At 39.8% G+C, this 101,902-nt stretch overlaps 1 protein-coding gene across 4 annotated transcripts; it reads left to right on the forward strand.

The window, feature by feature from the left end:
* Positions 1 to 3,977: 3,977 nt before the first annotated feature.
* PCGF5 (polycomb group ring finger 5) lies at positions 3,978 to 67,315 on the forward strand. 4 transcript variants are annotated; one of them, XM_074590539.1, is made up of 11 exons: positions 3,978 to 4,112; positions 16,541 to 16,655; positions 38,582 to 38,891; positions 49,842 to 49,938; positions 54,122 to 54,177; positions 54,300 to 54,359; positions 58,210 to 58,358; positions 59,703 to 59,801; positions 61,315 to 61,404; positions 63,350 to 63,409; positions 65,696 to 67,315. In XM_074590539.1, the coding sequence occupies exons 3-11, from the start codon at positions 38,780 to 38,782 to the stop codon at positions 65,741 to 65,743; spliced, it is 771 nt and encodes a 256-aa protein (XP_074446640.1). In that variant the 5' UTR covers positions 3,978 to 4,112; positions 16,541 to 16,655; positions 38,582 to 38,779; the 3' UTR covers positions 65,744 to 67,315. The 4 variants fall into 4 exon arrangements, with proteins under 4 accessions (XP_074446640.1, XP_074446641.1, XP_074446639.1 ...); XM_074590540.1 differs by lacking the exon at positions 63,350 to 63,409; XM_074590538.1 differs by lacking the exons at positions 3,978 to 4,112; positions 16,541 to 16,655 and adding an exon at positions 37,969 to 38,127.
* Positions 67,316 to 101,902: the final 34,587 nt, after the last annotated feature.

The raw sequence follows: 101,902 nt of genomic DNA on the forward strand, positions 1-101,902 counted from the left end.
GCTTGGAGAGCCTCTTGCATATGACACAGTAACATATGTAATGAATGAAACCAAAATGCCTGAAATGCAAAATCATAGTGTAAGATAGCATTTAAAATAGCATAATGGTTCTAAATAGGGAGTTAGGAGTGGTGATGCTCTCTTTTCAAATGGAAGTAGTCATGGAGTGCCCTAGTACTCTGCTAAACGAGATAGCTTAGTAGTCAAATTCTGGATGAAACTCATCACTCACTCTGGCAAGAAGTCCTCACTCATAAGAAAGCTGCATAATTAATGCTAGATATTTTAAAGCCATGAATTGCAATTCCTATGTAAGCTTTGGAAATGGAAAAATGTACCCTGGCAATATTCCTGAGGAGGTAGGGAGGGCACCCACTGAGACTTATGTATCTTCAGTCAGAAATTGAGAGCCAGGGCTCTGAAAGATAAATGTAAACAAAAAGGTTATGGCTTGGCCTTCAGTGGAAAGTATGTGGGCTTATTTGACAGGCAGAATCTACTAATAACTTACAACCCTAAATGTAGCAACTGCTTAGTTTTAAAAAACATTTCTCAACCACGTATTTTACAGTTGAGAACCACATTCATGCCAGTTCTCCAAAGATGCACCATCAGAAGAAGAGATGGGAGATATGGCTGTTGCTCTAATAACAAATAAGTGTCAGCTGACAAAAGCCATCATCTTGAGGAAACACCTACATGTTAAAAAGCTTGGGATCAAGAAGAGAGCCCCGGGGAGTAGTTTAAGGCTCCTCACTCTACTAGAAATAAAATCAACAGAGGAAGTGAAACAAATATAATTAGAAAACTGAGTATTGAACCAGACAAAGCCTTTTCTGGTGTATGCAAAGACTACTGTGAAGCTGTAAAAGCTATTTACACTAAAAATTCGGTATCATCTAAGATAGAGAATAAAACTGGAATCCGTAGTTGAGGTTTTCAGAGTCACTTAGTGGATTTAGACCTTTATGTCTTACACTGTAACAAACAGAGCGAGTGGTGCCAACTCTTGTGCTTTGATTATTAGTCTCTTGCTATTGGTGTCTCCTACGAGCCAAGCAAACATGTGAGAAGATAAGCTTTCATGTAAATTTACAATTATATATATGTACTTTTATTTAAACCTGTGGCCCTCTTGGCTGTGAAGAAAAGCTTGAAAGGAGAAGCCTACATCCATCATTTAGATAGACAGAGAACATTTGGTGAGATAACTGTCTTAATGCTGAATTATGTTTGGCATTGTTTTTATTGTATGCCTTCCTTGCTGTCTTAGTAAAGAAATCTAGTCTCCTCTGAGCTCTGTCCTGCCATGTACAGACCATCATCGGTAGCTATATTTTCTACTTAAAACAACATATTGAATATCTTTTTCTTCTGGTATGGTTTCTTCCATGACTCCAGAGTAGGCATTGGTTGTTCCTCGCTGACAGCCCTCTCTCTACGTGTTACAATTTGGTACTATTGTGCCTCCCAGAAACAGGGGAGCTCTCAAAAGTTTTAATGCAGGATTCATTTTCCAGTAAAATCACTGAGTGCTCGAGTACCTTCATGCAAAGGAAGGACTAGGAAGGACGTTGGGGTTTTTCTGCCCTTTTTTCAGACCAAAGACCCCAGTGAAAACTATTGTGTCTCTCTGGAACTGTTCTTTCATGATCCAGAATTTCTTTATTTTCTGCAAATGAAATATAATAGTCATTAAGTTTTACTTACTATTTCCCCCAAAAAAACAAAGAAAAAAACCTGAAAACCGCAAGGATAGGGCCCAGGTAAAACAATTCAGGGATGTCTGAGTTTTCAGTGAGCCTTATGCAATAGCTTAAAGTATAGATAGCCCAGTTTATTTTCAGTGAAGTTTCTTTTAATCTCTAAAAATATGCTGTGCATCCTGTGACCCCCATTGAGTATAAACTCAAAGGAGCTGAACACACTGCGCTGGTATCACGAATCTGGCTGATTATCACAAACCCACTTATAACCAGCAGCTGGCCCGACAGGCAACATGAACACTAGTCTGACCAGCAAAGCCTCAGAATAGCCACTGCTATTCTGTGACGGTGCACATTGATGCCTAAATAAATCTGATGCTGCAACCTGGTCAGATGATGCTAAAGCATCTTCAACTCAGATATCCTGGTAAGTGCTGCCAGGAAGGCTTGAAGTGGCTAAAAGGCAAAAAGACGTAAGTCAGTAGGGACAAGAGAACTCTTCCCTAGATAAAAGTTTTTCTTAATGCAATGCTACTTGGAAAGCATCATGGATAGATTACAGTGAACCTTTCAAAACCACTCTCCTGCTTTCCATCTAAGAATGAAAGTTGAACTCATGAAAGGCGCTAACTCGCAGGTGAAAGCTGAGCTCTAAATTAGTGTCAGCAGTCCTGACTGCCGCCCAGCAGCTCTGCTGGCTCGCAGGGAAACGCTTCTAGCAAGGGGCCTTGCCCCAAACTTCATGCAAGAGGCAACATGAAGCAGATTACAGGGAACGTTGTTTCTGTTACCAGCGTGAGGACGTCGAGTGCTTTACTGTTAAATCTCAGGAAAACTTGATTGAGCAGCTTACTCATGTAAAAATTAGTCAGGGAAATTCCTGTGGTGCATACTGAAAGTGCAAATTGGGGATTCCTATCACAAAGAGCTCTCGTGGCACGTATTTTGATACTACATTTATTGCCATTGTTGACTGGGAAGGGAGTAAAAGGAATAGTTGCTTAATTAGAATTAATGAATACATGAGTAATGTCGTACAACCGTGTTATGTTCTCATTAATTCCTTGGTTAAAATTATTTCTTCCAGTGGAAATTACCAAGGATAAGATATGAGTCACCATCGGCACAGCAGAAATAAACTGAGGAGAAAATACCCATTGCTGCAAGGGCCCTTTGCCTACGCAAACAAGAATAACGTGGTATTTCTGTGCAGCAGTTGCTCGCGGAAGTCAACCTTGCTGCCTGAAGATGCATGCTCTGCACCTCGCATACTGTGCCCACCTACCACCCGAACTTCGAAGTTCTCCTGCTCCGATGCGCTAGGAGCATGAGAGCGTCCTTTTTGTCACCAATGGCAATGCTGTGCTCTTGTCACCGAAGGGGCCGCACCTGCCCGCCGAAGGGGCAGCCGCCCTCCCTGGCCGCTCCCGTTACATGGCGGGGGCCGGTCCCCGGGCAGGAGCCGGAGAGAGCGCATCCATCTCCCCGGCAGGGAAACGCCACCACACAGACGAGGAGGAGAGCAGCCCCGGAAGGCGGCCCTTCCTTCCCAGACGGTACGGCTGATAGAGGCCGCATTAGCGCCGTCCCCCCGCTGAGGACGCCCACAGGCGAAGGGTCCCGCCGGGCCCTCGGCACAAACCGCCGCTTACATAACGCCTCCCGGGAAAGAGCGGAGCCGCGGCCACCTCGGCCGGTCCCCGCCCGGTCCCGTCTTTCCCCCGCCAGAGGGGAGCGGATCACGCTCTATGCGGCCCCTCCGGCCGCCGAGCCGAGCTCCCCGAGTCTCCCGCGCCGCCCCACACCGTTCCGGCCTCCGGCGGGAGCTGAGGGGAGAGAGCGGGTAACCCCCCCCTTCAACGGCCATGCGCGGCCGCATGCGCCCGCCGGGCCCCCGCCACAGCGCCGAGCATGCGCGGAGCGGGCGGCCGGGCAGAGTCGGAGGGAGGGAGGGCGGGCGGCGGCAGCGGGCGCTGGCGGACCCGCGGGGCGGGCGGGCGGTGCGCTCCGCGCCCCGCCGCGGCGCAGCCCCCGCGGGGGCTCCAGCGCCGGCCGAGCGGCGCCGGGGGGCCGTCAGCGCCCGGTCCCGGCTGTGCCCCAGTTTGTGTCCAATCAGAGAGTGAAGTGCGTGCACCGAGCGGGGCGGCAATGCGTAAACAAGCCCCGGGACGCTCCTCCGCCCCCCGCCCGCTCTCCCCGCGCCGCCCCGCAGCCTCCCCCGCCGCCCGCCAACGACAACTCCGGCAAGGCGCGCGCTCCCGCCGCCCAACCGCCTCCCTCCCGCCTCAACCGCCCTCCTCCCCCCCACCCCCCCTCCGCGCCCGCCCAGCCGGCGCCGCCCGCGCCGCCACACGCACCCCACTCCCGCACACGCCCGCGGGTGCCCGCGGCCTCTGGAGGGGGAAGGTAAGGGGCCCGCCGGAGCCGGCCGGCGGCGAGGGCGGGCGGGGACCGCCGGGGTGTGGATGTGTGTGGAGGAGGAGGAGGATGGGGATGGGGGGGATGGATGGATCATGTGTCATAACAAGTTGTTAAACGTGACATTGCTCCTGAACGGCGCTGCGGCGGGGAGCGGGGCCGGCAGGGGCAGGGGCCGCCGAGTAACTTTCTCCTCAGGGAGGGAGGCGGCGGCGGTGCGGGCTGTCGGCGGGGACGGCGGGACGCGCTCGGGGGAGGCTGGTGCCGTTCGCGATGCTTGTGGCTTCCTGAGGGAGCGGGTGTGTGTGTGTGTGGGAACGAGCGCTTCGCCTCCGGCCGCCGCGGGAACCGCTTCCACCCCGGCGAGGATTTTTCTAGCAAGGCGCCGGGGCGGGCAGTTAGCGAGGAGCAGGTTCTGGTCCAAAGCGTCTGTTCCTGCGGGGTAATTATCCCTGGGTAATGCTCCGTGGCAGTTTGGCTCGCTTCCGTCGTGATTAGCTTGGCTTATTATATAAGATGTCACCGGAGGAGGAGAGGCACAAGTCCTCTGTGCGGCGGCGGGGCGGGGGGGGGGGACGGGGGACACACACACCGGGCCGCCCTGCTTTCCCCGCACCGGGTGCCGGGGAGCGGGAGCAGCCCCGGCCCGGCCCGGGTGGGAGCTCCCCTCGCAGCCGCCGGTGAAACACGGTGCCTCCTTTTACACGTGGGTTGGGTGTGTTTCCCAAACCTCGCCTTTGAGCAGAAGTGTAACCTGTTCTGGTTTCTCTCCGCACGTTTGATTTCTTCTTTTCCCCCCTCAAAAAAAAAAAAAAAAAAAAAAACCAAACATTTGAGCACAAAGTTTAAGAACTTGATTTTTTTTTTTTTTTGCTTCCTTTATGTGCATGTTTGGTATGTTAACATGGTCTGGAGACGATTGAATGAATCATCAGTTCCATGGAATAAAAGCAAGTGAATCATCTCTCATACACACACACACACAACTGTGAGGGAGTGTAGTTGTTACTGTAGACAGTGAAAGGTTAGTGTCAGTTTCTGGTACGCAGTGGGATGGAAGAACCATCGACAGCGCTCAGAAGCCCACCAGGTTTCCTGGGGCTGGTTTGTGAACTGTGAAAGTTTTGCAACACTCAACTGCAGTTTTTCTGGCTCAGTGGTTGAATGGAAACTTCTTTCTGCATCAACTGGATACCCTTTATTTAAGCCAAATTCTCAAAAGGGGAATGTTAATGGTAAGATTTAAGTAACTGTGTTATTAAAATTGTGTTATTTTAAAACAAAATTTAACCCCCCTGTAAATGGTATCACATTATGTCCAGACCCTGAAGCCAGAGACTGATCCCAGATGCTTTTAATCTGGGATCTGTTTTGCTTAGTTTTGTTAAGCAAAAATAGTTAGTCTCTGTTAGACTAAAAATGTATAAATACATATTTGGAAGCTAAATTAACCCAGTTTATTTAATAAACATGTTAAGAGTTGTACCTGATAGACTTCTGTTCCCGATCCTCTTGCCTGTTAGTGTTTTAAATGGGATTGAGGCTGGGTCCTATATATAGTTTTTCTTTCAACTCCGTCTTGGTTCCAAAGTGGAATTTCCATCCTCCACGTTTTCTTGACATGTCTGTCTCTCCCTGTACAGAGGCAGAACTATGCATTTTACAAGATTAATTCCTCTTTTTTTTCTCAGCATACCTGCCACTCTTGAGAAATGCAGTCACTGTTTAGAACAGGGTAGTAGTGCTTTACACGGACAAACACATGGGTTTACAGTATAGAAGTACATGAAGATCTTTGTCCGTCTTACAGATAAACTATTCTGTCTCCTTTGGCATCAGGTATCCTTTATCTTGTTGCCCATGTTTTGTACCTCTAGTCATTCTCCAAACAGGAATGGAGGAATAAATCAATGATGGAAGGGGATGGTTTAGGTATTTGTTACTGTTGGGGAGAAAGGGCATGTTACCATTTTTGCTTGTGTAGAACTGAGTGCACTGGCACTTCAAAAACAATTTTATAGTGTTAATTACAGGATTGGAGCCGCTAAGTGTGGGAAGTTAAGACTGTAGGTGACTGAACACGATGTTTGTAATAGAGAATCTCTTCAGTTAGGTATATTAGGTGGTCAAGTTAGCAAATAGGAAACATACTATTTTATTTGTGCATTTAAATCAACAGTTAAATAGCATTCATCCTTCTTTATTTAATTTCCTTACAAAGACGACAGAAACATACAGTGCGTATGGCATTCTATGCACCCAAACCTCAGTTGAAAGCAGTAAAGGAAATAATACTGAAAGTGGACTCACTACTCTGCTCCAGCTGTTTTCCCCTGCTCTATATGCACGCTAGGCTTCAAAGCAGAAGTGAAAAATTCTAGGTTTCACTTTTAAGCCTGCAGAATGTGCAAGATAAAATGCATTGGTTTAAGGTTGCTTCTGGGCAGCTCCATTTTTAGGATTGATAAGCAGATTACTGTAGGATGCACAGCAGAACTTTGAGAACAGCGGAGGGCAATGCAGATAAAGGTGGAGTGACTGAACTTTGTATCTTGTTTTTTGTTATGTTGGGATACATAGGCTTTGTTCTTAGCATGATACATTTATGAATATATATCAAATCTTACACTACCTTTTATCAAAAAGAAAAAAGAGATTGAAGTTATAATGTTTATTTGAAATGAATAGTACTTTGCTCAGAAAATAGTTCAAGTTATCACCTGCTTTGCAGATTATGTGCTCTGAAAGACTGGTGCCAACAACACCTTCATGTGTCCTTCCAGCTATCTCAACTGGAAATGAATGGTTAACATCCCAATGGGGGTGGGAGAAATAATTCTTTCCTTTTCACAGTTTTTTCTTTAAAGACCCTTTCTAGACAGATGCAGCAGTCCCAAGCAAACTTTTGAACTATTCCTGTAGAAGGACATACTGCTGGTGTTGAAAAAGAGAATCCTTTCTTCAGCTATTGAAAACTTTGCACCAAGAGCACATTGGCCTGGGGGTCATTTGCTCCCCAAATCCCCAGTTAAAAAGACTTGATGCAGTTGTCTGGGAAGAAGTTTTAATTTGTATTACTAGTCTCAATATTTAAAATGCTAAGAAAATAATTAGAAAAAGTTGATACTATATCACGGTGTATCATTGTGTATATTAGAGTTGTAGCTAATCTGTTCTTGAGCGTTGGCAGATAGTGCCTTAGATCTCTAATACAATGAAGCTTGTTCGCCTGATTATTTTGTTTTTCTCTTTACATTTTTCCAGTAAACGTAGTGCCATGAAAAGTACCAGCTTGACAGACTTTGAGACTGAAGCCCATAATGAGCAGAGCAGGTGTAGCACTGGCAGCAAGCTCCACCACACTATGACGAGACTCTGTATATCTAGCTGCATGCGTGCATGTGGGAAATACCAGTGTTACTGTCTCTATCTTAATTATTGCTTATAAAATAAAAATTGTCCACTGCCAAGCGTAGGACACTTCTGGAATGAAAGATACATAGTGTTACTTAAGTACTGTGGTCTCAGCAGCTGTCACTGTTAGTTCTTACATGTGAAACAAATAGTTCTGTCTGGTTACCTAAAGCTGAAACCATTTGTCCCATTATTAATAGTTGAATTCATGCATGTCTCAGCAGTTTTCCTAACATCTGGCCAAACTGTTTGTTTGCTACTGTGCATTGGTCATTTCTTTCCTGTTATGGAAGAATTTTCTTCCTTTGTTTATTGTTCTTTTATATGTGTTTCGAGGTTTGGCTGAAATTAAAAAAAAAATAGACTGCTAATTTGCTGTAATAATCCTGTTTTCATAAAAGAGCTAATTAGGAAAAGACGAGAAGACTTACTTTCTCAGAAGAGGTTAAAGATGAGAGTAAAAGTTATTGGGAGGATCTTCACTTCCTTAAGATACTTTTGTATTACTGACTGAGGCATTGCAAAGAGGGAGGCACCAGGCTTCAAGTTGTTGCAGTCTGTTACGGTTCAAGAAGTGCTTTCCCACATTGAATCTTTGCTGGCAGTTGAGTTTGCATGAGTTATTTTAAAGAGTGCAGCACATGGGCATTGAGCAATGACTGCTGAAGAACCAGGTATCCACACTGCAAGTGGGGTGCCTTTGGTGAAACCCTGTGCACAGCTTCAGTATTGGTTCTTCCACAAGGAGGAAAACTGCTTTGCAGTCATACCAGTTCTACCCAAAGCAAATTCTTATCAAAAATAACCCTTCCGACAAACTAAATCCCTCATGGAGATGTACCAAGAAATGGTGTAGGGACCTAAATGGTGAAGCTGTGTTTTTTTTCCCTGATTCATTGGTATGATTCATTCTATGCATATTATTGATGGCAGCATTACAAAATTATTTTCTGACAAAGATACATTGTTTGGGGCAACTTTCTGGCAGTTATCTGCTTCCTCAGAAAAATCTATGGCTCTGTGCTTATGGATAGCAGACAGCTGAATCAGTGAGTACGATCTGACACCAGCAGGGAGGCTCATAGTTTGTAATTGCCATAGAATTGCTTGCATCCAGTTTATTATTCCCATCTTCCAAACTCCACCCTGCGCACTTGTTTAGTTCACCTGTTACAGCTTAGCTTCTGTTTTATGAGCTCTTGGGGAATGCTTTGTCATTCATTCTGTATTTGTAAAATTCGCAGCACTTCAGTAGCCTGGATGATTTGGCTTCCGGTCTCTATGGAAATAAGTAACAAATAATAGCTTTCATTTTAGATGTTTTTGCCTGAATCTTTACCATCTTTCTATCCCAGTGCAAAGAAAAACCAAAACAACTCTTCTGCAGTTTTAATAGAACAGTTGTCCAAAGACCAACACTGTAAGTAAAATATGACTCCAAATAGACAACAGTATGAATGAGAGAGAATAACAAATCTAAATTCACATTTTTGTGACTCATGTGAAGCTCCAGTGAGGGAGATCGTGAATGTCTCCAAAAGGAAAATGAAGCCCTGAGAAAAATAAGACTTCAGTTTTGTTTTAATGTAGTTCAGTAGGAAAGATCTCCCAGGAATTCTCGAATGTGATGAACTTATGTAAGGGACAGATTGGTTGGAATTTTCATAGTATCTTCTGGTCCTTCTTAAAAAAAAAAATTATTTGTGATTTTCTTGTGTGGCCAAAACACCCTGTGGCACCCCGAGTAGAGGTTGGTTCAGTTTTGGACTTGGAATAACACAGTTCTTTCTGTACCTGAGCTGTCCTGGTTCTCTTCACAGAGATGTGGAGTTAGAGACTGATTATAGACAGCTGAAATTGCTACAATTGACTTCTTCCATGAGGAACCAAATGCTGTGGTTATAACGTGATGACAGTGAGGCAGTTTATCTTCACTATGTAATTACAAGGGTGATTTCACATTGGCACTGTCTCAGACCATAGGAAATACATGGATTTTCAATGTAGTCTTACCTGGTACATTTATATTTCTCTTTGCAGTGGTCTTTAAAAGTATTGATGTTCACGGATTACTTTTTTTCAGGACTAATATAATTGTTCTGTAGCAGTTTCAGTCAATACTAATGAATTCTATTTTACCAAATAAAACAAGAAAATACCCAGCTTAGTTTGCAACAACTGTGAACTAGTAGTTGTATGATCATATAGATGATTTTATGACTTTTTATGAGACAGTAATATATATTTCTACATATATATTATGCAGAAATAAGTGGCTGCGGCTGACAAACTAATTTGCAGAAGCAGAATATCCAAAATTTCTCTTTAGAACTATAAAATGGAACATTTTAATATGCATTAACATTTACATTTCTTAAGAGAGTTTCTGCCATCGTATAAGAAATCAAAGTATTTTGTATGTATTCATACAGATAGTGTGGATGTAGGAGAATGCATTTGGATTAATTCTTATGTTTTCACCTGCCCATAGACGTTTCATTTTTGCTTTCAGTAATTTTAACAGGGGGATAATTTGTGTAAATAAGAGCTTTAAAAAAAAAAAACAAACAAACCATCAACCTAATATAAATCAAGATTATAGACTGTAATGTGTATTCTGCCCCAGTTGCTTTGTAACTTTCATTGAGTGTCCTAACCCATGAAAAAGTTCCTGTTATGGAACAATCTCAATTTCCAGTCTTGGCATTCTCCTAATCACTGCGTATTTCATAGTATATGAATCTGTGATGCAGAAAGGAAGTACCTGCTGATTGAAATTACTTGTATGGTCATAATTCCTATTTTAGCTTTGTCGGTACAGTGATAGCGCTTACTGGCCTTGATCAATAGCAGGGCTTGATTCATAAAAGCAGCTTTCCAAGTCTTGACACTGAGTCTCCTTAGCAGTTGCTGACGTAATAATACAATGTAATACTGATGACATGACCTATAACAAGATATTAATTTCCTGAATCTGAAGCTCTACATAGAAGAAAGAAAAGGGACTGGAGTTCCTTGCAATAGCAGAAGACTTCGCATTGTGCTTCCTAGTTCTGATTCTTCTTTTTAATGATGCTGGCAAAATATTATCACCTTATTAATTTCATTTGTATTGGAAAGTCTGTGTATTACATTATTCCATTATGTGTTAAAAGTCCCCAAAAGAGAAATTATCATTTTTCTTTGGGATGTAAAATGTGCTGGGATTATCTATTTATGTAACTTTCTTAGAGAGAATTTTCCAGATCATTTTTTGCATTGTGTTACATCTATTAAAATCTTTGTGTACTAACAAAGCACATTAAAGTAACAAAATCCAAAATTTAAATATTCTGAAGGTAGATTTCAGTGCTAGTTACTACTGATCAGGTCTGACAGACACGGAAGTTCTCTCTGCCACAAAAGAAGTAGTTGATCTTGACATGAAAGTATTGAGTCATTCTTAGAGAAGCATCACCACTAATTAAAGCAAGTGCAATTATATTTATCTCCTCCCTCAAGAAGAAGAATGAATATGTAAGAAACCAGTCTCTTGATTAATTTCATAATGAAAACACAGTTCTTTTTTCAGATGGAAGATCAGCTCTTAAATAGCCAATGTGTGGATTGAATGAAGGTAAAGATGTTTCTTTCTTTCATGGTTTTATAAAATTGTTATTTACTTTTTTGAAGAATCATCAGCACTAGCTGCAGAGACAAAAGATCCTTTATATGATATAAATGGTATTTTGACTAAGTACTCTTGGTTGATTCTGGCTGTAGAATTTCCCTGCATACAAAGTGATTTTGAAGAGCTGCTTAATCAAACCAATATTTTTCAGCTCTCCATCCTAACTCTTTTGATATGTCATAGATAAAGTAAATTTTCATGCTTTCATTGCAAATACATATTTACTAAAATTTGCAAGTGTTTTGTGTGGACAGCGATCACAGAATGCAAATGGATTTATTTGAAATTGTGTACTCAGTGACGGTGCCACGCATAAGCAAGTGTTCAAAATCTACTATTGATGTGTAACTTTTGTGTATTTGTTGCTGAAAATTTGGAATGTAAATTTACATGGGATTAGTCTACAATTCAAAATTTCCATTAATTGCAGAGGAGCTTTTACAGTGAATTCAGTGTAAAGCTGGATGAAACCAGTGACAAACTTGTTACAAAGGAAATCTATAACATCTGGCTTCTCAAGGTATAAAAGCTCTTATTAGATCAAATAATACAATAGGAAGAACCACACAAACTGTTGGGCATACAAGCCCTTCTTCAGCTCTCAAAAAATACCATCAAACCTTGAACTAGGGGTGCAGTTTCAGAAGACATCTACAGTCACTGCTATTTAACAAGGGAAGTGCTGCTACTGTCCCTTATGCTGCCTGAGCCCTGGCAGTCATTGAACTCCAAAATAAGTTGAGTTTAACTTACACAGCAAGAAACTAATAAAAACAAGTTTTCTGCTGGGTATTGTGTTAAATGGACTTACAGATGGATCAACAAGCTTTGGAGTGGTCCTTCCCTTTTTTGGTACAACTGGTCCATTAGGTCAGCTCTGCTGTTCAGTTAACTGTAAATTTAGGACAAGTTGGGAATAGTTGCTTTGAGTTTATTGTAATTACGGCAATCAGATAGCTAATTTGAGGGAAAAGTGGGGTTATCACCTATAAAACAAAGAAGATATTAGTATAGGGAGAAATTGTGCGGTAGTGCTCCATCATGGGCAGAAAGAAAATAGGCCATTACCACCAGAACACTGAAGGCTTTAGTTGGAGTGTCATCATGCGGTAGAGGCAGTATCTCCAGTAAGTCTATAATTTTTGATATCTAGAAGTTCTATGAATTCTCATTTCCAGGTTTGACTTGGTGATTAGGACTGCGAAGTGAGAGGTGGAGTTTTCTGATGAAAGTCGTTCTCATGGAATTAATTCTGGCACCAGTCTGGCACCTATAAGTCTTGCTAATATGTGTGCAATTACACTGACAGAAGAACAGGAATAGAACAGTGTACATAAAGAGAGAAGTTATTTAGTATTTATTTAAGGTAATCTCTGGTCTTCCTTCGTTGGATACTTACTAGGCTGCTGCACTGGAAGGGGGTTTGGTTCACATGGACATGAGTTGCTGGAGCAAGTTCGATGTTCTCTGGTTCTGGACTACTAGGTGCAGACTCTGCATCTGACTTCTTTCTTGGTAGTGGAGAACCTTCCCTGCTTCCCCCATCTAGCTGTCCTATACCTAGATTTCTCAAGCACCTCTGATATATAAAGAATATTTGCAAAGATCTGCACATTGTTGGGCCTTTAGATTTACAGTTTCCATCTTTTTTTGTGGGGTAGTATGTGATAACATTAACAGGTAATGTGCTGACTGAAAAGAAATTTCCTATATTTCCTGCCAACAATGATACCTGCTTACCATGTCATTTTTACTGTATTTGTATATGTTATTTTTACTTCAAAGAAAGTGTCTTTGGTCTCATGAATCCAAGGTAGAATCCATAAAAATGCAAATAATTTAGAACTTTAGCCTTAGTTGATGAAAAAGGCTCTAACTTAAACTTCAATTGGTCCATTTGACTTTATGCAAATATTGAATATGCCTGTAGAAAGAGGAAAGCCTAACCACGAGTACTGCTTTTGCTTATCATAGTTAAATTACTATAGACCTTGCATTGAATTGCTTATAAAATTGTCAGTTATTAAATAATTCCAAGGACAAGATTAGAGAAAAGCTTGTCATTTTGCCCAGTTAAACAAACTTTTGTAACTTTTTCATTAAGCCAGGACTTCAAATTTGGCTTAATTATTGCCCCTGTATTATATATGTATTTTTTCCTGTTCTTGTGAAAATAGAAGTGTTTGATCTAAGTAGAAGAGGCTGGTGAGAGTTTGGCAGCGCCATTTTCCAAAGACAGCATCTGCAGCCAAGCAGCTGAGTAGAACTTTCCGTCGTTGTTCCTCCTTGAATCCCAGCGTGCGCTCCAATACAAGTATTACAAAGGAGGAGATTAGCTCTGCTTTGACTGTTAGAGGCCCAGACATCATGAAGGAGAAAGAAGTGACTGCTTTGCAGAGTTAGAATTGCAAGTTGCTTCTGTTTGCAAGGTAAAGGAAGTTAGAAAACCATTAGGAGGGTCTAGGCACAGGGAAATGTGGAGACATACGTTGAGTGATCTGGAAGGGTCCCCTGCTCGGGGGAGGGTAGGGGTCCCAAACCAATAGAGAGCAGAATTCCTAAGCCTCATTTTTCCTCTGCTATCAGCAAATAGCAGAGAGAACAGTAGGCAAAGAACATCTTTTCCCTTCAGTGGTTGCTGGTTTAGTATTGATTCTGTTTATTTATACACGTGAGGTCTGTTTGGTGGGTGCAGAAGTCAAGCTGCTGACAACTTGCACTGCATGGAGTCATACTGACACTGCAGTAGAATTCCTGTATTTTGGGTATGGTTAAGTATAAAAATTAGACTGTTATAATATAGCTATTTTAAGGCTAAAGGCCTAAAATGTTAGGACATTTCTTATTTTAGGCTGTTGGTGTGACCATAATTTATCCATTGTAGTGCTCTACAGTTCTTAAAAGGCTTTCTCCCCAGCACCCCCTTATTCACTGAACAGTTGTAAAGTATTTGGGGATTTATCTGCAGGAGTTGTCTGCAGTAGAGTGTAGAATGGGCGCAGAGGAATTCAGGAAGAGAAAGAATGATCTCTGCTTAGGGAAGTTGAATGCCACCTTGGAGGACTAGTTTCTGCCCAATGACTATTTCATACTGGGCAGGTAATATGTCATGGGTGCACAGATGAGCGTTCATTTTTTAACATTTGTGAGACACATGTAGCCAAATTTGCCAGTGTTCTGACATCACCAGTACCGCTACAATCAAGGAAGACTAAGCTGTTAACTGCTAAGAGTCCCAAATGTACTGAAAAATTGAACCTTAAAACTTACATCAGGTGTATGGAACTAAAGACTAGTTGGGACAGTTTGGACCTAGACTTCTACGTCTTCTATTTCTGTAGCTGTAAGTTGTGGCAAGCAGTGTTGTCTTGTTGAATAGGTTGTGGAGAAGAGTCCTTTTTTACTATTTGGGGAGCATCAAAATATTACAGGAATGAGTGTTCAACTCTTGTGGAGTCTGTAATTTTTACTGAAGTTATACTAATCTTGGAAGGCCCCATCTAGATATGGAGTTCTGTTTAGCTTGGTTTCATGAAGATGTATAAGAGATCGGTTTTGCCTAAAGGTTGTGTATTTAGACAATGGAATGTAATAGACAAATTGGGTTCAGGGAGAGGCACTAGTCATACAGGTATGTTTTTCCATAATGTACTTGGGTGTGCTGCTTGGAGGTATACAGGTGCTATTTTATTCCTCAAACTAAGTATGCATTGGGGCACATCTATGTGATTTTGAGCAGATGTATGCTTCTGCTGCCTGAGCTTGAAGAAACTGAGAAGGTATCTGCTTATGGTTGGTGTAATATCAAGACAGAGTATATTAGCTGTGGCTCAGTGCCATGGTAACACCAGAATATGGTTTCTAGTCAGTTTACAGCATAGATTTATCTCATTGCTAGTAGACCCAGCTTGCAACTTTTCTTGTCATTAAAACAAACAAGACTCATTAAAAATACTTTATTAAAACAAGACCTGTGTTATTTAGGAAGCTGTGACAGTGATCTTATGGATGAGTTCTGCATATGGTGTTTTTGGGAAGAGACAGGCAGAGTTTATAAAAGAACTAGTGTAACTGTAGAATAATAGATAGAAGCCCATAATACTTAAAGCTGGACAATGCAGAACCTTCTCTTCTTTTATACCTCAGCGAGTGGGATGTTATTGATCCTGCTTATTGGAGAGTGTGAGATTTACCTTCTTCACAGCAATAAACTTACCCATTCCTTGAAAGTGGTGATTGACAGTTAAATGTTGAATCCTGTGCTTTCCTACCAATAAGAAAAGTGTAAACATCGCTGAGCATCCTGTGTTGATAGATGTCTCAGGAACTTGTGCTGCAGGAGCTTTTTGCAGGTCAGAGTGGATCAGACAGCTTAGTGTGGTATTGCTCTAAAAGTCAGTGGTAAAAGGTTGGCATTAATGATTGTGACTATTCAGTCAGATATCTGACAGGAGTGCTACATGCAGTGTTAACATCGCATCCCACATGTTAATTTAGCTGCTAAACTATGCTAACTTTTCTTCTTAATTGCTCATTTCTATGTATCTTGTGGGCTGCACAGGTTTTTAGTGGCTAAAAAACCTTATACTGCATCACTGCTAATTTTATCATGTTATCATGAGCAGCTCTCACTTAGAAATCACCAGGTCCGCATGCATCAGTCCCTGGACCTATACCAAACACAGGGAAGCAGTGATTCCATATGAGCTATATAGCTAAACAGGGCAGGGAAATCCAGCTGCTGGCTGTGCAGTTGCTGCTCTTGTCTCGCCATGTACCAAAATTAATCAGTGTACTATACCCGGAAGCAGAGCAGAGAGCTGCAGAACTTTTTTGAGTGCTACTAATATAGAAGGAAAACTTTATGATAGAATAGTTGCTTTAGCAGCTTGTACTTTTTTTTTTTTTCTTCTGGACCATGCAGGGATGCAGGAGGAGGTGTTTAGGCTGTATTCCTTCTCTAGAGGAAGGGCAGTAGATCAGATCTTTGTGGGATACCAGTTTGAAGTACCTTTGTAGTTAGAAGAAGTTCACTGCAGGAGTGAACTGCGTTGCAGTTACCTGCACAAGAGACTACTGGGTTTAATGACTAAGAGTCTTTTTCAACGTTGTTTCCTGTGAGCAAGTAAGTGCTAAATATTTTCAGTTTGGGGGGCTGGTGGTGTTGTCTGTGTAAACATAAGTTTGCAGTCTTTTGTTTTTTAGGTCTTATCCTCATGCTTTTCTCTGCAACACTTCTGTTTCTGAGTTAGCAAGGTTTTGCATTCAGGGTTTAGTTTTTCATTGTCCTTTTTTTTTTTTCTTTCCATGTTCCTGTTTATCTCACAAACAGAAGGAACTGATCAAAACTGCGGGTAGAAGATAAATTTCAGAGTAAGAAGAAACTTGCTTACACTGAAAAGAAATCACAGAAGGACTGTGGAGAAGAATCTAGAGTACAAGTTCTGGTATGAAATTCTAAATATTTTCCTTGGAATTTAGGTCACTGTCTGCTCTGGAACACAAACCTTACTTAGTATATAGTATAGCATGTAAAATAGTTCCACTAGGTCTATGCTGGCCAGGCAAAGATTACTTCTTACCAGAAAAACTATGTTTAAGTGGGTTTAGAATAGCGTAGTTCCTGCCTTGTGGAACATGGTATCCACTAAGATATTTTTCATGCTTTATCTAAATGTTGAAGTGTCTTATATGTAAGAAAACTTGTTTGTATGAAAACTAGCCACAAAGTCAGGACAACTTTCTAGTACTAGATTTTTTTGCTACTGTTAAAAATGTTTTGAGCATGATTATTTTCCTCCTCAAGATACCAGAAGGAAAACCGTATGTAAATATTCTTGAGATGCATTCTTCCATTTCCACGGTGTGAAGTTCAAAAGGCAATTCATTTTCTTCATAATGAAGATGCTTAAATCTTCTACACATTTAAATAATACTGTATCACTATTCACCTAGAGAATACCTTGGTCTGTTTCTTACTCCATATTTCCACTGAAGGCACTGGCAAGCATTCCTGCTAGTTTAAGGGACCACAATTTGAATCCTTTATACTTACTGTGGAAATTCTGAATTTAGACCTGTGAATTTGCAAGAAGCAAGAAAAAAAAGGTCTTTCCCTTGAAATCAGATTATATTTAAAACCCAAGAAAGCTTTTTTAAATTTAGAAAACCTTAATTGCTCTTTTTTCACTTCTGTAGCATTAAATTTGCATTTTAATTTTTTTTTTTTTTACTAGTAATTATTTCCAGAATTTGGCTATGTAAAAGCTCGTCAGGCTAAAACCAGGTATACTTGCATTACAAGTTGACTGGCTGGAATCAGTCACCTAATCCTAGAGAAATGGTTTGATTATTTTTGGTCTTATGTAGATGGACTTACCGTTCAAAAATTTTCTCTTTGTAAGTGCAAGACAGAAGACTGTAACGTCACCATGTACCTTTTCTAGGCCCATATCCTAAGTGCTGTTATATAAAAATATCCATTTAGTGCCCACTGAACTGAAATTCAAGTTATGATCTCACTGTTGCTAAGTACCAGCTTCAGTTGGTATAAAATGCTGCAGCTAGAAGTTTGTTAGTTTTATGTTCAGGGCGACCAGAAGAAAGGGCAGGGAGCAAAAGACAGGACAAACTCGTTACAAAAGTAGTTTAACTAGATAACACAGAACCTTGAATAAGAACTCGTGCATCATCAGAAATGAAATGGAGATATAATCTGGCAATATTCTTAAGGTACTATAATCATGATTTCCCTACAATAGACATTTGATTCAAGTGTTAGACTAGAGTGCAGCTTAACTGTGAATCAAAAAAGCATCACAAAGGAGACGGAAGGCAAAGAATGCATATAGGGGGTCTCAGCGTTCATATCTTACGAGCTCTTTTCTCGCTTGAAACTGCAGAAATAAAGTATGCAGTGTTTAGGTGTTCATGAGCGAAACAGCAGAAAAAACCCTATGGGAGTAATTCTAAAATTGATATATTCCATATAAATGTAATTAAGCTCCCTGATATTAGATGAGTTCAAATAGAAATCTCATACACTTACATGGGCATGTTCCAGATCTCTCAAAGACCTGAGATAATAAAATAGAGAATAGGATAAATAGCAAAAGAGAAATCACTATGTAGAAACTATTTGTAGGTTCTCTTTACAGAGTGCCTTATTCTTCCCTCACAAAGCATAGACTTCTAAAAGAGTTTTGAAGGGTCATGGTATAATCAGCTGCCAGCATCAAGGGGAGACAAAAGGATGAAGGTAGTCTTGGATGAATGGGCAAGGGGAATATCAAGCAGTTGTCGAGTTACATTGCTTCTGTGGTTGTTAATGCTGTGATCACTACTCAAATACTGAACTTGGTTCTGGCAATTGCACTTCAAGGAGGATACTGAAAAATTGAAAAGGGTATGTAGAAGTCCTAAAATAATGATACAGGACTAGGGACACATGCTTTATTGTGAAAGACTGAAGGTACAGCTCCATAGAAGTAAAGCTAAGATGGTACTTCCAGCCAGTAATTGAGCCATCCCTTAATATTGTCTTTGGTAAACTAAATGAAACATTTGAGATAAAGTAATCGATATTCAAACCCAGATTGTTCAGTCCTGCAGATTAAAAGAAAATCAAATACCTGCAGTTTAGCGAACAGGGTAGTAAAAAAACCAGACCAATTCAGACTACAATTAAGGATTATTTATTATTACTATTATTATTATTATTTTACTAATTGGAACTACTAATGGTTGTGGTAGATTTCTCTGCTGGTAATCTTGAAAATTAAGAAGGATGACTAGTCAAAGTAATCTTGTGAACTTTAAGAAGTGGGAATTAATATGAGTAAGTCCTATGGTTTGTGGGTTTTTTTAATGCAGCTCAGACTAGATGGTCACAGTGGTCTTTTTTGACTTAATATGTATCACCGTAAAGGTTGTGCAGTCAGTCTTTACTGTAACATTTGCATGTTTTATTATACACAGACCTGGCAGAAAATGTTCTGCATGCGATTACTTTAAATTCTCCAGAATTCAGATTGCTAATTCAGTAAAAGCAAAATAGAGGGACATGTATATTGAGAAAGAGGTAGGATGCTATTAGACAGATGAGACATTTTCAAGAACAGCATATCTAGTGTGGTTTGTCAGCACTTTATAAAGGTATGACAGGGTCCCTTGTAAAATACCTGGCTCTTTCAATTTTAAACGACCTACCCTTTGTGGTGGGTGGTATTCAAAAAGAATACGGAAAGTAAAGCAACAGCTAGCCCTGTAGCTCTGCGAAAGATAGCCCTTAGACACAAGGGAGAGCTATGTACTGTATTTGCATAACATGTTGGTCTCAAAGTATGTTAGATATCTGCTTAGCCATTTGTTTTTCTGTAAAAATACTGTTCCCTATTTGTTCTCTATTAAACCCTTCTTCAGTTATATTTTTATGTTCTTTAAAAATAAACTTAGAAAAGATGTGTTGTTTTAACAACTGATAAAAGCAAACTAGCTAAGGTGCAGAATGGTCCAAGATCAGCGTTCAAAAAGAGTTCTTTCTGAAAGAAGAAAGCCAGACTTCAGTGAACATTTCATATTTATTTTGAAATTAATAAGGTTAGAGAAAATAAATATTGTGTGGAAGTTTATGCCCTAGCTTCCCTAAGATAACACAAGGGTGTATGTTGTATAAGTAGAACTAACAGATGCTTGAGAATCCTAAGAAGTCAGGATTCCTATCTTTCAGGCTTCTTCTCTTCATTTTGGCAATTTTTTTCATACCACTGCTAGAAAAAAACAAAATTGTTATAATTGATAAACATCCTTGTTAATAACCACATTCTTTGTACTATATTCCAGTGGTATGCAATAAAGAGCTTTGCCTCAGATGTACAGTGATCTTTAAGCCCCTGTAAGAGATCCTCAGTTTGCTATAACAAGTAGATTACACTAGTTCTGCAGTACAATTCAGTGTTTATATCTTTTTTCCTATGTGTGACAGCGATGCCGTGTTTATTTTAAGAGTCAAAAGCCACAGGTTCAAATCCCGCTAAAGTCAATAGGGAAAATTGCTCGCTTCTCACTTATAGCCCATACAATTTGATTTCTATTTTACCCGTAAAATTTCTGTATGAAAATGTACGGCTAAGAGGTTTTTTAGTTTTTGATATAGTACAGCATTTTCATGCTCGGTGAGAGGACATTAAGAATATTCGATAACACAAATGGTGCTTTACTTTGAGTGCAGTAAAAGTAACAAGTAGCAGTGAGATGCCACCTCAGAATACTATCATTTGCATCTATTGTATTCCCATTCTAAAAAAAACAGTCAGTATCTTGATATAAATATCTGTCTGTTATGGGATCATGTCATTTCACCAAGCTGGGTGGGGTGGCTGACACACCGGAAGGCTGTGCTGCCATACAGAGAGACCTGGACAGGTTGGAGATCTGCGCAAAGAGGAACCTTATGAAATTCAACAAGGGCAAGTGTAGGGTGCTGCACCTGGGGAGGAACAACCCCATGCACCAGTACAGGTTGGGTGCTGACCTGCTGGAGAGCAGCTCTGTGGAAAGAGACCTGGGAGTCCTGGTGGACAACAGGATGACCATGAGCCAGCAATGTGCCCTTGTGGCCAAGAAGGCCAATGGCATCCTGGGGTGCATCAAGAAGAGTGTGGCCAGCAGGTCAAGGGAGGTCATCCTCCCCCTCTACTCTGCCTTGGTGAGGCCGCACCTGGAGTACTGTGTCCAGTTGTGGGCTCCCCGGTTCAAGAGGGACAGGGAACTGCTGGAAAGGGTGCAGCAGAGGGCTACAAAGATGATTAGGGGACTGGAACACCTCTCTTATGAGGAAAGGCTGAGGGATTTGGGTCTCTTCAGTCTGGAAAAAAGACGTCTGAGGGGTGACCTTATCAACACTTATAAATACTTAAAGGGTGGGTGTCAGGAGGATGGGGCCAGGATCTTCTCAGTGGTGCCCGGGGACAGGACAAGAGGCAATGGGCACAAACTTGAGCATAGGAAGTTCCACCTAAACATGAGGAGGAACTTCTTTACTTTGAGGGTGGCAGAGCACTGGAACAGGCTGCCCAGAGAGGTGGTGGAGTCTCCAACTCTGGAGACATTCAAAACCCACCTGGACACGTTCCTGTGTAACCTGCTCTAGGTGACCCTGCTCTGGCAGGGGGGTTGGACTAGATGATCTCCAGAGGTCCCTTCCAACCCTATGATTCTATGATTCTATGATTCTCTATATGGCTTCATACACTGTGTTTACTGCCATATAAATGAAACATCTTCCAGCAGTGTATTAAACAATGTGCCTAACATCTGTCACATGCTTTTAACACATCCTCTCCCTAAGAAGAGAAGCATGTGCAGGACACGGCCATGTTTTGGTAGACATTTTGTGCTTATTTTGGGGCAAGTATGTTGCAAGCATTTATGCTGACAACATGTAATCAATGTATAGTGTTACATGAAGTTACTCTCATATAGCTGATTGACCTATAGACAAACTACAGACTGAGCTGGATACTGCCTGAGTAAGTAGTTCATCTGGCACCCAGCCCATTCCCACATTCTTTCTGTTGCTCAGAGGTGTTGGTTATGTCACACAGTGCACATCTGTGTCTGGCCATGGAGAAATGGGGCAGCATACATCTGGCTGTAACGCAAATACAGTCTTAGTCATGTCACAAGTGTGCTTAAACCCTCGATACCTACTCACTCATCACCGGACAGCATGACAGAAAGCTTGGACATCACTAATTTTGTCGATTGTGTTCTTTTTATGGGTTAACCCTGGTAGGGAGCTGAGCACCACAAGCTACTCACTCACTCAGCCACTGACCCGCTGTGGGATGGGGGAAGAGTAAAGGAAGAGTAAGAGCAAGAAAACTTGGGGGTCGAGATAAAAAAAAAATAATATTTTAATAAGTGAAGGATAAGGGGAAAATGAGAGAAAGGAAAGAAAACAAAACAAGTGAGGCAAAGGCCTCATCAGTCTCCACTTCCCACAGGCAGACTGATCCCCAGCCAGTTCCCAAGCAAAAAGCAGCTAACCTTCCTAAGCCCCCCTCTTTCCCCTTTTTATGGCTGAGCATGACATTATATGGCTCAGAATATCTCTTTGGTTAGTTCAGGTCATCGGTCTGGTTGTGTCCTCTCCCAACCTATTGTGCACCCCCCAGTCTGTTCGCCAGGGTGCAGAGTGAGAAAGGGAGAAGACCTTGATGCCGTGCGAGTACTGTTCATCAATACCTAGAACATTACTGTGTTATCAGCATTGTTTTGGTCACAAATGTAAAACACAGCACCATATAAGCTGCTGTAAGAAAGTTAACTCTATCCTAGCCAGGCCCAGTACAGTTATTTAGCAGGATAACCTAGGAAGCGTTCAATACTTAAACTATAAAAAGGCATAGATAGCATCTGAATAGCAAAATATTTGTCGGGAAGGAAGAAAACAGTCTTTTATACATCTCCTTAGTGCTTTGAACGCATTTTATAGTTCTCGTGGTGAGGGAGATGATGAATATTTCTAACTGAGACTGAGAAGGGAATCCACACATCAAAGATATTCAAGGTACATATTTAAGCAGTGTGTCCCACTGAATAGAAAAATAAGAATTTAGGTTTGTCTTGGACACAAATGTGTACTTAGGTCAGTAAGTGTTCAATTTCATTCATTTTACTGCAGAAAAAAAGACTACTTATACAGTTGTATGCGTTGCATAATCCTCAACTTTCTCAAACTAGAGTGTTTATTTTCTTGTGCAGGAGTTTTTCAGATGTTTTGCCTAAATGTCTTGTGTTTCCACCTACTCCTGTCTAACATAATGCATTCCTTTTATAGAGAAATGAGATCTGAAAGATCATGTTTGGCATTAGTGTCTTATAAAACTGAAATTTTTGCTGGAATCTACTGAGAGTTTTGCAGGTTTACTAGCAGTGCTGGTTTGGGAATAGAGCAAAAAGGTTGCTGTTATTTTTGTTGACGCGCAGTCTGTGAGGATGTAAGCAGTCTAGCATTCCTCATGTGAGCAGTTTTCTTTCCGTAACCGTGTTTGAATATTGCTTGAAAACCTTATTCTTTGCTCATCTCTGCTCACATGTCATTAGTGAAATGAGTTACTGACTCCACTGTGAAGTAAAGAGTTCACACAAGTACTTATAAAGTATGGAATTACTTTAGACAGAGTGGAAGGTACTTATACTATCTAACCATCCTGGGTTTGGAAGGTGTGAGGAAGGGAATGGAAATTTGGCATTTTCTTGTGAGCTGTTTCTGCCTGTGCAGTGGTCATCACAATCTAACCAAAGATAACGAAGCATCCATAGGATTATAAATGCAATCTTTGTGGCTTCAAGACAAAGAGGCATAATAGAGCAGTAGACAAGAGGACTACTTCAGTTCTTAATAGTGTTCACATGCTTCCAGCACATTTTTTATTAGATAATGTAGTTGCTGGAATTTTCTCACGTAGGAATGCTTACAGGAGTTAGAACGAGAGACGCTTTGTTCTCCCAGAGTTATCAGCGCACTGTGGACACCAGTGGTATCCTTTATTTGTCACCTTCCCTCCTAGTTATTGAGAGATTGTGTACTTGTGCATGTGTGGAATAAAAGTAGTTTACAAGTACACTTCTAACCACGCTGCAAAGAGTGCAATGATGGAGATATTATCTTTAAACCTCACTGCAGAGTATAATAGTGTGTGCACTTGAATCTGTAATGACATTCTTCTATTTGCAAACAAAAATACTTTCAGTTAATTACAAATATAAAGTGAGGCAGTATTTCTGTTCCAGCAATTGTTAATATTAACTGCTGCTTTGGAAATGAGTGTAACTGCATTTTTATTTCCTTTTTAATAATGAATGTGCAGCTGTAAAGCATTCTATCAGTACTAGATGTGTATTAACCAACAACCTCTTCATCACAGCAGAGGTAAAAGTACATTTAATTACATCATATAAACATAAAAATAACTTGTTTCAGGAAGTCATGGAGGTATTGTGTGGGATTAGGCTGTGTAAACAGCAATATTCACATTCATGAGATTTTTGTTAATATGAAAAGGGAAGATGAGTTGATGGGTCTGATTCTTTTTCATCTTAGGTGGTCGTTTACTCTTGCTTAAAACTGAATGCAAAAATGCAATTAAAACACAATGTTCTGTTTCACTCCCATTTTGCAAGTGTATAAAATCATATATCTATAAATACTCAGACACTATATGATGTATGAAATTCTGAAGAATCCAGCTTTTTATCTTCAAATAGTTTAGTTTGCAAAATGTTATACTTGCCTCCATATGCTGAAAATTTGAGACTTACCTTTTAATTCCTTACCAATCCTGTTCTAAAACTTACCTGCAGATATCTTAGTTATTTTCAGGAGCTAGTATCAACAGCAATATGAGGCAATATGTAGGTTAAGTGTTCAATATTGCTATTTTTTTCAAAATAAAATCCCTCACCTCACAGATGAGATGTCTGGTTTAAATGCATATCAAATGAATATTCAGATGAAGAATAATGTTGTGATTAACAATTGTATGGGAATTTGAGAGTTAGAAGTTTAATTCCTAGGCAGTCACATCTCTCTGTGTGGCTGACATCAGAAATTTATTAGGAAACCAGCTAGAAATATTTCACTACTTGTGTAAAACAGGCTCAGTAATGTATCCTTTTCTTCACACAGTTTAGATTGGAGACTCTTTAGACCAGGTGGACTCTCAAAGGAAATGTTTCCGCTGTAGCTGAAGGTGAATTAGCCGATATATTTGCACTAAACGTAATCTAGCCAGCTTTGTTAAATAGCAATAAAAATAGTGTCAGGTGTTTTGGTAAATGGGTCCCAGCTTGCCCTGGACCCTTGTGTGGCTACATTATACTGATGTACATTCTATATGTTCGCTTCCATAATCACTGGAGTTAGCTAGATCAAAGAGCAGATCTGCTTTTCCCTTTCAGAAAAAATGTTTTCTTTTGATCAGCTTTTGTTTTACTTCTTTGCTAAGTTCTGCAGTCAACCTTTAGGTTTTCTTCTGATTTATTCTCCTGTAGAAGCAGGCTTTTTCCATCCTCTGTCTTCCCTTGGCCCTCCCTGCCCCACAGTACATAGATTCTGCCTTTACCCACAGAAGACCAGAAGGCATACCTCTGTGGCTGCTTTGCTCAACAAAGCTGTTTTGCTGGGGAATACTAGTTGACAATTGCCCCAGAATTCCCAAAAAGTATGATTTCCTTAGTGTTTTAAGAAAAGCAAGAAATAAACATAATTAAAGCTTGAGTCAATAGAGATTTGCACAGATTTCCCTAGGGCTGGATAGTGGTAATACATAGCCCAGACCCCAAATGTAGTTACCCTCATTCTTATCCTGAACCACCTCTAACAGAGAGCCCATGAATTACCCACTTCTGAAATTAACATTCTCCTCTATGACAATTGGGCTATAGGTGTTCAAAAGCCAAGTAGCATACTGAATATAAAAATCAGTTGATTGAGTAGAGTTCTATATTATGGAAGGACATATTCTGTGTTTTGAGATTGTTGAGTTTTCCTCTTCAGGGAGGATTTAGACTCCTGTTCCATAAGTACCCCAAAGCTATAATATTTTGAAAACACAATTATTTTTCTGGAAGCTAACAGGTAAATTTGTTCATCAGATTTTGAGTTAAAATTTAGTGCCTCTAAGAAATGTGGCAACTCATAGAAGCAGAGGAATGCAGGAAGGACAAGAGAAAGGGAAAAGCTTGAATGGAAGGAAAGAAGGAGGAAGTTGGGACATGAGAAGCACCAATTAACCCAGTTGAACAGGACTGTGTATTTTGCTGTTGTGAACTATTCCAGGAAACTAATGGTAAATCTGTCCTTCAATTATTTAGCTTATACAGTAGCTTCTTCATAATTTAAAGTTTTTAGACATGTCACAGAGCAAATGAGAATGGAAATAGCTGCTGTGTAATATAATGATACTGATCTGTAATGATCTTTAGGAAAACCCAGTGGCTTTTGTTGAGTTTATATTATGGTGCTCACTCAAGCCTTTTGTGGTCCCTGTGAGTGGTGGCGCAACCATCTGGTGTATTAACTACTCCTCTCAGTTTTGCATCATCTGAAAAATTGCTGACTATGCACTCTGTACCATCACTGGGTCACTAATGATGACGTTAAGCGGTACCGGCCCCACAGTCCACCCTTGGGGCACTCCAGTAGTGACTGATCTCCAGCTGGACTTTGTGTTACTGATCATAACCTCTTGAGACTGGCATTCAGCCAGTTATCAGTCCACCTCGTTGTCTGTTTGTCTAGTCCAGCCCCTCTATTCAAAGCAGGGTCAGCTAGACACGTTGCCAAGGATGGAGACTCCACAGCCTCAGGAAGGCAACAATTCCAGCATTTGTCCATGCTCGCTGTGGATATTTTTTTTCCTTATGTTTTAATGGGATTCCCTATGTTTCAAATTCTGTCCACTGCACAATATTGAGAAGTCTCTTGGTCTGTCTTATGCACTTCCCCCATCAGGTGTTTATACACATTGATAAGAACCCGCCTAAGCAAGGCTAAACAATCTCAGTTCTCTCAATCTCTTCTCATATGACAGGTGCTCCAATCCCTTAATTATCTTAGTGACTCTTCGAGCACTTTGTACGATAAAATCATAAACAGAGGGAGAAAATTATGTGGTAGATTGGCAGTTACTTTTTACTCTTTATTGTCAATATTTGCATCTTGTCTGATTAATGTTACTGTATTCTGTGGCTTCGAAGAAAAGACACTTATCAAAGAAGTAGGGATATTCATCATCTTTTGTCTATGCTAAATAAATTACTTGCAGTATTCTTGTAAGTGGTTACAAGTTTATTATTGTTTGGGCACTGAGTACCAGTGGCTCCTGTTCCATCAGTGCCAGTGGTTTGCAAAATAACCTCAATGTGAGAGGTCATGTTCATGGTGAGGATGTTTGCTCTAAAATTAGTAATATTGACCTAGTTACTAAGTAAAAATTATGTTTCTAGATATTTGGACAGGTGGTCCTAAACTTCAGACAAACTACGGAGCTACTTTTTTGTTCATGAAAAAAGTGCCCATATGTAATCTATCTACAGGAAAACAGGATACTTTCTATTTCTCTTCTCTATAACAATCTTTGTTATGCATTTTTGTTAGCACCACATTTAATTGTACCAAAAATTGTAGTTTTCAGGAGTATTATTGAGTCTGTACTAAAATTAACTAGTTGGTCCTTATTGAATGAGGGACACAAACATAAAATAGGATTATTAGGAAGCAGTTTCAATACCTCAGCTTGAGGGTTTTGAACTGTTCTTGCATTTTTTTACACTATTTGCTGCTATTTTTTTTTTTTTTAAAGGGACAGGATTGGGAATTGCTTCACTGGTACAAATGTGGAGACCAACAGATGCAATGAAGAAATTTGTACAATACATTAAAAATATATCGGATAAAAGTGTGAATTGGCAGTCTGTATTTGAAGGTATCTCTTTTTGATGTATTTTGTAACAATAGTTTCTCTCATGATTTTGGTAAGTAGCTGCTTAGTGGAAGACATAGCCGCGAAATACATATTTTAGTTCCTGACTGATGGAAGGTTATGATGGCACCAATGTTTCTGGCAAGTTTAAAAGACATGAGGATAAAACACTAGACAGCATTGCAGATTTCTTAGCAGGAAAATTTAAATCTCCTTAATTTTATTCCTACTGAGCTGTGTCAATGAAGGTCTTGTATTTAAATGTGAATTATTAAATAGACAGCATGATGATGATAGGAGCAGGCTATGTGTTATATGTATCAACAAGTTCTCATAAGCCAAATACCTTGTCAAAAATTCATATTCCCATCTATGCATTTGTGAAAAAGGGAAATAATTTTAAGAGCATTATGCCTTTTATTCTTAAAACCCTACCAAGGATATGAGATTAGGGAATGGAGTGAGATTTGACATTTAAATTGGTAGGTGAAACCTTCTAGCTTTAAGCGTCTAGAACCTAAACTTATCACGGTGCTGGAGAAAATAGTCACACCTAAAAAACCTCAGCAAACTGCATACAGGTTGTAGTAACGTGGAAAGGTCAGATATTGTATGACATCTTTAGCGTAGTTTATAATCTACTTTAGAAAAACATTCTTGAAATGTATTTAACAGGCAGTACAGCTCATTACCAACTGTGAAAAATTTAGAAAGTGAAAAGATTTGGGGGGTTGTGTTTTTTTAAAATGTATTGCTACTGTTAAAAGAGAAAAAAAAAAGGCAGCTGGCAACCTCAAGCTGAGGTATTATAGCTGAGATAAATCTCATCTCTTAGAATCTCTTAGTGTTCAGTGTGACTATAGGATTTGGAACTCTTGCAATGCAGGTTAGAAATAGCAGTGAGGCATGAAACAATAGTAAAGAATGATGTATGCTCTCTATTCATTTTATACACCTTTGTAAAATATAGGGAGGTGACACATACATATGTACACTGCTGCATGGACTTACATACTAAGCTTGATGCAAGTGAAGTCACCCACTTTAATGAGCTGAACTGTAGACTTGCTTGGACTATGGGCATAGATAGTGACACAGGAATGGTAGTGTTTATAGAATCAGGGCCTGAATACGAAATATAAACATAGTTCATTTGCCATTTAAGTATAGATACCCCTGCAGGAGAACGTAGTGATTTTGGCAAGAATGTGATTCTTGCTAAGTGACAGCTTTTTGAAGAGGAACTAAAGATCTGTTTTTCTAAATATAAAGCAAGAATCTTAATAGAATGATCCAGTTTGAGCATTTGTCAGACCTTTTCAGTAAGTGCCATTAGATATTTAAGGATCAAACCAAACATTATTTTGTTTTATTCAAACAACTGCGTCTCTGGAAGGACTTCGCCTGTACCAGTGTGCTTAAGAACTGATTTCTTAATTTCTGACTCAAAAGCATGTAATCTCCTGAAGCATTACCTGCATTTCTTACCATCTTTTTCTTCCTACAGAATTTTATAGCAAAGTAGATCGTGATCCTGTCTAGTTGATGAGACTGGACAATTTAGTAATGTGAGAATGAACTTCTACAGACAGCACAGCTTTTTAAAAGCACAATTGTGTATATTCTTTGTATTCTGGGAGGGGCTCGGCCCTGCTCTGTCCAGAGCCTAAAGAGTCTAAACTGCCATAGCCCACCCAGCTAAGAGCCACATGCTCTCATTAGCACTATACTGAACCCAGACTTCCAAGCATTGCAAAAAGGAAGCTCGAGATGCGGGGATGGTAAACATATTCTCACAGCTTTTGGTTGATTTTGGGCTCAATCTGATTAAATGCACAACGATGTAGAATATGCTGTTTACATGCAGGCGGAGTCTGAAGGCCATGATTTTGTAACTGCAAAAAAAATTGAAACATTTTTTTGCATACTTGAGAATTGTTTTATACATCTTTTCTTTGGAAAACTCAGTGATGATAATGTCAGACACAGGCACCACTTATGCAGACTTTTCTGATTTACTGCAGTCATGGGACTAAAGTTGGGAAACCAGCACTGTCAACTTCCTAAGCTAATGTGACTGCAGAACTGGCATATGATGCCAAGTTATGGGCTGAGGAATGATTGTTCACTTGAGAATAGCTTCTGGCTAGAATCCTGAGCTTGTCGCTCCTAAAAACTGGCGTGTTCAAATGAAGAATCAATTAAAAGTATCAGTTTTGCTTAATCTTTTTCCATTAGTATATTGGATAAAAATTATTAATATTTCAAGATAATGCTTTCAGTAAAATGTTATTTGGAGTGACTCTCATTTGTTAATGTGAACTGTTACAAATGTCCAAAATACGTAAAGAACTTATATTTTTGCTTATTCTTAGGGAAAGGTGGAGCTAATGTCTTTTATCTAACTCAGTAGGCCAAAGCCAGCTATGACTGTAGTCATATGATTGGATGGACTGTATCATATGGAGCACATTGCTGCAGAGTTTGACTCTATATACATGCAAAATTGCTGTCAAAAAAGATCGTATTGAGGATGTGAAGCTAAGGTTGGAGTATCTTGGTCTGCCCCCTATTTTCTCTAAATGTATTCAGAAAAAACATTCTCTATCTATTTTAAAAGTTAAAAATGAAATTCGCAAGTATCTGTATTAGGTTTCCTCCAATGAAGCCTGCTCTTTTGATTGGCAGACAAAGTGATGGTTCCCATGAATGAGAGCCTTCCCATGCAGTTCAAATGAAATGGGAATCCACCCAGCATTGTGTTATTAAGTTAAAGGTTTTATTCTTGAGAGAGCTAGAAACAGAACTCCTGTTGAAAATTGATTGAAGTAGGGTAGGTAACTCCCTAAGACATTGTGAATGTCATTAATTTGGTTGCTACTTTTCTATTTCCTTTCAGTCCTCTTTGTTTGCCGGTTCTGCCGCCATAACGGCATGAGTAGATTTCATGAGGATTGCTTTTGCTGAGCTTATTGGAGTTTTAAATTTGTTTTGACTTAAGATCTAGTAGCAAGTCTTGTTTTTAATTTGCAGTGCAAGTTGATTGCATAATTGTGAAGCTGTTTGACATGTGTGATACAATTTGATTTGCATTCCTGCCAGTTTTCAAGTGTAAGAAACAAAATCTGTTAGTAACAATTTTAGCGGGAGTCATTGGAGGGTTCTTGCAGTTTGTTTTCCATTTCACAGAGATTGAAAGATGGCACTCTGATAAAACTATTTGAACACTTCACATTACTGTTCAGCTGAGCTGTATATGTTATATAAGTGGCTTTGATATTTTCAGGGGGGAAAAGAGTGAAAAAAATTATAATCTATTATATATATTTCTGTATATTATATATAGAAAAATACAGTATATAATGGACAAAGCAATATAATGCTGACAGAAACAAGTGCAGGGTCCTACACCTGGGTTGGGGCAACCCCTGATATCAATACAGGCTGGGGATGAAGGGGTTGAGAGCAGGCCTGCTGAGGAGGATTTGGGGGTATCGGTGGATGAAAAGCTGGACATAAGCCAACAATGTGCGCTTGCAGCCCAGAAGGCCAACCGCATCCTGGGCTGCATCAAAAGAAGCGTGGCCAGCAGGTCGAGGGAGGTGATTCTGCCCCTTTACTCCACTCTGGTAGGACCTCACATGGAGTACTGCATCCAGCTTTCGAGCCCTCAGCACAGGAAAGACATGGACCTGTTGGAAGGAGTCCAGAAGGAAGGCCACGAAGATGATCAGAGGGCTGGAGCACCTCTCCTGTGAGGACAGGCTGAGAGAGCTGGGGTTGTTCAGCCTGGAGAAGGGAAGGCTCTGGGGAGACTTTATTGTGGCCTTTCTGTACTTAAAGGGGGCCTACAGGAAAGATGGGGACAAACCTTTTTGCAGGGCCTGTTGCAATAGGACAAGGGCAATGGCTTTAAGCTAAAAGAAGCAAGATTTAGACTAAATCTAAGGAATTTTTTAGAATGAGAGTGGTGAAAAACTGGAACGGGTTGCCTAGAGAGGTGGTAGGTGCCCCGTCCCTGGAAACATTCAAGGTCAGGTTGGATGGGGCTCTGAGCAACCTGATCTAGTGGGAGATGTCCCTGGTCATTGCAGGGGGGTTGGACTAGGTGACCTTTAAACGTCCCTTTCAACACAAATTATTTTATGGTTCTCTGACTTTTTCCCTGGAAGGATACATGCATAGAGTTGACAAAGTGTTTACTGCACGACCAACAGGTCCTGGAAATCTATGGAGGAGACATAGATTGCAGACAGCAGCTATATTTAGGCTGGCCTGTACCTGTTGCACCACTGGAGTTTTTCTGATAATGTGGCTCTGATTGTCGCTGATTGATTTATTTTTTTCCATTGTGCAGTAGCAGGGAGACTTGAAATAGCATTAATTCCCAAGTAGATTTTCTCTGGAAAAGCCACAGAATAAGCAGGTGATACTATTGTAGAGAGCAGAGTAAAAAGAAACTGAACTGGCAGAAGCATATAATCAGATAGCAATACAGGTAGTTAAGAAGTATTAGAGAATATGGAATAATAGAAATGGCAACACAGGTGTGATTTCCATGAGTTCAGAGACAGTCTAACAAACTATGCAGTGGAAGTGAAATAACTGGTCAGAGGCTAAAAAGGTAATTCTGAAGATGCAAGATCTTTCTGGTGCATGGAGAGCATCTGATTTAGAACCAAGATGGGTTGTTTCAAGTTATGCGTCTTCTTTAAGCTGTTACCAAAATGTGTGACCGTTACTTGCTCTAAATTGCTATAAATTTATATAAAACATAGGACTGTGAAAGACTACTTTGGTCATTCTCTGTGGTTGCCCACAATTGCAGGCAACTGTGAAATAATGCCTACTCCATTTCAGCTTACAGAACATACTACGAACCACAAAATGTTTATTTCAATACCCTATAAAAGACTGAAAGCGGTGTAGTACAGGAGACTGAAGTGCGTGGAAACTGCAGTGTGCTGCAAGACAAAACGAGGAGAGGCTGAGGATACCACCAGTATTTTGGTTGTCTACAGATCCTAACTCCACCGCAGATCATTGTTTTGAAACCAAGCACACTGGAAAATGGAGTCACAGAAGCCTCTCAATCGCACATCTTCTATACTTCCTGCTGCGCATCGCTCCCTGTGAACAATCTCTGATGGTTCACAGGAAAACACCTCTTAGCCGTGTCACCACAAAGCAATTACATACAAAGAAAAGAAAAAAAATTATTGTGTCACAATGCAAGCCTCTATACCATAATGAAGAATTTTCGCCTTTGAAGCCAAATGTCAATTAGGTCATTCTCACATGAAGAATCGGCTTGGCTATATGGCAGCTTACTGTAGCTAAAAAAAACCCAACAAAACACAGTTCTCACAGCTGGACACTAGAGTAACAGAATAGAGAATTTGGTCACTAATATTTTAGAAGTTTCTCCCACTTTCTTTAGGAAGTTTCTGGAGATGTTTGCGTCTGATGCATACAATCATACCTATTAAAACTATTCTTCAAAAGAAAAATACAAAATAGTGACAAAATAATCAAGGCAACACAAGGAAAATACCTTGTGCCCATTGTACTTAATTCTTAAATCTACAGCTGCATTCAGATGAATAGTTTGAATTCTGCTGTGATAGATTAGTGTTAGTATTTTTAAATTTGCAATACCCCTAAAGATTGTAACCACAGTTCTTAACGCTGTTATTCACAGGGAGGTACATCAAGCTGATCACAAGATCCTCCCTCAGTGTGTTTAATGGTCAGCTGATAATCTGTTCAGAACCAGGTATTTTTTCACTTCAACCTCTGCATAACAAGGCGCTAAAGTTAAATTGTCTCCTCCATGCTAGTGACAATCTCTAGTCAATTTTATTTCACAGTTGTGATTTTTTTTTCTCTTCAGTGGCAAGCTCCCTCTTCCACTGTTATGGCCTTGTTCCTTACTTGTTTTCTGTGTTTCTCTGGCTGGGAAAAGGCAGTGTGTGCTATGGCTGATCAGTGTTTTAGTGTGCCAAGGAAATGTTTAACAATAGAGATCTGCTCATCTGTCCCGTGGTAGAGTCACTAATTTGAGTCCCTCTCCTTTACTAGCAGCCAATTCTTATAAAACCTGTAGGAAGTTACTTTGCGATTTTTCTTATTTTTAAAAAATTGCTTGAAATTAGTTCAACAAAGTCGGAAGAGTTTGTGACACAATTTTACCTTACCCTTGAAATGTATCTTGAATGCGTTTGTCTTGCTTACTTATTCATCAATGGCATAATAATACAGAAGTTAGCATTTTGCAACCTGTTTTTTTTTTTTATTTTAGATTATAAAAGAAAAGTAAGCATAAAGAAAGAAATACTATATATATCCCAGAAGTGCTATTATGTGCTAATATACAGCATCTTATATAGAGCTCAGTAGGGATGAAGAAAAGCCCCCACAGTAGAAACGCAAAATCTTATTGCTGATTATTTTCATGAATAAGAGATGGGAATAAGAACAGCCTAATTCCTATTGTTTCCTATCAAATCAAAGACAGTTTTCACACTGAGCATAGTAATATTGTTTATACAATAAACAATGTTACTACTCTTTGCCTAAAAAGCAAAGAAATATGATGCATGATCCCAAGATAATGGCACAGACAATGATAATGACAGTAAGAGTTGAGTTTACGTGCTGCTAGTAAATAATTCATATCTATGGAAAATGCACAAGATGAAGCAAGGAAAATTCCAACTGGACCTAAGGGAAAAAATCCACAATGAGAATTGCCAAGGCTTGAAACCTGTTGTCCAGAGAGGCTGTAGAGTTGCCGTCCTTGGATATATTCAGACTTTATTTAGATAAAGCCCTTAGCAGTCTGATTTAACTTTAACGTTAATTTGACCTGCTTTGAGCAGAAGCATCAGACTAGATAGTGTTCAAAGGTCCCACCAACCCAGTTAGTGTGTGGTTCTATTCTAGATACTGTTTTAGTGGACGGGGAATTTAACACTGGAAATAAAAGATCCAAAAGTGGTTATATTTGGTCTGTATTTCATACCAGAGTAAATATGCAGTAACTTCAAGTAAGTTGCCACCAGTTTGAGGGAGGTGATCTTCCTCTCTGTTTGGCACTGACGAGGCAACATCTGGAGCGCTGTGTCCAGTTCTGGGCTTCTCAGTACAGGAAAGATACGAAACAAGTCCAACACAGGGCCACAAAGATGATTAAGGGTATGGACCATCATTTATATGAGGAGAGGCTGAGAGTACAAGGACTGTTCAGCTTGGAGAAGAGAAGGTTTGGTGGGATCTTATCAGCAGGTATAAATTCTGTGAAGTTTTCAGGATTCTAAAAGTCATAAAACGGCATTTCCATCAGATGTCTAGAGATTCAGTATTCAGCGAAGGTGAATGCTGTGGCTTCCATCTAAGTATCATTCAGATTGCTCCACAATGTCTACTAAGAAAAGCAGGGATTATTTTTTTTTCATTATTTTCCCAGTCCAGATGTGTCCCAGTAATTCTTCCATCAACAAAACACAAGTAACTCTTAGGATAACTGGAGGGTAATTGGAGACTTGCCTAGAAACAGACTCCGGTGTAGCTCCATAGGGATGTAAGGTCGTACTCATGTGGACCTACTTGCAGAATTAGAATTTTTCATTCATTTCAAATGTTACTGAGAACTTAGATGAACAGTGTTTGTTTTCTCTCTGGAATTTACTTGAGAACAGACGTTGGTATTTTTCAAAAACCTTGGAACTGCATTAATGAGTAAAATTAATGAAATGCTTGCAGTTCACAAGTTCTTATGTGTCCTGGCTGTTCCTTTAAAAAGATCCATTTTATTTGTATTAAAAGTAAATAATTACTGTGTTTCACATTAGGATGATCCAGTAGTTCTTCAAGAATTTCAACCAACTACTTCTCTACTTTGATAATGCTTAGAAAGCAGTCTTTATTTTCAACGTGTCAGATAAGCTCATATATGTAAAAAGAACTTTAGGTTTTTTAAAGTAAGTACTGTGTTAGAGGACATTCTGAGAATTGCTGAGTACTCTGGACACTCTGTGAGCTGCAGTCGATACGAAAGTCAGAAGTTTGAGAAGCAGGGAAAAAATGAGAGCAGCTGTATTTTCATCACTGAGTTGAGGGCTATAATCACCCTCTCTCTAATAACATGTTTGCTGTTGCTAATACATGACATACAGTTTATTTTGTTAATTCTGTTTTTCTCATAATATGAAGATGACCGAGTTGTTTGATTCAAATACTATTCCTCTGTTACCTTTTAACTGCTATAAGTAGTTCAAAATGCTCACATCACTTATATGGGGCTATATTGGGCCCATATGGGACCTGTATGGGCCTTGGAGCTTGGCTGCCAGGTGCGCAGCTGCTATTGTGTAAATAAACCTATTGTATGCAGTGCTAGGAGTTAACTAACTTTGAAATTATAATTAATTCATAAGCATTTATTAACATAATTTGCTTTCAGGATTTTTGTTATACTACTTTCCTCTGATAATGAAATGAGAGCTGCTTCTGCACTGCTTCTCGTGTGTTCTTTACGTTGTGGTCTTCAAAGGTGCCGAATGCCTCAACTTTCATCCTGTTCAGTGAGAGTTAAGAGCGCTCAGCGTCTCATAAATACAGCTTGCTACCAGCAGGAGCGAGCAGAGATGAGGCCAGAATTTGTCATGTACGCTGTCACTTACCCAGTAGCCCTTCAAAGAGGGTCTTCAGTATGGCTGGTGGGAATCTATACCAGTTGTGTGTGTTTGCAGGTATCACAACTGCTGTGCAATTATTACTGTATGGGCTTCACATAAATGATATAACTCTCTGTTTTTAATGTCCTTGAATAGAACATTGTGTATCCATTATTGTGTAAACATGAGCCTAGCTGATAAATTTGTTTAGAATTTTTTATTTTTCCCAGTAGGGACATGTGATAAACTATGCTTTGAAATCTCACTTAGAATACAGTTTATTTTTAAAACAAATTTTACCAGACACAGTAATTTTGAAACAGGCAGGAGAGCATCAGCAGTTGCTGGATTGAAATGCATGTATGTAAGTTTAATAACGGTGTATCATGCTTAGTCCACATTCAAGCAGGGCCACTCTCATGCTCATTCTGAAAAATGTCAACTTCTGCTAAACTGACAGAATGTGACTACTAATTAAAATATTCCCATGAGATATATATAGTGTATGCTTTATGGTATAATAATGCAAGCAATGCTTAACAATAGAAGCCCAAAACCATCAAAACACAACTTTTTGTTAAATTATAACACACACTACTTCAAAAGTTTTTTAGCTTTATAAACTTTTGTTCGTGTTGTAGACAGGTAATCTCATACAAGATGAACATTTTATCAGAAAAAAATATGCACATTCTGTTGAATTACCCTATGTCAGGTTTATCATGCCTTCGCCACTGCACTGTAACTTTAATTGTAACAGTTTTCATGCGCCTGACTCAGTCTGACAATTGACTTGATGTAAACGGAGATCTACTGGAGGGTAAATATTCCAGAAGTAGGAATGGATGGCAGGAGCAGGCCTCAGTTATTAAAGGCTTCTGCTGTTGTAGCCCATACCCAAGGATGAAGGGGAGACTGCACTGGAGGGGCAATGCAAAATGAGTGTTTATTTCAAATACAGAATGGAAAAGCAAAGACCTAGCACAGTCACAGATAACGGGATGGTATTGCAGCTGAAACAGGCAATGCCTTCTTATATTCTTGTTATTATTGTTAAAAAGAATATAGAAGACATTTTCTAGAAATAGTGCAATTGAAAAATACCATTAGGGTGGCTTTAGTTTTCTGGATGATTTCCGGGTAATACGGTGCATTTTTGTGAACAGGGGAGCAAAAAGCAGATGCATTGAATCACGGAGACAGCTTTCACTCGTGTCATCCTTCTCCGGCTAGTTGGTCCCTGTTAGAGGGAAGCACCCGTGTAACGTGTATAACTCTTTACCGGATTCGGGCCTAACTTAGTTCGGTGGTTCAGTATTTCCTCTGAGGGACAGAAACCCGGGTTTAAGTTTCACCCTTCCTCGGGCAGAAGCTGGATTTAAGTAGACGGCGTTAGGGCCGAAGCGGGGGAGCGTCCTGCCGCCGGCTGCGCTGCGGCCGACCCTGCGCTTACCTGCGTCCGGCAGCGCCTCCGTCCCGCTCCGCTCCCGCCTGCCCTTCGCCTCACCGCCCCCGGTCCCCTCCGCCCGCCCCGGGGCTCCCGCCAGCTCCCGCCCCGGAGCGGTGCTGCGGGCCCCGGCGCAGCGGGGCTCGGCCGGGGAGCAGCGCCTGCGCGCCCGTCCCGCCCGCCCTGGGACCGGCGGCGGCAGCCGGGCGGGGAGGGAAGGAGGGAGGGCTCGGAGGGGGCGGGAGAGCGCACGCCGTTTCCCTTTCTCTTTCGCTGGGCGGCCGCCCGCCCGAGGCCGCGCCAGGTACAGCGGGGGGCCGAGGAGGGGTGGGGGGCGCCGCAGGTGCGGGGAGGAGGGACGGGAGTCGGGCGAGCGGAGGGAAGAGCTCGGTCGCCGCCGAGCCGCACCGCCCGCCGCCCTTCCCCTGCCCCGCCGGCCGGGGCGGCGGGGGAGGGCTCCTCGCCGCGGGGGCCCGCCGAGGCCTGCGGACCGCGGGGCGCCCGCCGGGGCTGGCCGACGGCCCCCGCACCTGTCACCGCGGCGCCCGGCGACTTGTCCCGCCGGCGGCCGGAGCCTGGCGGGGGCCGGGGCGCTCCCTCGGAGCTCGGCTGCCGAGCGGCAGGCGCGCAGCTGCTGCGGAGTAAATAGTAACCCCGGTGTCCCTGCCAAGTTCATGGCGACACTTGTCCTCCGGGGCTTCGTCACCGGTTCCGTGCCACCAGGCTCACGCACCTCTCTCTTTCCACGTGTGTTACAGGTAGGAAAATGACTCGCCTGGCCCAGGAGCAGGAGTTACGAGCCATGTCCCTGTGAGTCCTCCAGAATTAAGAGCAAATGCCTGGAGAAGTCCAGTTGCACAGAGCAGCGCCGCAGCTCTTGTGAACAGCAGGCATCGACGCCTTTCAGACTTGTTCCTCTGGCACCAAGCACTCTGCCAGCATTTCCTACCCCACGAATGGCTACACAGAGGAAGCACTTAGTGAAAGATTTCAATCCTCATATCACCTGCTATATCTGTAAAGGCTATCTCATCAAGCCGACTACAGTAACGGAGTGCCTCCATACCTGTAAGTAGTGCTTTACAAAATATCCCTCCTTTGTAAGTGATACTTCCTTGAAGTATTATGTGTTTAACATGATCTGTGTGTTGGTTTTTGTTTACTTCTTGAAGTGTTGTATGAAATGCTATGCAGTTTCTAGTGGGGTTTCCTAGACTCTGGTCTGCCATTTGGGTCATCTTGAGAACGTGCCAACTCTGCTTAATGCCTTGCAGAGTAAAAGTACCTCATTTCTTTCCCCCAAGCTAGTGGTGATTGTGCTGGCTCTAGCACCAAACATATCACTGCGGCCGGCTGATCTCAAGGAAGATCGTTAGGTCGGGTGTGGTCTTTTGATAATATAACTGTGCTTTTGAAACTTAAGCCAATGTATCTTCTGGCAGTGTGCATGATAGATACACCAGTTTGGTTAGTACTGGCTCACATGTCTCTGTAATGTGTTGGTGGCACAATGCATAGAAATACTTGAAAGTTGGCAAAATATTTATTTAGGGAGTAGATGTCTTTGAATGAAACTGACTCAGGAAGAAGTATTCAGGTCTTATGTCTTATGATCCTAATACTTCTGAAACATTTGTTGGTACGAATTGCATTAAGTGTATGAACGGTCCTGTCAAACTCAGTTGTCTTACTTCCATAAGCTAAGTTACTTACAAGTTTGAATTTTTTACTTTTATTCCTGAATAGAAGATGGTTTGCTTGGACCTTCTGGAGAATTTGGCGTCTTTCCAAATAAAATTTGAATTTTTCTGAAAGAAGAGTAAAGGGAACTATATGGTTTTTTGGTAGATTTCTCATTTTTAAACCTTTAATAAATATTAGTTAAAAGCCTTGTCTTAGCATTTCCTGTCACTTCTGCACGGTGGTGTTCTTGCAGTTGTTACTGTCTTCACTGTTAATTTTTACATTATGGTGTTGCGTCCCTAGTATATCAGGCACATAGAGAACTAAAGTATATCACTCCTTTATGTTGTTCATAGTGCAAAGATAATATTTTTTACCATTATAATAATATTCTTTTTAGTTTATTTTTTGAGAAAAAATAGTGTTGAACTGACTTTTTCCAAGTCTAATATCAGCGAAGGATTGTAACCTGTTTTGTGGTGATATTCTTCTGGTTTGAGTTACTTGGTAAAGGAATTTAAGTTCAGGAGGAGAGAAGTTAAGCAAAGTGTCCTTATAGGAACTTGAAATAAAAAGGAGGGAGAGGGGTATATGAGCTGTTATTATCTTTCCTTAAAAAGAAAATGGAAAAATTCCAGCATTAGTTAATTTTTTTTAATTGTTGAAGTTCAGTGAACGGCAACTTTTAAAAGGTTGGGGTGAAGAGAAAAAAGCGGCATCAGAAATCAGCTCAGACTTAGAAAAAAAATGTTTTTATTATGGTCTTTTTCTGTTTAGATAATTTATTTGTTTATTTACTTTTGCTCCCATTGCAAAACAATAATGGCAGAAGGCGCGTTTTTTTCTCAGCAGCATCTGTTTCTTTTGTTCACTTGTAGATTGTGAGCTCTTCACTGAGAGAGCTCCGTTACTGCCTAGTCCCCAGATGAGTGCACATGAATTTTACTGAGCTGCCATATAGTTGCACAGGTCTCCTTACAGAAAAGCTGCCACGTGTTTGGGTCATTAAGTAGAACTGCAGGAAAGAAGGTGGTGTTTCTTTAAAGCAAAGTTTAGTTGTCAAAATACAAAGCTTATAATGGTGGAAAGGAAAATGAAAAACTTCAAGTGGTGATATGGAAGTTATATGTCTGTAGAGGAAAAGGTGATCTGTATGAGGGAGAATTCAGGGGAAGATACTCTGACTGATTATTTTATGCTTTGGCTTTTAGAAGATATTTAAACTTTTGTTTGTTTGTTTGTTTAAGTACAGATACGGTTCTTCAGTCATATCCAAATAGTTACTGCAAAATACAATGATTTTATCTGCCCTTTGGTATTTGTCTTATACTACTAATTGTCGTAATTCAAAACAGTGTTGTATAAATGATCAAAATCTGCAGATATTAATAGTTTAAGAAGTAGCATAAATTCATTAGATACTTGGAGTGCAATGTATACTCTGGAGTAGATGAAAAGCATATATTCACATAGATGTTCTCCAGTGATCATAGAGGAACTAATGTGATCAGTAGTGCTAACCAAATCAGTTAGCCGTTAATTCACGTCTTCTGTGTTGCTGAAAAATGTTAAGTAGTAAAGTTCTGCTCTGAGAAATCTGTGCCTTTTTAATAAGAGATGGTTTTGATGACGTTTTTGGAAATGGTGAATAGACAACTCCACCATTTACTGGGAAGCATAAGTGCAACTTGGGCATCAGCAGTAAAAACTTTCCTGTCTCTGTTGGGAACGCAATGCTTGTACTACTGCAAAATAGTTAATTATATTGCAAATTCGGTACTTTGTTTCTTTTTTGCTACTTGCAAAAGACTGGGTTTGTCTTCTGGACTGAGACTTTTTTTCTAGTCTGTTACACAGTTGTGAAGGATCTTTAAGAACTACTGGTTGAAGCAGGCTAAATGTGAGCTAAAGGGTACGTCCCATCATCTGTCTCCTGAGTCACTCTGTATAGGACAGTGTGCGCTTGCAAAACTTGGAAAATAGACTTTCTACAGGAACATTCTTTAGTGTCCTAAAAATTTTCAGACTGTTTACACAATCGTAGAAGTGTTGGTTGGAAGGGACATCTGGAGGTTGTCTAGGCCAAACCATGCACAAGGCAGGTTAGTTGCCAACACTACTCCAGGACAAGCCATGGCTCTGTATAGTTGAGTTATGAATTTCCAAACGTGGAGTCTCCACAGTCTCTCAATAACCATTTCCAGTGCTACACTATTTATCTAGTCAAGAAGTTTTTCTGAGTGTCCTACCAGACAACAACTGGTGACCATTGCTCCTTGTTATAGTATTTGCCACTACCAAGAAGAGCTGGTCTCCATCACTCCTGTAACTGCTGTTCAAGTGGTATAGGCTGTTATTAGATCATCTGCTAGCCTCAACCATGATTCGTTTTTGCTAAATCGATATTGCCTATTCCTGATTACGTTTTTGTCCCTCACATAGTTGGAAATTAATTCCAAGGGACATGACATCACCTGCCATCATTCCAGGGAGCTAGAGGAGACTGTTGGCTATAGTTACTTGGGTCATCCTTCCCATCTTTCTTAAAGGTGGGCATAACACACTACCCTTCTCCAGTAATCAGGCACCTCCTATAATCACCATGATTGTGGTGATAAGCTTTCAGCTTAGTGAATCTTACCTGGCCTGTAGATTTGAATACATCCAGCTTTTCTCAGTAGTCCCAAACCTGCTGGTCATCCTTCTCTTTCCCAAATCATGTGCATGGAGATCAGGCTCTTCCTGTGAAAACCAAGGCAAAAAAAAATATTGAGGACTTCAAACCTTTCTACATAATCCATTCCTAAGTTGTTTCCCTCATTCATTAACAGACCCACATTTTGTCTGAACTTCCTTCAGCTACTAACCTACTTGCAGAATCCCTTTATGTCCCTCATCAGTTTTAGCTATAGCTGGGCTTTGGACTTCCTAATTTTGTCCCTAAGTGCCAGAGCAATGACTTTATATCCTGTTCTTTCCCATCCTTGTTTCCACTTCTAATACGCTCTGTTTTTGCAAGTTAATTGGAAGCTTGTGCACTAAGCAGTTCTTCTGACAAAATTCCCTGTACAATGGGCTGTTTAGCTCTTGAGGTCTAAATAAATTTTCCTTAAAAATAAAAACCCAACAGCCAGCTTTCCTAAATACCTTTCTTTCTAATGATACCTTCCTTGGGAAATCTGACTGGCAGTTGCTTAAACAAGCTAAGGTGCCACCTCCTGAAGTTCAGAATCCTAACTCTGCTGTTTAACTTTGTATTCTTCCTTGAGATCCTGAACTCGGTCATCCTGTGGTCACTGCAAGGCAAGCTGCCATCTGCAGCTCTATTCATCACCAGTTTTCCCTGTTTATGGCTAGCAGATCAAGTGGTGCATTACTTCTAGTTGCTCTCTCTATTATTTGCCTCAGGAAACTGTCAACCAGTGCAGTTTCTGAACTTTCAGAAATGTCCTTCCATGCAGGAAACTGACCAAAGATGTAATTTTCAATATCAAACCAATAATCTTGCAACCAGACTATTTTTCAGATTTTGCTAAAAACTTGTGCTCTCACCAAGAGATCCCAAAAGAACTTTACTGAAGCAAAATTTCCCACCCTTAGACAGGCAAGCCGAGCCTCCTGCAGAAGCTTCAGTCAATGGCATGTAGCAGGTCTGTCTTATTTTGAAATAGATTTTAACCCAAAAAGCCTTTCTCGATCATCATGTACTGAAATTCTCTCTCTCTTTTAACAGAAGGGAATCCAGTCTGACTGTGTCTGGTAATTGTAATTAACAGTGGAGTAGTCTCACATGTATAGTTTCTGAGAATGGTGGTGAAGTATATTAAAGTTTTCTGTCCTGTTTTTATGCAGACGCTTTTCCTAAAAGTAAGTGCTTTTGAAGCAGGTTTAAGGTAGTTAATTAAATACTTCATTAAACATACCAAATGACTTGTTATTTCTCTGTGCTATCACTGAGATGGGTTTGATGTTCCACTAGCTGTGTGTATCCTCTGCCCCTCCTTTGCTCACTGGATCAGAGAGTGATTAACTTTGAGAGAGGAGATTCTTGGAAGAATTCAGAGGATGAGTTCGGACAAAGAATTTGTCCCACAATTCACTAATTGAACTTTCTCTTGTAGAATATTTTGTTTAAAAAATGCAATATGAGGTTTTATTTAGGTACCTTGTTAATCAGCATTTAAAAAATAACCTAGGAAGAGTCTTCTCATTGAACAATATATGTGTAGATATGCATAAGATATGTAGGGTTTTTTTGTTTGCATAAGATGACATACAGCACAGTCCTGACACTTGTATCTGTATTTTTCAGCTGATTACAAATTAGTGAAAGAATGTGTGAACCAGAGATCTCTGTATTGGAAAGCGTAGCATCGTGTGGTATGTTACAGTTGCCAGCCAATTAGCATATGTCACACAAGTACTTTTATCAGCTGTATGAAATCATCTTATTTGAGTCTAACTTCAATTGTGGCTCATCTGAAATGTCAGAGTACAACCGTGAAATTCAGGTCCTCGTTTCACTGGCACGTGTAGCCCATACCTCAGTATTCTGCAAACTGTGTACATTTTGGTTAAGCTGTTTTCTTTTGCCTGTTGCCACACCGTGACCTACAGTAAAGCAAGTGAAACCATGTCATTTTGTTAATCTGTACTGGAAACATTAAAGGTTCTGGATTTCTGTTTGGTTTTTTTCCCCCTAGGGTGGTGAATTAAATATATCTGTAATTTAATTGTGTTTAAAGATTCCCTTTTCCCTTACCCTTTTAACCCAGTACTTAGACTTCATCCCAGTGTCCGAGACTTCAAAGTGATAAACTCTGAAAAATGTTCAGTGTTTTATATTGAGACTAACAGAGGATGATTATACCTATCATATCTGAAAACACTGGTTGATGATCCTACTCCTACTAGGAGTGTCACATATCAGTTCATTGTTCTTGAGTGCTAGAATTTATGTGTATTTTTCACTTTTTCATTGCTATCGGTACATCACATTTAGTTTTGACAGGCAAATCCTCATAGCACCATAGCTTTAAATGAGAAAAAGCAGAAGTTGTTTTAGGTTACTACGGTATTGGTTTCCAGTTTCAGGGGGAGTTTCGTGATATAAGGTGACCTCATGATTTAAGTTGGCTGCACACAGACTTGATCCAGATCTGTATGTTGTTTGGGGTAGGGAATACATGCATATAGGACTGGCTTAAGATTCTTGGTTCCTTATGGTGTTTTGTCTCTATATATTCTACTCAAAGACCTCTGTTACACTGGAGATTAATCTTTTCATTAATCATTAGTCACTTTCTTGGACCACTCAAAAAAAATGTATAAAGAGAGCACATAAATATATTCAGACTGAGGAATTCAGTTCCTTTCCATAGATTGATTTATATTATAAATATTTCTTCAAGTTACGTTATTGTGGATCTTAGCAGGCTTTATGTTTAGCAGTGCTTAGTGTTTGGGAGGTTTTGGGGAGTCAGTCATCTGACTTTAAATAAGTGTGTTAGTTATCTATCCTCTGGCATAGAGTTCTTCTGAACAGTAATAATTTCAAATTTCTTCTAGGTGTAAATGAAAGCCATAGCTCAGATAGGTCCTATTTGTCTCTAATTTGGAAAACAAACAAAAAGCCTAGCAAAGCCAAGTTTAAAATGTCTTTGTAAGACAAACCAATGAGTCCTTTTCAAAGCATTCAGGTCAGTGTCATCTCATCACAGACTTTGAGAACTTCTGTGATGTGAATGGGACAGAGATCCTAAGAGCAAGTGAAGGGAATTAAATTCTCTTCAAAGGGTTTCAGACATAGCTTTCTTAAAACACAGGGAAATGCTTCCTGGAGGAGGCTAGTACTAATTGCGTACAGAAAAAAAGAAATCACTCTGGTGTTGATATGAACTCGCTGGTAATCCTTTTGAAGAATTTTTGTGCTAATCCTCTTAGAGTCTCCATTGCTAAAAAATTTCCAAATAAGAGGAGGTTAGGGCTTAGCCTTATCAGTTCCAAAATTAATATTGACCAATACCAGTTACACTTAATGCCATTTTTTCCATTTTTTTTTTTTTTTTTATTCTTTATCAATCATTTAAAATTGGTGTCAGGTTAGAAAGACTGACTCCACAGACATGCTGCTGTTTCTACTGGACAGGAGGCTTACAAAAAAAAAATAAAATTAAAGACCAACCCCTTCCTTTATTGTAGGAGTTAGCAGAAGAGGAACTCCATCTCACTTGCAGTTCTACAGTGAAAAAGAGTTATCCCTCAACTCAGTTTCTGTGAGGTCAAGTCAGAAAAGGTCTAGAGTCAACCAAGCCCTTACGTTACTTACCTCAGCGACTTTCAGCTGAATTGCCATGTGGCCGTTACTGACGACTGTGTTAGACTTCACGATTTCATCATCATACCAGCTTCTCAGGCTTCCCCCCCCACCCCACCCACACATGCTTTAAATGGAGGTTCTCCAGCTAATGGAATTTCTGCGATAGCAGGGTGATTCTTAACCTTGTGGTTCTCATCAGTATTGTCATCACCCGCCACTAATCTGTACGCTTTTTCCTGACAAAAGCAGTGTATTATCTCCACCTTTAGCACAATATAGATACCAGGATTATGAAATATCAGGTGCTGCAGTTGAAGAGCTTAATTGATAGTAGCATATTTCACAGATTCCTTGAGAAGCTTGAGCAGAATGTGGTTATTTTCATTCTCATTGAAATCATCCAAAAAGTGCTTATTCTAGGACTCTTGTTTCAGACTTTTATTATATCTGACATCAGATTTAGTAGGTTAATCCTACTTAGTCCTTTGGTGTACTTCACACAGACATAGTAGCTCTACATTTAATTGCTTTGATGCTCTCTACTTCAATAATATGGAAGAACCATGCCCAAAAAATGCCCTGATTTTTTTTGGATAAATGGGAAGAAGACAGCTCCATTAATGAATGGAGAAAATGTGATTTTTGACAATGTTACCTACTTCTATTCATGGCAATATTTCCTTTTCTAGACAATCTTCTTTCTAAAAATCTGTGGGCTGCTTAACTAAATTTAGATGCAGTTTAGCCACTAATATTTTTATTTTTTTTTACAGAGATTACAATATGTATTACTATCAATTAAAGAGCCATGTTCATCATGGTTTTGTTTCACCTTGTCTTCTGTTTTGATTTTCCTGTCATGTGTTCAGAGTAGGACCTTTTTATGATTGGCTCAATTTTCACTTCTCAAGAAGAGTAAGATAAACGAATGACGTGGTACCGGCATGGCCTATTTCAGAAAGAAAAGCTCCCTTCATCCTACCTTTCTCATGAACACCGTATCAGAATTTCATATTCATTAGTGTTATTGTCTGTTGGTTTTTTCAATTCAAATGACCTGGCAAGCTTGTGATTTAGCTGGAGCCACATCTTATTTTATTTTGAACAATCTTCAGGACTACTGATAGTATCAAAAAAGTAAAGGTTCAGTAATGAGAGTTTTTGAGAATGTTACACTATGTTATTTGGCCAGCTAATTGAATTCCGTCTGTGCACTTGAATGGTGTTGGTGGCTGCCTGCAAGTAATTCAGGTCTGGACACCTGCAGTGTTTGTATTTGTTCCTTAGTACATGTTTTTACAGAGCATTGTGTCTTATGGCGATGCCTGTTCAAAAAGTGTAACTTTGGGAAAGTGATGCTGCTTCTTCATCTGTGACTCTGAGAACCGCTTGTGACACTTCCTGACCTCAGGTACAGGTACTGGAGGGAGGGCTTTTTGTTTGCTACGTGGTACTATACAACAGCCCTTCCTCTCCAGGGCTGTGTGCCCGAAATGAGGGTACGTTCTGCTACCTTTGAAGGTGCTGGAAGTTGTGCTTAGAATCAGGGTATTTGTTTAAAGGGAGCACTGCAGAGCGGATCATGACAGCTTTTCATGAGCAATGTCATGTTCTTATCTATTTATGCTAAAATCTTACAAAACCTAAACCATTTTAAGGTAAGGTGCAAAAAAAAATTAATTGTGATATCCAAGGCAAACAACACGGTTAAAAATCTCTATAATAGATGTAGGTGAAGAAATGAAAAAATCCCACATCTATTTAACCTTGACATAGCTAGTTGAAATCAGAAAGCTCTAACCTTTATCCACCTAGTGCATTAATTTAAGAAAAGAGAACAGCAATTCTCAGAGAGGTGATTTTTGTATATATTTTATTATCTGTGCCTCTTCCCAATTATATCATTGTGCGTATGTGGGTGGGTTTTGATTAGTGAAGCAACTGAACTATGCTTTCTGTTGCTCCCTGTGCTGCTTGTATTTCAGGTGGGTGACAGAAGGAAAGATAGTTCAGATAGTTCTGGGAGCTGGGATGGCAGAGGATCTACTGATCAGCTGGAGTTCCACCTTGTGATGTTTGCTCCTGGGTTGAGCGTGTGGAGACACTACATCTTAAGAAAAGCTTTGAGCTGAGAATCTTCATCTCTTTTCAATTTCAAGGATAAACTTCTGTTATTTTCAGTTCTAGAGGAGATTCTCAGTCGTATTAATGAAGAGAGATTATAGAACTCTCAACTACATGTCTTTTAAAAATTATTGGGACTTGTGCTTTAATTTAAGCATGTTCTTAAAAGCTTTGTTGGGCGTCCATGTGGGGATGAAATTCTCTGTATTCTCTAAGTGTAGTAGCAATACGTTGTAGGAGTACGAGTTACAAAAAGTGAAGAAATGTTGTAGGTACAGAACATCACATTTGCTGCCTTCTTACCCTGTAGAAGTGTTAGGGAATGCATGTGCAAAAATCAATTAAGTCTAGTAATTTAACAAATTATAAAAGAACTGTGATATAGGAAGAGTTCTGTGATTACAGGTTCTTGCATCTGTGTGCCAGTGCTAAATACCTCACAACCTGAGGATAAGAAAAAATCCACTTGTATCCTAAGGGCTGAATGGTGCTGTCATCAGTGGTCTCAGCTCTGCTTTGGAGTCCCCATGTGCAGAGGACAGCTGTAGGCTTGCCTGGCAGGACTCGTGGGCTTCCTGAGCGCATGTCACCAGATCATTGGAAATCTGCCCTGCATCCAGCACTGCTGGAGCCGTTTAGTGTAGCCAGAGTGCTCTGAAGTCAGACTGAAAGGGGAAAGTTCATTGGCATTTCAGCCACAGCTATGAAGTTAACGTCTAGGTTAGTGTTTTAAAGCAGTTGGAAAAAAACAGCTATATGGAGGTTTAATGTGTGTACATTATCAGCATCGGTTGATTTGTAGGAACTCTTCTGAGCATACTAAAGCAAAGATAAATGCAGATTTCACTTGTTAGGTGACATTTGTTAAAGGAATTTCAAGATTCCTTAAAGATTGTCATATAATTAGGATTTACCAGCTTGTTTTAGAGGTACTCTTAGTTCTTTAGGTAATTGATGAAAGAAATCACAGTGTTTCAGCAGAAAGCGTATTGCAGTCCATTTATTTTTTCAGTCCATTTACTGATGAATTTGCAGTTCTCATTTCAGTTTAGGTGAAGTAATAATAAACAGGGGATAGAGTTTATCTCCATCCAGAATGTTGTAACGCAGTAATAATAGCAGGCATATTTGTTCTCATCAGCTTGGGTTCCATTTTCTTATTAATGGCAGTAAAATTTACAGTCTGCAATTAATCATTTAGAAGCAACAGTAGTGTAACACCTTGTTTAGTTTAATTTCAGTTTATTGGATTTTAAATTCACATGGTTGTTGTTTTGGGCTTGTTTATACTTGCCATGGCGATGATCCTGATTTTTCATTGTAAGATTCAAGTATTAAATGTTTACTATAGGTTCTGTCGTTGCTTTTGAAGGTGCCATGTCAAAAGGGAAACAGCCACTTTGAACCTGCGTACAATTTCTGTGAACTTTTCTCTTACAACAAGTATTTACACTAGTATTTTCAGTTGCCAGCAACAGTATTGGAAAGAAAATAATGTGCCTAAATCATTTTCAGATTCTCTGAAGTGATGATTGACTCTGCTGGGCTATTGCTCCCCAACATGCGCTTTTGCAGAACCTGCTCTTTACGTGTGCGACATAGTATGAGTTTTGCATTTTATGATGCTGGGAGAATTATAAGTAGTAAAAATACTGCATGGTTTAAAGCAGTGCTTGTCTAACCTGTTCTGCTGAACTCGGTGCTGCTGAACTGGGGAACAAGAATTGGGTAAGATGCATTGTAATTATTTGCTTTAAAATAATACTCTTTTATCTTTGCATGTAGTTAGCTGGTATCATTAGGTCGTGTTCATACAATACTATTTAGTTCTTGGTCTAAGTTGTTTTTTTTCTCATTTTTTTTCTCTATCTTTTTTTTTTTTTGTCCTTCAGTTTGTAAGACTTGTATCGTTCAACACTTTGAAGACAGCAATGACTGTCCCAGGTGTGGCAACCAAGTGCATGAGACCAATCCACTAGAAATGTTAAGGTAAGATGACATTGCACAGCATTTGCTGTAATGTAAGAACAAAAAAATATTATAAAAATAATTCTTAATATCTTTATCCTGAAAAGGAATTTTTTTTTTTGCTTATTTGTATAATATATCGAGTGCCCTTGGCTATAGATTCTGACAATTTTTTGTCTCACAGTAAATTGGAAATTGAGTTTTATCAGATATAATAAAAGGAGAAAAGATAAGGAAAAACACAGCAGGGTTGGGTATATCGTACAAATTAAAACAAGTATTTTAGTGCCTCTATTAAAGAAATGAAGCACATATCTTTTATTCATTACATGAAATGAAGTTCTAGACTTTCTTTTTTTAAACTATTTAGGGCATTCCAAACCGTATGCAACTTTTTTTTTTCTTTTTAAAGCAATGTAGAAAATGAATCATGCAAATAACCGAATGTTTTCCAAGGGGTAGATGTACCAATCTGAATTGAAATCTGCTGTCAGATTAAAGAAAAGATGCTCATGAAAGTTTTGACGTTGAAAATGCCCTTTCTGGAGAGTTTACATTTTTTATATCACAATAACACATCTTTATTTAAACAATTATTTTTCTTGAAATTCTGGATTCTCTTTTAGTGATGTTATGTTGAAACAAAGGTGATAGCCATCCTACAAGTATAGTACAGAGAAATCAAGAAATGTCATCGTAAGTGGAAGAACTTTTCCTAAAATGATGAAGCCACTCCCTGCCCTCCCGACACTCCCTCCACCTTCTCCCGCCCCACCCCAACAGTATTATGAGTTTGGAATTATAATTTAGGAAAAAGTATTCTTACATCAATTTTAAAATAAGTATTTACATTTGGAATTTACTAGGGTTGGTATTATTTCCAAATTCCATTGTGTTTGCTACAATTTGTCATGTTTTGCTTTGCTTCTTATTACTGATGTGTGTGTGCAGAGCCATTCCCACACTTCAGTGATGCACCAAGAGAGGATAGGTGAGAGGAACTAAATTCAGCAACTCTAAAGGGAGTCGTTAGCTTAAGGCTTTATCATCTGAATGGTTTTGGAAGGGTAGGACTAAAAGGGCTTATGTAGATGGTTACCATAAGTATTTTTCTGATCTGTCAGTGTCTGAGGCACTGTGTCAACCATCATAGGAGATGCTATATAGAGTGCATAAGGCTACTAATAACCATTTTAGAAATATTTCTTTTATTCTGACAGGACCATTTCATAGGAGCTGTAAAAAGCATTCTCTGAAACATCTAGTAGATGTTTAGTAAAATAATAATATGCCTTAAACAGAAAATGATAGAAGGGTGAGAAAAGTTGAGACCACAAGCCAGAAATGTGGGAAGAGCTATTTTCTCTGTGATTATTTCCTGAAACTCCTTTTAGAGTCTTTGGGTTTATTTGCCAACAAACTGCATATAACTAGTAGTTTACTGGTTGTATTTTATGAAACATTTGCTAAACTAATAATCAGAAGAGCACATGAGCTGTGTAATTATCTTTTTTGGATGTTGCCTGCATAACTTAATACATGTCTTGTACTCTGACTGCAGAGGGACCGGCCCCATCATTGCTCAAGAATGCAAGTCATTTTCTGAGGAATGGCGTTGAACACTCTAGATAGTATTTTTAACTGAGATCTTTGAGATAAACTTTATAAACTCCATTCTGAATAACTTCATTGAATCATAGAATCATTTAGGTTGAAAAAGACTTTTAAGATTATCAAGTCCAACCATTAACTTCATATCTATGTGAGGTTTTTAGATGTATCTTTTAGTTGGCAGCACTTATAGTTTGTTGAAACTGTAAGCCTAAGTCTGAAATTCAACTTTGAGCTCTAAAATGAAAATCCAGGAGGAGTGTTAAATTCTAGAATTCCCTTTCTTGATTTAGCAGAATTCTGTATCAGCAATATCCGGTTGGGTCTGCGTGGGTTATACTATGAAGGCAGGCTTCTCTTTTTCTTGGTGGCATGTTTCTTTGGATGCAAGTTTTCCTGAGTGATATTCTTCATTTGCTTCGCTTCAGATAACTAGCAATTATCAGAGAGTAGCTTTGATCTTATAACTCATTTAATATTATAGAAGAGGTGAAAAAAGAGACTATGCGAAGCTGACATAAATCCTTGGTTCTTCTTTCTGTATGTTCTGTTTCGGAGGTTGGAAGGTGTTGGGGGTGGAAAGAGGTGTGTCTAAAATATGAATGTTCTGGTTTCAGCTTTAACAGGAAGTATCATATTAAATGACTGAGACCAACTTTGGAGTTATAGCAAGTAGTTTCACTTTGGAATGAGTTTGATGCAAGTCATAGAAGTTCAGATCTTCATTACAGAGTGTTCATAGGCATGGATAGTAGGAACACTGTAAGATGCATCTCAAATTGAGAATCTTACCTAAATTTTTTCCCTGCGGTTTAAGTTTAGTTTCCCTTTACTTAAAGATCAGATAAGTGGGGGTTTCTTCTGCATTTTTAAAAGTACTAATTAGTATTTATGCTTCATAAGGACAAAATATCTCTTTTTGCTTAGTTTTTGAAAGAAAATAAAGTCATTGACTAAAGCATGAAGCCAGTTCTTGCTGCTGGCATCGTAAATTTGCTAAATAGACTGGTTTTCTTGCTATGTTGGCATTACCAATGACTTTTCTTTTGGGCAGTTGAAGATGAATTAGAAAGTGCTAAGTGGGAATTTTCAAAAATAAATGTAGAAAAACCAGCATGTGTTATACCATCCTCAGGAACGGTTACTGGGGTTTTGAGTTAAGGTAGTAATGTTCTCCTTTGAAGTCTTCATCTGTTTTCTATTAATGAGTAAATTATGAAGATTGGAGCTTTCTTAAAATGTGAAATGAATTCCATTTCCAAGGCAGGTTCCCAAGTTCCCACAGCGGAGCACTGGAATGCTTGTATATTTATTATAAGGTGATAATTGTTATCTATTAAAATGGCTTTTAGGCATTCCTTAACAATAAAATCATTCAGTCCTCTTCCTACTTTGCCATTGCTAGAGAACAAAAGATAGAAAACAGTTATATGTTTTTATATCAGGCCTATAGTGTATCATTAATAACATGTACGCATACATGTGTGTATATATGCAAGTGTATATGTATATATAGAGAGATATATCATTATTGAGATGAAGAATTAAGGCAATTAAAAATATGCCAAAAGCAATTATTGTATTGTAGGTTCTGTTTGAATCTTCTGAATCTCAAGGTGCATAATTTCTCTGGCCGTATTACTCAGTACTTTGTTTTGTCGTGGGTTTTTGTTTAGGCTGGGGGCAGTGGGAGTTACTGCTCACAAGACGTAGGGGACAGAGGAGAGAAAGGAACATGAAACAGAATGAGAGACAGAGGAAACCGAAGGAGAAGTGAGACAGGGAGAGGAAATGGAACTAGAAAGCGGATGATAAATTAAATTAATAGGAGAATAGGTAAAATTAAGAGAAACTAAAAGAAAAATATTTTAGCTTCAACAACAAAGGTAAAGGGGACTGTAGTAGCTATTTTTGGTACCATAGAGAACAGTAGGTCATTCCATGGTATCAGAGGACATGCTTGTGCTGTGTACTGTTGTCTGGTAGACAAACGCATGGCAGATTTAAAGAGTTTAAATGAAATAGGTTGGGCACCGAGAACTGTCTAAGCAGAGCAGCATGGATGCTCTGTGGTCTTCTTTATCCTGCCAACATTTGTTTGTCTGTCTTGTAGTGAGTAAGGAATAGTCCGTTCAGTTTTTCATAACAGCCTTATTACAAAGCACTTGAACACTTAATATGATAATGAAGTTTATAGTTTTCATGCATACTACTCGTGACTGGGACCTTAAAATTGCGTACTACTTCTCCAGTTTGTTCTTTCTAGTAACACAGTGGTTTGCATGTAACACAAATTACAACAATGAAAATTTTAGAGTATAATTTGTTTTCTCTTTTGCTTCATTCTTGTCTTTATACATTAAAAAATTTAATTCCTTGGTTATTTCTAAAAGGAAATCAATTCAAGTGGTGGTTGAGATAAGCTTTAATGCGTGTTGTTTCTCAAGTTAAAATCCATGGGGTTTTATATGATGTGGTATTTACCAAAAACATGATTCATTTTATTATTCAAAAGTTTTTGTTGTTTAAAGGCTGAAAATAGTTTAAATGCTAGTTTCTACTAAATTTGAAATGTATTTTTTCCCTTTGAAAGGCTGGATAACACCTTAGAGGAGATTATATTTAAGCTCGTGCCTGGACTTCGAGAACGTAAGTTTCTGATTTGGTTTCAGGTACTTGTTTGGGTTGACGGAGGGAATATGGCTGTTTCTAATGCTATACCTGTAGTATTGATTTAAAAATTCACATTACTGTTCTTTGATGTTAACTAGAGGAACTGCAGCGAGAGATCGAATTTTGGAAGAAAAACAAACCTCAAGAAAATGGGCAAGGTGATGATTTTGTTTTCCTCTCTTCTCTGTGTGCTAAGTAACGTTGCTCATTAAGCCCTGTTTCTTCAAACACTGCTGCATGTACATTGTTTTTACTGAATTCAAAGAGACTACAGAAACTCATAACAAATCTGTGTAAATGTAGTCTGGGTCTTCATGTACTGCTGCTTATCTACTAGCCAGTTGTTTTACAAACACTAGCTCGTTTACCGTTATTTTTATTTGCATTGCCCTAAGCTCTCACTTTCAACACTCATGCAATTTTCCACTTGAATTCGTAATTTTCTTAATACAGCAAGATGGAGAACTACTTGAGTTTTTTACAGATTATTTTCTGTTACTGAATTTGACCAGCTGTTAAGTAGGAGGTTGTCAAGAATAAGTTATGACAAGTAGTAAAACAGTTTTCCACACATGCTAAACAATTGTTTTATATAGATTCCAAAATGCTTTTCCTTTCTCTCCCCCCCCCCCCCTTTTTTTTGTAGTTGACCCATGAACTTTGAGAGCTCAGTATTGAGGTGCTAAGTGAGGACTACATCCAACTGTTTTTATGCCCCTTTAATTTGATATCAGGGTTTTAGTATCATAGCCTATTTGATTTGGGCATCTTAAAGAATTTTTGAAAAGCTCTGCTAGGCTGAAGAAGTAGCTATTTTTAGTAAAGGATCACTGTCAAGTAAACGTCTTGCAATACTCTTCTACGCTCAACTGTTTATAGTATCTTCTTTTTAACTTCATAACATTTCATTTTCTTTCTCACTAGTTTTGTTGATTTGCATTTGGCATCCATTAAAAGGGACTAGGTTCTTTTCTCTATTATATAATTAAATGAAGAACTGCAGGACATTTTAGATGAGATTACATTAGTTAACTACAACGTACTGTGTAGTGTATACCTATTCAGTTTTAAAAATACTTAGAAAATATTTTTATGAAATACATTTGTCGACTGTTCAGAAAACTATTTTCTGCTGTATACACAGATAGAAAAAAAAATGTAATTTGCAAATTTGTCGAATGTGACCTACTTATAACCAATTTATTCTGCTGGTTCTTACCTTCCTCCCGTAATCTAACGGTAAACCTAATGGAGATCAGTTTCTAAATGTAATGAGTGATTGGATTGTTTTATGAATATGAGGAAGGCTGTACCTCTCAAAATATACTTCTAAGTAGCTACAGATATATCCATCTCTGTTACTGACTGTATCCTTGGCTCTACAAGCCGTTTGAAAGTCGTGACAACTCATTGAGACAAATTATGAGCATTTAAACTATTTTCTGCCATAAACAAGCATTTAGAATCTTGCCTGAGAATAAATATTTTGCTGCGAATTTCAGTAAGAAAGGAGTGTTTGAGTTGTCAATACCATGCCCTGTAATCACATAGCCAGTCTAGGTTAAAAGAGCCCGTCAGTTATGTCCTGTACCGCAGGTCACAACACAGTTCGCAACTTTAGCATCAAAGATCTGTAAAAAAATCCTGGGACTTAAAATTTTCACATGTCAGAAGAAAAAAAAACCAAACAACAAAGCGTATCTCAGGCACTGGTGATTCCAGTAGGAGAGCAGTTACCAGAGAAAATTTGTGGATGATGATCGGAAACATACTGTGATACAGAGAAAAAAAATCTTTATTGGTCCTCTCCAGTCTGACCTGGAGAAGAAAGAAGGCAAACAACTTTACATTGACTCAGTCTGTGGCAATCAGTTTTACATTGAATATCTGAAAAAAAATGAAGTAGACAATATCTAAGGTTTGCTAGAAAGATGAGGAAAAAAAAATGAGACACCAATTTGTGCCTTAAGGAAAGAGGGATGGCAGTGAGTGGGGTGTTGGTTTTTTTTTTTTGCTGTCATCTGTTCTTGGATTGATGCTTTTGACTTGGAGAACACCAGGTCCCTTTTGGTGAGATTAAAATTTCTTCTTTTCTTTTTTCTTTTTCTTTTTTTAAATTTCTGTCATATTTAACCTTAATGACGTGCCTCTAGTGGACCATCACATTGATTTCTGAAGGCTGCCTTTACAAACATCATTAATTCTAATATCAACAAGGATTTTTTAGTAAATGGTCTGGTGCCATTTTCATGGCAGAGCATTTGAATTTCTTACAGAAAACCTTGAAAGATGCAACCTTTTTTGTGCGTTTACCTGTTTCTGGAATGATTTTATGAGTGGAAATTTGCTAATTTTCCTAGTTCTGTAGTTGATTTGCTGTTCAAGACTTTTCGGACTGCATAACTAAATCTTCCTCCGTTGCTCAGCAGTGACAACTGTTGAAAGCTGTGGATGTGTTTGCGTTGCCAAAGAATCTGTAAATCACAGGCAGATACTCCTCACACAAATGCTTGTGACAGGTCGACTGTGCCTGCTTGATTAAGAGTTTGCCTTGTGGTTTTTCACGAAAAGAGAAAACATAATCTGTAGTTCGAAGCTGCAAATTCTGTTCATAGCAAGGTGATAGGAACAAAATGTGTGTTATGATACGCATTCAGCTGTGTCAATAGCTAGTAGGGACTTGTGGACAAATCTTTTATAATTACAAAATATTCCAAAATTGTAAGACTGAAAAGCAATGAATGAAGCTTAAAACTCATCTTGAATTTGTAAACTCAACAAAGTGAACTTATTACTGTGTTTAGTAAATTAGGCATAGCTTGACATTTGTTAAAGTTTTCATTGTTTCTTCTCATCTTAACTCTTCTAAGTGACTTTAAAAGTTTATGGTAAGTGTAGGAAAAGAGCTGAATTTGATCTGAAAGTTTTTCAGGAAATGAAAAAGTCGCTTAGTCAAGTTACTTGTGATAATGTTTTATTCCAACAGAGAGCAGCCTTTGTTTTAAATCAAAATAAGTAAGTTGGGGATACAGAAAAAGTATACAATAGATTTTTTTTGTATACTGTATTCCAAATTTGTAGAAATTACTCCATTTTATGGTTCATTGTATGGTTATTATTGACGTATGTTGCAGCCTTATCTAGATGTACTTGCTAGTCTTAGGATTCGAGTGCTCAACTATGCTAAACCTTTGAAAACTGTAGGAGATGGTACTTTTTATGAAGAGTTAGATTTCTAAACCAGGAGTCATTAGAACAGGTAACAGCATCAGTGAAGAGAGATAACGTGGTATATATGATTGTAGAGGGTACGTGTGCTCTGCTAAAAAATACAGGGAGCATTCCTCTTTTTTTGTATTTTTATTTTTAAAGAGAAATAAGTGAGTATATGGCTATTTAGTTATAAAATCCTTCTGGAGAGGGACACCTGGAGTTCTTACAATGATGTTACTTAAACCAGGCAAAAACGGATGAAAGTTTCATCTTCCCTTAGTTTACTTCACGACATCATTTCAGGAACTTCTCTCCACTGGGTTATTGTGGCAGGCAGTTAATATGAATTGATTACTTTGATATACAAGTGTTGGGATTAGTTATTCCACTGTTTGTTTAAAAGCAATGTTTTTGGTAGTGCACTGCCATACTATAAGAGTAGGTTTGCATGTTTGAGTGATCTTGATGCATTCGCAGTTGCAGGGTTTTAATCACTGGACACAAACAGAAGTAGACAGCCATAACCGTTAGTGGTCCACCAGCTTAATTATTTTCTGTCACGTAAAAATCTGTTGTTTGCATATTACATTAAAATTTCAATTTCAATAGTAAAACTTTGTTTTCAGAGATTTGTAAACTGATCAATTTAAGAATGCAGTGAATTAAAATGGTGTAAAGTTAATTTGAAGAAAAGATACGCTCTTGAAAATGAAGTATCACTTTAAATACGTGCTTGTTGCTATTGTGACTTTTAATTATTTTACACTTAAATAATATGATCTTTATATTTTACAGATGAAAGCCCAAAAGCTGATAAACCCAAAGTAGATGAGGAGTGTGATGAAAATGAAGAAGATAAAGACTATCACAGGAGCGACCCACAGATTGCTATCTGCCTCGACTGTTTACGCAACAATGGGCAGTCAGGAGATAATGTAGTCAAAGTAAGTAGTAAAGATAATCTGTGCTGCTGTTGTTGTTGACAGAATAACATTTTACAGGAACCAAATCATTTTATAACCATTGACAATAAACTTCAATGTGGTGACCTGTCTCCCACGCTTATTTGGTCCCTTTGTTTGAGGCATTTCAGTACATCTTGGAATTTTGTAAAAAATACAGTTCCATACAGAAATCTATCTGTTGACAGTGGCATTTTATTCTTTTTTTAATGTATTATAGTTTTGTAGTCTCTAGCCTCGATGGTGCATAACTGCATTACACAACAGATAACAATATGGCACAGAGGTACTTAAAAAGTTAGCTGTAGGTGAGCTGCCTTACGCTTCCAGGATTGCTGCTTTGCCATGCTGCTGTTCAGTTATGCTGTGCACTGAATGATTGGGATCCAGATCTTCTGAGCTGTAAACCTGATTCTGAGACTCATGTGTCGCCTGTGGCCTCGGGCAGGTCACTTCCGTGTGTAAAATGTGTAGAATAATACCTGCTAACTGCTGTTTTAAGAATCAAGGATATTCGCTTTCTATTCCTGAAGGGAAGATTACCTAATGGTATTGAGTCTAGAAGAAAGTGTTTAGAAATCCTTTTAGATTTTAATAACATTTTATTAAATTAAAAAGACAAAAAATTAAAAAAATACTTAAAATTTGTCTAATAAAATACTACTTGTTTTGTGTGTGCTATGTTACATGTATAATTTTGGAAGTTCTTACACAGCAAGAAAGTTTTGATTCAGCAAGAAAACATATGTATGTGTTATGACTGTCTATTTACGCTACATACAGTAAGAAATCTGTATCTCCATCACCATGTAGGAGTCTCGGGTTTCCAACTTTCCTGTTGAATCAAAACTATTACATCCTGGATCACAGAATCTGTGATAATAGATCACATCTCAGGTTTATAGCTTCCCTGTGTTTTACCTAGATTATTTGAGCATGTTTTAACTTCCTTTTTCTATGAAGGACTGAAGAAGTTCTAAGAAAAGTAAAATCTGTTTGACCCCCAGTGTTGCTAACAACAGACACTTAGATTATTTAAGTTCGTCTGGGGCTTTTGGTGTTTGTTTGTTTTCTTTCCTGCTTCCTGTATCTTTTGGAAATTTCTTTAGAACCAGAGATGGGTCAAATGAACTTGTTTGTCATCTTGTAAATTTTGCAAAAAAGGTAAACAAAAATGAACCTATGGTGCCACTATGAATGAAGAGAGTGCAGTAAAATCGGTTACTGGTTGAAAAAAAAAAAAAATCAGTTACAGCTGTTCTTGTACTAAAAATTGCTTACGTGTTCCAGAATTTCTAACGTGGTTTTTCTGTTTTGTTGCTTTAGGGTTTAATGAAGAAATTTATCCGCTGTTCTACTCGAGTGACCGTGGGAACTATCAAAAAGTTTCTCAGCTTGAAATTAAAACTTCCAAGTTCTTATGAGGTACATTTGAAAAAATGATGCTTGTATTTTTATTTCCCTCCAAAGTATTAGGTTTTTATGAAGTTTAATCATGTTTGAACTTGAGGAATATTTTTTTTTTTTTAGCCCAATCACTAAGTACTGTTCAATATTCCAAGTTGTGTTTTCTGCCCTTAAATGAGAAGTGATCATTTTATCACAGTGACTGAAGTTGCTAATCAAGGAACTCATACAGTAACTTCAGTTTGTTGCTCACCTGTGAACGACATTTTCATGATATTTTTATGTAAAAAAAAAAAAAATACTTTCTCTTTCCATGTGGCTAATAAAAAAAAGTCACTTAATACAGTTTCGGGCTAGTGTGGAAAAGGAAAACTGGAAAAGGAGAGTTCAACTAGACATACACCAAACTACTGTGCAGTTTCATTCTCTTTAGATGTAAGAAACTATACAGGAATTATGAAGAAGTGAGGAGCGATACTATTTGAATCTTTAAAAATTCAGGGTGGAGCTGGGAAGCATGAGACTCCTGCCTCTGCTTTTCTTCTTCCCATGGATACAGGAATTTTGACCTTGGCACTCTCTATTTCCTCAGCCAGTTCTCTTACAGGACTCGATGACTCCATGAACTGCAGCTGCCCTTAGCACAAACGGCAGCATCCCAGCCTTGGGCTGAGTTAGGGTAGGTGCACAGGTTATAGCAGAGCACTATACGCAGGTGTTTGTTACGGTATCGTGATGTGCTGACCAGCCATTTTGATGTCATTTGGTTTTGTTAATTATGTTAATTTAATCTGTTTCTGGCACCTGAATGGCTTGTGTTACATAGTATCTGCTTGCTTCAAAATTTCGGCATTTTTTTTCTTCTTAAAAAAAGAAAAGCATTATGGCTAGAGTAGTGAAAGAACTGTCAAACATTTTCAGTGGAGGGTAAAAGTAAGATGCCACAATACAGTTTAAACCAGTCATCTTTAGCAGTGAGATCATTGCTTTTTTCTTTTCTTTTGTCATTAGTCCTTCAATTAATGAAGAATGATGTTTTTATACTCAGAAATACATTCTTCTTGTCACTTATAGTTATTTTTAAGTATTTTTTTAAATTACTTTATCATTTATTTTTGAAAACTGCAGATTACAGTACTTCCAGTTTGTATCTTTGAGTTTAAAAGAGCATTGATGTAGCAAGAAGGCCTTCAAAATGCAGCACAAGGCTTTGTCTTCAAACAGGTAGCATGGGTCTTGATAAATACAGGGAGAGTTTGTCTTCCAGTGATTTCCTACTTAGTTTAGTAGCTTTTCTTCTGTCCACGCCTTAATTGAAAACACAAAAGTGAAAAACCGAAGTGAAATACTACTGTACAAAATCACACTTTGTCAGTATGTTGTGTTTATCCACATTTGATATACGTCTGATAAAATTACTGTATAATGATAGGAGTTGTGGGATTAACTCTCAGACGTTCATTTAGGAGTTCATTTAGACATTAAAATTTGGAATCCTTTTGTCTTACTGTTTGTTCTGTTGTATTTTAAGCTGGATGTACTATGCAACGGAGAAATCATGGGGAAGGATCATACTATGGAGTTCATCTATATGACGAGATGGAGACTAAGAGGCGAAAACGTAAATGCTGTTACATTATTAATAAATGATGTTCTGGTATATTTAATATAGAGAGTATATATGCTTTCACGACTTGGCCCTTCAAATATCCCTATATTTAAAAATGCATTTTGCATGTTTTCTGGATTTCTCATGTTAAACTCTATGATTGAAACCCTGCAGCACGTATATTGTGTAGATTCTGAAACTTAAAAATAGCAGGTATACAAAGTTCATATGCAAGTTCCGCTCTGAGTGTTAAGTCAAGTATCTGAAAACCAAGTGCTTGTTCTTTTTCTGCAAATTTGCTTTTTAGTGACCTTTTGAGTTGCAATAGTTGGTGAATCTGCATCCAGCAGTTCTTTATTAAGAATCGTTTGTATTCGGTCACTAAACTGAAAGTGACATTGAAAAATTATCGTAGAAATGTAATTGGTTTATTGTTTCTGGGTTTACTATACCCATGTTTTTTAGGTGTGCTGTATAACGCATCCAGATAACACAGCTAAATGGGTTTTCCTTGATGCATGTGTGTATTTTAGAATTGCAATATTTAACTTATTAAAAAACATTTATTTCAGGTCTGATAGTCAGTTTGATTTAGTAGCCCTTAATTGCCTTCTGTATTTAATTTTTTGTTGTTGTTGTTAGAAGTTGTATTTCTATTTCTTCTCTTTCTTGTTGCTTATGTGTGGCTGTTGATTGTTCTTCGCTCTGTATTGGTTTGCGATATATGCAGGTTTGTTGTCTATCACTACCAGTGGAGGCTATATTGGAGTGCAGCTAAGGTTAAGCACTTAACATGTGTTAATTTACTGATCTGTAAAAAATTCCAAACTCTCTGTACTTTTTTTTTTAAGCTTCCTAGTGCTCAGAATAAAAAACACTGGGGCGCGGACAGAGAAGACAGAGGATTAAGCACACTGTGGAGCTAAAAATTCACAAGTTATTGAAGTTTTACCTTAATCTGAAGAGAGAGAGGGGGGAGAAAAAAGAAAGCTAAATTTTGATAGGAATTAGGGTAGTTAATGTATATAGGCAAGTATTTGTTAATTTTGAAAGTAATACTGCACTGAAATGCGATGATTGAAAGTAATACTGCACTGAAATGTGATGATTGCTGAAACCCCAGTACTGGACCAATAAGTAAACTTTAAGTAGTTTTTTTTTCAATACTGCTTTGAAACCAGTTGTTGGTTGTTTGGCTTACCAACTTAAATTTTTGTTAGCATTGGCTGTACTGTTAGGAAATGCTGAGGCAACAACTTTAGTGATAATGGAATTCTTTCATGACACGTAATCCTGCAGCCCCTGTCTACAAATGGACTTTTGGCAGTTGCATTGGTTTAGAAGCAGCAGTAACCATCATCTTGACAAAAGGGACATTATTTGTCAGAGTTAAAATTTTTCAAAAATCTCAGAACTATTATTTATAACATTAAGTGAATGTAAGAGTTGACAACTCTTGATTAAATTTAAAAGTTGTGTTTACATACACATAGTATAGTCAGGTATGTGTTCATTTGTGTGTTTTAAATCACTCCTCTGAAGTCGGAGATGACAAACTAAAACCTGTAAAAATTACATTGTGCTGGTGATAAACCCAGTAACACCTGTGCTTCTGTGATCGTGTTTTCCCTAACTGTAATGAGTCTCTTTATAAAACAGAAGCTGTGATGGTAGTTAATTAACAATCTCTTCTTTTGGACGAACATCAAGTAAATCCATTATCTCCATCTTTGGTACTATTCACCATGAGCTTCTACTGTTACACCTATGGACCTTACAAGAGGTAGAGTAGTAAAGGGAAAATACCCATTTATTCCTTAGAGAAATATTTCCTGTTTTAAATAAGTAGATCAATTTTAAACTTTACATTTGAAAATTTAAAAAAACATTAAATGGTAAATGTGTATGTCCGGCTGTGGATGCCTCTTATCTGATCAGAAAATCATCTCCTTCGCAGTTTCGGTGTCAGAACTGCTCATCTTCGCAAGTCTGCTCACAGGATGGCACTTTTTATCAGGTAAGAGGCACTCACGACTGTACATACTACAGCCATTAAGGTCCTGTCAGCACTTCAATTGTAACCCAAGTTGTGGAGTTTTTATAACTCCTCACTACAAAGTGCTACAACTCTATGAGTAAGGCCTGAGCATTTTCATTCCTTCAGAGAAAGCTTTATTGAATGAATAAATAGAATCCATTCAAAAGGTGTAGGGGTTTCTTTTACTTTACATTAGGCCATTTATCTTTTTGTTAGAGAGATGCCATTCTGTAGGCTGATACCTGCATCAGTCTGGAAGGGTTATTTAACTTCCTATCTCATCCTTCTAACTAGTAGCATGGGGCAGTCACTGACAAGGGATCAAAACTGAAGAGTGTGAGTCAAAACAGACTACGTTGGTTTCATCTCTTTATGGCAATTCACGTGTTCTTTTTAACGGAGTAAAAATGTTAGATTTTTCTAATGCTCTATTGCTTTCACAGCTTTTAAAATTAGAAATGGAATAATGCCTTATCTCCGGAATATAACAAGCCAAAACCTTCAGAACCTGCAAAATGAAGTCGATCTGTAAATTTCATCAATCAAACTGGTTCATACCTATATGAAACAGCATTTCAGTTTCCTCATTGAGAATTTTGATTTGAACTAATTTCTAAAAGTTACTTTGGAAGTTTGAAATAATGTTTTTGCTCGAGGGGAAAAAAATAAAGTTAACGATAGAAGGTCAGTCCCCACTGTGGATGGGAGTGACCTACTGCAGTCATGCCTACTTCATTAATAAGAATTGTGCCAGCATAGTGCATTTTAGTTATACAGTTGGTTTGTAATTTTGTTTGCAAAACCACCAAGCTTCGCTGGTTTACACGGCAATTTCTGTGAGGTGACTGCCTGTGTGCACTTCCCATTAGAGTTGAGTACTTTTAGAGACAATTTATATAATTGAAAGTGAAAAACATGTGAAATAGCATTTAAACAATATGGTAGTCATAACCTATGCAAAAAAAAAATTGGAGACCAAGTAATTTATGATACTACAAATATATGTTTGTTAATTGCAAATGCAGGCTACACATCGTGCTCCCTGTCTTCTCTCTTAAATGCTCCTGATACCATTGAATACCTCTGGGTTTATGTTTTGATTTCTCTGAACTCCAGTTTATAAATCCCCAGCAAATATGATCACATTTAGTTCATTTCACTGCCATGGCATGGAAAGTTTATTAACCTGCAGTGATATCTTTCTTTTTTGGTCACTGAAGTTCATCTGTATCACATTTGAAGGATGCAGTAAAATATTTCTGGTTTTAGTGATAGCTTCTGTAATAATTCCTCATTATTCCAAATTTGCAATAAAAAGACTTAAATTAGCTACATGCCTCTGCCCTGTGGCAGAGAGGTAGTTAAGCCCATACAGTTGCTGAGACAGTAGGATTTTCCTGGGTTTTATGCTATAGAAAACTTCCAGTAACATAATGATGTTAAGAGGAAAACATCAAACTTAAATGAAATGCTGACAAACTGAAAAAATAAAACATCTAGTAAAACAGAATGTCCATCAACAAGTGCCCAGTTATTCCACAACACTTTCTAGAAACCCGCCCACTCTTGCCTCCTGTTCCCCAACCGTTTTGTCCAATTCAGGGATCCAAGCTGTTGATTAGCCATTTTTTTTTCAGTAAGAACTAATAAAAATGTATCACTAGATCTGCAGTTGAGGAGTTTGGATTTGTGGGGAAGTTAGCCCTCGTCTCGCAGAAAATCAGCTGACAGCAATTTGCCCTGATCTTTTTTTCTTTTTAATATCAGAGTAGCCTGGCTCCCATTAACTATTGTTGACTACTAGTATAGCTATGGAACCTCCATATACATAAAAGTCAAAGAAAGAACATCATCTGTAAGCGGACTTTGGTTTAGAAATCGTAACATTTCAAGATTGCTTTTCCTCAAACACCGCAACGCAGAAATAAGTGGAGTTGTTTGAGCACACCAAGTATATATGTCGGAAAACATATAAATCACGAAATATATAAAAGCAGATACAGGAATTTTATATTAATGAAAAATAGCTACAACTGACTGACTTAAAAATTAAATACAGATTTGAAGTACAGGTATGGATTTAACTGTTGAAATGTATAGAGTTGTTATGTATGAGTAAAATTGATTGCCATATACATGTTTCTTAGGGATAAGCGATGTCTAAAGCAATCTTTAATTGCATTTTCTTTGTATTTTTTTATGAATTATGTCTTCATGTTTTCTTGTCTGTTTTTGTTGTTGTTTTTCTCTTGTTTTTGTTTTCAGTCTTACCCTATGGTACTTCAGTATCGACCTAGAATTGACTTCGGTTAGACCAAAGGGCCAGATCCCACTGAGATGAATCCTGCACTATTTGTTTACCCATCGACAGATTGCACAATGAATGGATGTGCCTGGATTAGGGGGACACAACCAGATTTTCAGCATGCAAATAAGGACATTGTCTTTCTTAAAATTGTCAGTTGCATCTCTGTTGTTTCTATTAGAGCAAGCCAAGTGCCATTCTGCTACTGAAATGTGCATAAGATATTTGTGTATCTTACGAGTGTGCTGCAAATCATAGCCAAAATCATGAAGTGTACAGTCAAGATACAAAAACTATGGAATATTTTTGCTTGCGTGTTAGAAAATTTTTCTGGTCCTAATATTGATTACACTAGCAAAATGGCAGAGTGCTCATTCCATGTGGTGTTGCAGTTTCACACACTTACTATTTTACTGAATATCGTTGTTTAAATCATAGAGTACTGTAAAAATAACTAAGGATTATATCTTGAAAATATTTTGTATAGAAAATATATTTAGAAGAGTGGTGATTGGGCCACTACCTTTTTCTTGATAAGCTTCTCATGGGTCCAGGTATAGCTCACTCATGAGTGTGCAACAGTCCTTTTGCAGTGAGTGAAGATTAATTACTGTTAACAAGAGATGTAGAACATGGTAATTCAAAACAGTAATTTTAAATCTTCTAAATAGATTCTGCTAATATTGCTTAAAAGCATTGCAGCCTTTGTGATTGCACTTTTCTATGGTTTCCCTAAAGATTGGAGTTTGGGATACTAGCTATTTTTGGAAAATGGCTTCTGGTCAGATTACATTTCTTCTAATAAAGCCTCCATAAAAAGGAAGTTAAAAATAATGTGTATGGAACAAATAAATGTTGCTGTAAGAATCCAACCAAGGCAAAATTTTACATAATTATTGCCTTTCATAGTAAGCATTTCCTTTTAAGATTGGTTGGAGGTATGTAATATGCTAAAACGAAAATAATATATAGCTTTAATTACATTATATATCTCTTGTGACTATCCGGAGTTTAGCATTCATTATAGAAATTTTCATTCATATTTCTGTAAAATCAGAGGTAATGCAATACTGAAGATAAGCAGTCTGACCAAAATAATTGTTCGGGTCTTGTTTTTCCTAAGACCTGGTAGTGCTGGATAAAAAGTGATTGTTGCCTTAGGTATTGCAAGCATGATGGTTCTAGTATAGAATGTTTATTGAGGTTTCTGGTAATGTTGCAGGGAGCACATTAATGCGTATGTTTTCTGTAGTCTTCCGTTGTCTTTGCTCTGCTTAAAAGTCAGTTGAGTTTTTTCACTTCAAATTCTGTGGAGAAACTTTCAGTTCAGTACCTTTATGTAATTTCTACTTAATACACGCCTGCTAGTACTGTAGATAACTGTTTACTTTCTTACGCCTTTTGCATACAGCAAAAAGGAACCAAATCAACTTTTCAGAAGCTACTATGGAGTGAACTAATGATACTTAGATAAGACAAAGTGAAAAATTCTGTCTTGGGATCGAGTATAAAAGATAGATGCAAGGCTGTAACTCCTCTGTAGATTTTGGTTCATGTACATTAGTATGTTTCTGTAGAGGAAAAAAAAAAAAGGCATGTTGTGGATTAAATCTGGCCCCTTTAATGTTAGTAGGAGGTCTAACATTGATGACTTGAGGAATCCATATATAGTCGGGTTAACTTCTGCCATTGCACTCCAAAGCCCATATGACGTGCACAAATAAAGATGCTGTCGGCAGCAGTCTGCTTAGGAAACCTGCCATTGCAGGTCAAGGTTGCACATATTGTGCAGATGCCAGTGAACCTGGGGAAGCAAAGCGTTTGGGAAGCCACTGCTCCTTTCTGTGGGCGCAGTGTTCTGACTGGTACAGGCACTGCTTTGCCCACACTGCAGATGGGAAGAGGTGCCCATGCTGGCCGCAGGAAGCGGTCGTCTTTTTGCTCACCCAGTCTAGGATGTGCTACTTGATAGAAACAAGAAGGTACTCCATGGAGGGAGGGCTCTTCTCCTCTGCAGAGGCTCTAGGGAGAAATAGATTCTTTGTGTATATAGAAGTCCTCCTTGTGGAGCAGCCTGGAAGAGCAGAGCATGCATTCTAATTGCAAATCATTCTTCTCTTTAGTATATACAGTTGTTTTGTATGGTAGAAATAGGTATTATTTGTAAATATTTACATGCACATGCAAATGACACCTTACAGTTTTTATATATTACACGTGTTTTTATAACAGAATTTTCACTGTAGATTCACTTGAGATAAAACGCCTATTTCAGTTTCTCACAAAACTAATGGTAGTACTCTTAAGTGTAATTTCTGCTTCGTTCAGGGGACAATTTTTTTCTCAACAATTGTGCTTGCTCTTTTGCCAAATTTGAACAGACTTGTTTTAAAAAGAGAAGAACACAGTATTTTTAAATCATTTTCAGGTATCTTGCACAGAAGTTTGCATCCACCTAACAGGACCCCTGAAGTAGGACTGCTTCTGAATGACAACTAATAGAAGATTTGACTGTTTAATGACTTTCTATACTCACAATTCAGAGAACCGTGAATTTCTCTTGATCAGAATTGGACGTTGATTTAATTCATGGTGTTTTCTTGATGCAACTTAAAGCTAGATTACAGAAGGCAAATCTTCATTTTAAGCATGGAAAATACTGACAGATATGATGTAATGTTCCCAGCTGAGAATCATGGCATTAAATGCATATGATCTAGCCACCTACACTTTAAGCATTTCTGATTTGATGGCACGGTGCCTGCGTGCTGTTACAGTTTAATAGTTTTTGTAGCGGTGAAGTGCCAGTGAAATGCATATCTTAAACCGGGCAGCTTGTATAACACAGGCATTGCCTTTTTTACAGGAAACTTCTCTTCCGTGTAGTATGTATGTGCCATGTGTCTACAGATATGCACGTTTAATTCATTTGTGCCAATTAAGAATTTCTGAACAGCAGGGGAATATGAGAATGCGTGTACAGATTCCTTTGTGCCAAAGATGGGGTAAAGTGAAACGAGTACATAAGCATTCTATTAAAACTGCACCATATGCCATCCTAGAGCAGACTACTGTACACAGTCACACTTTCTGAGCATTTCCGTGGCAAAGTGTCACCACTGCATGTTTGTAAAGAATAGGGATATAAGATAAGTGTTGCTGCCATTGTGTTTCTATGGCTTTCCCATATTGGCAGTACCTAGCTGCAGAGGAATAAGACCTACAAAATTCCACATTACTACCTAACCTTGCTGTCTCTTATTTAGCACATTTGGTGTGCTTTTTTCTTTTCCCCCCTAAAAGTGGAAAACTTTTATGTACTTTTGACTCTGGGGCAACTCATTAATGAAAGTCACAAGCAATATAGCTGTATGCTGCATTTGTCTAGTAACAAACTGTAAGCTAGATTTTACAAGCAAGATCCTATAATATCTCAAACAATATGGAATTAGATGATTAATCAAGAAACGTATCTTCCATCATGCATTACTACACTGCTCATAGCTAAGGGCCTACTCCTATGAACAGATTTTATTTGGATGAAATACCAAATAAGATTACTATAGTAATCTAAGTGACTCATCGCTATAGTAGGTACCGTTCCTATGAAAGCTTCTAGGATTTGGGTCCTAGGAGTATGCAGCGCTATAAGTGTATTGTGCATACTCAGCTACCTTGCAGTTATTATGCAAAAAAAAATTTCTAAAAAGTATTATTTTGACTTTACTGAAAATGTTATATAAAGCAAAGTGCCTGATTATTAATACAGAATACCTTCTAAGCCCATTATTTGCATTTGGCAGGGTATTTGCTATTTGCTTCAGTATTTTATCTATGGTCTTAATATTTTCAGGAAGAATATTCCATAAACATGCTACATTAGGAAGCTTTCTTTCATGGGAAACAAGCAGAAAAAGAAATGTGTTCTGTTAGATAATTTAAAATTGAAAAAAACCTATCTGTAGAAATTTTATGAAAAGAATTACTTTTATATTGAAATTTCATTTTCTGTATGAGGAGCCCTTGAATTCTGGATCTTTTTTCTCCTCAGGCTCCCACAATTTGACTTTACTTTTTCTCTTCTGCAGTTATCGAAAACAGTTCCAGTGTATCTGTAGGAGAAAAGAGATTGATCACATTCCCTTTAGATATAAGCTAGGCTTTTGTTCTCCACTGCAGGCAAAGAGATGGTCTAGAGTTCCATCTCATCTCCCCCATGTATAATTGTTCAACGTGACCTTGTGAGAGAATTAAGCAATTTTTCCTTCTCTGCTGTTTCTAACATAACAGAATAGGCCAGGGTTTAGTCCTTTAATTGAACGATCACTGAGTTGTATTGTTCCGTTTATGGTTTTTTTTACATTTTCATGTCACTGAAGACCCCAAGAGGCATTCGTTCCCCAGAAAAAATATTCTTGGGAGGACTTGCAGCAAAAGGAATAGCATACAGCTCAGCCAGGTACTGTGTCTGGTGGAAATACTAGAGAACAGATAGTTGTTCAAAGCCAGTCTTAAGTCTCAAAATAAACAGATTGAGCCCTGTTTATAGAGAGGCTACATAAAATACTGGTCAGTTACACGGACTGATCAAACTCATTTTTATTCTGGAAGAGACCAAAGGCAGTTAAGACTTATACGCCTATCCACAGCAAATATATAAACACAGGGATGCTTAAATCAAGAGCTCGGTCCAGTTTCTTCACTTAACTTAGACAGGTTAAAGGCACCTGTTTGATTCCATCAAAAATGTATGTATCTTGCAGGATATTCCCCTCATTGTACTTCCTGCAATGTTATTTTATTATTTATCTCCGTTTAAATGTCTGTTTGGGCACCCTCTGTCCTGTAATTGATTCTAGGTTCTTACGCATCCTTTGCCCGTTCCCATACCCCACCCCATTTCATGCCCAGTAAGTAGAAGCATTGGGGAGTTATAAAGGAGAAACTGCACATGAGGAATCGGCTCGTGGGTTTGGTTCATCAGGCAGCTCTCGTGGATTTCAGCAAAGATTTCACAGTTCTGTGTTTGAATCCTTCATAGCCACTTTGAACAAGGTGATGCTTCCACAAGGTGTTCAGCTAAAGATACTTGTTTGAGGAGGGATTGCAGTCTACTGGAGCATGTTCCAGGATGAATTCCGAGACACAAGGGGCTTGACTCTAAAGGGAAGGTGAAAAGCTTCCAACTGCTCATTTACCACTAGTTTTACCCCATATGGGTGGTCTCTGGCCTTCAGACCTCAGATGAACCATCTTTCTGTAGGAATGTCCTCTAAAAGATGATCTTATAACGGTAATATGTTTTTTTTCATAAGCAGATCTACCTGTTGAATATTTTTTTTTTAAACTGCTGTCTATACTGTCTGTAGGTCAGATTAAACATCAGATTCCAGAATAGGAAATGGATTAATTAATGAATTCCTGACAGATTCTTCCATCCAAGGTATGTGCTATAAATAATGTGAATTCAGGTAACATGCTACTGCAGTTGAGTAAGGATCTTGTTTCATTCTCTAGTAAGCAGTTTAGATCTGTGCAGTTCTGGAGCGTGGCAGTGAATTGGAGGAGGTCTATAGATGGCTGGGAATGTCCTGGCTACTTTTTGTACTTGCAGAAAGAGACACGATTCTGTAGGCTTATGATGGAGGAGACATTGTGGAATCAAAGATTTCTAGAAGTGGAAGGTTTTGTGATGACATGAATTTCAACCAAAGAGAGGCATTAGTTTGACTTTGCATGTTTATCTGAACCATTAGGTGTACTTTTCTTTGAAGTAACTTTTACGTGTATTTTTAGCAAATGCTTCTAAGAAGGTTAATAATGTGACAGTTGACAGGAGTAGTTACTGTCCATTTTCCTTTTTCCTCGTGACGGTGAGTGGAAAACAAAGTAAGAGTTAAGAGTAGGTTGCTGTACAGTATACAAAATTGCTGCAACAGTAAAACGTTTGTGCTGCTAGTTAACATACTGAGGTTTGTATTACAAATGAAGTTGTAATAAAGATGTTTATTATCAAAGTATGAGGCACGTATTTTGTGATGGTATTCCACTCCCAAAAGTCTGTTTTGTATTATATTGAGTATAGTAGACATTGTTGCTGTTGTCTTACGAATTTTGATGCGGTAAAATGAAACATGCTCCCATTTTCCTGAAAAATATCACATGCTAATTGGTTTAAAATTACCTTTGTTGTCAAATATTTAGCTCGTTCTTTTAAAAAGTTGCGTTTTTTTTTAAAAAAATAAAATATTTTTACGGATAATCTTGATTGCCTAATAGTTTTAAGGGACCTATTTAGTACCAAAGGTAAAGCCACCCAGAATCTGACTTGGAATAAGGCATTGATGCTTTTCTGGAGTGCAGTGGTCAAGAGTTACACCTGGAATCAGTCAAGCAGAACTTAACTGGTGGTAGCTGTCTGTGTCACCAAGCTAAAGGGTTAGGCACACTTAGCAGTTTCCAAAACAAATAGAAAAGTTGAAAACCAACAGGAGTAGCATAAAGGTTGAGTTAACGGACGTAGAGTAGCTCTTGGAGTCATAGCTCATGTTGACAAAGAGAAGCACAAAGGCTTGTATTACTGATGTGTCTGCTATACCTGGCCTGTGAACTAATAACAAACTTCAGTGTGCTGTAAATCCTGTAAACCTTCCAAAGCACAAAATATTCACCAAGCTACTTTGGGGTTTTCTTGTTGTAGTTCAGTGATATTTTGGAGGGTGGAAAGGACAGACTTGGAGGATAATGAGAAGATATTAAGTGTGTTTTACAGATTTTTATAGATATTTTTTTAGCAAATGGCATTGCTGTCCTTGACACGAGACCATTGATTAGCAAGAAGTTGATTATTTTACTTGTGCAGTACAAAATAGAAATAAAGAAATCCAAATACCTTGATTTCCTTTCCCAGGATAGTGATTATCTGAACTGGAAAGTAATAAGACAATTTAATTATTTAGCTGACTGAAATACTTAATTCTAAAAAGTTACCGGTGGTATTTTTTTTCCCAAATACAAGCTTCCTAGAATAAACATGAAGCAATGCATCATTTTTTCCCTTATTGCAGACTTAACTATTGAAAGGAAAAAAGGTTGTGCTTTTTAAAATTAATGCAAAGCCTGACTTGTTGGATGTTGAGTACATCCAATTACTGAATAGATGATATAGAGTTATTCTCAATGGATTTTTTTTTTTCCGGGATGGGGGCCTAAGTGTCCTTATATAAGCTGTGATCCAAGTTAAGATAAGAAAGGAGCCTATGGTGAGCAGTAATAATGTTCTAATGCTTCCTTGCGTTTGATCAGTAGTTACCAGTTTTTAACATAACAGCCCTCACAGTACTTAGGAGCTCATAGAACATATTGTGATGTTATGTTGCTAATTTGTTTTAAAATATAAAATGTTTTAAGCTTTTTGTCAAAAGTGATAACATCATATTACAAATAAACCTTTTTGTGGTTGTAAAATTTAGCTTATAAATCATTCAAATTGAAGTGAAAAAAACACAGGTCATTGTTAATGACAGTCTATCCTACTATTAAGAATATATGTATTTTTGTAAAGGAAAAGCACTTGTAGATATTTAATCAGTCCAATATCTATCTATGTTAATGTTTTGAAAAAAAAAACAAAAAACAAAATGCTGCTTAGAGAATCACTTACATATTTTTATTTTTTGTGCTTAAATGCATTTTCTGTTGATTTATGGAATGTTTATTCTGTGTGAAGCTGTATAGTTAGTACAGCTGGGCTAAATGCATTTCTTACCTTAATCAATTGTATTTGACTATGATAACATATTTGTTGTCTGATCAGAAGGCTGATTGCAAAACAGACTGGTGGTGCTGTTTGTCATCTTTGATATTAGCTTCATCCTGCCTTATAACATTTCTACTTCATAATAATTACAAAACATACAATATTTTTTTGTGATGTTTGTGTTTTAATGGGTGTTTTCAGGTATATTTGGTTATTCAGTTGTATCTTACTATACCTATACACATTTTTACGAAATGGTGACAAAATTTTGCGTACGGTATTTAAAAACTAGTTTCCCAGATGAAAAAGTATGCCGGGTTAGTCAAGTTTAATACTTACTTTCCTACAGAGGAAACTACTGCTGGGTACATGCATGGAACACGATCGTATCACTAAAGTTTCTGAGCATTTGTACAGATAGTATTTTTTAAATTCAGAATAACTCATTTCTTGTAATATGTTGCAGCTATTTGAAACCTCACTCTTAACTGTGTTTTGAGTCAACGTAGTGGATTAACACAGTTTCAGGGGGAAAAAAACAAAACAAACAGTAAAGCAAAGAATTTTATTAAAGTACAGTAAAGAGTGACGTTTGTCCACGTAATGACCACGTTTATTTGTAGTTATTCATGTACATTCCAAAATCTGTTTTTCAGTGGGGTTCTAGAGGGGTCTACTCCATTGGCCTGATGCTGAGTGAAGCTCTTCAGCTTGACCTCAGTAGAGCTACTTTCTTTAATTATCCTTGTAGCTACAACTAGAAGTGACCCAGAGTTCCCACTTCCCTCACTGAGTTTCCTTTCATGGGTGGCTAATATTGTTTAAATGTAATCTTATTATATTAACCTCCCCATAAGTAAATCAGTTTTGCAGCATTGAGTGTGTACGCTAGCATTCAGTGTTATAAACTCAGCTGAGTAAACACCTGCATAATTGTCAAATTGGGGGAGAATTTCACTCAGACTCTGAACACTTGTAATGGCACTATCTCATTAATACGTACGCTTCAGAAAGTTCTGCGTGTGATCAGGTTTTGATGTATTTTATTATTTGAATATTGTCCATTTTTCTAATTTTCGTTAAGAGCTAATTTCGGTATGAATTCATTGGGTTTTAGCATCTCAGGGTCCACAAAGTAGCATTGTAAAAACTTAAATCCATTTGAGCTATGAGCACAATATCAGTATTGCAGTCTTGTATCTTTTAAAGAACCAGATAGGTTGTGTTTTGAAGTATTTTAAAAAGCACTGCAAATTTCACCCAGTTCTACCAAAGGAATTGGGGGGGGCGGGGGCGGGGGGTTAATCTCTGCTAAAATCCTTAGAAGCCAAGTGTGGCCCTGGAAAAAATGAGACACTTGTAAGCGAATTAGCACTAGTGGGCAGTTTTACAATTAGGTGGGGGAAGTGTTGGTACTAAGGGGGGTTTTGGCAAAACCCCATGGTCCTGTCTCTTGGGGTAGTGCTAAGTGTGCCTGTTCAAAGCTGCATCTACATTTTTTAAGCAGGATTTATTTTAGAACAGCAGCTCATGCAAACCCTGTAATGGACCTTTTAAAACCTCGTGTATAAATCTTATCTGATATGTAATGGTATTTCTAGTTCTGTAACTACCTGTACGGCTCAGCAGCGGTGATGTTAAATTGAGCGCTTCATGCTAATGTCAAGAATGTTCACAGCACCTTTATAACAGCTGATAACAAATGGCAATTTGGTCTGACCCGTATGCTGCAAGATGCCTCTAGCCCAGTTGGATTAATTTTATGAAAAATCTAGATGAGCAAGAAGTATAACTAATCTGCTTACTAGCACTGAATTGCTCCTTTCTCAAAGCAATAAATATATTCATGTTGTAACATCTGTTGTGCAGCCTACGATACGAGTTGTTTTGTTGCATTGTTTCTATATAATTTATTTTGTGCAATAAAAAAATCTCTGGTTTTATCTGACTTCTCTCTAGTTTGTGATAATATTTGAATTAAAACATTTACGAACTTTATATCTCAATCATGCAAGCATACTATCAGCTTACAGAAATGCAGAGCAGAAAATGGAATGCAGCAATATTTTGCCTTACAGAAAAATCAGAAGGTACAGGGCCTAATTTTGTTCTCGTTAATGTCATAGCGTTACCATTAATTTTCACGGCTGCAATTCCTGCCTAACACTAAAGTTGACTGGATTTGTCACCCCATTTGTAAAATGTAACCAGGTGGGTTAGAGAGCGTGACTGTGTGTTTGAGGCTTTTTTTTTTTTAAAAAGTACATTTCAGTGCTTAGCAATCCTATAGAGCTTCTGCCAGGTTTTTTTAAACCTAATTCCACTGCTTGTTACCATTGTCAGCTTCATTTTTTTCCTTTTTGTTCTCTCTTTCTGATGTTTTTCTGATTTAATATGGTTCAGTAGTATTTATTGTTTGATGCTCTTACCTTCTGATTGCCCTTTTATTATGTTGTTGGGTTTTTTTAACACTAAGATAACGTAAAATAAATGTGCATGCAAATTGGAAGCTAGAGGATATCCTTAGAAATGAGCCCTTGGTGTGAACTAGCAGTCTTCATACTATATACTGAGTTACTGCAAACAAAAACAGTGGAGGGAGAGCTGTTATTCGAGAAAACTCATACCTTTTATCTGAGATGCTACTGTGAAAACTGCGATACTACCCCATGAGATCAGATTTGGTTCCAATTTGGAAACGATAGAAAGGATTGCTGATTAAACTAAAATGACCCAAGAAATAGCATTTTGCATCTGCTTGTAAAGTCCTCCTAGATGTTAGCAGAAGGTGATAACAATTGCTCGTGAACACAAAATGTGAAGGTATGTATAGCATGTTGCACTATGTACATATGATTAAATGAAACGCATTTTTTGTGAAATTTGTTAGTCATTTGTCAGTTTGCTGATAAGCAGGCAAAGAGCAGTCGAGGCACCATTGGCTGCTCTGTAACCTGTGCAGCAGCAGCAGCACAGCCTCACTGGCTTTCTTTGGACCTTTTCCACATGGAATATTTGACCTTCAGATTTGTCAAAGGTCATAGGCTAATACTTTCCCTTCTTCTAAAACTGTTCTTGAGACTTAGGGTCGTTCAGTGGAAAAAAAACCCCAAACTTTACGTAATGCTTCTACATAATGCTACTACATTCTTCATGAATCGGAAATTGAATTGTATTTAAGTGCAAAATTCTGCTCCTAAGTAGGGAGCAATGTTTCCTCAAGTAAGATTTCCATTTAAAATGTTGGTGATTAAATTATTTTAAATAATCGCTCTGTTTCAGGTAGCTAAAAAGAGAATCGTTGTGGAAAAAAAGGTGCATAGGACTAGTAACATGCCTGATCGCTCGTAAGCCTGGATTATGTTTTATTGAAGGAGGAAGGTAGGTGGCACACAAACAGCTATTTACATCGGGGCACAGCGTGTGAATTTCCCTGTTAGAACTGTAATTCAAATTGCTTTCTATCCCGATTATTTTTTTCTCTTTTATTCTAGAGGAGAATATGCTATGCGACATCATTATAGGCAAGAGTAATGTTTTTCAAAAGAAAAGTGATTTAGTAATCTAGTTTTCATTAAAGAAACAGAAATTTGCTGGCAGTATGTAATATGAGCACCTCGTTCCAGTGGCAGACTTCCAACATCTTCATTTGGAAAGAAGACTGCTGCATTCATAATTCATAAAAGCATTGGCATCTATCCCGTTAAACTAACACAGAAAGAAAAAACATTCTTATATTCAAAAACTCTCTGTCCATCTTTTCTAAACTATTTATTGGTGAAGTTCTGTCCTTTCCTGCAGTATGCAAATAACTACAGTAAGTGCATTTATAGATACGAAAATAATTACAATAATGAACCTATTCTTAAGAAAAGCTGTACTTAATACCAGTTTGGGAGACACTTTAAATTCCTTGGATTCCATTTCATCCTTTGGTGGCTGAAGATGCCCACGAATGCTTCAGTGCCCCTGCAGACTTCCAGTCCTGTTCCCAGTAGCCTCTACAGATTGTAATGTTCTAGTACATCTGTAGAATTGGCAGAGCTTGTTACTAACCAGTATTCTACCTTTAATTTTTCTGTCCATGTTTTTCTCAAAATGGTATGACTTTTGTCTTGACTGCTTTCTAACCAGTGTTTTACTCCCATGCTCCTCCCTCTAAACTACTGATGGTGATGCAGATGTAAAAGGACTGCTCTCTGTGGTCAGCTTGTCCTTATGCTGCACCCAACGTTGAAGATTTCTGCAAATCTGAAAAAGTGGGCTCAGGAAGTTCACTGCTGCTCCTGCGCTTTGCTAGTTTGTGATGTTGAGTTCGTAAACCACCTTATTACTCATTAAGAACTTCCCAGCAGAAAAATGGCTTTGAACAGCAGATCTCTTCTGAGACATAATGCGTGACTCATGTTAAGAAACGCATTATTTATTTTGCCTAATTCCACAGGACTAACAAAATTCAGCACCGTAACTTGAATCTGGTTCATGTGAACAATTTTGACTGTCACCAGCCTTGATGTAAAAGAATTTTATCGTTGCAAAAAATGGCACTCGTTCTAGTGTACATCTGAGAAGTGCTAGTGTAGCTGAAAATAATGGATTTCCTACTATTTATTGTAAAACCTATTATGTAGCATTGGGTATAGACTACGTCTTAGGTTTTATACTGCATATATTAAATAGGTCCAGAGATTTTTCTATGGTACAGCATCCAGAATTGGCTATCCGGACAGCGTTCATTCTCTCTAAGTTCTGGAATGTATTTGAATCCATTAAAACGGAAAGGGAAAGGTGTGTACTCTCAATGAGTACCCCTTGGAAGCAACCAGCATCCAGAATAGCACCTGTATTTTTATATGTATTCTTTGTTCCTCTCCAGTGTTGACTGCATTATGATGTTAAATGGCCATTTCACAGACTTCTTCTAGACCCTTTCTCTTTCTGCAAACGTTCAGCTCAGATTGTTGTTCTCTGGTAATGATAATCCCTGGAAAAACAGGAAAAAAAAAAAAAAGAAAAAAAAAAAGGCATGGATCTGTACTGGTAAATAGTTCTGTAACTTGCAGCAGTCAAGCTACTGCTCTTTTCATGTTCTGCTGATGGCCAGAATCTTTCTTCTTAGACTGAAAAGGTGCTTTCAGAGTACCTTATAAATAAACGGAATAACGTTACAAATCTGCTTCAGGTAGGAAATACGTAACAGTTTTTCAATTTTTCAATAGTTGCTATTTTGAAGAGCGCTCTGGCTATTACTTTGAGAGGGTAAATGTGTGCGTTCAGAGCATTACCCATCTAATCTGACATGACTTTTATTTACTCACAGACATGTAAAATCTAAAATGTTTGGTCATTGTGACAGGCTAGTGGAAATTTGTGCTAATATAAGAATAAATAAATAAGCAATGCTATAGCTTATTTAGAGAAGTTACACTATGAAGGATAAAATCTGTACTGTTCTTGTTTTCAACCAAAGGCTACTATAATTTAATTTTCTATACTTGCTATGAAAACCACAAGGAATTATGTTGCAACATGGTAACAGCATGAAACCAAAGACGTGTTACATATATGCTTGATCCAAAAAACAGGCATGTACTCACCTGTGTAACGTGCAACACGTGCATAGAATTTTACTGATGCTATTGTGGAAAGATGAACTGGCCTGCTGGTAGCACGTTCTCCATTTGTTTTACAGATTGTATCTAAAACAAGAAAATCACCTGGAAAATAGATGTCTACCATGTCAAAGGAATCTGAAGTTATGTATTTAAAACGTACGCATGCGGGAGTGACTTTGCCATGGCAACGTGGCCATAGGTGAAAGTAGAAAAGAGCAACTTAGCACAAGAAAGTAACACTACATTCAGCTGCAACTGCAAGATAAGTTTTCAAGGTAACAGGAATGTGAAATCAGAATTCACGCTGAAATCTGTTCAGGTCTGTCCCCTGGCCTTGGAGAAAAGTGCCTAGAAAAACCCTTTCAGTGACTGCGCATGGCAAGCTTCTTACCGTCTGCATTCACCCTTGAAACGCTCATTTCTGCCTGCAGCTCTGGGCCAAGACCTATTCTAACACTACACAAATTCTCAGGAGTAAAAATATTCTTTCATCAGGAAGCAGTGTAATATGCTTTATTACTGTGAGCGTTAATGTAGGTTGATTTCCCAACATGGGGAAACTACAATAATCACTGCTTAAAGAAGTTGAAAAGCTAAATTCTTTTAAGTTCCTTATTATATCTGCTGGATTTTGAGAATAGAATCATAGAATCGTTCAGGTTGGAAAAGACCCCTGGGATCATCAAATCCAACCATCAACCCCACTCTACAAAGTTCTCCCCTACACCATATCCCTTAACACCACATCTAAACGAGTCTTAAGCACATCCAGGGATGGTGACTCCACCACCTCCCTGGGCAGCCTATTCCAGTGTCTGACCACTCTTTCTGTGAAGAATTTTTTCCCAAGGGAGAGGGCTGTGTACTAATTTTCTTTATTCTGATGTCATCTGCTGCTGGTCACAGGAGGAGCCTGGCTAAAGCCAAAGTTGAATAGCCTGTAAGAAACTCAGTCTTCAGCTCTCATGGTTCCCAGCTCTCTCAATTGCACAACAGCAGGTGGGGCCGAGAATTTCCAAAGATGTAGCACGGCAGATAGCCCCACGCGGAGGAAGTTGCTCTTCGTGCCAAGAGAAGGGAATACCAGGCTGCCACCCCACAGAGCAGCCATGAGGCAACCAGTAGAGCACAAGTAGCTGGGTCGGTACAGTGCTGTCCAAGCTATTAGCAGCTCGGTGCGGTGAGGGTGGAAACTGGCAGCAGATGGGCAGTGGCTGTGGGTTTTGAGCCGAGGTACCAGCCTGGGTCGCTGCCAGCCAGGCTGCCTTCGCACCGTGCTTCGTTGTATACAATATGTTTACCCATGGGGTGTAGATGAAAAACCAAACTTCAAAGTATATTACCTTTCACCGACAAATGCATTTTTAATATCGCCCGTCTTCTTAACTGCTGCCAAGCCAAGCCTCAGGTTAAAATAGATATACCAACAGGTATAACTATGTTTCTTAAATGTCCTCACATTTTACTGCTAGGAAGGTTAGACTTAATTCCAGCTACTGTTAGCGTTGAGTTACTAAAGAATTTGACCCTGGAAAAAGTAGAAGGGCATCCTAGAGCTTTACCATAGAACTACAGACAGAAAAAAAGGTGTCCTAGCTATGGCAGAAGATAGGTTTCTTGGTGCACCCATCAGCCTGAGACTGAGCCTGTGAAACCCATGGCGAGACTCAGCCTGGGGGTTCACAGGTTTCTTGTTGCTAAATACTTTGGGAGCACAGGTCTTGGGACAGGAAAGCCGCCTGTTGGGAAGCAGCTATATTGCCTGGTCTGCTTTTATTTGCCCACAAGCAACCACTGGAATAAGAACATTTATTTGGGAGTGGTAGAAAGTAATGTGGTAAGGAGTGCACAGTTGCAAATATAAATAAAACATTTCTGTGAGAAAGTAAGCGCTAGATAGTGCTTCATGCTATTAATAGCTTCTAAGAAAAGATACCATGTCCCAAGAGCAAAGGCATAGTGGGCTGTAGCCTGCTGCTAAGAGAACTTCTCTAAATGTAGTCCACACAGAGGCTTACGATTGTTTCCATTTACTCTGTGAGTAAATGTGTTTTCTTCCACTTCAGTACTGGATTAATTATACACATCTCTAAAAGCCTACAGGTACAAGCGCCTCTAATGCAACAGACCACAAGGCATATATACATTTCTAATTTGAGGAGCTGAAGCTGCGCTGAATCTGTACCTCTTCATGCATCAGTAATATTTAGAAAAGGAGGAGAAATCCAGCTTTGGTGAGTGACGACCCGTGAAGGTTGCATTAAGGATGCTCAAAGTGTCATACGTCCCTTCCAAGGAGCACTTCAGATGCTCCAGTTGTGCTTCTGCAAAATTCATGGAGAGAGGTGGCAAGAAGATATTCCCTGACTTCCATAAACATGGGAGCAAGCCAGCAATGCCCGGGCGCCGAAGTGACTCTGAGTTAGAATGGGGGGCAGCAACACGGCACACAGCTGATTGCTCTCGGCAGAGCAATGTGGATGTATGCAAGGCCCAGGTTCCAGAGCGGGACACGGAGAAAACAGAGGCGTCCATCCCAAGGAACGGGAGGAAAAGTTCCTCCGTGGCTCTCCAAACTCAGATGGATCCAGGCTTGTTTAGTTTTCACCCACACCCAGTGCTTTTGTCAAGGGTGGAATGCATATGGAGGCTTTGTGCTTTGCATTCAAAGAAAAATTACTTTTTGACAATTTCCCCAAAGCCCCAGGCATTGTTTTTTTCTAAATTTGACTGCAAAACCCAGTACTGGAAGGCCAGAAAGCAGAGCTCCTCCCTTAGCACTGAGAGACCTTCAGTGGCACGGAGAGACTGCAAATGTGACAGCAGCAAAGGAAGAGGGTTCTGTGATTGGAAAATGTCTTGTTAAATAGCAAAAACTACAGAAGATTTAAAAAATTACTCACTGGATTGTACATTAAATTAGAAGCCAAGGAAAGCAGAATTAAATACATTTTTAAAAGCTGTTTTTATAGATGTTCTCCACGTTCATTAATATCTGGCCTTTTTCCTGTACAAAGACAATAGTTGAGCCCTAAGCTGTTAGCATGGAATTTACTGCCGTTAATGATCAGTGCAGAGCAGCCGCTCCCTGGCTTCATATGTGTCCAAGTCAGGATTTTGAGCTGTAAATAACACCTTTACAGTGGTTAGGCAAAAACTAAGCTTAAATGCAGGAGACAGCTGCCGTAGATCAGCTGTGATAGCTGGGGAGGAGGTGTAGAGAGTTATCTTAAGGTTTGGAAACTCCATCCGTGTGCGGTCTGTCATCAGCCCTGACCTTTGGGAGTGGTGTTGGTTAAACAGAGCGACTCCATACGGGGCAGGATGAGACACCAAGCACCACTGTGCAGCTTTAGCTCTCTTACGTGGCAAAGGTTTCTAAAAACATCCTCAACCTCCAGGATCTATTACTTTCACTAGGCGATGCAGCTGGACTCCTCTGATAGCATTTATGCTAGGTAGTTATGTAGAAAAACTAAGGTAAATTGATCAGATCCTCTGCTGCCCTGCAATAAGCAGAACAAAGAGAGCAAAGCAGTTCTTCATATGCAGGAGCCGTTGGTAGGAATGCTGGAGCTCCGTGTTTTAAGCTCATTGTATATGATACATGTCACGGATAGTTGTTTAAATTGCACAAAGATTTTGCTCACCGTCTTTTCTTATCAATTCAGTTCAAACAGCCAATGGGCTTGTAAAGCCATGAGCTTTTTGCCATTAGTTTTACCAGCAGCAGTGAGTATTCCATTTGCTTTCAGCACCAGAAGTCCCACCCGAGAAGCCAGCTGCATTCTCTTACCAGTTTCCAACCTTTCAGGTTGGATCTCTTGTCAAATCAAGGTGCTGACTTATCAGATCTTCTTGCAGAAGATTTTCCTCTGTCTGTCATTAAAAACATCTTTGTCCTCTTAATAGCAACAGCTCTGCTTGAAATTACAGTGGTTAATTTCTTTGCAGCCGGCTCTCCCAGTGCTGGTTGTGTCAGCAGGCTGGAAACTGCTGCTAAGCCAGCAGTCCCAGGCATGTGCGGATGCGAAGGTCTGAATGCAAAGCCGTCTTAGTCCTCAACCGCTCTTTCCTTATCAGCATACCACCAAAGCATGGGGCATCCTCCCCGGGCTGCCCCTGCTCTGGAAGATTCCTGTCCCGCTCCCGAGAGGTGGCATGAACCCACGGGGGGTTTCCCAGGGCAGCAGCATCCCCTGCCCCAACTCACAGGGGTGGATTAGTTGATTTACCCCCCTCTGCCTTTCAGCTAAGACTCCCGGGAGATAAACCCCTGGGAGATGTGCTAATTTTGCCCCTTAAGTGGTGACACCTGTAACATAAATAGTGTCCTGCAGCGCCTGGGGTAGCGAGACACCCAGCACTGCAGAGACAGGAGAGTTATTTTAAGCATGTGAGTAGATCTATTTTACTAGTGTTCTGGTTAGCCGCGCTTGGTTAAGAATGCATTATTTTCTTTTTATCCTGGTAAATACATAGTAGGCAGATAGATCAGTTTATGCTTTCATTCTCTTTCCTGCTGTCGTTATTCACAGTGTTTTTCCCTTGGTTTTAGCTTCATATCGTAGGCTTACAATTGATGGTCCCAGTTCCTTCACGCCTCTCTTACATTATGCTCTACATGCTGCAAGGATGGATGCTGTGCATTGGTATTGCATTTCTGAGTCATTTCACCGTGTTTGTTCTGCCCGTGAAATCCCCTTCTCTGTAACTGAGTGCTTTTTCTTCTGACTTTTTCCCTGTGCCTCCTCCCTCTGTGGAGACCTGCTTCAGTTGTTAACAGCCTTTCTTGACGTTATGCCTGAGAACAACTGTAATTTTTTTTTTCCTTAAACATTAAATTTAAAATTTCCTATTTCTGTCTTCTTCCAAATTTTACCTAAGGCCAGCTAATGCCCTCACTAAATCCTGCTTAAGGGTGCCAGGGCTCCTTCTACCCAAGGGTGACTCCCAGGGAAATTCAAACTGGGGCCAACTTCTGTGCTGCCTTTGCCAACGTGTCAGGACCAGGGAGACTACACGTGGCAAGAACTTGGACATGGTAAAACCCTTCTAGAGGACAACCTAATTCTAAGCTTTCTCAAGTCTGGCCTTGCTCCATGAACACCGTGTTCATGTAAAGCACATTCAATTAGATCCCAAGATCCTTTTTTTTAGTACATGCAACATTGGACCTCATTTTTCTTATTGTAAACAAGAGAGATGTAAAAATAGTGTGGTGGTGTATTTTCTTCCTGTGATTAATGCGATTGTGCGTTACTTGCCACAGGTTGCAGGTTTGCAGAACCAGACCCTACCCAAGGAGTTGAGAGGGTCTCCCCAAGGGCATCCATACATAAGCTGAAGTATGACAGCTGCAGGATTCCCTCAGGACCTCCAGGTAAGTCTTTTTGCGCCCTTTCCAGTGTGGACCTGCTCCTGGGGTGGAACAAGGCAGCAAGACGAGTTCCTCTGTCCCAGCTGGACTAGTGTCAGAACTGCGGTAATTTGTGCTGTACACAGGGGATACCCAGTTAGGGTTAATGTCACCTTTGAATTTGTTTAAACGTGAAAACAATATTTATAGTAGAAGTGGGTTGACTGTAAACATAGTGAGAATGGACCAGAGCCCATCATTGCTGGTTATTAATCTTTCAGTTAGCTAATTAAAGCGCCAGAACATGGTCTTGCTCTCTGTATTGCTTCCTAGCGTAGGTAAAGTATTAATTTCAACCTTAGCTGCAGGAGGACGTTGGCAAGAGATGTTTGGATCCGAGTAGGTTTCCGGCTTTGTTTTAGTCTGTTTCTGAACATCTGCTGGGGTGGGTGGCTGCTTCAGGGGGGAGTGAAAATTAACTTTATTGATTGAGTAATTTCCTTTATGAAGGATCTGAAGGGGATGGCTGCCTGCAGAAATAATATTTGTTAAATGGCCATATTTGGAAAATGACTCAGTGAGAAAATAGCATGCAAATCCCCCGGCTTATCTCCAGCAGGGAAAGAACAGAGACGTGCTAAGAAAGGGGGAGAGATGCCGACTTGGAGATGCCAAGTTAAAATGACCCTAGCAGGAATTTTGTTTAATTTTGAACTGAAAAATATATCTGGAAAATGTTGGAACTGGCCATTTCAAATGCTAAAACTTTTTCCTAATGAAAAAATTTGCACTGAAATAATTGTCCACCTGCAAAATGTTTTAAAGTTCACAAGTGTCCACTTAATGCTGACTATGTAAGACTTTGCAGCTCTATCCCTTACCTACCTTCACCTGCTTTTTCTAGAAAAAAAGACCTAATGGAGAACACAACAATGCATCTAAGGTATGAATACTAAAAGAAAGGGAAAAGAAACATCTTTGTGTTGTGTGAACTACATTGGCATAATACAAAAGGCTGGCAAGGCCCCAAAAATTAAAATATCTTGCAGACAAATCCTTGGGTTTCAGGCAGCAAGGCAGCAGCCCATCTAATTACCCACAGTTACTGTCTCTTTAGCAGCTTTGTCACCCCTGACCTTTCTCATTTACTGTGAGTCTTTGTAGAGGGCGTTTTCCATAGTCTTTTGTCCTGGCAGCCGGCTCTTTGAGCCCAGGAGCAGACTGAAATAGTTCCTACCTTCTACCAGCTCGTGGGTGTCTTGAGTCTCATTTTCTCTTGTGCTCCTGAGATGCCACAGCCTCGCCTGGCTTTGTGTGGATGGGGGCTTGGGGTGACTGCTAGGGGAGTGGTAATGGCTGTTATTTAGAAACTTTGGGAGAGGGGAGAGGTGGAAAGGGAGAGGAGAGCGGCAGCAGCCTGGTTAGAAAGGCAAAGTTACATCATTGGTTTTGTCCTTAGCGCTGGGCCTGGGGTGGGAAACGGTAGATGAAACAATGTAAAACCTGATCTTTACTAAGTAAGCTTTTAAAACTCACCCATTAGCCTGGGAGGCTGCCCGTGGAACGGAATCGCTCCGCACTGATGCAGCTGAAACGTTCCCTGCCAGAGCTGAAGCTCAAACCAGCTCAGCACCAGAGAGGGGGTCGCGGGGAGATGCTGCGGGGTCGAGCAGCCGCTCTGTGTCCTGGGGAGACCATGAGGCTACACAAGCAGCTGGGGAATGCTTTGAGGCCTTGGCCTGGAAGGTATAAAAGGTTGACAACAGCATGGCTCGTTGTCACTGCAAATCTCTCCCCACCTCACTGCATGGTATGGACATCTCTAACATGGCTAATGCTCCTCTCCTGAAAAAGCTGGCAGCAAGCAAAGCAAGCCCTCCACGTACCTGGGGCTTTGCAGAGCAAGTATGTGGCACCGAGAGGGACCAGGTGAGCTGGATGTGCCCTGTTGTCAGCACGTCCCCTCCTCCTCTCTCTTGGTAGGCACCGCTTTGCCTTATGTCTGCGCTCGTCTCCATGAAGCCGTTGTGCATTTGGGACATAGTAGAACTCTGTCTTTTAAAAATGCTTTGATTTATCATAGTCTGATACCAACATTATTTTCTTTCCCCGCAGATGCCAGGAAAAACACATCCTGCATTACAGCAAACGAAAAACTCCCGAGTCTCATCTGTGACAAGGAGTGTTTTCCCGCCCACCTGAAAACTCTTATCTCTGGAGTGGTTTTGCTGCATAATTTTTCAAAGGTGAAAGTTCCAAACGTTATTACGTGAAACCAGTTGGTCAAAGCTGTATTGAAATATAGTGCTGCATATGCAGCCAGCAAAGGGAGGGGTGCAAGGTGTGACACGTGCACAAAGCAAGATGGAACACAGCAAACTGCAACGGGGCCTGGGGGGGACAGCCCTTCATTAGGGGATGGGGTTGTCACAAAGACACCACCTCTTAAAAACATGACTCCCTACGTGTCAGAGGGCATTAGCTCTGGCCAGTGAGGGTTTTGGCAACTCTTTAAAAAAGATGATCCTTCTAAGAATAATATTTAAACCCTCTATTTACAGTAAGGGTTGTGTTCTGGCCCTGGGCTGCAGAGCGTTGTTATCCTTGTTCTGTTTGCTTTAATAAAGATGGATGTATCGCCCGCATGTCCCAGTGAAATATGAATTAGGTTATTTCCTTCTAGATGAAGCTTCCTCTATGTCTTAATTGCCTGTATTCTAATTCGCCTTGTGAGGCTGCGAAAGAGGAACATGCTGTGCAGAAAAGCCTGCCCAGTCCTGGTCGTGTAGGTCGTCTAATGAGCGGGCTGCTGAGGTTGTTCCATTGGCTCCCTCCATCTGCCCCAGAGCCCCCACTTCAGTATCCATCAGCTTGCAGAAGAGAAAATGATTAAGCGTTCATAAAAAGTTTGCACAGTACTTACAGGCGGATGAAGATCTGCACGATTTTATGTAAACTAACACAATTCTTTAAATGGCCGGCACGTTTAGAAATCCTACGGTCTTCCACTGACTTTTTCCCCTGGCAGCATATTCAGAATTTGAAGCGGGCGTTGGCAGTGCCCTCTTTATTCTAGCCCCGTTACCTTGAGCTGCACCCTTTCTGTGCAAGGCCAGCTTTATATCAGCCAGCTCCCGCACCGGGGGGTCTCGGGGAGGTCGGTCAAAGATCGGTTCTGATCTCTGCTCCACAATGGCAAATGTCCCTCTGCTTTGGCCTTGGATTTGGTGTGGGGGATGGAGTCAGTTACGCTAGTATGAAGGAGCACAACAAACAAGCCTGCGTTTCCTGTAGGAGATTTACCCCAGGTTTGTATGGACTTCAACAGGGGCACAAATGACTCTTGTTCAGTTGACCACAAGTGGCTCCAAAGGCAAGAAGCAAAGTCCCGTCTTTAAAAAAAAACAACACTTTAATGTCTTTCATCCTGCACGCTGGTGTATGTGGGGTTACTTCCAGTAGGAAGAGCAGCTGTATATTTTTTTTTTAAAAAACAAATGCAATTATTGACAAATAGATTAATTCAGTGGTGAGCCATTAAAATGGGGGGCTGAGGAGGAGGCTGAGCATACGACAGAGAAGAAGAGAGCTAAGAGGGGTGGGTTTGTTTATCCTGGAGCAGAAAGGGTCGGCAGGATCTAACTGCATTCTTCTGCTATTAAAAAGGGGTGTTAGAGGGTTAAAAGAGGGAATTTCAGTAAAAAGAAACTTCATTAAATACCAAAATCCTTTGTAGGCAGAGGAGCAAGGACTGCCACAGAGGTTACAGAGTACTGAGAATTGGCGTGCGCCTGCGTCCTGGTAATACCTGCTCACTGCTAGAAGCAAGCCAGCTTATGCGATGTTCACCACACATCGTCTGAAAAGGGAATATCTGGGGGTTTCGGCATTCTTGCAATTTCTGAACATGTATTGCGGCATCCTCGGAGTGGCTGTCCTGACAGTGGGTGGGAAAAAATAAAAAGCTTCAAGTTAGGAGCTTCAGTTTCATGGGAATTGTAAATGTCTCGGCAAATTTCAGTGGGTCTTTAAGCAAGCAAAAATGAGAGACTGCTCCAATGCCTCTGTGTAATCAGCTTCAACATTTATGACTCAGACTATGAAACATGCGACGCTGAATTATTCGCTCTGGGCCAAGAAGAAAAATAAGTAAGTCAGCGTATCTTACCATATTGCAAAATATTGTTACAGGACAGCAGTGGTACGTTGAACTTCTAAAAATCCTCTTAGTGTAAATGAACTGAAAAGTAGCAAAGCAAAACAGGCTTGGCTTTTGGACATATGCAATTTAATTTCGTAGACTTTTTTTTTTTTAATTGCACTTTTTTCCGATTCATTGGAAAAGCCGAAGTGAGAATCACAGAATCTTCAGAGTTGGGAGGGACCTCTGGAGATCATCTAGTCCAACTCCCCTGCTAGAGCAGGATTGCCTAGAGCACATCCCTCAGGGCTGCATCCAGGCGGGTCTTGAAAGTCTCCAGAGAAGGGCACTCCACAACCTGTTACTGTTCCAGTGCTCTGTCACCCTCACCGTAAAGAAGTTTTTCCGTGTATTTGAACGGAACTTCCTATGTTCCCACTTGTGCCCATTGCCCCTTGTCCTGTCGCTGGGAACCATTGAAAAGAGCCTGGCTCCGTCCTCCTTAAACCCACCCTTTAGATACTTGTATGCCATAATAAGGTCTCCCCTTACTGTGAGAATATGTATATTTGTGTATTGAATCAACATGATGTAACATGGTAACTGTTATTTCTGTTGCTTTTGATCGTTTGGGCGCAGGACAGTAGGACTTAAAGGAGTAGCAGGGTCACAGCCTCTCCAGCCCCTAGTCCTTTGCTGTGGACGCCTGGAGTGGTCACCATTTCACACCTTCGCAGTAGCCCACAAAACTCAGCGCGTGATCTAAGCCCAGCTTGTGAGTATTTGTTGGCATTTTTTCAGGAAGAGCGTGCCCTGAGACAATCTTTTTGCAATTTGACTCGCTCTAAGTAACCCAGACCTAATACTAACACATTGCTTGAAGTGAAGTTATAGGGGAAAAGTACTTTTCAGCAAAAAAAAATAACCAGGCAAAAAATCCAACACCCCCCGACCTCCTCCATGGCAAGGGGTTGGAACTAGGTGATCCGTAAGGTCACTTCCAACCCAAACCATTCTGTGATTCTATAGATCAAGCGTAAGACCATTCCACCTGAACAGTAAGGTCAGTGTGGCGCTTGTACTTATTGTCTCAATCCTGAAAGTGTCTTTATTACCATACCAATTTTTAGACAAAATCACTGATTTTTTTCCCTAACATTTTAGATTAGCAGTCAGAAAGCCTGAGAAGAGGGTCGTGCAAAGTCTGTATTCTCAGTAAGATGTTGCCTGGATAATTACCTGAGTGAAATGTCCTACTCCGGGCTTCAAGCTTCGGGGAGAAGCCTTCTCCCAGGAGCCTGGTCCTGGCTCTGCCTTGGGGACAGTTCCAAGGTCCATTCCTTCAAGGAGCAGGGTATGGTTTGCTGCGTGTGTTGGATGTGCACCTTAAAGCAGGGGATTTACATTCAGTTCCCTTCTGAACCTGAGAGAATTCAAATCCACGTGTCCTTGTTTCAAGGCAACCACCGGTCCTGGAAGAACAGCCTTCCTCTCCCCTTTTGAGTGAGTGCCACCAAATCAAAATTAATTAAAAGGAGAGAAAACATAACTTCTGAGAAAGAAAAAAGCTACAGGACTGTAGGCTAATGCTTAGGGTACTAATGAGGAAGACGGGTGTCATGAGCTGTGGTTCCTGCCCCCAAGATGAGTTAAGTTTGGCAATTGAAAAGTAAGATATGCAAGCATTTCTGGCAGCAGAGAGAGCAACCAGGACTCCCTGCTTGCACTGGAGTGCCCTGAGCATGGCGAGTGCTTCTCTGAATAGTGCCGCAGCTTCAGCTGGTGGGATGGGAATGTTCCCTCGAGGAGGATGAAGCTGTCACATAGTGACAAGGACATCCTGCTCGGGATACCAGCTTTCTTGCTCGCAGGCAGATGCTAAGCATCGGGCTGATAATGAACTAAGAGGAGCCCACCTCATCCTCTGTTCTACAAGAAGACGGGAGCCACAATGATACCCGTCTGCATCTCTGAGTCTTGGAAACCAACCGCACCATGACCGAGTGATTTCTGCCACCTGGCTGAGCTAAAGCCCCGTCTCTGAGTGCGGATCAGGTTGAAGCGGAGCTGGATGCGCCACTCCTCCGCTCCGTCTGAGTGGAGATGGTTCTGGATGTATAAAGTGGAGCAGTTCAGGGCACCTGGGCATTGTCAAGTGGAAAAAGTAGGTATCTGTCAATTTGTGTTTTCTCCAGTGCTAAGAGGCAACCAAGCAAGGAGAGTCTGGGATCAGGTACCTGAGTCCTGCATTAACTCCTTTTTGATGTTGCCTTGTATCCTCTCTTGTCTCTTTTTTTTTTTTTCCCCAGCTCTGTTAACCTGAATTCCCTCGTGTCAAGGACCCCATCAGGCCTCTGAAAGGATGAGCATTTCAAGGAGTTAGGTATTATTAGTGCAACTAAGCGTAAGAAATGCTTTCCAGTATAAGGAAAAGCTAGTTTTTAACCTGCTTCCAATTTCTCCATTAATCTAAAGGTAGTCTGTTCAAGAAGCTTCTGATGAGAGTGCTGTTTGTTCTAGCACTTAGTGCTACTAGCTGCTCCTGAGGATGTCTAGGTTTGGCTGTAATGACTTTTTAGCCTGGACACGCTCAGCCAGGACATGTTGCTGGAAGAGGGATCAGCATTGGCTCGCCCCTGCTGCATTGGCAGGCATTCCCCGTCACTGATGTCTGTTTTCTTTGCCGCTGGAGCCAGAGAGAGGAGGCTGAAATGAAAGTTAGGATTGGCAAGGAAAGAGCGAGGTGTAAAAACGTGAATCTCGGCATTCTAATCACAACTGTGGTTATAATTAGAGATACGGCAAAGATAAAATACACTGCATGCCTGAGGGACCTATATATCCAACTGCTCCTGGATTGCTATCTGACAAGTTAATTAACCACAACAATGTTGAAATACATACTCAGAATGGTTGCTTGGGACTGGACTCGGCATTCTCTCATCATAGGGACATGGAGAGAGCAGATGAAAACTTAAGGGAGTAAAGCAAGCACTGCAATGAGAGACCTATTTCTCAACCAGATTTGAGGGTGTTCAGTCTGGTAAACCCTGCGTTACAACTAATCGTCTCCCAACCACAGTCTGGACTCGGAGCATGCTTAGAGAACTCAAGCAATATGGAAGAAGAGGAAAACTTTCCTCTATGGCCAGCCCACTTCAAAATAAATTTTTAAAAAGTGGCTTTAAAGTGGCTCCTGGCTTTAAGGAAGTTTCTTTTCTTGTACTTCTGCTTTCTAGTGTCTTACATTTTCTTTTGCCCAAGAGCGGGCGCTTCTGAGTCACCAGGCTTTCTCCACGATGACGGAGCATTTCTTCAGGGTGAGCAGAATGGGGCTCCGAATTTGTCATAGTAAATGAATAGCTTTCTGAGCTGTAGGTGCTCGGGTACATACTGCTGGGTATCTACACCTAGATATGCCACTGTTGTTTGGTGTGTGCTGACAGATTCTGGTGCAGAGGAATGAAACCCTTTATCCAAAGGAGAAGAATGCAGAGGTGGCCATAAATGACAATGTGCATCTTGTGTGAAACGCTGATGTGTCAGCATTTGTTATCTTGTCTGCTTGGGACAGAGAGGTGAAATAACGAACTCTCTTTTTTTTGACCTGTAAAAGATGTCATTCGTGTGGACGCTGTTTTCTGGAAAATTTCAGATGGGTTTCTATACTGACTACACCCACAAGGACTTGGCAGGGCACCTTGATGATGCTTCAGCGGCACTGTGCCACAGCAGTGGCCTGCGCTTCCTCACCTTTCCGTCTTTGCTGAGCGTTCTGCAGCCCCCCTCTCTGTTGCTCCAATGGAGATGCGCTGTTCCCAGACGTGTAGGTTTGAACAACTGGGTCTGTCCATCTCCTCAAACATGAAAATTTGAACTGGAAACCATAACTACAAATGAAATAGGAGGCCTTGTAAGTAGATCCCTCGTCAGACCCAGCTTCTCTCCTCGCGCAGGCAGAGTTTGATTCGTGTGGTTTGTTGGTAGAGAAAAGGCATGTCTGTAGGAGATGGCATGTCAAAGAGTTCCATCATAATTTTCCTTGGCTCTGTGTATATACGTTCATTAGAAGGGCTTTTAAAAGTACTTCTGAAAATTTCGACTTCTTTTCTGTTTTATTAGCTATAGAGGTGTGTTTACGCTTGGTCTGATGCACCCTCTTGCGTGTCTTGTCCTTTTGCAGCAGTTTGCTGTTAAAGGAGCTGCTTCCAGTGACCGGCAGGTTTGTGGCGGAGGTTCCTCTTGGCGTGTGAATTGTCGGGGCTACCTTCATTTCCTGAATAATTGATGAAGAAACGAGGGCGTCTCCTCTGAACTGAAAATGAATTGTAACCAAACTTTAGGGGGCCCCAAAGATGATAAACAAAAACAAACCAACTCATAAAAATGCGAGTTGAATAAGCTCGTGCTTTCTTCTGCGCCAAGAGAAACATCTCTGTTTAATCAAAATCTGTTCAGTCGCGCTGTTTGTTCACCCGCGAGCACCACGGCACTCTCCTGCCCTCGCCCCGAAGCCTAGCTCTCTTTCAAGCCACAAGTACCCCGCTCCAGGAAGAAATCTGGAAGGAGGGCATGGAGAGGGATTAGGAGGCCAGTAGAGCCATGCTGGATTATTGCGGGCGGTAGAAAAAGCAATCGGTGGATTGCTTTAATTGGGCTCCTTTGCAAAAGTACAAAATGTCACCGTGTTTTGGATAGATGTTTATAATTATTGAGAGAAAACAGCAAGATGTAGTAGATGTAGCTGAGCGTTCATTTTCATTTTAATATATTGGGTGTTTCTGATTGAATGAGAAAAGTCCACAATGCTCATAGACCAAAATGAAGTTTTGGAGCAAAAGCCACATCTTGCAGTCCTTTTAATCAAGCAAATCTCCTAATAATTCAGATGGAAATCTTGCTGCAGGAAGGATCATTTTTTGGCAATACAATATAAGCGCTACAGCAAAACATGAGTAATTTTGACATGATTTACTTTTACTTTTTTCTTTTTAAATGACTTTTTTTTTTCTTATTTGTGCTTGTAACAAGAAATCTCCTCCTTCCTGCACAGCCACAGAGCCTGCTTTAAAACCCAAAAATTGTTATTGGCCTATTTTCAGCTGCTTCTCTTGACGTCAGTAGGGAGATGTGGCTCTCCCTGAAATGCATTAAAGTAGTGGATGCAAATGTTGTAAATAAGTCAAGAAATAAAGACATGCCTTCAAAATAAGGGAGCAGCAGCTTCTGCCTCAGCAGACACCCTGCCATCTCCACTCAGCAAGAGGCAGAAGCTTGGCTGTTCGGATAGGTGCCCTTCTTCGGAGCTGTTGTCTTCTCTTCCAAAGCACACCTATTATTTCTAAAGGATTCGTTCATATCAAGTTAAACGTAAACAAAGGAAGGTCCTGACAAGTCAAACTAAGAGGCAACATCATTTTACTGCAGAGTCAAAAATAAATCAAATATTTGCTATAATTTTATATTCCCTGGGCAGAAAAAAATGCTTACTATTCAGTCGTGGTGACTGGGTTTTTTTTCGCTGCGCTTTGATGTTGGAGGAGACGCAGAGGGTAACCCAGGACACCGGTAAGTGGCTTTTCTTGTAACACGAGATTTTCATGCAGCGCGCATGCGAGCAAAGCATTCGTGTGCAACTCAGCAGGAATAATCCTGCAAAGGTGATCGTACTTTGTTATTGATGGGAAGACGATACGGCTCCTCAGCCGCACAGAAGCAGCTCCCCGATGGTTTGCATTAGTTCATATAGAAGGCATGCGGGCTATGTGGCCGGCAGGCAGCTCTGCCTTATTAGGAGGAGGCAGTTTCCTTCTCCGAGCCTGCGCTTCCCTGGGTTGCGCAGCAGCCTGGTGAATGGGTAGACGTTATACTAATCTGACTCTCACTTTTTCTGTGCCAAATTGGTTATACTGTTTCAACATAAGTTAGAGCTCCATTCCTCAAGCTATAAGTTGGCATTTCTTTGAGTCTATATATGTAATTTTCTATCTTCGGGAAGGCGTAGATTGTGTTCGTCGCCATCTGTGGGTGAAAGCTATACTCTTCACATGTTTAGCTCCACATGAAATTCTAAAGATGGGTATGAAGGAGGGAGAATTTCTACCTGAACCTCTTCCCTCCTCAGTCTGCCAGCAGTGGATTTTCCATGCGGGGACTTCCTGAGGAGCTGCTGCGCTATTATTAAACAATTATTAAGACTTCTTGTACCAGCCAGCTCTGGGGCTTGAATGATGCTGTGAAGTAAACATGGATGTAAAATATTGGGTACTGGAATTTTGGCGTTAGGCACATGCCTGTTGTTTTTATACCTATACATTCTAAACTTAAAAAAAAAAGATGCAGCAGCAGAAGACAGAGTTTCAAGGAGGCTAATTCTGGACTCCCTCTTCCCTAAAGAAACTTAACATGATAAATGTGACTTTTTGCGGAACTGAGCAGAGCCCAGTGCTTGATGCAAGTGAAGGCATTGGTGCAGAGGCTGGAGCTACACTGAAAACGTGTACCTGCAGGGCAGCTGGTCGCTCCTGCCCTTCTCCAGGTCTGTGGAGCAGAAGCCTTGGCCGTCTGTGAGCGCTGGAGTCTGACCATGGGGCAGCTCAGCCCAGGGTCAGATGTTCGCTTACTGGGAACTGGCGAAATAGTGTTGTTCAACTGGTTTCCACCGTTTGGTGGCCTGGCCTGGACCATAATGTTCAAGCAAGAAGGTACTGGCCTCCAGCTTCAAATACGTAGTTTTTTTCAAGTTGACAAATTACTTTTGTTTGTTCTCTGGTCTAAATTTGCAAACAAAGCAGGACTTCCTGAATACTCAGAAAACAACTGATAATATTGTTACAGAATAGACTTAACCAGGTAACTTCTGCTTTTAGAAAAATAAGTCAGCCAGAAGGACACATGACTATGCTGAACATTTTCTAAAACCACATTTGTCAGTGATGGCTCTTTCCAGTAGGAAGCGCGGGCTTTCACAGCACCACCTTAGGAGCGGCTCTGGGGTCAGTGGTGAGGGGGGCAAGACTCAGAGTCCCACGCATTTTACAGAAATCACAAAAGAACCGTCAATCACAAAATGCTGACTACTTCCCCAAGGGGTTTAAAATTCTTTCTGTTGCTTAAATTGCTGTTACAGCCATAACTAACGAAATAGCAGAATAGGAAAAAAAATTCTTCTCGCTCCTCTGAGTGAGAGGTCCCAGAAACCACTCTGGGGGAACCCACCATTGCTATAGCATTTCATTGCTTTTTCTGCAATAAACTATCAATTCCAGAAGGAAGATAATCCTCTTCTAGACTTTCAGTCCAATAGGAGATTCATTTCTCCTAAGGTTTTCAATCAATTCTCTTATCTGGATTTTTCTCTTACTTTATAGCTTTTGTTTCTGGAAGTTTACCCAGGGACATCCCACAATAATTCCTGCTCTAGGCTTTCAAAAAGCCAAAGCTGCAGCTACACCCATAACTTCCTTAGACAGATTCCTGAGAGAATGCATAATCTTCCCTTTTTTTTTTTTTTTTTTTTTTTGGCTTGCTGTAACATGCTTAAGTCTTATAAGCATTAAACCTTTTAACGCTTTCTAAATTTATGCCACCAAAGAGATGAGCAGTTTACAAGAGCCCTAAATTGCATCTATTATGTCGCTCTCTGTTAAATGTACTGGAGAATGCAATGCCTCCCATCTCGTGGAGATCCCACTTTGTATCAAAAAGACACGTACTTTTAATTAATAAAAGCTGAAAGAAGGCCTCAAGCAGAGGTGTTGTCTTGTAAATCGTTAAATTCTCAGTCTCAATCTGCAAAAAAAAAAAAAGACAGGTTTAGACTGTTACCCTTGTGCAGAACCTCACTACCTGCTCTCTCAAGGATTATAGCCTTCAGCGAGAAAGAAATGTGCAGAAGGTGTGAAAAAAAGGAAATCAGAGGTGAAACATAATGCTGACCTGGGTAATGTACCATTTCTTTAAATATGTATGTTTTTATTAGCTACTAAAAGCTTATTTCTCCATTGTAGACTATTTATAGTAACAGCTTCATTACTGTGACAAAAGTCTGCTTCCAGTTAAATTTGTAACACTAACAAAAGCTCCTTATTGCCATTTTTACAATGATATCTGCCTAAAATACACTTGAAAACTGTCTAATTTTTCATCCTTCTTAAAGACCATTCCTTGGCTGCTCATTATACTTGTTCCCCTGCTTCTCTTTTCTTAGAATTTCTGTATAAAAGCAGAGTATTACTTTTGAGTTCCTCATTGTGGGTTTTCCCTTAACTGTGTGAGGGAGAAATTACTTTTTTCTTTTTTAATCCTCTGCAATGTTGTTTGGAACACTGTTTTGGTTTGAGAATGCCCACGTTTGGTCTGAAAATAACAGATTATAGCCAGAGAATGTGAAGATATCTCAAATAGTTGTCAAAGTTTCAATGTCTTAGAAATAGTCAAGAGTAGATCCACTATAAAGGGTCTTCCATCCGATACTTGCCTTCTTCAGCCTTGCAAAGAGTTTAATGGACCCCCTCGTGGTTCCCATGGTGCTGTGCACGAGCTCAGCAAATAAAGTGTTTTATAAATTACAGGGTTTGGGGTTTGTTTGGGTTTTTTTGGTTAGTTGGTTGGTTGGCATTGCTGTAAATAGGTTTGCATCCAATCTTGCTTCCATTGGTTTTAATGAAAGCAATGGCTGCTAGAGTTGACCAAATGACAGTAGTATAATTCCTACCACAGTCAAAGCCAAGCATTAGAAAATACAAACATTAAAATCTAGGGGTCCCTGAATAATAAAAAGAGGAATTTAGCATAAGATAGATTCATGATTGTTCATTTTTGTACTAAGCATCCCAATTCTATAAATTCTATTTTAGGTAACCTTGATGTTACCTGGCAACTTAGCAGATTTCCCTAAACAAAGGCTTTCACATTTGGAAACACCTCCAGAATGGCCAGTTAAAAACAGTTTTAGTGGTGTTCATCTCTGAAGTGATTTCTACAGTATCAGACACCTGGTTTCTCAGCTTTGCAAATTCTATGTCTGAGAGCAAGGAATTAATTTGCTATTAATAATACCTTTCTTATTGTGTAAACCACAAAACGAACACCTCATAGGTAGTGGGATGGATGTTCCTGTCCTTGCATCGCTGCAGTTCTTGGCATAGGGTTTGCTGCGATGGAGGGTCTCTGTTCCAGGAACAGTTCCCCAGGTCCCCATCATCGACTCGTTACAGTCTGGTCCCACCACATTCTTTGAATGCATTTGGGGATCCAGCTGCCAAAACCCACCTAAGTCCCCTGTGTCTGAACAGTGACTGATGGCTGTTCTGTAGAGCGTAAAAGCAGTCTGATCTCTGCTGGGGCCATGGGACGCTGCAGTTCAGCTCCCCACAAGACAGAGCCACTGCCACCGTGAGCTGCCCGGGCTTGCTGTGAAACCTTAGTCAAGTGATGGCTGCCTAATCCTCTGCAGGCGGCTGATAAGGCCATTAGCTGCCTTGTGGCTTAGCCTAACGTGCAGCAAAGATGGGAACACGGGAACGTAGAGAGAACCGTGTCAGCCCTTTGGAGCCGCTGTGACAGGAGATGCGTTCCACTGCTCACACGGCACAGGCTGACGGAGCTCTGCTCCGGCCAACGTCCCTCACAGGAAGACAGACATAACAGCAATAGCGCTAGTGTTGGCTGCCAACCTGAGAAATCCACTGGCGGCCACGGCCCCGCTCACCTTTGCCTCCCTCCAACACATGAACTAGGCTGGTAATGGAAACAATTCACAAGGCAATAATTTTTAATTGCTGTCACTGATTAACGGCCACAGACTCGGAGGCAGAGCAGAAACTCATCTATTATTCTTCCAAGAAATAGATACCTCAACCATTTAGTTGGCCTTACAGTAAAAAAGAGCCTGTTACAAAGATTTATCTGAAATTTTCTGCTTCTTGGAGCAGATAGGTGGTATAAAAAGATCAACACTTTCTAACAAAACAGAGCAGGACTTTCATTTTCTAAAGACAAGAAAAACATCTTTGGCTTTGTAGAATGAAACAAAAGAGAGAGAGGTGGGAATGCTGCCTTTTCTGGGTCCTTCACTCAATATTTTCAACCCATTTTTTGACCTCTCCTAAACTGATTATTTTGCTATGTAGCGTAGTTGTGATGGGGAGTAGGACTAGAGGACTAACCGGATGGCATTTCTCCGCCCCTACTGGGTTTCTAAGACCCTTTAGAGAGTTTTCAGAACACACTGCCATCTCTTGTCACTTGAACAGATTTTTTCCAGTAAGATATATGACGTGCTTAATTTTAATTCTATTCCTTTTGCAAATGACAAGTTACTTCACTTTATTGAAAAGTGACATTAGAATCAGCACCAAATGCAAAAATAATATGAGGTTTTCTGGCGACACAGGGAAAGCTGTAAGGTAAGACAGGGAAAAAAGTTTTCCTCTGTTACTGACCTGCTCAGGGCAGCTGAAGACTTGCACGGCCTCTGATGTAATTTTATCCCAGGCTTTGCTTGGAAAGTGATGTCTCACTACACCCCTGATGAATGTCTGCAAAACACTTTGTCATCATTGCTGGGATATGTTGGAAATTATTATGGGCTTGAAGCAGAGATTCAGGGCTTGGGTTTCCTCTTCTTTTTTCTACATCTGCTGCACAAAGTCCTTGTAATGTGAGAGTGAATAATCATCCCTAATGGTCTCTGCAGACATGTTTCTACTTGCTGCCTTTGTCCTTCTAATGTCATAGCCCGTTACCGGATCAGTGCCAGGATTAACACGCGTTTCCTTAACGTGGGGAAGTGGGACATCACATGAATACAGTCTTTGAATTGCCTCTGGCTGTTCTTGCCAGCCATCTGCCCAAACTGTGCAATGACAACCATTTGTTTGGGCTTGAGTATGGTGCTCTGGTTCAGCTCTGTACCACCATTCCTTGCCATGGGATCTAACTTACCCCCTCCAGTCTAACCAGCACATCCCAGCACAGAGCTCTCTCAAAACCTGCGTGAAGTGCTTAAATCACATCTTTGTTGTGTCTCAGAGAGAAAAGGCTCTTGCTCTGAGAGGCTCGCTCCAGAATGGCCAGCAGCCTAATGCTTAAGGCTTAAGCACCGGCAAGGCAGCAGACCCAGGGCAAAGCAAGGGCTCTGCCTGACAGGGAACAAGAACTTGGCCCGGGCATCCCATGAGTGCCTTGGATGCCAGGCTGCTGCTGTTTAAAAGGTTTCTCTCTTTAGTTATACCCAGCGGAGAAGCTTTTTCTCTCAAAGCTACTCTAAAATCAACCAAAAAAATAATCTAACTTTCTTTGGCAACTAGTACCCAAGAGCCTGGCAGTTAAAGTTCCCCTAATAACATCTATGGGAAGTAAGGAAGGTCTGTTTTGTCACCATTTTACAGACCAAGAGCTGAGACAAACCATCCTGCAAGATAAAACAGCCCTAATAAAACAGAGCACTGACAGAGTTGTCCTAGTTGAACCAGGAGCATCTCCTGCTCCTGTACGGTGAGCACCACAGCCCGTAGGCGAGCGTGCTGACCACGGAAACATTTACAGCCGTCCCCCTCGGCGGTGTACCCCCTCTGGCTGGGTGACCTCCTGACTTCTACCCCAGCCCATGTAACCGATGGAGCCTGGATCTGCCCTCTCATGTCTGAATACGGATTCAGAAGTCAGGCTTGTATATACATTTGGAAAAGGTACTTCTCAAAATCTTCTAGTAAGGCAAGATAAAAAGGCTACGATTGCTACAGGCTAAAACACACCAAGCGTGCTTTTTAGAGGCCTAACTATAGTGCAGTATAGTAATTGCCAACATGTGTATCTTATTTTCAAACTGTAATCCAGCCAATTTCAGTTAATAAACTGGATCATGTATTTGTTTACAGTACTCTGTTTAAAAGAGAAGTCACATTTATAATAATTACATACACATGGAAGTAATTTTATTCATGTTTTATCAGTTGTTCATGCTTTTAGAATATTCCCTATTCCAGTTTTACTGAAGCGAGGATTATTTTAGTTCAGAATCTGATTAAAGAGAAATTAGTGAAACAAATTTGTTTGCTAAGCGCTGCGGATGAAGGGAGAATTATTTCTGCCCAGTACCAGATCTACCCTGGGGTTTCTGTTGATGTAGGACACTGGTACGCTCTTTGCCTGCCCAGAACCTCGGCCACGTGCCAGGTAAGACTTTGTAGCTGCAGCTGAGTGACTGATACCACCTTATTTTCCTCGTTTGTTCCAGTCTTGCCCAGAGTGAGCGCATTTTTCAGAGTTTCAGGCGTTTGACAGATCAAAGTGCTGCTGTCGCCCAGCACAACCTTGCAAACAATGTCTTTCAAATGCGGCTCTCCACATTGTCCAGATTGCGTCACTCCCATGCAAACTAAGCCAAATTAATGACTTTTTTAAAGTCCCTATTACAAAGGAGTAGAAAGTGTGTACATAGGAGTTTAAAGGATTAAGGACTCGCTGCCAAAACCAATGGCGAACTTAACATCATATTCAATTGTTTTTAACAATTGCAAAACAGAATGTTCTCTTTTCCAGTTCATTTAAGTTTTACGATGGGCTTAGCATAAACTATGATTTTATTAACAGAGGGAGGTAAATAGTGATGGATTTTCTGCTGGAATATGTACTTTTTCATTGTTGTGCTTCAGCTTTCATGTGAAGAATCATTTTCATCAGTCCAGTCTTTATTGAATTAATATATTTATGTTCCCTCTTTTCCTGTATTTTGCAGTCCCCAAATAAGTAGTTGACCATACAAAAAGACTTTTTAGTATTTCTGCCTGTTGTGGCTCTCCTAACTTCCACATTCCTAGCGAGCAGACCAACTGTGAGGTACCCTTATTCCCTTTGAGCGGCGCCGTGCTTCACAAATAGCTTCACTGACATCAGTGGATGTCCTTGTTATGTCTGGCAGCAGCTATTGAGCTGTGATTTATCAGCCCAGTGAAATGCTGGCAGTTACAACAGGGTGAGTAGCCTGACAGAAGTAGACTTGTTCGTATAGTTCATATGGTCACAAGCCCAACAGAAGCGGGATAAACAGAGGAAAGATTGGGAGGGGCTAGGGTAAACGCTAAATCGCTGTGAACACAGATATTCCAATCTGGCCCTCGATCATAAAGAGTGCTGTCGAATGCTGTAGGACTGCTGCAAATGTTTGGTGATGCAAAATATAGAAGGAATCCTTTGCATTTGAAGGTCATTTGTGTATGCCAGGATGCTTCATACAGCCATTGAGTTTGCACCCCAATGGCTATCTGCAGATACCATTTCAGCTTTGTT

Source organism: Larus michahellis, chromosome 6 (assembly GCF_964199755.1).
Source record: "Larus michahellis chromosome 6, bLarMic1.1, whole genome shotgun sequence".
In the NCBI taxonomy this organism is placed as follows: Eukaryota; Metazoa; Chordata; class Aves; order Charadriiformes; family Laridae; genus Larus; species Larus michahellis.

Bases quoted from the DNA above. Each gene is read 5' to 3' on its own strand.
- PCGF5 (XM_074590539.1), top strand. From the start codon at position 38,780: ATGGCTACACAGAGGAAGCACTTAGTGAAAGATTTCAATCCTCATATC. The intron at 54,178-54,299 runs GTAAGTTTCTGA...GATGTTAACTAG, and splicing joins CGTGCCTGGACTTCGAGAAC to AGGAACTGCAGCGAGAGATC. The intron at 54,360-58,209 runs GTGATGATTTTG...TATATTTTACAG, and splicing joins ACCTCAAGAAAATGGGCAAG to ATGAAAGCCCAAAAGCTGAT.